This window comes from Lissotriton vulgaris, chromosome 2_2 (assembly GCF_964263255.1).
Source record: "Lissotriton vulgaris chromosome 2_2, aLisVul1.2, whole genome shotgun sequence".
In the NCBI taxonomy this organism is placed as follows: Eukaryota; Metazoa; Chordata; class Amphibia; order Caudata; family Salamandridae; genus Lissotriton; species Lissotriton vulgaris.
In genome coordinates this window covers 61,846,017-61,990,195 of record NC_141688.1, presented here as the reverse complement: position 1 = coordinate 61,990,195, position 144,179 = coordinate 61,846,017, and positions in this window count along the sequence as shown.

Genomic DNA, 144,179 nt, shown 5'->3' with positions numbered 1-144,179 from the left:
CTTTCCAATAAAGAACAGCCCCCGTTGTTTCAGCTGGGTGCCAGTGGTTACTATATGGACCGTATAGCTTTTTTTCTGGTACATCTTCATTGTCATCATTTGTGGCAGAGCCCCCTAAACGTATTACTCTTTTCATCTCCTGCTTCAAAATGACTTAGCTGGACCTGCCCTTGACATACATCTGGATGGTACTGACGATGGTGTTCCTCTTCATGGGGATTGGGTTTGTGACTGTGTTTTCCCTGTTGATTAAGGGCCATTACTTACCTGAACGGTCTGCTGTGAACTTTATAAACAGAGTTCTGGCCGCTCAAGCTTCTCATAAAATGAAGAGATAAAGCTCTTGTTATTATTTCAGCATTCCCAGTTGTTGATGGCATTGTTTGGGATAAAGTACCTGTCGATATCCATGACCTGACCGAAACTTTGAACATTTCATACATATTCCACGTTTCTTTAGGAGATGTGGTTTTGCCTGGAATACACTCCAATGACTGGGATGTTAACGCTGTTTATTCATTGTTTTCAGATTTGAAATATTTTACTGCTTTTGACACTGAGGATTTGTATTTAAATTCGGCAAATTATGCTGACTTATTCTGTTACAAACATATGGCCATAATTCTTTACACAAAAACTAATACTCAGAGATAATTTTTTAATTATACCCAGTGGGAACATTGCCCAACCCTGTTACCGGGGAGCAGTAAATTTGTGTAGTTCATACAATCTTTCTGACACTGTGTCTAATTTTTATAAATTGAACCCACGCACCCGAACCAAATTTATGCTGATCAATACTAAATTGGTCTACTCCTTATCCTTCATAACTGATTTTTCTGTGAAAGGTTATGTCTATTGGAAGGAAACTGTTGGCGAGAACTGCTAAAATGCTTGAATATGTTAATCTAGGGGCACAGATGTCCAGATGTTTTAGCTCTGCATCTGGGTGAAAACGATTTGGTAGTATGCAAAAGTATGGCTTGGCGAAAAGAGATGATGAGGGATGTGTTGGAAATTAAGAGTCAGTGTCTGGAACCTTTGTCCTGTAGATGGAATATATTTCAAGGAGATGGTTGAGGGAGGGGCGAAGAAGCCCATCAGCTTGGATAAGGCCAGGCACAAGATAAATAGGAACATCACAGTTTTTGGTAGGGCTGAAGATTTTGGGCGGGTAGACCATACAGATCTGAGTTAGGTTTTGCAGGAATTTGTAAAGGGGATGAGGATCCTTGTTTCTTTATGGGGTGAAACTCTACTGGTTGCTAGTGAAGGAAGGTCTGGAGAACACACTGAGGGTGAACGGGCATGACAGAGGTTCCTGAGGGGGGTCAGAAAAGTCGAGGGAAGACCTTTTATGAGTGGTGGTTGGCAGTTTCAGTGGCCATAGTTCGACAGTGGGCAGTTTTAGTTGCCCATGATCCTACATTAAGGGTATTGTTGTCAACAAAGGTGAATCAGGACAACAAGCGGCAATAAAGTTACACCTGGCAGAAGCAACAAATTAAAAGGTAAGGTTTAGGATACTTAAATAGTTAATATTTAATAAATGTAGGTTATCGTGTTAAGCAATGTAAAGGTTAACAATTTAATGCCAGGGTAAGAGTTACACAGTTGCAAGATAAAGATGTGAAAGGGGAGGAGCAGGAGATTTAGGGTTAGGGTAGGTGAAAGTAGGTGAATTACTGTTTAGCGAGGTGTTGTTTTGTGAGGCAAAGGCCGTGGGTTATTGCTGTGATGTTAACTTGTCTTCAATAAAACAGTCTATTTCACACAAGAAGTGAGTATGTGGTCTGTGCTGCTCCCCTGTGGCCCTAGAGTTTCCACAAGAGCACTTCAGTACCTAGCAAGAAAAACTTATGTTTGATGAGTGATTCCGTTTTATACCTCCCTGGACTGGAAAAAGCATCCTAGGACCGGTTTCGGAGTATCACCCCTCATCAGTCAGGACAGCTTGACTCCAGTGGCATGGAGAGCACGGGACCCATGTCTAGGCATACCCGTCCCACTCGGGATGACAAATTCAAAAAGAACAATTGATGGACAGAATGCAGAGGAATGTCATACATTCACCCCAGTACAGAGATATGGGCCTAAATCCATTGTTTATTTGCTCACCATGCCGTTCCAGTTTAAACCCAGCCATGTGCAAATCAGTCTTGACCCTGTACCCAATGGGAACAGTCCAGCTCGAACTTCTAGGCCAGGTCCTCCCTGGACTGGAAAAATAGCATCTTAGAACCGGATTTGGGTTTTCACCCCTCATCAGCCAGGCTAGCTTGAATCCTGTGGCATGGATAGCACGCGACCCACATCTGGGCAAAACGGTGACAAATGCAAAAAGAACAATTGATGGACAGAATGCAGAACAAAGTCATACATTCAACCAGTACAGAAAGTGCTTTACACAGATTACTTGGAAGGTCATCACTTTACATCACTTTACATTGAGTCCATTTATGTACAAGTAGAGCAAGTTGAAACGGGCTGCAACATTAGGTCGTCTCCCACCCAATACCATGGCTGCATCTGATATGACTGCTCTCGATGCCCAGGAGTTTGCCAGGCATTTAAGGGTTGCCTTAAGTCAAGGGGAGTCTGTAGTCTCCAGAGCAAGACCCTCCACTTTTCTAAGTCCTGTGGCAGTGTGTCATCACGCATGCCTGGTATGTGACATTCAAATGTTTTCTGCCTCAGCATTCGCCTATGTCTCTCATAACTTATCGGAGGTTTGATGCTCACCCAGCATATCACTATCATCCTTTTGACCAAGAGAAGGGTGCGGATCACAAATGTATTTTCCTCTTTATTTTTAATGGCTCCCATATTCAAGCCAAGCAAACATGTGTGAGGAGTCAGCTGTCAGTCGGTTTGTATGCCTGCTGTGTATCGATCTATAACCCGTAACCAGCTGTCTTGCAGGTTCAGACCGTCCCATGTCATGTGTAGGAATGTTGCATCTCTCTGTTTTGCATTTAGGGCACACACTTGGCCTAGCGGGGTCTATGTTGTGCAGTATGGCAGTTGTGTCATTTACTATGTGTATGATGTTTAAAGTGAATTAGTTAGTACCTGGGGTTACTGGTGCATCAGGGCTTCCTCCCATTGTTTGTCTGGAGAGTCCAGCCCACAGTCCGCTTTCCATTTTGTTCTACAGTTCAACACAGGTTTTGTGATATCTCCTCTCACCTCCGTGTACACACGTATTATCACTCTCTTACCATGGTCAGTCCGGATTATGGAATCTAATGAGTAGGTTCTGCAGCAAGTTTCCATGACTGTAGCCTATAATTTCCTGTATTGTAATAGTGGAGATGTTGTCCATTTCCCAATTGGAACTTCTTTGTCACCAACTCTAGTGTAATGAGAGGACCCAATTCACATAGGTCCACTACTGTGAGACCCTCCATGTTTTTCCAATATCAGCAATCATGTTAGAGGATCAATAATTATTTTCCCTCCCTAGACTTTGACCGAGAGAAAGGCAGAAAAGTAAGAAATAAATAGGAAGGGAAAGATAGGAAGTCAGTGACAAAGGGAGAAAACAGGCTTGAAAAAGAGGCTATAAGAATGTGAGAAAGAAGCAGGATGCAGAGGGTGGTGGGACCCTGCTATTCCACTTTCCCATGGTGGGCTACTAACAAAAGTTTTTGGTCCCGGCACATAGATAAGCATTGATGCCTAGTTTTTGTAGGAGCAACTGAGATATATGGTCATTACCCGTTCTTTAAAATATACAAGGAGCAGGATTTGACTCCACCCACCGAAGCATTACACTATCACCTCTTGCAATTGGCTATTTTCTGTATTTATCATTGAACTTTGAAGGAAGTTCTTCCGGTAAGAGCTTCCATTGGAATGCACTAGGGACAAGTTTACATATAATAAAAAGTGCACTCAATCATCATGATCTACGTCACATTAAATTATTTAAGTCCTATATGAATTCCATATAGAAAGCAGTGCTTTTTTGCTACTTTTCCCCGTCTTTTCAAGACAACAGGGAAAGCTTTAATGTGATTTAAAAGCATTTGTTCTTGTAACGCATGTTAGCAGTATTTGTGAAATGCTTGTGTTGGCACAATAAAGTCAAACATATTGGCTTTGCCAATGCTTGTTTAAAATATAACTTTGAAATGGGTTAGAAAAAGCTCTTGAAAAGCAAATGAGGCTTTTTCTCATAAATTCAATTGCTCAAATCTGTTTTTCCCAGCTATTCCTATAATGCACACTCTCCACGTTTGTCTTTTCATATGGGATAATCACTGAATGCTTCTATTTCATCCCGAGTTCATTACAGCGGCTGCATCTATTGCGTAGTTTTCAAATGCAACCTTGAAAAGCTGCAGAGGGTAAAGAATCCGCTGGATCGTTTTCTGCTGAAACTGCAGATTAAAGATCATAGCTGAGATACGCAAAATGGTCTTACCTCGGCACTGTGCTAACTGTTCATATCTCGGCGCTGCGACAATGCCAGTCGTTCCTCCAACAGCTGATCTACTACCCAGATGAAGAGAAAAGGGTTGTGCACAACGAGAGGAGCGTGGCCCGTCTCATTGATAATTGTGAGTGGGCTTCTGCCTATTCATCTCATTGCACAGCAGTGAAAGCAAGGATGATGGCTTGCAAGGGCCTGAAGGCCTCCGTCCGTACTTTCGGTTTTTTAGGTCTCGCCTGTCGATGCGCATGCGCATCGAGCAAGGCGAGAGTATTGGGACTTATCCACTCTTTATCCACACTGCAAGGAATCGTGGCGATTCCTTGCAGTGCCCGTGACTTTTAAGCTCAATGCGCATGCGCATTGAGCTTAAAAGCGCGTGCACGTCCGTCTTTGTTTACCCGCTCCGCCCCCTCCCCTTCCCGCCGTGTCGCATTTCTCCTCCCCCCTCCCCTCTCTTCCCTCCGTCTTGTTTATTTTACCCGCTCCGCCCCCTCCCCTTCCCGCCGTGTCGCATTTCTCCTCCCCCCTCCCCTCTCTTCCCTCCGTCTTGTTTATTTTACCCGCTCCGCCCCCTCCCCTTCCCGCCGTGTCGCATTTTTTCAATAGAGGTTGCCAGATAGCTTCATGGCTGCTAGTCAGTTTTTACATCTACAAACTCAAATATCAAGAAAACATGCATTTCAAAAGAAAAATAAAGTTACATAACCATTTTAATGTAAGTGGCCTGTTATACAGCAGGAGTCTAGCTTCATTCTGTACAGCGTTATATTTCCCCTGTCCCAGGCTCACCCCTCTGCGGGACGTGGGCGTGTTTCCAGCTGAAAGCGGGCTGGGCTGCCAAGGTACGGGGAACAAGCGCTCCCTGGCACCACATATTGCGATCAGCTGGTATCCCTTTTCCTCCAGAACATGCAGTGACTCTACGCATTGGCTGCAGTTAGATTACCTTTAAGGGCACGATTACCGATGTCGAACATAGACGGCCAGCCATCTTGAGAAGCTATTCTAAACGTAATTGAAAGATTGAGAAAACATCAAAACACGGCTTGGCTAATTCAATTCCTTTCTTTATTAGTGTTGTGTGTATAGGCTACTTTTTATTTATTTTCGGGAGTATCGTTTTTTTGTTGACAATATTATGTATCTCGGATTACCTCATAAAATGTTATTCCTGTCTAGCCACAATAGAGAACCGCATTACACATCTTCCGAGACTTTCTTTTACTTTTAGGTGGTTTTGAATCGGCCCCATTAAAACGGTTAGGCTTTTCACGTAGGCATAGACAGTCGCCATATTTGAGTAGATACGTTTGCCAATAGTTGTCTATCAAGTACTGTATGCAGTTTCTAGTGCTAAGGACGCTGCGCAGCACAAAGTGCATGTTTTCATTATACTCTGAAATGAAGCTTTTATAGAAAGGACGCGCAAGCGATTAAAGTCTGTTTCAAAGCACACTCAACAAAAACGGTCGCCTTGAATACTGTCGTTGGACGGGACCTCTGATTGTGTTCTGTAGTTGCTCTCAAAAGACTGTTTACTTTACGACTCCTATTTCCCACGTCTTTACCATCTCTGGGTCGCTTTATGCTTTTGTTGTTTCCTTTACAGATATTTACGTAAACACATCGCCCTCAAGCCAAATTACACTTTCTACACGTGTCTCCCCTTTGGCTGGCGCGCGCCCTGTCAAGTGGCCTCATGTCCTAGACGCCTAAAGGCATGCTTGACGTTTTTAACCTCCAGCACTTTGCATGATGGGATGTTGAGTCCAGGCTTGCAAGTGTAAAAGCGAAACTGCAAGCCCCAAAATGCAGTTTGCGATCGTCTTGGAATCGGGACAGGCTGACGGCGCAGCAGATGGCGTGGGGCCACTAGACAGTTGGTCATGCTGAATCTAGTGTGCCCGCCTCCCATGGAGGCTGCCATTATGCCTTTTCTCTGGTGCTCTCGAGTCGTCTGCTCCGACCTGCCCCTTCCTCTGGGCCCTGGCACTCGGCGCAACCACGTTCTCCGCCTTTTACTCTTCCAGGCAGTTGCAGCCGTTGTCCCAGAGCACTCCTGTTTTGAGTGGGTGGTCGGTAACTTGATGCCCAGTTGTATAGAAGGGATGTGTTAGTAGGCACTGACTCATTTCCCGGAGTTTCATTAACAGAAGCCGAGAGGAGCTCCGCCCTGCTGTCGCCTCCCAGCTCCTTCTCTCTCTCTCCTCCAAAGGGGGTTATTAGAGCCAGTCTCTCGCTTTCCTGCCTCACTGTGAGTTGGCCTGGCAACAGGGCAGGGAGGAATGCTAGGGCTTTTGTCGGAGTTGACACTTTGGCAGGCTGCAGCAGGGTAAGCGTTTCATTACTTACACCTTATTCTTACTCCTTCATGAACAGGGTGGAATTGCGGGCTCAATATGAGCAGGGTCGGTTTACCTGGGCTGTGGGGGATGAGTGTGAATTATTTGCCAAGGTAGCCCAGCGGTTTTAAATGAGGAACCACATCTTTATCAATAACACACCTTTTTCTTTCTGCACAAGCAAATTATTTGTCGCGCCGCCAAGCTATTTTTGCTTTTAACCCAAAATGCCTTATTTCCAGTGTGTAGCTTCTCAGAACGTGTTAAGTAAGGTGCGTATACTTTGAAGGGTCTCCGATTTAAAGCTATGGATTTTTATATTGGAATACTCTGGTGCGAGTTTACTTTTTCCCTTCAAGATAGGAAAGTCTGTACTCTGATAGAGCGCCTTGATGCGAGAGTCTGGAGAGGGACGTCATGCCCTGCTGCCACTACATTGTCTACACCGCTGAATGTGGCGCTGGGTTAGTTTGGGTTTACATTGTTTGCTTGGGATGCAAGGCTTCGCCTGAGCTGTTTCTGTTTGGGTCACAGTACAAGCAGGTCGAGTTGGACTCGGATGTGAATCACACAACTCCCAACATGCATTAGGAGTTGGGGCTCGTGTATAGAGACCAGGTAGCCTTATTAAATGGCCTTGCAGAGAAATAGGATATCTGAATGAGGTCCGTGGCCATTGTTTACACCCTTTGTGTATATATCTAAAGGTAATTGGAGAAACCCAGCGGTACTCACAATATTCAAGCTGCAGCATTGATGTGCACTGTACCTGCGCTCGCTTGCTGGTTGTGAAGTTTTTTCTCCATTTTATGTGTTTTCGTGTGGTTCTAATGTGTTTTCGTCCTTTGGAGTGGCTGATAGCTGGCATACAGATACTCTGTAAAAGCCAACCAGATATGCATTCCAGTTTTTGCCGGCACACGTTCACGCTTTGGAGGCCAAAACTGTTATTGCCTATACATTTTATTAAAGTGCTGCTCTTATACACATTTGTAGAAGTCCTACCATAAAACACAGATGAGCGAATTCCATAATTGTGTTAGTCCCTATACAGTTAGAACCAACGTTTGCAAAAGACACAGATTCCATTGGTGTAATTTACATTCATTTTGGGACGACCTTTGCAAAATGTCTCTTGCTCTTTTGCACTTGTGAAGCCTTGGAAATATCAGCACCAATTTCAAAAGTGCAAGTTGTGCTTGTAACCTGCCTCCTTGTTGGTAAACAGCTACTTTGATTGCCAGTCATGCCTCACTTCTTTTGTCTCTGATCTGTTAAATACAGCAGAGCCATTTTTTGGTGTGGTCTTGAGTGAATGAAGTTCATAGTGTATCTAAAAAGTAAAAATACTCCTTGGCACTTCATAAAGCCAATTCTACCTGATATTACATTGACAAAGTAGTTTGCATTGAAGATGTAACTGCTAAATGGAAAACAAATAACCATACAAGAAAATACTTCAGAATAAAGCAAACAAGGAAAGTATTATATTGGATTCAGTCATAATTGGTTGGTCCCGTTACTATCAACGCTGATGCACTGGTTGTAAACCCCCCCCCCCTCCTTTTTAGGTCTCGCCTGTCGATGCGCATGCGCATCGAGCAAGCAAGAGTATTGGGACTTATCCACTCTTTATCCCAACTTGCAAGGAATCGTGGCGATTCCTTGCAGTGCCCGTGACTTTTAAGCTCAATGCGCATGCGCATTGAGCTTAAAAGCGCGTGCACATGCCCCAGCCGCCTGCCTTGCCTACTCTCCCGCCCCCTCACTTCTTGATTGCCCGGCCGCTAGGCCGTGCCTCCCCTACTCCTCCTCCTACTCTCCTCCCCTCCCGTCTGTTCCCGCACTCGTCCCACACCCCCGCTCCGCCCCCTCACTCTCTCTGCCCGCCCGCTCTCCACTCTATCAGGCAGCCAGCCGCACTCCTCCCACACCCCCGCTCCGCCCCCTCACTCTCTCTGCCCGCCCGCTCTCCACTCCATCAGGCAGCCATCTTCAGGAGAGCAATCTGGAGAGCAATCTGCGGGGTGCCGCCATTTTAGCAGCACGGGCTTTCCCGATCACTGGACACTTACAAATTGGGCAGCAGCATTGAAGGCTTTGCTGCCTTACAAAACCGGCTCAGCGTGGCTGTCGCAACGCAAGTTTACACCCTCGCTCCGCCCCCTCACTCTCTCTGCCCGCCCGCTCTCCACTCTATCAGGCAGCCAGCCGCACTCCTCCCACACCCCCGCTCCGCCCCCTCACTCTCTCTGCCCGCCCGCTCTCCACTCCATCAGGCAGCCAGCTTCAGGAGAGCAATCTGGAGAGCAATCTGCGGCGTGCCGCCATTTTAGCAGCACGGGCTTTCCCGATCACTGGACACTTACAAATTGGGCAGCAGCATTGAAGGCTTTGCTGCCTTACAAAACCGGCTCAGCGTGGCTGTCGCAACGCAAGTTTCCGTGTCTCCTGGAAGGCATCAAGTGCAATACTCTATTCCTCGTGGAACAGATCCAGCAGGACAGACGAGTACAAGAATAGTAGTTTGTATCAAAAGCATGACCTTCATTACCGCATGATAGCTGGGTGTTAATCAGCATGGCTAAGTCTAATTCCTTACGCACGGTGACATTTCTAATGTAGCTTCAGCGCCATCGGAAGTATAAAGCACTATATCCGTATCATACCATTATCGGCACTACAGGTCTTGTGTTGCGGATTGAGTTTCCTTTTAGAGGAAAGTTTGGTTCTGATTTGCATGTGTGCCAACTGGGGCCTCTGGTCAAGAATTGTAACTTCTGTCATTGCACAGAGCCCTAGAACTTTGGGTGGCTGATTATCTCACAAGAACATAAACTTTACACGAAAAAAACACGTCCTTTTGGCAGGGCCACTGGAGCTTACTTGACTAACTATTTACAGCTGTTGGCTGGAGACTGTCATGTCTGGGTTCATTATGATATTCCGAGCGTTAAAACATACACTGCCAAACGCGCCTTCACATCCTCACCCCCTCATCCTCACACACCCTCACCCTCACTCACCCTCAACCCCTCACCCTCACTCACCCTCACCCTCACTCACCCTCACCCTCACCCACACTCACCCACACTCACCCTCACTCACCCTCACTCACCCTCACCCACACTCACCCTCACTCACCCTCACCCACACTCACCCTCACTCACCCTCACTCACCCTCACTCACCCTCACCCACACTCACCCTCACTCACCCTCACCCACACTCACCCTCACTCACCCTCACTCACCCTCAACCCCTCACCCTCACTCACCCTCAACCCCTCACCCTCACTCACCCTCCCTCACCCTCACTTACCCTCAACCCTTCACCCTCAACCCCTCACTCACCCTCTCCCTCACTCTCACTCACCCTCACTCTCCCTCAACCCCTCAGCATCACCCTCACTCACCCTCACCCTCACTCACCCTCAACCCCTCACCTACCCTCACCCTCAACCCCTCACCCTCACCCTCACTCACCCTCAACACCTCACTCGCCCTCACCCTCACTCACCCTCAACACCTCAACCTCAACCCCTCACCCTCACTCACCCTCACCCACCCTCACTCACCCTCACTCTCACTCACCCTCAACCCCTCACCCTCACTCACCCTCAACCCCTCACCCTCACCCACCCTCAACCCCTCACCCTAACTCACACTCACCCTCACTCACCCTCACCCTCACTCACCCTCACTCACCCTCACTCTCACTCACCCTCACTCACCCTCACTCTCACTCACCCTCAACCCCTCACTCACCCTCACTCACTCACCCTCACTCACCCTCACCCACCCTCACCCTCACTCACCCTCACCCTCACTCACCCTCACCCTCACTCTCACTCACCCTCACTCACCCTCACCCTCACTCACCCTCAACCCCTCACCCTCACACAGTGCAATAGGTCTCGGAGCATTTGAGTTAGAGCTTTTAGATTTGTTTATGGCTTTTTTTATTTGTAATTCTTTAGCATTGGCTACAGGAAACAAAAATGCTAAAGATTTACAAAAAAAACCCATAAACAATTCTAAAAGCACTAACTCTAATGCTGCGAGACCTATTGCATTTCCAATGCTTGTTTTGCTAGTGCACAGGTATGGCGACCCATGTCTTACAAAGGTTGTTGTTAAAATGCCTCTGACCAATTCATGTTGCAAATAGACATTGGGGGAGTCAGGAAGCCGTCCGTAGGTCCACTGTCTGCCCCACCCCCCTTCACATTTGGATGCTGTACCTCGAACAGTGGAAGAGTCGGGTTTATTTACAAGCCCGTTGCAACGTAATTGTATCACTTTTTTGACACACCAGCGGTGCTTCATTTGTTCCATATTTATATGGATGTAGATTGGGGTGACCAGACGTCCCGGATTTGCTGGGACAGTCCCGGGGTTTCACCAGGTATCTGGGCAGATTTCGGACATTTTGTCTCATGTACCTGTTTTTAGAGGGTATCAACTGAAAACAGTGAGAGGCAGTTTGGGTGTTCTAAAGCTTTGCTAGTTAGCAACTGTTATAAGTAAGCAATTTCATTATTAGGTATGATTTTTATTGTAGAAATTACATTGCATTTACTTTCATAATGCATCTTCTGTGATCCTATGTTGATGACAGATGTCATTCTGCGCCATTCCATGGATGAAACATTGTAGTCCTTCTATTTTCCCCAAATGTCCCGGTTTTTGGTACTCAAGATCTGGTCACCTTAATGTAGATGCGTCACTTTTTTAAATGCTCCCTTGGTTTTTACCTGCGTCGAAATCGGCTGCATCAAGTTAGATTTTCATTTATGTAAGGTAGGCGTTCCATCGCAAACACCTACCAAAAAACTACTGCAGTGGTATGTCCCACTTTTTGTTACTGTTTTGAGCCGCTGTACTGCCAATGCATCACAATCCCTACGCCTGCTAAACCCGGGCATAGGGATGACGCATTGGCAGTGCCCAGGAAACCACACCAACTGTAGTGACTTGATTGCAATATGCAATCAAGTCATGAGGTAAGTGGGCAACAGAAGGTAGGTATACGTAAGTAATGTCACAATTTGTGACATTACGTGCTGATATTACGAATACAGATGGACACTATGCCACTTGTATGTCTAATATCCAGGACCAATATATTTGAATGCTACCTGACTTTATAGCCTTTTCACGCTCTAACACATCGACCCCATTTAATACGCGATGCGTCAGTGAAAACTGACGCATTACCTCTGTATTGTGACACGTTGCTGGAGTTCCATTGGTTTTCCCACCAACTACAGCAATGCGCCAAAAAACCCTATGCTATGGTGCGCTGTTTTGCAAATACGACGCATCTATGGTGACGCAGGGGTCTATGCTGCAGGCGCAAGTAAACTGGTGCATCGCTGCTTTAATACAGCGATGCGTCAGTTTCTTGTAACTGAGACCCTCAGGGGCTTAATTGCAAGCGATTTTTTGAAGCACTTGCGGGGCAGTGTTTCTGCCCATATTTACAAGACCATCTAAATCCACCCTGCATGGCTTTTCATGGCTTTGTAAATATGGCTCCTTTCACACATTACTTTGCGTGAAAGGGGCGTTCCATGGGTGTTGCTGTGGGTGTTCCTATGCAACATCCATGGAACCTAATACATTCCCAGATGTACAAGGTTTTGCAAACCTGGGAATCCATCAGATTCCTATGCCTCCCCTGGGGAGGGGTAAGGGAGGCGCAACAAACTCAGTGTTTTTCCTTTTTCTATGTGTGCTGCATTCTGCAGCAAGATTGTGTGATGGAACCACGCATGCCATTACTTCACATGCCAGTTCCACGCGTTCTTAACCATGCAAGTCTTAACCACTCATATTCCTTTACCAAGCATGTCTTTACAATGAAATATGCTTTGTTAAGACATATATGGCAAAGATATATGAATGGTTAAGACTTATTAGGTAAGTGTAATCCCCCGCTCTGTGACGCAATACAGCCCTCAAATCCGAAAAAAGTTCCCTGATACCTGCCCCCCACTTTGAGCCCTCAAACAGCCCCCCAAACACCCACCCTGAATCATAAAACGATCCCCCTTGCCCTGATAACCAATCCCTTTCCCTTTGCACTAAAAACCTCCATGCCCCCCAGCCCTAAAAAGTACCCCGTTCTGTGCCCCATGCCCTGGACCCTAATATGGTTTCCCAATCACCTGACCTAAGACCTAAACCTAACCCCCTCCCTCCTGAAAACTAACCCTCTTCCTCCAAGCCCTAAAACTTCTCTGCCCCAAGCCCTAAAAACTATCCCACCCTCCCCTAAGTCCAAAAAACTCTCTAGAAGCCAAAAAATGACCCCCTGGCACTAACAACTTATTGAGCACCCCAGAGCCCTAAAAATGTCCGCAATCCCCCCTGCCCTGAAAACAACCCTGAACCTCAGCCCTGAAAACTACCCTCACCCTTAAAAACTACCCCCACTCCACAAAAATCTGGAACAAGTCCCACTTACCTAACCATGTTTTCTCCTGATCCTTCCTTGTCCTTGGCCCGCCCATTCCAGCAGCTAGACCGCGCACTGCCTTAGCCACACAAATACATGGTTAAGGCATATACGTGGTTAAGGCAAGTTGCGCTTGCGTTGTTTGGACACACATGGCTCTGCCCACGTTGTTCCGACCGTTTTGCCTGAAGCACACATAGAAAGAGAACAAGCATTGGAAATGCAATAGGTCTCGCACCATTAGAGTTAGTGCTTTTAGAATTGTTTATGGGTTTTTTTTGTAAATGTTTAGCATTTTTGTTTCCTGTAGCCAATGCTAAAGAATTACAAATAAAAAAAGCCATAAACATTTCTTAAAGCTGTAACTGAAATGGTCTGAGACCTATTGCACTGTGTGAGGGTGAGGGGTTGAGGGTGAGTGAGGGTGAGGGTGAGGGTGGGTGAGGGTGAGTGAGGTTGAGGGGTTGAGGGTGAGTGAGGGTGAGTGAGGGTGAGGGGTTGAGGGTGAGTGAGAGTGAGGGTGAGTGAGGGTGAGTGAGGGTGAGGGGTTGAGGGTGAGTGAGTGAGGGTGAGGGTGAGGGTGAGTGAGGGTGAGGGTGAGTGAGGGTGAGGGGTTGAGGTTGAGGGTGAGGTGTTGAGGGTGAGTGAGGGTGAGGGTGAGTGAGGTGTTGAGGGTGAGTGAGGGTGAGGGTGAGTTAGGGTGAGAGGTTGAGGGTGAGTGAGAGTAGTTGAGGCTGAGTGAGGGTGAGTGAGAGTGAGGGTGAGTGAGGGGTTAAGGGTGAAGGTTTGAGGGTGAGGGTGAGGGGTTGAGGGTGAGTGAGGGGTTGAGGGTGAGTGAGGGTGAGGGTGAGTGAGGGTGAGGCTGAGGTGTTGAGGGTGAGTGAGGGTGAGTGAGAGGTTGAGGGCGAAGGGTTGAGGGTGTGAGGGTGAGGGGTTGAGGGTGAGTGAGGGTGGAGGGTGAGGGGGTGAGGGTGAGGGGGTGAGGGTGAGGGGTGAGGGTTAGGGGGTGATTGTTAGGGGGTGTGAGCGTTAGGGGGTGTGAGCGTTAGGGGGTGTGAGCGTTAGGCGGTGTGTGGGTTAGGGGGTGTGAGGGTGAGTGTGAGTGAGGGGGTGTGAGGCTTCGGGTGTGTGACGTTGCGTGAGTGTGTGTGAGGGTGAGTGAGGGTGTGAGAAATAATAATAATAATAATAATAATAATAATAATAATAATAATAATATGTATTGCTATGGAGGGCACATTTGGAGATGCTTTCTGTTTACAGAGTGTCCTTTGCAGATAAGAAATGCACCAAACAGAAAAAAAATACAATGTATGTGTATATCTGATATTTTGGAAGGAGGGCAGCTAAGTGCCTTGCATTTTAGTACAGGTGTGATTTGAATTGCCAAGCTCTTTCAAGACAATTGGACATTATTGCAATCCGAGAAGCCAACCACACCCTTCAAGTGCAAACACTTGTTCTTCCTCCAGGAATTTCCAAAGACTGCTGAATAACCATTTCATATTTTAGTTAATGGCGGGGGCAGTGGGAAGTGTTTTCATATATTGTCCGAAATCACATTCTCACCCCCCCCCCTCAGTCCCAGCTAAATAAAAAAAAAGTAACAAAGTAACGATCCCATGTATGTTTCTGTTCTTAAAATATTAAAAAAAACAACCTGGCCATATTAAAATGTTGCACTAAAAGCGTCGAAAAGCATTGGTGTGAGACCCATTTGTGCCTCGAAGCCTCGAAAAGTTGTAAGATAGGCGCTTGGGCTCCTCTGTAGGATGGAAGAGAGAATATGTGTCTAGGGTCCTCTTTTAAATTTAACATTTAACCCCTGATGTGCTTTTGAGAAGCTTTACCGCGTGTTATGTCATAGGTCACGTGTAGAGCGCCTGCGCCGCCTCAATGCGCTGCTGTACAAAAAACACTTCAAAGAGAGGGGCAGGCATGCTTCCCAATGAGGCTGCCAGCTTACCCTGGATGCTATAAACAAAGAGGGCGTTCGATTAAACCGCTGCTCCAGCACGATTAATCTACATTTTTTCAGCGCCATTAAATCTGATTTTCCAGCACTAATCGTGAAACCCCTGATACAGTGGAGGCGGATTTAATAAAAAACAAGTAAAAAAAATCAGGAAATCACACTAGAGGATTAAGAAGTTCTTCACAAAATATATATTTTATTGTATGTGGCTGGAGAAAAATGTAAATAATTAAAGGGTATGGTCTTTTGAGTAAAATTATGCAAGTACAAATGCTACAGGACAGTTTCCTCTGCTCCCGGCTCCCTTTCTAGTGTCGCCTTTATCGCTAAAACTCATTTGGCGCTGCGTAGGCATTTGAATTTCGTGAAACCCGCATTTACCAAAAATAATATGCATTTGCTTATGCATACGATAAGTAAGGATCGTGTGTAATCGCCTATCCTTTAATTATTAATAATGACCTGGCGATAATAAAGTGTCACAATAAAAGTGGTGAAAAGCATTACTGTGAGACCCTTTGTGCCTCGAAACGTTATTCGAGGCGCTGGAATGCCTATGCTTACTTGGCAAAACAACAACAAAACAAAGATGGAAAAGGGGCTTATATTTAAAAACACGTTATCAATTGCGTTCTGATATAATACAGGGAGCGATTTGATTAAGCACAGGGTGGCTTGGTGTGATAAATAGAATATCAATTCTGGATGTCATTTCACAATTGGAACACACGTATATTACTGAAATGAGCCTAGTCGCAATGCACGTGTCATAAGTCTATGTACTGAAATATTTTCCAAGTACTAATTCAAGAGCTTATTTTATTGCATGAGCTTAAAATAGTATAGAGTGCATTGCATGCGTGTTACTTCAATGAGACGGCCAAACAAAATGTGTACATGCTATAATGCCTCTTATAACACACTTTACCTTCACCCCTTCCATTCAACTGTGAAAAGTCTCTTCCGCGTTTTCCACAGGAAATGACGCACCTCCCTATCTTCAAATGATCCCTACGAACAATTGTCACGCTCTCCCACTAAAGCACTCCCATTTGTATGCAAGTTAAATATTTATTATATAAGAAATCTCATTTTCTATGGCTGTTCAAACGTAAAGCGCACTAACAACCATTAGATGGGCGGAGAAGCACAAGATACAATAAAGAAATCATAAGCATGAGCGTGAAAAAAAAAGTGAAAGAGAAAGCAGGGTAACCTGACCCAGGAGGGGGGAGGAGGGAGGAGAAATGCGTCTCGGCCGGAGCAGGGGGCGGAGCAGGGAGAGCGGGCTTTGAAATGTACTTCACACGGCCGGCCGGTCGTGAAACTGAAAGCATGGCCGGCCGGCCGTGAAAGCCTTTGATGCCGCAGGGGGTGGAGCGGCACCAGCTGGGAGAGTAGGCAAGGCAGGCGGCTGGGGGCATGTGCACGTGCTTTTAAGCTCAATGCGCATGCGCATTGAGCTTAAATTTCTCGTGCACTGCAAGGAATCGCCACGATTCCTTGCAAGTTGGATAAAGAGTGGATAAGCCACCATAGTCTCGCTTGCTCGATGCGCATGCGCATCGACAGGCGAGACCTAAAAACTTCTCATAATTGTTTTTTGCAGGAAGGTGTCCCTTCCTGACCAAAAAACTTCACCCCAGCAACGCAGTCACCCTTGCACCATGGCCCAAGGGTGCCTGTGTTGGCACATGGCCACCCATTGTGCACTAGTGCAGACGAAAATGACAGGAATGTGCTTTATCTTGTACATACAGAATATTCCTGCCCTTTTCTTTTGACACACAGCAGCGTTGTAAATGGGGCCCTACGTTTTCATAGCCCAGATTTCGTCTGGAGGTCGATGGAGCGAATGGGTGAGGTCGATTGAGAGAATGGGTCAATATAAGGCATTTTGGTAATTGCAACAATTTTATTCAAACCCAGCAGAGGACAAGTATTACAATTTTGGAAAAATTAGGGCCTAATTTACAATATTTTGACCTGGTGATTTCCAGAGCTATTGCAAACAAGTCACTGTAGAGATTTCAGCATCATGGTATCTGTAAGTACAGGGAGTGCAAAACTGCAAATTTCTTTTGCAGAATTTCATGAAAGCTTTGCAAAATTACAGAAACCTTTGCAAAATTAGTCTCTTTGTATTTCTTAATGTTGATTGAATGCAAGGGCCTACATCTCATGCAAAAGTAACACAAGAATCAGGAAAAGGACTAGCTTGAGAAGAAAATGTCTGCTAGAAGATATTTTCTTCTTAAACCGGTTTTGTTTAAAATATTTTGTGCACCAGCCAGTCCCAAAAGTGTGCAATATTTTGCATCTGCCTAGTTCTCACAATTTTATGATTTTCACAGAACACAAAATGTGCTATTTTTGCAGTCGCAATAAACAATTCACACAACCCACCTCATAAAGCCTACATGCACATACCAAAATGCATTTAGTAACAAAAGAGGGGTACCTATATCAGGGTAAACAAAATACATGTAAATAAATCTATAGGAAACAATTCAGCATGTGGACAAAAACATATTAAACAAAAAAGTACATACCAAAATAAACGATTAAGTATAAATTCATAATTTATTAATACACAAACTTTTTTTCCTCCCTTAACAAAATGCATACCATTTAACAGTCCCTATTGTCCCCTATGAAAAGAGGAAGGTGGAATGATGAAGTAGAACCAGGAACATGCCTGGTTGATGGAGCTGTCTGAAGTCAGGGTCCTCTTGGTCTTAAGACAAGAGTTGTTGTACAAAAGTGCAGAGGATAAGCAAGCCAGTTGTGAGGTTGAATCAGGGGGTATCAGGTTTAAAACACAACACACAGGGATTAGAGTACAGTGTGGGTATTGCAGGAACAGCCACACACCTTCTAAGAGTTGGGCAGGTGGTGAGTAATTAAAGAACGAGAGAGTCAGGCTAATCTCCCAGGCTTTTCACCCCTCATTATTCTATAAACGTGGAAAGGAGGTCCTCAAGTGAGGAGGACCACTGAACATAAACAGTAATGGAGTACAGATGGCAGAGACACCATGACCACCACAGGGAATAGATTTAGCTTACACGATGTAGATAGATCTGGATGAATAAGACCACCAATGCATAGAGTAATAAGAACAAAGAGAAATAACCAGTGTCCACAAATTGCTAAAACACCTCCACGTGTACCGTGGAAGGAAGCAATGTCACCCGTCTTCCCTCATATGGCGTAAGGACACACTGATACATTTCACTCCACAGTTAAGGAAGACAGAGCAAGCCACAATTTTCCTGAAGCCCTTCAGTGATTTTGATTAAATAAAATTATAGAAGGTTGACATGATTATGAGATGTATAGATCAAGATCAATCAAGCCACTATCTTCCCTAATGATTTCAAATTGTTTTGGTTACAGTGAAAAGGGCTTAGGGCTTTAAACATATTATTTCAAATGTTATTGTGTAAACATTTCCCCGGGCAAGTAACTCAATATATAATGCAAATCCTAAGACAACGGAGGTTGGAGGGTAATGGGAATGATTGATTCTTTGAGAAACAGTTAATCTTGAATGAGGACTCAAATTCTGGTAAAAGAGAAAATTTCAGTAAAATCCTTTATTGTATATATTCTTCTGACACAGAAACAGGACTATGTAAATCTGTGACACTCATCAGGACCCCTCCTGCCCAATTCCCTCAACCGTTATCCAAGGGCTCATTGTGCTACATCTGGGTCTCTTGCAAGACTTCAGTGGAACCTGCAACGGGATTGAAGCAGTGTGGGCAGAATCAGTCAGCTAACCACCAGGGAGTTAGTACCCGGACCGCGAATGCGAAGCCGGACCAGATGGGGGCCCGGGTCAAACGCCGTCTGAAGGTAGGAGGCCCTCCCCACCCCCATTTACATGCCGGTTAGGCAGGCGGGGGCCACAATTGGTCCCCGAGAACAAGTGCACGCCCCCCAATCAGGGGGCAAGTCAAGTAGGGTGAGTGGGATAAAAGGAGGCCAATGGCATGAGGGAAGCATTACCACCCCCCTCACAAAGGAAAAAGTAGGATCAGCGCGTTGGAAGGCCAACAGCTGGAGGACCGGAGGACTGCTGCCTGCCACCGCCGCGAGAGGACTGCCTCTGGGACCTTACCGGAGCCTCCACCTCTCCTTACATCATGGTTGCTGGTTCCAAGCCTGCGGTGGAACCTAGCCGGCATCGCAGGCCAGGAGAAACAAGCATTGGAAATGCAATAGGTCTCGCAGCATTAGAGTTAGTGCTTTTAGAATTGTTTATGGGTTTTTTTTGTAAATCTTTAGCATTTTTGTTTCCTGTAGCCAATGCTAAAGAATTACAAATAAAAAAAGCCATAAACAAATCTAAAAGCTCTAACTCAAATGCTCCGAGACCTATTGCACTGTGTGAGGGTGAGGGGTTGAGGGTGAGTGAGGGTGAGGGTGAGTGAGGGTGAGTGAGAGTGAGGGTGAGTGAGGGTGAGGGTGGGTGAGGGTGAGTGAGGGTGAGTGAGTGAGGGTGAGTGAGGGGTTGAGGGTGAGTGAGAGTGAGGGTGAGTGAGGGTGAGTGAGAGTGAGGGTGAGTGAGGGTGAGTGAGGGTGAGGGTGAGTGAGGGTGAGTGTGAGTTAGGGTGAGGGGTTGAGGGTGGGTGAGGGTGAGGGGTTGAGGGTGAGTGAGGGTGAGTGAGGGTGAGGGGTTGAGGGTGAGTGAGATTGAGGGTGAGTGAGGGTGGGTGAGGGTGAGTGAGGGTGAGGGGTTGAGGTTGAGGTGTTGAGGGTGAGTGAGGGTGAGGGCGAGTGAGGTGTTGAGGGTGAGTGAGGGTGAGGGTGAGGGGTTGAGGGTGAGGGTAGGTGAGGGGTTGAGGGTGAGTGAGGGTGAGGGTGAGTGAGGGTGATGCTGAGGGGTTGAGGGTGAGTGAGGGTGAGTGAGAGTGAGGGTGAGGGTGAGTGAGGGGTTGAGGGTGAAGGGTTGAGGGTAAGTGAGGGTGAGGGAGGGTGAGTGAGGGTGAGGGGTTGAGGGTGAGTGAGGGTGAGGGGTTGAGGGTGAGTGAGGGTGAGTGAGGGTGAGTGTGGGTGAGGGTGAGTGAGGGTGAGTGAGGGTGAGTGAGGGTGAGTGAGGGTGAGTGTGGGTGAGTGTGGGTGAGGGTGAGTGAGGGTGAGGGGTTGAGTGTGGGTGAGGGTGAGTGAGGGTGAGGGTGAGTGAGGGTGAGGGGTTGAGGGTGAGTGAGGGTGAGGGTGAGTGAGGGTGTGTGAGGATGAGGGGGTGAGGATGTGAAGGCGCTTTTGGCAGTGTATGTTTTAACGCTCGGAATATCATAATGAACCCAGACATGACAGTCTCCAGCCAACAGCTGTAAATAGTTAGTCAAGTAAGCTCCAGTGGCCCTGCCAAAAGGACGTGTTTTTTTCGTGTAAAGTTTATGTTCTTGTGAGATAATCAGCCACCCAAAGTTCTAGGGCTCTGTGCAATGACAGAAGTTACAATTAATTCTTGACCAGAGGCCCCAGTTGGCACACATGCAAATCAGAACCAAACTTTCCTCTAAAAGGAAACTCAATCCGCAACACAAGACCTGTAGTGGCGATAATGGTATGATACGGATATAGTGCTTTATACTTCCGATGGCGCTGAAGCTACATTAGAAATGTCACCGTGCGTAAGGAATTAGACTTAGCCATGCTGATTAACACCCAGCTATCATGCGGTAATGAAGGTCAGGCTTTTGATACAAACTACTATTCTTGTACTCGTCTGTCCTGCTGGATCTGTTCCACGAGGAATAGAGTATTGCACTTGATGCCTTCCAGGAGACACGGAAACTTGCGTTGCGACAGCCACGCTGAGCCGGTTTTGTAAGGCAGCAAAGCCTTCAATGCTGCTGCCCAATTTGTAAGTGTCCAGTGATCGGGAAAGCCCGTGCTGCTAAAATGGCGGCACCCCGCAGATTGCTCTCCAGATTGCTCTCCTGAAGCTGGCTGCCTGATGGAGTGGAGAGCGGGCGGGCAGAGAGAGTGAGGGGGCGGAGCGGGGGTGTGGGAGGAGTGCGGCTGGCTGCCTGATAGAGTGGAGAGCGGGCGGGCAGAGAGAGTGAGGGGGCGGAGCGGGGGTGTAAACTTGCGTTGCGACAGCCACGCTGAGCCGGTTTTGTAAGGCAGCAAAGCCTTCAATGCTGCTGCCCAATTTGTAAGTGTCCAGTGATCGGGAAAGCCCGTGCTGCTAAAATGGCGGCACCCCGCAGATTGCTCTCCAGATTGCTCTCCTGAAGCTGGCTGCCTGATGGAGTGGAGAGCGGGCGGGCAGAGAGAGTGAGGGGGCGGAGCGGGGGTGTGGGAGGAGTGCGGCTGGCTGCCTGATAGAGTGGAGAGCGGGCGGGCAGAGAGAGTGAGGGGCCGGAGCGGGGGTGTGGGAGGAGTGCGGGAACAGACGGGAGGGGAGGAGAGTAGGAGGAGGAGTAGGGGAGGCACGGCCTAGCGGCTGTGCAATCAAGAAGTGAGGGGGCGGGAGAGTAGGCAAGGCAGGCGGCTGGGGCATGTGCACGCGCTTTTAAGCTCAATGCGCATGCGCATTGAGCTTAAAAGTCACGGGCCCTGCAAGGAATCGCCACGATTCCTTGCAAGTTGGGATAAAGAGTGGATAAGTCCCAATACTCTCGCTTGCTCGATGCGCATGCGCATCGACAGGCGAGACCTAAAAAGGAGGGGGGGGGGGTTTACAACCAGTGCATCAGCGTTGATAGTAACGGGACCAACCAATTATGACTGAATCCAATATAATACTTTCCTTGTTTGCTTTATTCTGAAGTATTTTCTTGTATGGTTATTTGTTTTCCATTTAGCAGTTACATCTTCAATGCAAACTACTTTGCCAATGTAATATCAGGTAGAATTGGCTTTATGAAGTGCCAAGGAGTATTTTTACTTTTTAGATACACTATGAACTTCATTCACTCAAGACCACACCAAAAAATGGCTCTGCTGTATTTAACAGATCAGAGACAAAAGAAGTGAGGCATGACTGGCAATCAAAGTAGCTGTTTACCAACAAGGAGGCAGGTTACAAGCACAACTTGCACTTTTGAAATTGGTGCTGATATTTCCAAGGCTTCACAAGTGCAAAAGAGCAAGAGACATTTTGCAAAGGTCGTCCCAAAATGAATGTAAATTACACCAATGGAATCTGTGTCTTTTGCAAACGTTGGTTCTAACTGTATAGGGACTAACACAATTATGGAATTCGCTCATCTGTGTTTTATGGTAGGACTTCTACAAATGTGTATAAGAGCAGCACTTTAATAAAATGTATAGGCAATAACAGTTTTGGCCTCCAAAGCGTGAACGTGTGCCGGCAAAAACTGGAATGCATATCTGGTTGGCTTTTACAGAGTATCTGTATGCCAGCTATCAGCCACTCCAAAGGACGAAAACACATTAGAACCACACGAAAACACATAAAATGGAGAAAAAACTTCACAACCAGCAAGCGAGCGCAGGTACAGTGCACATCAATGCTGCAGCTTGAATATTGTGAGTACCGCTGGGTTTCTCCAATTACCTTTAGATATATACACAAAGGGTGTAAACAATGGCCACGGACCTCATTCAGATATCCTATTTCTCTGCAAGGCCATTTAATAAGGCTACCTGGTCTCTATACACGAGCCCCAACTCCTAATGCATGTTGGGAGTTGTGTGATTCACATCCGAGTCCAACTCGACCTGCTTGTACTGTGACCCAAACAGAAACAGCTCAGGCGAAGCCTTGCATCCCAAGCAAACAATGTAAACCCAAACTAACCCAGCGCCACATTCAGCGGTGTAGACAATGTAGTGGCAGCAGGGCATGACGTCCCTCTCCAGACTCTCGCATCAAGGCGCTCTATCAGAGTACAGACTTTCCTATCTTGAAGGGAAAAAGTAAACTCGCACCAGAGTATTCCAATATAAAAATCCATAGCTTTAAATCGGAGACCCTTCAAAGTATACGCACCTTACTTAACACGTTCTGAGAAGCTACACACTGGAAATAAGGCATTTTGGGTTAAAAGCAAAAATAGCTTGGCGGCGCGACAAATAATTTGCTTGTGCAGAAAGAAAAAGGTGTGTTATTGATAAAGATGTGGTTCCTCATTTAAAACCGCCGGGCTACCTTGGCAAATAATTCACACTCATCCCCCACAGCCCAGGTAAACCGACCCTGCTCATATTGAGCCCGCAATTCCACCCTGTTCATGAAGGAGTAAGAATAAGGTGTAAGTAATGAAACGCTTACCCTGCTGCAGCCTGCCAAAGTGTCAACTCCGACAAAAGCCCTAGCATTCCTCCCTGCCCTGTTGCCAGGCCAACTAACAGTGAGGCAGGAAAGCGAGAGACTGGCTCTAATAACCCCCTTTGGAGGAGAGAGAGAGAAGGAGCTGGGAGGCGACAGCAGGGCGGAGCTCCTCTCGGCTTCTGTTAATGAAACTCCAGGAAATGAGTCAGTGCCTACTAACACATCCCTTCTATACAACTGGGCATCAAGTTACCGACCACCCACTCAAAACAGGAGTGCTCTGGGACAGCGGCTGCAACTGCCTGGAAGAGTAAAAGGCGGAGAACGTGGTTGCGCCGAGTGCCAGGGCCCAGAGGAAGGGGCAGGTCGGAGCAGATGACTCGAGAGCACCAGAGAAAAGGCATAATGGCAGCCTCCATGGGAGGCGGGCACACTAGATTCAGCATGACCAACTGTCTAGTGGCCCTACGCCATCTGCTGCGCCGTCAGCCTGTCCCGATTCCAAGACGATCGCAAACTGCATTTTGGGGCTTGCAGTTTCGCTTTTACACTTGCAAGCCTGGACTCAACATCCCATCATGCAAAGTGCTGGAGGTTAAAAACGTCAAGCATGCCTTTAGGCGTCTAGGACATGAGGCCACTTGACAGGGCGCGCGCCAGCCAAAGGGGAGACACTTGTAGAAAGTGTAATTTGGCTTGAGGGCGATGTGTTTACGTAAATATCTGTAAAGGAAACAACAAAAGCATAAAGCGACCCAGAGATGGTAAAGACGTGGGAAATAGGAGTCGTAAAGTAAACAGTCTTTTGAGAGCAACTACAGAACACAATCAGAGGTCCCGTCCAACGACAGTATTCAAGGCGACCGTTTTTGTTGAGTGTGCTTTGAAACAGACTTTAATCGCTTGCGCGTCCTTTCTATAAAAGCTTCATTTCAGAGTATAATGAAAACATGCACTTTGTGCTGCGCAGCGTCCTTAGCACTAGAAACTGCATACAGTACTTGATAGACAACTATTGGCAAACGTATCTACTCAAATATGGCGACTGTCTATGCCTACGTGAAAAGCCTAACCGTTTTAATGGGGCCGATTCAAAACCACCTAAAAGTAAAAGAAAGTCTCGGAAGATGTGTAATGCGGTTCTCTATTGTGGCTAGACAGGAATAACATTTTATGATGTAATCCGAGATACATAATCTTGTCAACAAAAAAACGATACTCCCGAAAATAAATAAAAAGTAGCCTATACACACAACACTAATAAAGAAAGGAATTGAATTAGCCAAGCCGTGTTTTGATGTTTTCTCAATCTTTCAATTACGTTTAGAATAGCTTCTCAAGATGGCTGGCCGTCTATGTTCGACATCGGTAATCGTGCCCTTAAAGGTAATCTAACTGCAGCCAATGCGTAGAGTCACTGCATGTTCTGGAGGAAAAGGGATACCAGCTGATCGCAATATGTGGTGCCAGGGAGCGCTTGTTCCCCGTACCTTGGCAGCCCAGCCCGCTTTCAGCTGGAAACACGCCCACGTCCCGCAGAGGGGTGAGCCTGGGACAGGGCATTTTTTCTTGATATTTGAGTTTGTAGATGTAAAAACTGACTAGCAGCCATGAAGCTATCTGGCAACCTCTATTGAAAAAATGCGACACGGCGGGAAGGGGAGGGGGCGGAGCGGGTAAAATAAACAAGACGGAGGGAAGAGAGGGGTGGGGGGAGGAGAAATGCGACACGGCGGGAAGGGGAGGGGGCGGAGCGGGTAAAATAAACAAGACGGAGGGAAGAGAGGGGAGGGGGGAGGAGAAATGCGACACGGCGGGAAGGGGAGGGGGCGGAGCGGGTAAACAAAGACGGACGTGCACGCGCTTTTAAGCTCAATGCGCATGCGCATTGAGCTTAAAAGTCACAGGCACTGCAAGGAATCGCCACGATTCCTTGCAGTGTGGATAAAGAGTGGATAAGTCCCAATACTCTCGCCTTGCTCGATGCGCATGCGCATCGACAGGCGAGACCTAAAAAACCACAGCATCGTGAGAGGCTTGGATAAGCGACGGGCAGTGCCGGTTTTGTGCCATATCCTTGCTTCAATTGGTGGTGGAGCCAGCCGGCAATGAGATTTGGGGGGGCAGCCGACCAACAGGAGGCTTGCCCCAACGGGTAGTTTTGGGGCCGTAGGGGGGGTTCAGGGGGCACCGGAGCACAGCAAAGCCAGTTGGGCTGGTTGGGCTAGGGGAGGTTCCTTGGGCTTCTTTTGGGCTGGCTTTGGGCTAGGGGTTACTTTACGCGGACATCTTGTGTCACTGGACACCATTTTGGTGCAGTGACACAGCAGCCGGCAGCAGGGCAGTGGGTGCACGAGTTTTTGTTAGGCCTGGTGTACGGTATTGGCGGTGGGTGCAGGTTTTACTTGCTTGCGGGACCCCCCTTTTGGTGTTGGTAGTGCGGCGGCCGGCAGCAGGGCAGTGGGGGCACGAGTTTTTGTTAGGCCTGGTGCGTGGTATTGGTGGTGGGTGCGGTTTTACTTGCTTGCGGGACCCCCTTTTGGTGTTGGCAGTGCGGCGGGAAGAATGGCGGAGCTTGTTGACCCCCGGGTGCAGGAGGCTCTCCGCTGCTGGGGGAGGAGGGCCGCATTGACCTGGTGCAGCCCGACCTCCAGGTAAGGCCGCCGTGGCGCGCTGCGAACGGTGCCACGGCAGCTGTAATTGCTTGTGGGCCTCCGCGGTCTCGGCCGCGGAAGGCCCAGGGAGGTGGGAGGGGCGGGAAGGGAGCGGGCGAGGGAGGCCGGCGGGGCAATTCGCGGGGTGGGTCCAGGAAGGGGGCGGGAGGACGCAAGGGGTCTAGGGGGCGCCCTGCGCTGGATTTCGAGGGTGGGGTTGGGGGACAAGGGGGGCGGGCTGGGGAAGGATCCGGGGCCCAAGGGAGGGGGGTGGGAGGCGCGGGGGACAACGCGGGGGAGGCAATCGGTTGGCGAAGATGGGGAGGTGGCTGGGGTTGGAGGGAGCCCTGTGCGTGAGGTGGGGGTGCTCCAGGAGCGAGTGGATGGGGGGGCTGGCAGAGTGGAGGGGGATGGGCAGGGTGACGGGGGGCGGGTTCCCCTTTACTTATTGAGGAGTCGGACATGGAGGAGGAGGGAGGCAAAGGGGGGACAGGGGGTTGAGGGTTGAGGAGAGCGACCTGGATTGGTGGTCGTCGTCGGGGTAGGGGGCGATCGTGGTGGGCCCGATCAGGTCTCCGTCGCCGGGGAGGGTGCGGGAGGGCAGGGGTGGGGGGCAGCAGAGGGTGGTGTACTGGGCCCCGGGTGTGGCGGGGGAGAGGGGGGGAGGAGGAGGGAGGTGGGGGGGGTTCGATGGGGGAGGTGGGGCCGGGACGGGGGTACGAGGGGTGGGGAGGGGGAGCAGGACCACAGTGGTCGACATGGGGGGAGGGGAGGGGATGAGGGGCAGGGGGAGCGGGCGGGGGTGTCGGGCGCCCAGCACAGAGGGCGGGCCACTCTGCAGGGTGGGGACTGGGTACGCGAATGGGGTGGGATGAGGGTAGCTCTTGGGGAGGGGATGGGGGGCCTTTTCATCCCGGCATGCTGGACTCCACCTTTTTTCCTTGGCAGGACCTTTTGGCGAGGCGCTCGGGTGAGCAGCATGCGGCTCCACTCTACCGAGGGATGGGGCGGCTCTGCCTGGTACGGCCGGTCGCGCTCCAACGTGGGACATGCCATGGGACAACTTGGGGCGGTGACGGGAAGTGTTGCCGCTGGCCCACCCCCGAAGGATCGCGCCGGCCGCCGGGGGGAGGGTAGTACCTGCTGTTCCAGTTCATTCAATGCTCAGTGCGAATGTTGCAGTGGAGGAGAGGGAGTGTGTGGACCTGGTGGATTCGATGCGGGTGTGCGGAGAGATGGCGGGTTTGAGCCGGCTGGAGTACATGGACGGCCGGGGTGTGCGGGATGTTGGAGCGGGGGAGTCTGAGGAGGAGGGGGAGATACGGGAGGGGGAGGGGGGATCGAGTAATCTTGTTGGCAGTGTGTTACAGGTACGGCCACAGCAGGATGCGCCCAGAGTGACGGCCCCCACAGCTCCACTGGTTAGGCGTCGGGATCCAGTTCGGACGCCGACCTTGACGCCATGTAAGGTTGGAGGCGAAGTGGGGAGTGGCGCGAGCAAGCAGCGCTGTGTGCTGGTACCGGTGTGGACGGATGCTGGAGGGGATGAAGGAGGGCGTTTGGTGAAAGGCTGTTATGTGCGGGACACCGGAGCGGGCACGGACAGCGTGAGCAGCGTCGGCGGGGTGGCAGCGGTGGGAGGCGCGGGGGCAGGCGCGGGAGAAACCGCGGTTACGGGGGTTGAGAAGGTGGGGCGGGCGCGGCCGGAGGGAAGGAGAGTTGTGTGGTGCCAGTGCGCAAGTTTCCGTACATGGAGGTGACCAAGCCGCTGGGGGCGCACCTGTCGGCGGGGATGAAGGAGAAGATCTTGAAGGGGGAGTTTATCGATATCTTGAAGTTGTTGCACAGGGAGTTGACATCAAAGGAGGGCTCCAAGGAGGAAGAGCAGGAGTTGGCGCGGCGCCCTAAGGTCCCTTTGACGATTGACAATTGGTCGGCAGCCTTCCTCATATGCGCCAGCGTATATTGTGAGAGGTTCCCGGATCGGTCCATTGCGCTTTTTAAGTACATGGACGTGGTGCGGAGGGTACAGGTGACATATGGTGGGTACCTCTGGTCACACTATGATGAGGAATTTTGGGCGTGGATGGCGTCCGATCCGGAGGCAAAGAGGGGGGAACTAGATTCGGATCTGTACCAGCAAACGATGGGCAGGGCTGTGTTCGGGCGTACGGTGTATACGGCCAGTGGTCTGCCGCTCGCGCCGACCCCCTTTTCGGCTCACCCCACCCGAGGTGGGGTGGGGCAGGGTGAGTCCACAGGGCAGGCCCCGGGTGGGGCCTGCTGGGATTCCAACATAGGGGCGTGTGGGTTCCCTACGTGCCGTTTCCGGCACAAGTGCTCCAATTGCGGGCAGCGGCATGCAGTGGTGCACTGCAGGGGGGTCGTCGGTCCATCGGGACAACAGCCTGCGCAGGGAGGAATGCAGAGCAGAGGTCCTCAGGGTCGGGAAAGAGGGGGTGGATGGGGGGGGTCTGGGACTATGGGAAAAGGCTTGTACACCAGTTAGACTTGCACGGATGGAACCCTGGCTGGCTGAGTACCCACGGGCAGATGATGCGGCCGTGTTGCGTCGTTGGTCGGGGAGGGGTTTCGGTTGGGCCATGACGGGCCACGGATTGCGCGCTGGGCGGATAATCTAAAATCGGTGAATGCTCGCAAGGGTATTGTGCGGGAGAAGCTGTTGAAGGAGGTCAAGGAGGGCCACATGGTGGGCCCATTTGTGGAACCTCCGCTATCTGTTTTGATTATCTCCCCGATTGGGGTGGTGCCCAAGAAGGAGCCGGGGCAGTTCCGACTGATTCAACACCTGAAGTGGCCGGCAGGGAGGTCGGTCAACGAATTCATATCGACGGAGGTGGCGTCGGTGTCTTACTCACCTGTAGACGTGGCACGGAGGCTCGTGGCTGGAGTGTGACATTAAGTTGGCGTTCTGTTTGCTCCCGGTTCACCCGGATGACCACCAGTTACTGGGGATTCAGTTTGACGGTGGCTTTTTGTGGACAAGGCATTGCCGATGGGATGCTCAGTCTCCTACACGTTGTTCGAGCAATTCAGTTCCTTTCTGCAGTGGGCTTTTTCCAGGCTTACAGGCTCTGAGGCGGTGACGCACTACCTGGATGACTTCTTCCTGGTGGGGCGACCCGGTGCAACGGACTGCCAGCGGCTGTTGGACAGTTTGGCAAGGATGATGGGGGATTGTTGGGGTTCCCCTGGCGCCAGAGAAGACACACGGTCCCAGTACGGTGTTGTCCTTTCTCGGTATAGAGCTCGACTCAGCTGCCATGGAAGCACGCTTGCCGGAGGACAAGAGGTCGGTCATGTTGGCATTGGTGGATGACATGCTGGGCAAGCAAAAGTTTTTGGTACGGGACGTCCAGTTCCTCTTGGGGCATCTTGTCGCGATCGTCATCGGACGAAGGAAACGCCGTGCAATGCTGTCATTCGCGAATGCGAGAAACGGATGGAAAAACTACGTGTCCCAGAAGGCCATGTTACGCGGGATTTAAGGGTAGTGCCGTCTTGTATTTAAGCGCCTCCTCTGCACAGGGAAGTGCTTGACAATCCGGATATGGTCTCAAGCCAAGTCGGAAGGTACGTTCGGAGGAACCAGAAAGTAGTCTACGCCGGTCAAGAGCCTGCGCGGTCAGTGGGTCTGTCTTCGAAGGTCTACGCCGATCAAGAGCCTGCGTGGTCAATTTGTATCTACGCCCTTCCTCCTGAATTTACCGGAGTATCGCAAGTACTTTATGAGTGCGGGCTCGCCTCCTTTCTACTTGATTTCCTGTTTTTGTTTTGTTTTCATTTGTCCGTACTTGGAATTCTATACCTTGTTTTCCTGGAAATATATACTATTTCATTCAGTCTGAATAACAGTGTATTGAACTCGTTACTTCAGCCCTTAGTCTCCAATGCTGTAATTGGTAGACGTTGAGAGTCCCAGCCTTATCGATTGGGAGTTCTGGTGAGTCGGGGGTGCAGAGTCGGGGGGGAAGGGTGGCCGTCACAGTGAGTGTTTCTAATTTAATGTTCTTGTCTTCCTGTCCTGCAGCACTCCAACACCCGCCACAACCCTGCTGTACATCTGACCAGTCTTTGTTGGAAGTGCATATCCTTTTGCTCCCTTCTTTCTTTGTTCTCTCCTTTTTTTCCCTGGGCACAGGTTCAAGCAGTGAGTGCTTTCATTGCTGGCAATTGTGTCAGGGGAAGGAAAGGGGAATATCATCGGCCATCGTCTCTGCTGGTTACCCGTTTAAGGTTAGTGGCGTTTTGTTTGTTCTTGTGCCGCTTACAATCCCGACAGATTGTCAAGCCCAAGGATAACGCCCGGCCCAGACAATGGATACGGATGGGGTACTAAATTCATTGTTGGACGGCTTCTCAGCCCTACAACAAGAGGTCCATACATCACGTTTGGAAAATCAAGCGTTACATGTAGAAATGGCCACCTTACAAAAGGAGGTAACCGACCTCACACTGAAAGGTTCCAAAAGGAGGCAATACATTAAACCAGCTACCTTGCCCCCTCCCTTATCCTAAACCGCTACTACTTCTACACCGGAGGACGGTTTTTTGTAGCTTCTCCTGACACATCCCTATCCTTGGATGCAGTTCCTACAGTTAAAATCGTTCAGAACACAGGCATACCTTTGGCCCCCCTGAAAGGTTTTATGGCGATCCTAGAAAATTCGAAACATTTTTAAATCAATGCCGTCTCCATTTTTTGTGTAAACCAGCGGTTTTCCGGGAGGAAACCACGAAAACGGCCTTTATGATGTCTTATATCGGCGGATATGCAGCCAGTTGGATCATCCCTTTGTTGAAGAGGAATGATCCTGTATTGCACCATTTTCCAGATTTCTGTTTGGAGCTTAGAAAACTGTTCGACAGAAAGTCCCACATGATGACGCTTGATCGTGAATTACTAACCTTGAAACAAGGGTCACAAGACCTGCTGTCATACATTACTAATTTCAATCGTTTGATAGTAGAGACAGATTGGCCTGCCACGAAAAGAATATCACTATTCTATCAGGGACTACGTGGGGAGTTAAAAGATGTGTTAGCTCAAGTGGTTCAATTACCTTCCACCTATGAAGAGCTTATCGACTTAACGGTTCAGCTGGACCATCGATTGTTGGACAGGCGGGGTGATCGCAACCAAGGGGAAAACAAGTTTTTCTATCCACGAGTGCGCACAGGAGTAGAAACGACTCCTAAACCACCTGAAGGGCCTGAACCGATGCAGATAGGAGGCATACGGGGTCCTCTCACTATGGAGGGAAAGGACAAGAGAATAAGGCTTAAGCTCTGTCTGTATTGTGGGAAAGGGGGTCATTTCATCAAAGATTGCAGAGCTCGTACTAACGTACCAGGGAAATCCCCCTTTCTCCGCTTACAAGCCGCCACGACGAATGAAGAACCGTCGGAAAACCAGTGGTTCCGAATCTGAAGGAGATCTCTTATTCGGAACGCCCCTGAAAAATGGTGTCACCAGTTCTTGTTAACACTCTTCATCCTGCAGTCGCTCACATGAATATCGGTGTTTCTCTTTGGGTCACGCCACGAAATAGTATACAAATTGATGCCCTCCTAGACTCGAGGGCCACCGGAAATTACATCGACCAAGAATTCGCCAGGCGAATGGGTATTCCATGTAACAAGAAGGAAAAACCCGAAACTGTCAAAGCAGTGGATGGGTCAGTCCTTACTTCAGGACCAGTTGAGTACCACACATGTGCGTTGTTGATGGAGTATGGTAAGGGACATCAGGAATACATACAATTCGACCTTATCTATGCGCCGCAATTCCGTCTCATTCTGGGGATGCCGTGGCTCACATTGCACGATCCTTTGGTAAATTGGACTTCTCGGTCCGTCAAAATGACCTCGGATTATTGTAGAGAACAGTGTAGCAACATAACAGCCCTGTCTACAACAATGGAACCCTCGCCCGCTAAGTACATAGCAAATGCATGTACTTCCAGCCATTTCTGCTGTGCCACCGTCTTACCCACAGAGTACCAAGAATATCATGCGCTGTTCAGCAAACAAGAGGCCACCTCACTACCACCCCATAGGGTATATGACTGTCGCATCGACCTAATACCAGGTTCAGACATTCCCTGTAGTAGGGTGTATGCCTTAACTGAGAAAGAGACGCAATATCTGAAAACTTATATTGAGGACAACCTAGCGTCAGGATTCATTCGCCACTTTACTTCCCCGGCCTCCTCTCCTCTATTCTTCATTCCGAAGAAGGACTGCGACGAATTAAGAACATGTATCGATTATCGAGCCATAAACAAAGCAACCATAAAAAACCGCTACTCTCTTCCTCTGATTCCCGTCTTGATGGATCAACTGAAAAGGAGCTCGATATTTCTGGAAACTAGATCTACGTGGAGCCTACCATCTTGTACAGGTAAAGAAAGGCGATGAATGGAAGATGGCGTTTAGAACCAAATTTGGCCTCTTTGAATATCGGGTGATGCCATTTGGTCTCTGCAATGCCCCAGCCGCCTTCCAATTCTTAATGGATGAGGTATTGAGAGGTTGTTTGGAGACATTTTGTGTTGTCTACATCGACGACATTTTGATATATTCACCAACACTACCTGAACACATCACCCATGTGAAAACCGTATTGGGAAGGTTACAACAACACTCTTTATACACTAAGTTGGAGAAATGTCTCTTCCATGTCCAGGAAGTTGCCTTTTTGGGTTACGTCATCAACGCCCAGGGCTTTCGATTGGACATGAGTAAAGTCAACGCAATCCTCACGTGGACGTCACAGAACTTCAAGTCAGTGCAAGGTTTTCTTGGCTTTGCCAACTATTATCGTCGGTTTATCCAGGACTTCTCAAAAATAATCCATCCTATCACCGCTCTTCTACGAAAAAATGTTTCTTTCAAATGTTGGGAAGAAGCCGAGATGTTGTTTCTACTCCTGAAAAAGAGGTTCACTCAGGCTCCCATTCTAAGACACCCGGACCCCCAACTGCCCTTTATCCTTGAAACCGATGCCTCCCAGTTTTCCCTTGGTGGGATACTATCGCAACGCCATCCTACTACAGGGCAGATGCATCCTGTGGCCTACTATTCTCGAAAGCTCACTCCTTGCGAGATTAACTACACTATAACTGACAAGGAGCTACTGGCCATCAAGAGAGCTTGTGAGGAGTGGAGACACTATCTTTTGGGGGCCTTGCACACCGTGGAGATATATACTGATCACAGGAACCTACTGTTTCTAAAGACGGCTAAGGCCTTGAGGACCCTTTTCTTTTCCGATTTAGATTTTATAATCAAATATCGTCCTGGATCACGTAACGGAAAAGCCGACTCTCTCTCCGGGCTGGGAGAAGCTGAGGACATGATTCTGGAAACCGAATCTCCTCTCATTCTAACAGAGTCGGAGCATACAGAGAAGTCTGTAGCCTTGATCACCTCGCATTACTTTTTGGAAGATGTGAAAATCGCCTTATCCAGCGTAGATGTGCAAGATTGGATCCAGGAAGAACCAGAACATCGCTGTGTGAAAGACGATCTAGCCTATCATTTCCATGCTTTACACATACCGCATCATGAATTACAACAGCAAGTCCTTAAGTGGGCTCATGATTCTATGTTGAGTGGGCATATGGGGATCTACAAAACCACCGCTAACGTAGAATGTTCTTTTTGGTGGAAAGGACTACGTACCGACGTGAAGGACTATGTGAAGTCCTGTGCGATTTGTGCCCAAAGTAAAGCAGTACATACCAAACCAACAGGATTACTACGTAATATGCCCATTCCTCCTCGACCTTGGCATACCTTGTCTATGGATTTCATAGTGGAGATGCCTCCTTGTGAAAATCAGACGGTCATATTGGTGATAGTCGATCACCTTACCAAAATGGGACATTTCATTACTTTACCTGGCCTTCCTACATCCTCCGAGTTAGGTAAAACATTCCTACAGCACGTGGTGAGAGCCCATGGTATTCCTAGCGTTCTGATAACAGACAGAGGCACGCAGTTCACATCTCGTTTTTGGAAGGCTCTTTGCACGATCCTACAAATAGACGCACAACTCTCTTCCTCATACCATCCTCAAACGAATGGAAAGACTGAACGATTAAACCAAACACTCGAGCAATACCTCCGCTGTTTCACCTTGCAGAATACCACTGATTGGACTACCCTTTTGTGGTTGGCGGAGTTCGCATACAATAACGCTGTTCATACTACCTTGGGGTGTTCACCTTTTTTTTGCCTATATGGGTTTCATCCGAATATGCTTCCTTTGAGTGGCCTGTAGAATCCCTGGTCCCTAGCATTCATAACATCATGCACATCTTAGAGCTATCATGATTGATGCGCAGCGTAACCTAGCGTCTGCACAATCGTCCCAGAAGCAGTTTACCGATAGGAAGGGTGCTCCAGAACCTGAGCATAGTGTGGGGGACAAAGTGTGGCTATCCACTCGTAATCTACATCTGAAAGGGGTTAGCAATCTTAAACCTAAGTATGTGGGATCCTATGGTATCAGTGAGGTTATCAACCTTGCTGCAATGACGCTTTCCCTGCCGGTGTCCTGGAAGATCCATCCGGTATTCCATGTCTCCCTGCTACGGCCCTGTCCTCAGGACATGCGGTTGCCGGATAGGCCTCTGACGATCGAAGTAGAGGGACAGGACGAATATGAAGTCCGGGCTATTTTGGACTCCCGTATGGTTCGAGGCAGAATTCAGTACTTGGTGGACTGGAAAGGGTTTGGTCCGGAAGACCGTACCTGGGAGCCCGTGTCCCATCTCCATTGTCCTGACTTGGTTGCTCGTTTTCATGAGGCACATCCCGGTAAGCCTGGTCGCCCGCCGGGACGGCGGTCATCGAGAGGGGGTACTGTCGCGATCGTCATCGGACGAAGAAAACGCCGTGCAATGGTGTCATTCGCAAATGCGAGAAACGGATGGAAAAACTACGTGTTTCAGAAGGCCATGGGACACGGGATGTAAGGGGAGTGCCGTCTTGTATTTAAGCGCCTCCTCCGCACAGGGAAGTGCTTGACAATCCGGATATGGTCTCAAGTAAGGGTGGGCGTAAAATCCGTTTCACGGGCGAATTTGCAGATTTTCCGCGATTTCGCGATCCGCGAATCTCGCGAAATCGCGGTAAAATCCACGAATCAGCAGGGACGAATTTTCAGCCAAGCAAGGGTTACAGCAGCAGGTGCAAAAGTTGAACCTAATTTCTTTGTAACCTTTTACAAAAGGGTTACAAACAAATTAACTTCAACTTGGACACCTGCTGCTAATTGCTTCCTGGCGCCTCCTTGCCTACTTGCAACTATTCTCTGACCCTGCTCTGACCCTTGAAGCAGGGTCAAAGAATAGTTACAAGTAGGCAACGAGGCACCTGTCCAAGGAATTAAACCTCATCAGGAAGCACTTACAGATATAAAAACCAGGAAGAAGGGAGAGGATGGCAAATACACCCATTTTGAGTTGTCAGGAGGGGTTAAACTAAAAGAGACCTTTACAGCACAATTTTCATATGCATTTTGCTAAAAATAAAAAGCTGTATGTTCTGTAGGGGCAACTCAGGAATCTGGCTCTTCAGAGATCCGGCCTCTCTTTCTTTCTCTCGTTCTCTCTCTCCCTCTCTCTTTCCCTCTCTTTCTCTCTCTTTCTATCTATCTATCTATCTATCTATCTCTCTCTCCCTCTCCCATAAACGACTGCATGGGTAACTTCGCTATGCAAGCGGCTCGCGAAGACGCAAAGAGCCCCGCGAACACGCAAAAAACCCCGCGAACACGCAAAAAACCCCGCGAACAAGCGAAAAAACAAAAATCCGCCAATTTGCACAAATTCGCGAATTTTGCAGATTGCGAATTCGCAAATCCTCAAATTCGCGGATCGCGAATTCGCAAAATTCGCCCATGCTTAGTCTCAAGCCTAGTCGGAAGGTGCGTTCCGAGGAACCAGAAAGTAGTCTACCCCGATCAAGAGCCTGCGCGGTCAGTGGGTCTGTCTTCGAAGGTCTACGCCAATCAAGAGCCTGTGTGGTCAATTTGTATCTACGCCCTTCCTCCTGAATTTACCGGAGTACCGCAAGTACTTTAGGGGTTAGTGGTGTTTTGTTTGTTCTTGTGCCGCTTACAATCCTGACACATCTCAACTTCGCTTGTCGTACTTTTTGTAAGAGATTGGGCTTGGCGTTGTCGGGTTTGACCCTTCCCCATCACCACGTGTGCCTGTCAGCAGAGGGGAAGGAGGATTTACGGATGTGGCAGGCTTTCCTAGAACGGTTCCATGGGGTGCCGGTGGCGACGGCGGAGGATTGGGAGTGGAACGTGACCCGGACTCCAATGCGACGGGTGTCGGCGGTTTTGGCCTGTTTTGGAGCGGGAGGTGGCGTGCGGATCAATGGCCAGTACATTGGCAGGCAGGGGGCCGTATCATCACTTTCTTGGAGTTGTGTCCATTGTTGGTGGCAGTCACGGTGTGGGCAGGTGCGTCCGCGCACATGGAGGGGGTTGTTCAGAGTGGACAACATGGTAGTGGTACACGTGGTGAACAGGCAGTTGGTGCGGGGCCCGCAGGTTGAAGCTGATGAGAGTTTTGTGCACCGCTGTTTGGAGAATGACATTATGTTTCATGCGCGCCACGTTCCGGGAGTGGACAGTGACATTGCGGATGCTTTGTCTCGTTCACGGTGGCAGAGATCTGTGGGCTAGCCACGGCAGCGGAGACGGTCAAGACGCCGGTCCTGAGGGAGCTCTAGTCGGTAGGAGACGCCGGGTTGTTCAGCTGGTGAGGACGTCGGTGGCCGCGTCCACGTGGAAGGCGTACGCGAAGGCGTGGGAGGAGTTCCGGCGCCTGGTGCAGTAAGGTTCGGGGATGCATGGCAGCGGGAGGAGCAGGTGGTACGGTTCATGTTGAGTCTGATAGACAGGGGTTTGTCGCGGGTGACGATTGCGGGCAAATTGGCACGACGCAGTGTGTCCCGCGGCGTGGGGGGCGGTGTTTGGCATGCGGCGGACGACGTGGTTTTCGGGCGAAGAGATGGTGCCAGGGTGACAGCGGCTCAGGCTGTGTGGGTTCTGCGGCACGCCCTGCGGAATATGGGTGAGGACCCGACGGCATTTGGGACGCACTAGTTTCGCATCGGGCGGCGACGGAGGCTGCGCGGTGTGGTTGGGGAAGAAAGAGATCATGCGGTTGGGGCGGTGGAAGTCCGATGGCTTTCGGCGATACGTCAGGATGCGGGGGGTAGAAAGGCGCTCTGAGTTTGTTGGTTCGCCCTCTGATTTGTGTGTCTTTTCAGGTGCTGTGGTGGGGCCGGAGGTGGACAGCCTGAACATTTACATTGTGGGACACTCATTTGTCAAGCGGGCAGAGAGGGCTGAATGGGACTGACACCAGAAGCTCAACTTGGATTTGGATGATGCTCTGTTTAGATGTCACTGGCGGGGAAAGGGGGGAATGCGTTGGCATGAGTTGATGCCTTTGCTGAACAATGTGGTCCTTGGGGGGTGTGCCCGGACGTGGTAGTGATACATCAGGGAGAGAATGACCTGGTGCAGTGTAAGGGTTGGGCACTGGTCAAACAGATGAAGAGGGACTTGTTGGAGATTAAGAGGAGTTGGGCAGGTTGACACTTGATCTGGTCAGAATTTATTCCTAGGCGATTCTGGAGGGGGGCGGAGCGCCCTGGGGCAATTGACAGGTCAAGGCGGAAGATCAACAGGGAGATGAGGGATTTCTGGGCCAGGGGAGGGATAGGCAGGATGGAACAGCTGTGGAACTCGCTTCCGCTTTTGCTCCGCAGCACTGCCAATTTGCTCCAGTTCAGGAAGAGCCTGAAGACCTGGCTTTTTAATCTTTAGGCTTTTTTACTGTTTTCTTTTTGCTTTTGATTCTGTTCTTGCTCTGTTGTGTTATTTTTATTCTGAGTTGCAGGTGGAAAGCGCCGGAACACTCTTTTCGAGTAGCCGTGCGCTATATAAAAGCACTATAACATAACATAACATAACAACATAACACCCGGAGCTTAGGTATGGGGCGCTGTACTTTTTTAGGGAGGATGGAGTGAATCTCTCACGTTATGGGATGGAGTTATACATAGTACAGTTGAAGGAGGCGCTGGATGGGGCCCTGGGCGTGAGCAGATATCCGAGTAGGTTGGAGTCCTATGGGGGGGTTAAAAGTCGCTAATGCGCCTTTCGAGTGGTGCTTCTCCTAGTTCAGAAAGGGGGGTAGTTGGCGGTAGTTGAGGGTGCCTGGGCTGTTCCTGTAGGTGGTGGGGGGACACTGAGGTCATTTTACAGTTGGTAGGCATGGGGGGTATTGTTGCGGACAGGATGTTGTAGGATGTTGTATGATGTGGCAATGTTGGGGATCCGCTTAGGGGTGGGGGTGGGGGTTGTCAGGCATTTACTTATTTAGCCAGGCCTAGTTTTGTTTGGCACAGGCCAAGGATGGGGAACAGGCAGGGTGCACCTGATTCCAATAAAGCGGCCTTTATCACACCATTCCTGTGTCTGTGGTCAGTGCCTCTTCCCCTACTGGTGGGCCCCAATGGGGATATGGGGGGCAGCCAACCAATGGGAGGCGTGCCCCCATGGGTAGTTTTGGGGCCGTAGGGGGGTTCAGGGGGCACCAGAGCACAGAAGAACCAGTTGGGCTGGTTGAACTAGGGGAGGTTCCATGGGCTTCTTTTGGGCTGGCTTTGGGCTGGGGGTTACTCTAAGCGGACATCTTGTGTCACTGGACACCATTTTGGTGCATTGGCACAGCAGCCGGCAGCCGGCAGCAGGGCAGTGGGCACGAGTTTTTGCCCGCCCTCCCGCCCGTCAGTGAGGGGTTTGTTGTGGGTTTTCGGGGGGGGTTTGTAGGATTCAAAGGGGTTTTCGTGGATTATGTAAATGTAAATGTATAGGCATTTATACAGCGCACTACTTACCCGGAGGGTCCCAAGGCGCTTCGACCGCTGCGAAACCCTTCCTGGCTTCCCTGAGAGATGGTCCCTTAATGGGTATCTCCAGGGTGAGACCAGGCATCCCTGGCGGTCTGGTGGGGCCGTTAGTGAAGATGAGGCCAGCTAATGCCCAGAGTTGCCGAGTGTGATCGCTGATCAGAGTGGGCACCGAGGCGAGAGAATTATCGAGTCCGCTGACCCTGGTCCAGAAACCTGCCGCGCCGGGAATCGAACCCTGGTCCCGGGCCGTCCTCTGCTCTCGGGTCTGCCGCCTCTAACCAGTGAGCCACACTAGATCGATAGGGGGGTATTGAGGGGTAGCTTCATTGTCGCTGGATCAGGTGCTGGTGCTGCGCTTTTCTTTTGGGCGCCTCTCCTAGTTCAGAAAGGAGGGTAGTTGGGGGCAGTTGAGGAGTCCTGGGCTGTTCCTGTAGGTTGTGGGGGGGCACTGAGGTCATTTTACAGTTGGTAGGCATGGGGGTATTGTTGCGGACAGAATGTTGTAGGATATTGTATGATGTGGCAAAGTTGGGGATCCACTTAAGTGTGGGGGTGGGGGTTGTCAGGCATTCGCTTATTTAGCTTGGTCTAGTTTTGTTCGGCACAGGCCAAGGTTGGGTGCACCTGATTCCAATAAAGTGCCCTTTATCACACCATTCCTGTGTCTGTGGTCAGTGCCTCCCTGCCCCCCCTATTGGTGGGCCCCAACGCTAAGCGCAGAACCCAGCAGTTGGATACATTGACAGGAGAAGCTGGGGCGAGCAACAGACGTTGGCAGTGTTTGCACCCTTTCCTTTGTTCAGCTGGGAGCCGGCTCTACACAGGAACCTGGAAGAAGACGTGGCAAACGGTGCAAGGTGCACCATTAAAAGCGCATGGCCCTGAAATGAAAATCCTGAGGCCGTGCACAGTATTTAGGGAACTCCAGTGGGATATTTGGCAGCAAGAGAGACCTGATCGAGCGCGGGAGCTGGGCACGGGTCTCGGAAGAGTTTTACGAACAGTGGGAACATTAACTGTTTACCCACTATCGAATGCGGCAAGTACTCAAGGGTCTTGGCAAATTTAGTGACCTTGCTCACGTTAGAGTATGGGTCACAGCAAGGGCACGAACAGAGTGGAAGTGATATTCGTTTGCCTGTAGTGTGGGGGAGCTGTGGGCAAGAGCCAGGGCCCAGTAAGAAGCAGGAGATTACCAGAGGCAGTGCGAGAACTGCACCAGGAGCATTTTGTTGGAATAACTGGGACAGAATTGAATTGAGAATACTGGGCAGCAACCAGAGCCCACATAGCACAAGACTAGCGGGAATGGCCAGCAAACGGGGAGCAGCCATGACGAAATCGCAGCCCCGGCTCGCTTCAGGGAGAACCAGGCACTATCGGAAGCCAACAAGAAAGGGCAGAAAAGACAGGGAAAAGATCTGGGCCAGAACTTGACAACGAACTGCGAGCCATGCTAGAACAAGCCTGGGCATTGGTTGCCCTAAAGGGACGGAGCCGGGTGGACCAGCAAATCAAGTATGGGGCCCAGGGAAAGAAGAAGAGGTCCCAGCATGGCCGCCCCCTAGGAAGCAGGGTAAAAGGGGCATGATCCCAAAACGGCGGCCCCTGCAAAAGTGAAAGGAAAGATCCCCTCGCAATACAAGAGCAAGAAAGCTACGTCACTGGAGCGTGTGACTAGCTCGTAATCGGAGGAGAGCAGTGATGAGGAGGGGTCTGTAGCCAGCACAGCAGCCCCTCAGGGGAAGCGTGGGAGACACAACTACACAAGTGTCAAAGAGAGTAGTAAGCATGGCACAGGAGAGGGCAACAAGCGCAAGGAAGCCTGAGGCAAAATGTTACCATGGGCACTCAACTAGGGGTGAGCAACTTAGCAATGCAAGGTGCATGGCCCTTGCACCCCCCTGGTAGTGAGGTTTAGGCCAAGGGCATCAAGAATTCCAGGGGGAGTCCTGGACAGAGGTGGCAGCACAGCCGACAGCATGGATGCCATGGTGGCAATGGTCAAGGATGAGGGAGCATTTACCTGGGAACACCACATGAGGTGCGAGGGGGCATGGGGGCAGCCCGACACCAGAGCAAAGGGTGGACAAGGAAGGACACGCAGTAGTTGCTACAAACCCAGAGACGGACGTAGCAAGCCAGGCGCAGCAAGGCGAAAAGACAGGAACTGTGGGGGCCACGCAAGGAAGTAGGGGGTCTCTGGGGGGATAGCCCAGGTACAAGCAAGACAGGAGAGGGGCAGAACAGTAACGGAAAGCCAGCCGGCTAGTACATGCGCCCCTCCCCAAGCAAACCTCCCACGACGACAAAGGTGATGGGGCTGCCCAACCTCATCCCACTTACAGTGAGGGAGAGGATTTGGAGGAAGGAGTTCATAGACATTTTTTCACTATTGGAAGTGCACCAGGCAAGTTTAGCCTAAAAAAAGAGAAAAAAGACGATGAAAGGAGAACCCCTGGAAACCTAGATTAGAAAGATTGATAAAAGATTAGATGAAGGCATTCAGAACATTTGCATGCGTGTTTACTGAAAAATTCCCTCAAAGCGCAGCGGCACTGATCTTATAGGAGCAGAAGGTGCACGAGGTACAGCAACAGTATCAGAGCGATGTATGGCTGCAATACAACAAGGGTTTTAGAGAGCAGATGCAAGAATGGCCAGTGATGGGATGGGACTGTCAGGACTCAGGACATGGAAGGTTTCACAAAACACATGGTGGCGGCCAGGGAGAGAGTTGGCACAAAAGAAAGCAATTTTCATCCCTACGGGAGTAAGGGCAAGTTTTAGGGCCAAGGGAAAGATTTCAAAGGAAAAACCCAGGCCGGTAGCAAATCAAATAAGCCATGTTGGAAATTTGACAAAGATGAATGTAAATGGGGAACGTCATACAGGTGTAAACACTCTGGGCCATGCAGGGGAACGCACCCCACCATACGCTGCAGACGGGCCACATTGCCAGATGCCAACAAGGAAAAGACAGGCACAAAGAAATTATGTGCAGGCCCCTCCAGGCAGGGGCAGTGGGGAAAGGGGTGAGGGACAGATGCTACCGACACCCATAAAGACAAGCAGACTGCTGCATTTGTTGAAAAACTATCACAAAGTAACGGACAGGCAGCCATTAGCGGCAGGTTTCATACAGGGTTTTCCAATCCCCTACAAAGGGCCCAAGGGGGCCCGGGAGAGCCTGAACCTAAAATCAGTTAGAGACAACCCTTGGGTGGCAAAACAGAAGGTAGAGAAGGAATTACACCTTGGGCGGATGGCTGGCCCTTTCACTTCCCCCGGTTGAAGGACATGGTGTATCACCGCTTGGCCTGGTACCCAAAAAAGAGCCAGGAAAACTATGCATGATTCATCACCTGCCCTACCCCGAAGGGGAGTTCCTTATTGACTGGTTAGAACAGGGAGCTTGCATGGTGGCCCAGACATCTGTAGACAATGCAGTGGAACTTATAAGGCAAGAAGGGAAGGGCGCCCTGATGGTGAAATCAGACATAGAAGCAGCATTCAGATTATTGCCAGTGCACCCAGACAGCTACCATCTGTTAGGCTTCAAACTGGAGGGGGCACTACTACTACGACAAATGCTTACCAATGGGGTGCTGGATATCATGCGCACACTTCAAGGTGTTCAGTAGTTTTCTAAAGTGGGAGCTGGGAGCGCGTGCGCCAAAGGGCGGGCGGGTCCACTACCTAGATGATTTCCTTTTTATTGGGAAAGCAGGCACTGAGGATTGCGACAACCTCCTAAACAATTTAAAAAAGATTGGCCATGAGTTAGGCAACCCACTGGCGCAGAACAAAACAGAGGGCCCAACAACTAAACTGACTTTCCGCTGGATAGAGTTGGACTCAGTAGCCGGGACATGCAGGCTGCCGCCGGAGAAGGTAGCTGAGCTAGGTAACACCATAAGGGGATTGAGGCAGCAAAGAAAGGCGGCACTGGGAGAAATACAGCATATGCTAGAAAAATTTAATTTTGCCACACAAGTGACCCCTGCAGGGCACGCATTTGCAAGGCGCTTAGCATAGTTAACCAGGGGTATGACAAAAAAGCACCACATGTTCCACATCACGCAAGGGGTGAGAGAGGACCTGGGGCAATGGGAGGATTTTCTGACAGATTTCAATTGCATCCTGATATGGCGTGAGCCCTGGGTGCAGGCAGGCGAATTGGAACTCTACACTGACTCGGCAAGCTAGTTCGGCTTTGGCGCAATACTAGGGACTGCTTGGTCAGCAGGTGCCTGGAAAATGGCCTGGCAAAATGCTGGACTAACAAAAAACATATCCTTACTAGAGTTGTTCCCCATAGTTGTTCCCCATAGTGGTGTCCTTCCACATAGGCAGATCATGCTGTGGTGTGACAACCACACAGTGGTACAGGTAATTAACACAGGGTCAGCAAAATGCCCAGCAGTAGCAACCCTGCTGCAGAGACTGGTCGGCTGCCAGTTGAAGGGCAACATTGCACTTAGGGTAAGACACATCCCTGGGATAGACAACTCAGTCATGGATGCCATTTCTAATTTGCAGTGGGAGACCTCAATGCCGGAGGATGCGTGGTTAAGGGTGGACCTGGGTTAATGACATTGCTGAACAACGCACTGGCCCCAAAGACAAGACCTGTTGCAGTAAGTGCTGAGAAACATTCATGGCTAGAACAGGTCTAGAAAGGGGCCAGCAGACCTCGCAGGAGGGGGTCCTAGAGTTCATTGAGTGGGCATTCATGTCATGAAAAAAGAAAACCTGGCCCCGGGCACACTTAAACGCGGTGGCATATTATACGAAAATGGCAGAACAGGAGGACTCCACTGGGACCTTCAGATGCAAAATGGCAATAAATGACTGGGGCAGGTTATAGCAGACAAAGAAAGATGCAAGGCGTCCCATACACTTTAACATGCTGCAGGGGATGCTGGAGGCTCCACAAAAGTATGCTCCTCAAGGCATGAGGAAGCACTCCTTTGCTCAGCATTTGCGATGGCATTTTTTGGGGCTTATAGGGTCAGCGAGATAGTAGCCCCATTAGTTAATGGCCCAGGATCAGCATGCATCCACAGAAGAGATGTAGAAATAGAAAACGGCTACATGGACATACTGCTGCTTTGGTTAAAGACGGACCAGGCGGGCAGGGGAAAGTGGACAAGGATACACTACATTACAGACGCAGCCTGCTGCCCGAGTGCTTGCTGCAAGAATACCTTGGTCCAGGGGAAGGGAGCAAAGGGCCACTCTTCAAGCACGAGAACGGGTCTTTCCTTAGCCGCTAGCAGTTCATAGCAGTAATGAGGAAAACCCTGAAGCAATGGGTCTCCCCACGCACGAATATGGCTCCCACTCGTTCAGAATGGGGGTAACCACTACAGCCACGGGGCTAGGATTGGAAAGCAGGCTGATCAAGGGGATAGGGCGCTGGGCATCCAGCACATTTAAGCATTACATACGCCCAGCTGTGTACTGAACCCAATTTTTCCCGCCCCGTCTAGGTCTGAGCAATCCTCAGAAGAAGGTGTGGATCATGGGGCACTCCTACATGACACAGACTCATAAATGGGTGGCGGCCAGATAAGAATTCATTGGGATGGGGCTGCGGGATACCGAAGTAGACTGGTGTGGGCGCCCTGGAATGAAATGGGACCAACTGCTACCCGCGGAGCAGGAAGCACTGAAACAAGGTGGCAGACCAGACGCGGTGGTGGTCCTCCTGGGAGGGAATGAACTAGCAGCGTTGGGAAGGCGGGCCACTTAGAAAATAAGCAGAAAAATCTCACGGCCCTGTGAAGCCTGATCTGGCCCGCAGAATTATTTTTTTCGGAAATCATAGTACGGAAGGTCTGGCGGGGGGCAGTGGACCTAGGGGCAATGGAAAAATCCAGATGGAGGCTCAATATCACCATGGCTAAGGTTTGTAAGGCCAATGGATAGGGCTTCGTGAGACAAAGATTCATAAACTTGAGGTCTCCGGGTTATCATCTGGAAGATGAAGTACACCTCACTGAGGTGGGAATGGACATTTTCCTACTGAACATTGTGGGGGTGCTGAAATAGATGGGTTTCAACTAAGTGAGAAAAGGGGAGGACGAGGCAGGGGGCAGCTGAACAAACACAAGAAAGGTAGTAAAAAGAGAGAACTCACTAGTAGGTAGATGGAAGGCTCTCAGAGTGTTCTTGGGATGCCTCATGGTAGGGGCACTGAGGGATCCATGGGGCGGCATGCCACCATAGAAAGAGTAGATGTGATGCTCCAGCAGGACCCTTGGGATGCCTCACGGCAGGGGTACCGAAGGAGAAAATGGCAAGGACTCAGTCTGAGGAAAGGTTGAGTAGATGCTAAAGTAAGGTCCTTGGGATGCCATACGACAGGGACCCGTGGGAGAAGGGAGAGCCCATGAAAGGGTTACAGGGCGAGAAGGACAGCACTTGCAGCCCGGGCAGGTCAAGACGGACACCCTCCAAGTCGGTAGCAGGTTGAAGCCTAGACCCGTGAATCGGAAGGCCAAACAAAGGGCCCCTCTGTCCTCCCAGGAAATTGAGGAGGCTGGGTCTACAATGCAAGACTAAGAAATGAATGACCAGTAGATGTAAATATGTTGCATGGACAATAAATGTTGATATGACCATGAAAGTTGAAAAATGTATAAAGGTATGTGTTGAATAACTGCGACCTTTTCCGGCACCAAAGCACGTTGTCAGTAGTGATTTAAGGCAAAAGAGCACAGTTGGTAGAAGAACCTTCAATGGGATTGAATCAGTGTGGGCAGAATTAGCCAGCTAACCACCAGGGAGTTTCTGTGCACCGAGATACCAATTATCGCCTAGTTAGTAATGAATGAGATCAGCAACAAAGCCTGTACAAACTCATTATTTGAATAGTTTGGCAAAGAAACTATCTTTTGCGTGCATTGCTGGGTTCTAGGTCGCGCCTAAATAGGGGTCCTGAACCATGGGAGGACACTCCTGTCTCTTCACAAACTATACAGTGCTACATGGAAAAGTACTGATGTAACACAGCATGGGCATGAACAAAATTGGAAATTTCCCTCCAACAATTATTGAAGTTAAAAAGAAACACAGAAAAGAAACAACGAAGATGTGTCTAGCAAAGTGCAGCCCAGGTGACCTTCACACACCTGTCTCATAAAGTTCTAATTTACCTTTTGTGGCTTTATTGTATTGGAAATCTGTTTTATTGGTGGCTTTGAAGTGTAGGGTTTGTTGTGTGATGGTTGAGTTTGATAAGCTTGTGTGCTCAACTATTATTACCATAGATAGAGGGCCATTACATTTCTTTATATATTTTAAACACACATGCTTTTTTATGAATCCTTTTTTATTAATCCATGTAATTTTCAATACTGTGTCATCCTATTTTACAGATAATCACTTGGTCCTTTTGTGATTGAAGATTTTATTTTGCCTGTTTGTTCTAAAATGATTTTTCATATTGTGTCAGGTATATTTATTGCTTGTGATTTGTATGCTTTGCACACCATACCTATTGAACACAGAGTACTTATGTAGCTCTTGAAAGACAAATATGCACAAAGCATTCATTTACTTGTAAAAGCAGAAATAGAACATGGTTGAAAAACCTTGGCAAAAATCCCATCTTCCAAACTGGGTCACATCAGTTATTCTCGGTAATTTACTGTCCCTCACTGGGCATAAGTTTCCTTATTTGCAACATGTAGAAGTATCTAGAAGTGATTCAACATAGAGTGACTACTATACAAAAATAATTTGCATTTGAATACTATAAAGGCCCTGCATTTTAAATAGGGGGAAACGCAGCAAGATTCCATAGAGTTCTGTGAGCAGCTGACATTGGTACGTCGCGCAGCTCACGCTGACATTTAGGTCGAACGGCACCATGCTTCGCGCCAGAGGGAGCTGCTTCTTTCTGCTGCTCAAGTACATTTTCTACTCGAGTGGCAGTTTTCTCAATGCAAGCGGTAGAGATCTGCTGTGACCACCTGCGTTGGGAAATCTCGCCGCGAGGCTGACTGACTAGCACTCCAAAATTGAGGTAGGTGATCCAAATTCTCACTCACCAACTAATTTATAGATGGCAAGCCTCACACAAAGAAAAACTCTGCAGTGGTTGGTGGATTTTTCCAAGGGTTGGACACAGCTCTGCAATCTGTGCTGGCGGAGCGGAATTTTCACCCATTTCTAATTTTTAATAATATCATAAAAAGAAGACTTAAGGTTTACACATCAATACATCACGAAGAAGCTTTCTGTTAAATCTTTCCATGTTTATGAGAGAAATTAATAAAGGTCAAGCATTGTGGCAATGTACAAAATTTGAACACAAATGTGGAGGGGTTTTTGAACTATAAAAATATATGAATAGCAAGATAGGTCTTTATGGTCGTAGTTTGACTCTTTGGGCTTGGTCAATCCCATGGCTCAGTCTCTACTCAGCCTACAAATTTTGTGGTGGGCCCCACAAAGGTTTGGGCCGATATATAAGACATGGTCAGTCAAACATTTTCTGGTGGCACAAGAAGGGCATAGGTACTTGGAGTGAGAACATTGTGCCATGGAAAGTTATTGTCTTTTTCTTTAAAATGGCCATTAGTTGACATACTGATCACTTCTTTGTTCTGTGGAACCAGTATCTAAAAGGTTTTCTCTGGTACCTTCACCTGAAGGTCTAGCGAGTATGGCATTTCAAGACTCACACTCATGAAATCCTACAGGGATGTTCTTTTCCATACCTCCAGCAGCAAATCTCAGATAGAGCTCACATACTTCTCGGGCTGGCTACTTTGCAGTCTGCAACCCACACAGTTTCCTCCATCACAGGACTAGTCAACCGTGTGGATCCTCCCACTGATACATCATTGACAGAACCTGTGCTTGGTTTTGTTACGGTCATGTGATCTAGAGATCTCTGTGATAAATCAATGTTCATGAATTGCTTGAGGGTAACTCAGGACAGCACCTATCATTCCCAGTGCAAAAAGTTAATTCATCAGTAGACAGGACATAAAGGTGTTAGTGCATACTCTGATTATTAACAGTTCATACATATCTAGACACAGTAACTCACATCAAAATGATAAAAGGCACCTGCATCTCTCCCACAGCACCTTGTTATACAATAGACCTTAAGGAGCCTAAAAGCAGTTGTAAAAAGCTTGCCCCGCTGTGGAGGAGTACATTTGATGATGAGGATAGACTCGTCATAGAACGGCCATTTTGAATGACACATTAGTAAATAAAACTGCTAAGTCTTCCTACTACTCACCCTTGATAACTATTGTAAAAACTCCATCAGAGCTCGTTTCTATAGTGTAAAGCAATATGTAGACAACATTGTCAGCAAGAGCAAAATCATTCCTTCGCAGCTTCCATGTGATAATCTTGCTGTTTTTTTTAAGGACAAAATTAAAAAACATATGTACCAACTTCTCTAGTATCTCTTGACGCTGGACTCTGACACAGTGTAGCTCGGTCAGTGCTAAAAGATTTACCCTCACCTCCCACCAAACACCCCCATCCATCCGCCAGTGGTGATGGATCCTCTTTTTCCCCATCAAATCTGGCTCCCCTGCTTATCCTTGTCCCCTACGGAAATCTGAAATAGAACGGCCTAACATTACTAACATATATATCTTTCCTTTCGAAAATGCCTATTTTCCTACTGCATGGAAAAGCACCGTGATTACACCCTTGATTGAAAACAAAGCTTTGGCACAACAATTTGTTAACTCCTCTCCTAGCCAAAATTCTAGAAAAAATATGTCAGTAGGCAAATCTCCTTATAAGTGGAAGAACATTTTCAACTAGACTCCTCGTAGTCGGGTTTTAAACCCATGCACAGTGCAGAGGCAGCCCTCTCAGCAGTCTCAGATGACATTTGATTTAAAATAAATAAGATGGAGAAGCAGCACTGGTCCTCATAGTCCTTATCACAGCCTTTGACATAGTCTCCCATTCAAAATTGTTAATCAAGTATGAGAAATTGGGTTGCTGGTCGACTGGGGTGTGAGCCCCGTTCAAGCAGCAACCACAATCCTTGTCAGGGTAAGGCACAAGCAAACCCTGAATTAACCTGTGACCAACCCCCTTGAAGCTTGGCACAGAGCATATGTAAAGTATTTGTGCAACATTACAAACTGTAAAACAGTGAGAAAACCACACAAAAAGTTCTCACAGCAAGTTAGAAGAATAGAGCAAAATTTAATAAATAAAATAAGACCAAAAACAGCAAAAATCTAATCAGTAGAAGCAGGTATATGAGTTTAAAAAGAACTTAGTGAAAATAGCGCCAAAAAGCATAGAGCAACAACTCCAGATATCTGGCCACACTGGACCGGGTCAAAGTCACTCTTGCAGGCCAAATGTAATAGAGTGCAGGTCGGATACAGTCCCAGGTTAGTCCCGCTGAAGTTTTATCAAATTTGTGGCAGGAGTCCCATTCGCGTGGAAGACAGCTGTAAGGAGCAGGAACAGCATTTCAAGAGGTCAGTGGCAAAGCACGAAGAGTGTTGCTGGGGCTTCGTGTTGGTGGTTCTCACTAGCTAGGGCCATAACGGAGGCCCCCGCAGTGCAGAGGTCCTCTAGGGTTTCTTGCTCACCCTCTAGGCAATTCCATTGTATACCTTGCAGAATGCATTGAAAGGCATCGAATAAGAAATAGGTTAGACTATCAGTATAGCCGCTCTGTTTTACTGAGCAAGCCCCTGCAGTGTAAAGGGGGCCGAACTGTTCAGGGAGTACCCATTGTGCCCATTCTGCAGGGGGTCCCCATCATTTTGCGTTATGCCACTGCTGCTAGCGGTCGATGCTGCAGTTTGAACAGTCGAGCTGATATGTTATGTTATGTTACCCGGATTTATTGAGCGCACAGATGCCCCAGCAAAGGGGCGTCCTGGCGCTGGTACAGAACAGAGATCCGGACAGGAGTGAGAAGAACACAACACAACAGAACTAAGGGACTAAGGGGAAAAGAAAGGTTTTGACAGCCTTCCTGAAAGCGAGGAGCCCATCGATAGCACGTATGTGGGCAGGCAAGGAATTCCATAGCTTGGTGGCAAGAACTCTGAAAGAGCGTCCGCCAATCCTGGATCTCTTGAAACCAGGCACTATGGCTAGATGGAGACCAGAGGACCTCAGAGAGCGTGCTGGGACATAGGGGGAGATGAGATGCTCCAAAATCTGAGGGGATGAGTGTTTGAGGATTTTAAACGTCAGAGTGAGAGACTTAAACATTATTCTCTGAGCCACCGGAAGCCAATGGAGATTATGAATGGTTTTTCTGGCTGAACAGAATTTGGGTAAGCCAACCAGAGCCCTGGCGGCAGCGTTTTGGACGCGTTGGAGACGGGAAGGTTCAGCCTGATTGACTCCAAGAAAAAGGGAACTAGCATAGTCTAGTTTAGACAAAATCATGGCTTGCACGATGAGTTGTCGGGTGGGAGCGTCAAAGAATTTAAAGGTGGATCGAAGTTGACGCAAAATCCCAAAACATGATGCAGCAGTCTTTTTTGTGTGGACGGAAAAGCTCAGTTGGGAGTCAAACCAAACCACAAGATTTTTGACTTCAGTGACGGGGGTAGGGGTAGGACCAAGGTCATGCGGCCACCAGTTATGGCCCCATAAATGAGTTTGTTTTCCCACAATGAGCACCTCAGTTTTTTTGGCGTTCAATTGCAGGAAATTGTCATTCACCCAGTGGGCCACGGATATGAGTCCCTCACGGAACTTAGTAGCCTCAAGATCGGAAGCCCCACTAATGGCAACCGCCAGCTGAGTGTCGTCAGTGTAGGACATGATGGATAGGTTCCCACGCTTGGCGACATCAGCTAGCGGTTGAACATAAAGGTTGAATAAGGTGGGGCTGAGGGCCGATCCCTGCGGAACTCCCTGGGCGATCGCATGTGGTTTAGATTCGAACGGGGGGGTAGTGACCCTGAAGGAGCGATCAGATAAAAAAGATCTGAACCATTCAAGAGCCAGATTTTCCACCCCGGCCTCAACCAGATGTTGGAGTAAAATGACGTGGGAGACAGTGTCGAAGGCGGCACTTAGATCAAGGAGCACCAGTGCCGCCGTATGACCTGAATCCACCAACATGCGAAGATGTTCAGCCATATACAGGAGCGCAGTCTCGGTGCTGTGACCGGGCCTGAAGCCATTCTGCGAGGGATCTAAAATATTTGCAGAATGGAGATGGTTAACTAAGATGGTGTTGACATGGGCCTCAGTCAGTTTGGCAGCCCACGGGAGGAGGGAAATGGGGCGATAATTTTCAGATTTTAGAGGGTCAAGAGCAGGTTTTTTTTAAATGGGGATTACCTGAGCCTGTTTCCATGCACAGGGAACAGAGCCCGAGGACAGGGACAGATTAATAAGCTTACAAAGCGTGGGAAGACAGAGAGAGGCAGATTCTCTAAATTGTGCGGGCCGCAAAGGATCTTTAGGGGAACCCGACTTCACTCTAATAACAAGTTTGTTAAACTCCTCCATAGAAAGCTCAGGAAGATGGGATAGCGTGATGGTAGTTTTAGCGGTGGCGGTAGTAATCTGCCGAGATCCTGTAGAGCTGGGGAAAGCTCGATAGATACCTTCCACTTTACTAATGAAAAAGGCAGCTAAGTCCTCACAGTGAGAGGAAGAACAAATCTCCGCGGCAGAGGTTCTACAAGTAGTGAGCTCTTTAAGTGCCTTAAAGATAAGTTTAACGGGATTGGTGCTGGCACTGAACTCACAAGAAAAGTAGGAGGCCCGGACCCTACAAATAGCTCTGTGGTACTGCTTGATGGTTGCGAGGTACAGAGTTTTGCTGACCGGGTTGTATGACTTGCGCCAGGCTCTTTCGGCTTGTTTGCAGGATTTTTTTAACAGCCGTAGAGAGTCGTCATACCAAGGACTGGAATGAGAGCGCCGTTGTTTGGTCTGAGTAGCAGGAATAAGCTTGTCCAACACACTAGTCAGCCAGTTGCAATATAGATCGTAGCCAGATTCAACGTCGGTGAATGGGGCCAAGGGGGCATCGCCCAAAAGCTGATGGAAATCGCTAAGTTTAAATTTTTTCCAAGGGCGCCTGAGAATGGCAGAAGTAGGGGCAACTACAGGAGGACCTTCAAGCGAAAGATGACATTCAATTAGGTAGTGGTCTGTCCAGGCCATAGGCCTAGGGGGCAGGACTTGGACCGATGAAAGGGAGGTAAAGAAAGGGTCCAGAATGTGACCACCAATATGTGTGTTATGTTCAACTAATTGAGAAAGTTGGAGGGCCTCCAGGTCGGCACATGTACTACTGGCCGCCGAGGGACAAGGGGAGTCAAAATGGAGATTGAGATCCCCGACTATGCTAAAATTGGCAGTTTTGAGGGCCAGGGAGCTTACTACATCGGGGAGGGCAGCCCTAAAGGCAGCGTCGGGACCCGGGGGCCGATAAATGAGTAGGCCCGAGAAGGCAAAGTGCGGATTAACAGAAACTGAGAAATAGGCACTTTCGCATCCCGCAATATCCATGGCCTTCCAGGTACATGGATAGCTGGTTTTAATAGCGGCTGCGATGCCACCCCCTCTAGAGTCACGATTAAGGGTATAGATTGTATACTCCGGAGGGAGTGCTAAATTGATGGCAACCGAAGCGTCGTTATGGAGCCAGGTTTCAGACATGAACAAGATATCCGGAGCCTCATCGAGTAAGTCACGAACATCAAGATGGTGCTTCACCAGAGATCTAACATTGAGATGGTAGATCTTAAATAATGTAGGATCTGGTGGCTTACGGGAGACAGAGCAGTGAGTAGAGATCGGGGCGGGTATGGGAAGCGTGAAGGCACAGCCGGGGCACCTAAAAGGGCCACATAGAGGATGGAGAGAAGTCTCAGAGCAAGGGGGGAGGGTCGGGCGATAGAGCTTCCGACTGATTTCTGGTGTTCATACCAAGGTCTTGCAGACAAGAAGAGCCCAAAATCTTGATGTCAGCACCCTTGAAACTCACCTAGGGTCCAGGACTTGAGAGGCATAACTTAGGGGTCAGGTGCTTGTTGCAGCTGGGTATAGGGAGTGGTGCAGGATGTTGAGGAGCCTTTTATCAGATCAGGTGGCCAACACACTAGCCCTTGGAGTCACTCTGGGGTGAAGTTGCAGTTCCAGTTCTCATTCCCCAGGCAAGAGGGCAGCAATCAGCAGATCAGCATAATACGGCAGCAGTTCCTTTAGAGCAGCAGAGTTGCAGTGCTTGTAGCAGCACAGCATTCCTTCTTCCAGTCAGAGTTTCAACAGGTCCAGAAGTGTACTGAAGTGGTGGTGTCTGATGTTTAGTTTGCATAAACAGTTGTGCCTTTGAAGTGGGGAGAAGCTTCTAAAGACAGGCCTTTGAAATGCACAGATGCTCTGCCTTCATGGCCCTGGCTCAAGGTTAACTGTTGTGTTCTAGTTGTTCTACGACTGTGGCGCAATAAGCGCACAGCGTAGACCCACGTGACCCTGCAAATAAAAGGGGTCTGGGAGCGTACGTACGCCAGTTGGCGACGACGTGACCAGCAACGAAATATAGCCCCCAGAGTCTGTCTCTTCATTTCTAGGCCTGTGCCACGTGCCTGTTAAATAGTAACCCAGAGTGCCCCTGAGTGTAGGTTGCCACCCTGCCCTGTCCATGGACCCCCACACGACACAACAGCTGGCGACGAGGGTGGGCGTACCCTCGCTGTGTGTGTACATGCGTTATTCTGCGGGGCGGCCGTGAGCTCTGTCATCGGCTCGCGGCGCTCGTGCCCATGGGGTCCTGGAAGCTGTTCAGCATTTCGCCCGGACCGTCGACCGGGGAACACTGGTGCCCGCAAGATGAGCCGCTGCGCCTGCAGGGAGGGGTGTGCATGCCTGGACCGGGGTGCACAAAAGCCTCCAGGGCACGCCGCCGTGCCTACCGGCAGTGCGTGCATCACTACGCAAGGGCTGCCACCTCAAGAACGGCCCGCCCACACTCTCAGGCGGACTCCCCCGGGGCAGCACTTGGAGCCCCGCCGACCTCGCGCAGCACCGCATCTCGGCGGAAGAGCCGACGCGCTGAAGCATGCTGCCACCACGAGGCCACTGCCACGCCCCTCTCCTCCGCGCTGCCCGTGAAGAGGGCCCCAGTGAGGATCTGCTGCAGGTAGGGGGTAGAACAGGCTCCTACAGAGTCACCGCGCACAGCACCAGGCCACAGGCAGAAGCTGCAAGACGCTTCACGAAGGAATAAGATAACCAACAACGGTCACAACGTTGCCTCACGCAGAAGGTCACCTACACTCCAATCAAGGAGTCTGTCCACAGTCACCCAACAAGCATTGGTCGTTGTCAGTCCTCAACAATAGCATAACCGCAAAGAGGGAGCCCGGGAGTGCCCAGCAAGGCCACCAGCGCCGACAACATCTGACGATCAGCGCAACACCACAACGAACATGGCCACAATACCACCGATCGAACCCTTTCTAGTAGAAGGTTCGTCATTGTCACTGCTCCAAAATGGAAAGACTGGGTTGACAGGCTGTTAATCTTCTTTGAGGCCACTAAGGTTCACAAGGATCAAAAAAGGGCCATGGTCCTGCATCTTGGGGGTAAAGACGTCCACAACATTGCAAAGACTCTAGCAGAAGCGTCACCGAAGATTCACTGCACATTGATAGAAGCCTTGAACAAGTATTTCGAGCCCATGGACAATCAGGACTATGAACGGTTCATCTTCAGACAAGCGCAGCAGCTGTCAGAAGAGTCATTGGACGCATACCACACCCGGTCAAAGAACCTCCCCTCGACTTGCGGATTCGCGGACGTCACTGAGAAGATAAGAGGACAAATAATCCAGGGATGCGCACCAGCTAAACTCCGAGAACGCATCCTGGAAGAATCAGGGAAGCCCCTGGCGGACATTTTGACCCTAGGTCGCACCAAAGAGTTGGCAAAGGCCCGAGGGGCCCACATGGAGGCAGCCCTCCAGGCCCCGGTGAAAGCCGAACCAGTCAACAAAGTGACCGTAAAGCCTCCAACGAAATGGAACAAGAAAGGCACCGGAGCCACAGGAGCCACAGCAAGTGCATCAGGAAAGACCTGCGGATACTGCGGAGGATCACCCCACCAAGCAGCAGAGTGCCCGGCAAAAGGGAAGCGGCAGTGGCGTCACTAGGTGGGTGCGGGGAGTGCGGACCGCACCGGGTGACACCATCACAAGGGGTGACACCGACGTGTGGGTGGTTCGTGCCAAGACAGAATTTGTAAATGTTAATTTGCAGGGAGTTGCTACTGGTATTATCACGCACAGCCTTTGTTGGCGCTGCTACGATGTTTTTGAAAATAACCCAATCAGGTTATTTAGTAACTGTGATATTATTTCGGTGAAATCCACCTGAGGGGATTCAGTCATTGTCAGAAATATTTTACTTCGTCTGTAGGAAGGTGACCTCAGGGAGGTCTTTACAAGCAGACACGCTGATTACTTGAGGGCCCAACCATGGGGGTGGGGGCAGGCAGCGGAGAGGAAATCCTTTCTCTGTCAGCTGCGAGCCTTTCTGCGTAAAAGCCTCTTATAATTAATCACCGGGTCTGGCGGACTCGGAGGAGGTCCATCGACAGTCTACCATGTGGTGCCCTCTAAGGGTACTGCTGTGACTTTGTGTAAAGTTCCAGAAAAATATCAAAGTGACATTAAACATCAGTTATCGCTACATTGATTAATTTACACCCACCCGGTCTTTGCTCTGTGCGCCTGACAAATCTGTTGCTGTGAGTGAAGTTCATTCTGGCCTTAGAAAGATCTCATGAGCATGCAGTGGTAAACAGGGATCTCTGCCTAGCATGTATATAAACATGAAATAAAGCTGGCGCCAAAAGACCTCAGCAAGACAAGTTATTGTAGCATTGCTAATATTAACAATCAGAATATGTTTTTACGGACCTTGCGGTCTGTGCAAGGCACCCCCTCACGACTGTGTAAGTCGTGAGGGGGTGACACCATGAGTTACGGCACTGGGTGACACCAACCCTAGTGACGCCACTGGGAAGCGGTGCTCCGGGTGTGGTCGCTTCAACCACTTTGAAAAAGTCTGTCGGTCCAAGAAATATCAGAGACCAAGACAAGTGGTGAATACCATACCAGAGGGAGACCCCAGTCAGAGCGACATGGACGACGACGAGGAAGAAGAAAGAGTCGTCCACCGAGTACACATGATTGGTACGGCAGTCAGCAGGACCAGGCGATTACCGCAATGTGGCATCCAGGTGGGAGAACAGGAACTTATGGCTGTGGTAGACACCGGAGCGGCAATCAACCTCCTGGCGGCCTCTTTGTACCAGACCATGGATCCACCCCCTATGCTCAGCCCGTCATCTATCACCGTTTTCGCGTATGGGCAAGACACCCCTCTGAAAATTCGAGGCAAATTCAAAACGTCCATCTCGCACGGAGATCGTTCCATCACGGCCAACATCTTTGTGGCGGAGGACGGGCAAGGCATGCTGCTTGGATGCCGGACAGCCGAAGACCTGGGGATCGTCACATTTGCATTTGGGGTGCACCAGGAATCCATCCAACAACTTACCACAGAATTTGCCGACATATTCAAGGGCATCAGAAAATTCACTGGGAACAAGGTACATCTCCACATTGTCCCCACTGTCCAGCCGGTAGCTTTAAGACATCGCCGGATCGCGTTTCATCTCAGACCGCTCGTGGAAGAGGAGCTCAAAAAGCTAGAAGAAGCGGGCATCTTAGAAAAGGTAACTGGTCCCACTCCCTGGGTTTCTCCCATAGTGGTCACACGAAAACCGAAACAGCCAGGAGCTGTCAGAATCTGTGTGGACATTCGACTCCCCAACGTTGCCATCAAAAGGGAGCGCCACATAACGCCCACCATTGACGTTCTCATAGGTGAAATGGCGGGAGCAAGTTGGTTCTCAAAGCTGGACCTCCGATCTGGTTATCACCAGCTAGTGCTTGAGGAAGAGTCGCGCACATCACAACCTTCTCAACACATGTGGGACTCAGGAGATACACACGCCTCAGCTTTGGCATGTCCAGTGCCGCGGAAGTATTCCAAAACGTGATACAGGAGCTGATCACTGACATACCCGGAGTAATCAACGTCAGTGATGATATCATGATCCACCCCAGCACGGTACAGGAACACAAAGCCCGACTAGCACAAGTGTTTAAAAGACTCAGAGAAGCGGGCCTCACTCTACATCGTGAGAAGTGTGAGTTTCTGAAACGCAAGCTGCAATTTTTTGGATACACCTTTTCAGCCAAGGTGGTCAACCCAGATCCCGACAAGGTGAAGGACATTAAAGCTGCTGCTCCTCCCACAACTGTCACTGAAGTCCGCAGCTTCCTGGGGATGGTCAACTACTGCGGGAGGTTCATCCGGGATCTGGCCAACCTCACACTGCCGCTGAGAGACCTCACCAAAGACAACGCGCCGTGGAAATGGGGACCGGAACAAGCCAAGGCGTTTCATGACATCAAGGAAGCCCTCTCAGATGCCACAACACTGGCTTTCTTTGACCCCTGGAAACTAACACTAGTCGCCGTGGATGTGGGCCAAGTGGGGCTGGGAGCAGTCTTGATGCAAAGACAAAGGGCTGATGAAGATTGGACCCCAGTAGCGGTTGCAAGTCGCTCTCTCACCGAGTCTGAACAAAGATACTCGCAAATCGAGAAGGAAGCAATAGCGATTCACTGGGGGTGTCGGCATTTCCACCTGTATGTATATGGGAAGCCATTCATAGTAGCTACGGACCACAAGCCGCTGGTAGCCCTCTTCTCAGGCACATCCACAAAACCTCCCCCGCGCATAGAGAAATCCAGCGGACTATCCTATCTATCCCGACACCCAAGAGCTGCGACCAGGGAAGAGATGGAAGATGCGGCGGACACAGAAGCCTACGTGAGGTGTGTCACAGCCAGATCCTGCCCCATGCCGGTGTCTCTGGAGAGCATTGCTGCAGCCACCCAGGCAGATGACTGCCTGCAAAAGGCCCGAGCAGCCGTGCAGAGCGGAAACTGGCGCCGAGCCAGGGAAAGTTGGAAGATACTGACACCAGAAGCACAACGCATCCTGGAAAGTCTATACCATGTGCGTGAGGAACTCAACGAGGATGACACTGGATGTCTGCTGCGAGGCCACCGACTGGTAATACCATCTGCTCTGACGGCCCGAATGGTACAGCTGGCTCATGTGGGCCACCAGGGAATGGTGAAAACAAAATCCCGACTAAGAACGAAGGTCTGGTTCCCCCTTATGAACAATCTAGTGGAGGCCATGGTGAGATCAAGCGCAGCCTGCCAAGTCACAGGGGACACACCACGAGAAGCTCCCATAGTCGTTGAGCCACGGCCACAACACCCCTGGGAATGCGTCAGTCTGGATTTCGGTAGCCTTCCGGACGGGAGGCACACCATGGTGGCCATCGATGACCACTCCAAGTACCCCAAAGTAGAAATCCTATCAACCACTAGTACGGTGGAGGTCCTCCCCAAACTAGAGAAACTAATAGCAGCTCATGGTCTGATCAGAGAATTACAAACTGACAATGGCCCTCCCTTTCAAGGGCAGGAGTTTGCCAACTATCTGAGTACAATGGGTATTCGACATCGCCGGATAACGCCCCGCTGGCCCCAAGCCAATGGAGAAGCCAAGCCTTCATGAGGACCCTCAACAAGGTAATCCGAATAGCTCATGAGAAAGGACAGTCAGTAGAGCTGGCCATCTTTACATTCCTAAGGAGCTATCGGCAGACACCTCACACGACCACGTGGGTCGCCCCAGGACACGTCCTCATGGGAAGAGTGTTGGTGGACTCGATACCTCATCACCCTCACTGGAAGCCGACATCATCAGATGAGCGACAGATTTAGGCCCGACGGCGGAAAGCCTACGCCCAGACCAGTCAACGCTGGAAAGCCAAGGTCCCACAGATCGTCCGAGGAAATCTGGTACTACTCAAGAATCACGTCACCAGCGGGAAGTTCAGATTCACATACGAGGCACGACCCTGGAAGGTGGTCAATGTGAAAGGAACTCGAGTGATAACGGCCCGAGGTAGAGAGGTGATCACTCGCAACATATCTAATTTCAAGATCTTTCATCCTGAGACCGAGGTGATCCCTCTCTCTGAGCCCCCAGCGAGCCCAGAGTCAATCAGCCCAGAGACTCTTCCCCCGCTGTCAGCCTCAGGTGGATCTCACGAAGAAGAGCCCACTGACTCCACCGGAGGAGAAGACCCTCATCAGAACACATGAGAGAGCAGTGTCATGGACCAAAGTGGGAACAGCCCTGTGGCCAGTGACCAACGACAACCTTACCCGGCTGGGGTTGGTGCCACGCCGAACAGGGGTCCCGGTCGATACCAACTGAGAAAGAATCCAGAGCCATCCCGCCGTCTTCGGGATTACTTCACGTAAGACTGTTCCACTATCTTTGTTTTGTTGTGTTGAAATGAACATTCCGAGACTGTATGCTGAAATCTCTGTGCCTGAGGCGCCTCACCCGTTGGTGTCCTGAACATTGCCATACAGAACTGTCTTACTGTTTTTTGTTTTTTGTTTTTATGGTTGGAGAGGAATGTTGTGTTCTAGTTGTTCTACGACTGTGGCGCAATAGGCGCACAGCGTAGACCCACGTGACCCTGCAAATAAAAGGGGTCTGCGAGCGTACGTACGCCAGTTGGCGACGACGTGACAAGCAACTAAACATAGCCCTCAGTGTCCGTCTCTTCATTTCTAGGCCTGTGCCACGTGCCTGTTAAATAGTAACCCAGAGTGCCCCTGAGTGTAGGTTGCCACCCTGCCCTGTCCGTGGACCCCCACACGACACAACAGTTAACTACAGTGGGAATGCAGCCTGTTTTGTGGAGACAGGACACAGTCTATTCACGTGTGAGTGGGGCTGGGCCCAGCTCTTCCCACCCATCCATCTAGTGATGGCCCTTCCAGTTACACTTAAGCACTCCATTATGTGTGGCTGTCTAGGAGGAATACACAAAGCCCTGCTGTCAGCTAAACTCAGTCATGTGACCCAGAGACAGACTGCAGTCATCAAATAGCTAAGGCAAGAAAATGCCAAAGACCTGGCTTGGCAGTTCGGCTGGGCTGTTCCCACTGGGCGCAGGGTCAAGTCTGATTGTATATGGCTTGGTACAAAGTGGAATGGTGAGCAAACAAACGATGGATTTAGGCCCAGTTTTCTGTACTAGGGTGAATGTATGCCATTGTTCTGCATTCTGTCCATCAATTGTTCTTTTTGCATTTGTCACCCAGAGTGGGACGGGTATGCCCAGATGTGGGTCCTGTGCTTTCCATGCCACTGGAGTCAAGCTATCCTGGCTGATGAGGACTGAAAGCCCAAAACCAGTCCTAGGATGCTTGTTTTCAGTCCAAGGAGGACCTGGCCGGGCAGTTCGGGCTGGACTGTTCCCATTGGGCGCAGGGTCAGAACTGATTTAAATATGGCTGTGTCCAAACTGAAATGACATGGTGAGCAAAATAACGAAGGATTTGGACCCAGATCTCTGTACTGGGGTGTATGTATGAAATTGTTCTGCCTTCTGTCCATCAACTATTCTTTTTGCATTTGTCACCGCGTGTGGACGGGTATGCCCAGACGTGTGTTCCGTGCTCTCCATGCCACTGGTGTCAAGCTTTCCTGGCTGATGAGTGCTAAAAGCCCGAAAGCGGTCCTAGGATACTTGTTTCCAGTCCAGGGAGGACCTGACCTAGCAGTTCGGGCTGGACTGTTTCCATTGGACGCAGGGTCAAGACTGATTTGCATATGGCTGGATCCAAACTGGAATGGCATGGTGAGCAAAAAAACGATGAATTTAGGCCACAGATCTCTGTACCTGGGGTGAATGTATGACATTGTTCTGCATTCTGTCCATCAATTGTTCTTTTTGCAACTTTCTAAACGTGGCATTTTCAAAATGCAACTAAAAATCAGACTTTCTCATAATTTAGGATTTTAAATTTCAATTCCAGAGACACCAAACATGAAGGAGCAGCTGTTCCCATTTGGAAAATACTTCTCTAAAATGTAGTAAGGCAATTTCAATGTTATCCTATGGGAGAGGTAGGCCATGCAGTAGTGAAAAATGAATTTACAAGCTTTCATTATCAGGACATGTAAAACGTAAAAGTACATATCCTACTTTTTAAATACATTGCACCCTGTCCTCTGGGCTATCCAAGGCCTACCCTAAATATGAATTATATGTATTTAGAAGGAAGGTTTGGGCCTGAGAATAAGTATTACTTTGCCAGGTTGAAATGGCTGTTTAAAACTGCAAACAGACGCACACACAGACACACACACATGCACGCACACACACACACACACACCTGAGACAAGTTTTAAAGGCCTACTTGAGGGGGTGGCATAATCAGTGCAGCAGTCACATCTAGTAGTATGTGATTTACAGGCCCTGGGCACCAGTAGTACCACTTTAATATAGATTTATAAGTAAATTAAATATGCCAATTGGGTCTAAACTAACATTACCATGTTTTAAGGAGAGAGCACAAGCACACAAATATTGGTTACCAGTGGTAAAGAATACAGAGTTCTAAGGCTCACAAAAATAAACTCATCAAAAAGTGGGGGGCAAAGGCAAAAAGTGTGGGGGTGACCCTGCAGTAAGGGACACGTCGACTATGAGACTTACATAGTTTTGGATCTGTAAAAATGCCCGTAAGTGAATACCTTCATGCCTTACACAAGGAATCTACTTGTGCACATTCCAGCTTTAACACCACCCCTTTCAGCCTAAACTGTGGAGTGCCTCAAAGATCATCTCTAAGCCACATCCTTTCTAACATCTATGTCGCACTAATTGTCTCTCTAAGATCATTTGGTCTTGATATCATCTCTTAGGCTGATGATATTCAGAATGTGGTGTCCATTTGCAAGGACAACAATCATACCAAACACAGTTTTTGTGAGTGCTTGGTTGAGGTGGCAAAATGAATGGATTGGAACTGTGTAAAACACAAAAGTGACTTTAGAACCACTTCCAGTGGCCAACAGGGCAAGCAGGGTTACTAGGACCAAAAGTGTGTATTGAAGCCTTTTACTCCTGATGTCCTGGGGCCTGTCTTACTGTAGATTCTGAGCAACTGGGTAAAGTACCCCTTCAACACTTGATTCTCAGAAATAGCAAGGTCAGGGGAGGTAGATACAAGGGGGTGAACACAGGCAAACAACTCAATATACACGCAGTAGCAGCAATAAATGATTGTCCAGCCAAGTGCTCACTTGTATGATAAAAGAAGTATTTTTATTTACTACTTACAACAAAAGTGTAATATGACATTCATAGACAACTACTCGATCCTCCTGAGGACAGGGCTGTAGTGTTTCATAGGCAGTTCCCTGTGTCCTACTCACTCCAAGCTCTAGTGGTCCTGGTTATTCCCCATTCACTTTAGACAACATCCAGGGTAAATCCCAGTAGCAGTAGGAGTCTTGTGGTCATGCAACCGCAGTGCCCTGAGGTTCTTGTGGCTGTTGGCTCATTCCCCGGTGGGGGGTGATGGTGCATAATTCCTGATCCCTCATCCCAATGTAGGTGCATAGGGGTTCTTACGGATCACTCTTCCTGCAACACTATTGGTTAGATAACACTTCTTGCTAGTTACGGTCATCCCATCTGGCATACGAGGTCCCCATATCTCTACTGTACACAGAAACTGACAGTAGATGCCTGCATGGTGGCACCTCTTGACATACCGGATGCCGGCTCTTCACCATGCAAGGGCTATGGTCCACTCCGTATGGCATTGTATCACAGCAGCCCCTTCTAGCATCCAGGGAGTTGATCCCTCATTGCACAGAGCTCCTGTCCGATAGACATAGCAATGATTTCAGTTCACTTTGGGGCTGCCCTACCTGGCATATGGGGTAACTGACAGCTCACTGCACATGGACAGAGGCCTGATCGGCACAGCGATATCCAGAGGGGCTACAGGGGTCAAAGACTTTGTACTGCACACAGATAGCAACCTGGTATGTGTAGCAGCCATTTCAGCACAGTTCGCTCAGGGAATCCACTCGGAAGAATTCCCCACTGGACATCGCACCCTCCAACATGCTCCTTTTCCTCCCAAAGTACACTGGTCTTGGCAAGCAGTCAGGAGATGGTGCTCCAGACCAGTCATGGCTGGTCGCGGGTGGGCGGGCCGGGTCAGAGTGGCAACTCGGGCACTTTGGAAATGGCTGAATGGCCAGTAGACAAGTTTGAGCAGTGGGCTGCTTTTGCTTTTTTGGGCTGACTGGGGGCTGTCCGTGCTGTTAGGATGCTGCCAGCTGCCCAGTGGGTGCCTGAGTGCCTTTTCTAGTGGCAGATGGGTGGCGGTTTCACTTACTGATGGGTGGAGGTATCACTCCCATTCTCTCGCTGGGCCGGTCCATTGATGTATGTTGATTGAGCGGGTGCAGGAATCCTGAGCAAAAGTGGTCTCACTTGCCTTCATGTGTGGTTCAGCAGTGTAAACTAATCTGTGCAATTTTTTTAATCTAAGTGAAGTCAATAAAACATGCCCCCAACCCCTATCTTTGTACAAAACTTCGCGGAAGCAGTGTTTTGCGGAAAGGTAATACGCAAATGTGGGCCACTTTTTTTGGTGTGCTCATGCCGATTTTTTCTCCCAATCCAACCCTGTTGGGGGGGAACGCTGGGAAGGGGGGGAGATAATTTAAATAAAAAATAAAAAAACGTACCTTTGCCTCCGGTCCGGCATGGTGTCTCCTTCTCTCTGGACTGCTCCTCGTAGGAAGAAGGCAGCAGGCAGCCTCCCACTCCTCCCCTAAGCCAATCACAACACTGCAATGGCAGCGTTGTGATAGGCTGGGACGCCGACCCCACAGACATCTATGAGGTGGCCATTTTCTCTTTGTAGGCTGCATGCAGCCTACATAGAGAAAATGCAGAATGTGCATGACTGGTTTGGTCAGTCCTGAGCCGACCAAACAGTCAGCGCCCACAACAGTGGGCAAGCCACTCATTCCCTGCCTGGAGCAGGACCGCTCACCCACCTGCCCCCAACCAAACCCTGCCTGCTGCTTTCTCGCAGTGCGAGAAGCAGAAACATAAATTGGTATTCATAATATAATTTTATCATTCTGCCACTCGCACTGCGAGAAAGCAGTGAGGCTATGCTCCTCTGCCCATGTGAAGGCTGCACCTGCTCCAGACTCCAGGGCAGGTTGTCTTGGATTCCCTAGGTGCTGTCCCCTCAGCAGGGAGACTAGCAGGCCTTGCTCCCCGGTGCTGGTCACATTTAGAAGTCTTGCAGAGCTTCTCCTCCTCACACAGCCTCGGCGAGACCGATTGCATTGCAAATGCTTGTTGATAACTCTTACAGATATCTGAAGAACAAGATCCCCTCACATTTTCTCATTAGACACTCATGATCAAGTTCCCAATTACTTCTGATTCCTCCACAAGTCAACTTAGCTAGACAAGAAGGCAGATTTTTCCAATATAATACTGCCAAGAAATGTAACATGCTTTCAATTAACATTCGGCTCACTGACAACCTCAACAATTTAAGGAAACTTCCCAAAATGTAGTTTTCAACTTTTGGGCCCTGTTGCATTCACCCTTCCTCTGCGAAATCTATCCCCTCTGAGTCAGGATGACCTGTAGGTATCAGTGTACTTTAAAAATATTATTTTATTCTTTCATTCATCCATCTCTAATTTAAAAATGCTGAACAGCCTGTTGTAAATTTGCAGCGATTGGGTTAGCATTAGCAGAAGCCATCCTGTATTTAGAAGTTATCTTATCCGTTTTGTGGAATCCATTTTGTATTTCTGGCAGCCATCTTGTTTGCCATGTGCTACCACGTGCATGTCATGTGCTCTGTCCTACCTTGCTGTTGTCTGCTCTCGGAACCTGCCTAGAGAAAAGTTATATTTTGCTTCTTCTGCTCCGCACATGCTCAGTTGAGCTTGCAGCTGTTCATGCAGCTGCTGTTAGTCTGTACCTGTCAGGATGTGTTCACCAGAATTAGCAACTGTTAGCTCCTCCCACTTATTGACTGTGCATTTTCTGTATGACCTTATATGTACCTGAAACCTTCTTGTTGTACTTGTACCGCCTTCTTTTGATCGCCTGTGTGGGTATAAAAGGACCAAGCTCCTTCCATTCAGTGTGCTACTTCATACACTACCGAAGGGTGCTGTGTGAATTTAGTTCCACCTCACGAGGTTAATACTTTGTTTTCTATTCCAGTTTCTGTGCCAACTTCTATCCTATTGGTCTGAGGCCTTGTGCAGAGAAGGGCAAACCCCTAGCACTGGTAGGTCTTGCTGAGGCCCACCACTACAAGCCCTGTGGCACATGTTTTGTGCTCCCTGATATGTCTTTCATTTACAATAGCATTAGGTCCACTGTAGTGTAAATGAACAGTCAGGCCAGTGAGTCATTTTCCATACATACTGATTGTGTACAGAAGCTGATGTGTAGGTCGAAACCACTGTCTGACAAGCTGGCTCACTGAGTTCAATGATCACCCCTGATTTTTATTAATATCAGCTGTAATGATGACTTACAATCCTAGTAAGAACAACTTAGATGCACATTACCACGTTCGTGTTTTGAGCAACACTGAAGTGGGCATTAGTATTTACAATGCTAAGATAATTGGCATAAGTGGTCGGAAAGGGCATTTTTCCAATATTTACAAAAAGATTTTAAAATGCCCTGCTGTTGTGAGGTAATATGAATTTTTATGGTCAATTGTGTCCCCTAACGTAGACCCCAACGGCTCCATGTACGTGCTTCAAGTACATGTATGTTCCCTTCACAACCCGCTATGAAGACGCAAATACATTTGCGTCCAACGTTAACATGTCCTCTTTCAGACCCACCATGAATGGGTCGAAAATTTAGTTCCTAAGTATGCCGTGCCACCGTCTTTACATGGTGCATTTTCACGTTTTCCTGGCTCTGGCGAGCTAGGCCCTGATTTCTGCCATTGAGCCCTTTCTGCCTTCTGCCTCTGAAAGCTGCAGCCTGGATCTGCATCCATGACCCTTACCCTACTCCCTGTGCGTCGAGCGGTGCCCGGCTCGGCCTGTTTGCCTGCCAAGACTGTATTTTGCCTTCAAGTTATCTGCTCCGCTCCTCGAAAATACATTCCTGTCTAGTGATTTAGGAAAACATCTCCCCAGCTGCAGAGCAAAGAGCCCGGCTTTTCTGTCTCCGTGCAAGTAATTCATTGCTCCCGTTACCATGGTAGGCCCATGGCCCCTCGCATTACACGTAGTCACATATGCATGCACTAGCAGTCAGTATAGAATAGCCTCTGCCCGAGAGACCTTTCCTTCTAGATAATACAGTTCCTCAAACACAAGATATTAGATATGATTTGGGTTTAGGTTGTTCTGACACGCCAGACTTCTGTCTCCACGTATAGTGCTAAATGTCAAGTCCCCTTCACCCTCCAGTTCCACGTCAATCACACGTCATGCTGCTGCGCGCGCATCTCTGCCATATATTTCTGCTGACACTGCAGGATTCCTCTATGGATCCACCCACCTGTGACTAGGCATGGGCGGAAAATCCGTTTCGCTCGCGGATTTTGCGGATTTTCGGTAAATTCGCAATCCGCGAGATTCGCGAATCTCCCGCAAAATCCGCAAATCCGCGAGCAGCGGATTTTGCTCGCACTGCTCGCACTGTTCGCGTGAGTTTGCGGCTTCCCAGTACAACTTCGCGCCCCGCGAATAAGTGCCAAATTGCAGAAATACGATCTAATCAAAACTGAAACTACTTACCAGGTTCAAAAGTTCAGGCTCATCATTAGTAGCCATTTCCTGTAGTGCTTGCTGAGGGGCCCCTCCAGAGTTCAGTTGCCAGTTGCAACTATTATGTGACCCTGCTCTGAACCTCAGAATAGTTACACATATGCCACAAAGGTCCTGAATTACAGCTAAGGGAGACAAGCAGGAGCCAGGCTGGCAGTTCAAATCCATTAATCAGCCCCTAATTCATTATTGTCAGTTGGGGCAGGGCAGGTGTTGTAACTAATTTTGCAACAATGAAAGCACTTAGCAAGTGCAAAAGTTCACTAATCAGGAAGCACTAAGGAAGCAGGTGCCAGCTAAAAAAATATTCTGTGACACATTAATCAGCCCCAAATTAATTCAGGTCACTTGAGGCAGGGAAGGTGTGCTTGCGTTGCCACAATAATGTACACTGACTAGACAACCAGAGGGTGCTGTGATGAAACAGAGGGTGGCATGGGTGGGCCAGAGGGTGGCATGAGTAGTCAGAGAGTGGCAGTGGTGACAGAGAGTGGCAGTGATGAAGAAGAGTGTCCCAAACAGGCTGGACACGTAGAAACAACAAGTTCGCGAAACTTGCGACCCGACAGGTAAGTTCGCAAATTGCGAAATTGTAAAAACCCTCGCGAACTGGCAGAAACACGGGCGAACACAAAAAAAAAAATCCGCAAATTCGCGGGAATTCGCGGATTTTGCGGATTGCGAGTTCGCAAATCCGCAAAATTCGCGAACGCGAGATCCGCAAAATTCGCCCATGCTTACCTGTGACACTCTTATGTGACGTTTCTAGCACACACCTCCGTGTACGCCCTCGTGCACGCCTTCTGTTACGTATATGTGTTCTTATCTCTTTTCTCTCAGCTGTTACGCCTTCTGTATCCATCACCATTGTATGCATTTACTATATATATTGTACTCTGTTAATAAAGCATTGTCTATCCCTTCCTGAACCTTCGTGGTGATGGAACATGATACCTGGTTCGAACCAATTCCATTTTTTTGGAATAAAACCCTTATAAACTCAGATGCCACGGACTCTGCCTCTCATTTGATTGAGCTATTTTTATTGAACTTTACCGCATAGAAATTCCGCATAGGTAAACTTTATTTACCACAGTTGTACTTTTATGGAAATCCCTATTTGGATACGTCTTTGTAGAAAGGGTTCTTCTCCCCTATGATGTATGAATTTAGTTTATCAGTCTGTATTTGAAACCTTGCTGTAGATTTTGAATGTCCACGTTGGTCCAAATGTTAGACATCGAACTCGTTTTACAGGATATGCTTTGAACTGCCTTTTTCTTGGTAAAATATTCTCTTTCAATTTATTTATGTATTTCATACATTTGTGCAGTGCACCTTACAAAACATGTCTTTAGAATGTGTCCTCTAGCACATAATACTACATGCTATGATTGGACCTCTTTGGTGTAATTCTGTCCAATAACTATCCTTTAAGATGTAATATCTTATGCTACGAACTGTCTTGGATGTATAACATTGTAGGCTTTGTGCTGTCCCCTCACATTATAAGCATGTGCTACTACATCTGTTTACAGTGCATTGAGTTTACACATACAGAAGCCGAAATGTGAAAGAGGTAGAGACTGTAGGTGCCAGGGAGTGAGTCGAAAACAAACCAGCATATACTAAAGAGGAACGCACAATAGAGGGTCGAGGGTCAGGATAGAGGTGTTCACAAAGCACAGAGAGACAACAAGGAGGAAAAATATATCCTCACTAACTGAGTGTAAGTCTCACACATTGATGATTGGGATTTCTTTTAGGGCAGTCGCAATCTCATTTGTAAGTCTACTTCTTGAAGTACTACCTCACTCATCCGTTACCTTGCTATCGTGGGATGTATTACCAAAGATAAACTTACACGTGAGTGAATCTACATGTGCAAGTTTATTTTTACCATTGGACTTACATGTCTCTACATCCTAAAATGAGGGGTTGGAACATAATTTAGTGCAGTAAAGTTACTACTAGTAAAATTTCACATGTAGGAGGAGATCTCCACCCACAGAGTGAATATCTCTCTGTAGTAAACTATAGGAAAAGTACAAAAATGTATTAAACTTTAAAGAATGCTACAGCACTATTAACTTTATTCTGAATTAAATATTTAATTACTTGAAGTATATTGATTTAAACACATTTTTAAAGACTTATTTTAAAAATCCCACCTAAAGTCAAATGTTTTAATTTTTTTGTGATTAAAATGACTTAACATTATTTGTAGAATTACTTTAAATCGATGTAATTGTTTAAAAAATAACATTTACTTTTAAAATTAACAAAAGCTTATTAAACTGTTTTATGATAAAATATGCATTTGTTATTAGCATATTATATATATATATATATATATATATATATATATATATATATATATATATTATATATGTATATATATATATATATTCACAGAAAAAACCATAGGTTATAGACCATATATAGTTAGGGATTAGCATTTAAAAAACCTTATTTTATTTGCACAAAACCATTGAAATTCCATATATAGTTAGTTGAACTAACTATATATCGCGGACCCGCAATCCACTGCTAATGATGTCACATATTACATCATTCATGACATGGTCAGTGACATCACTGATGACATCACTGATGACATCTCAAATGACATCACTGATGACATCACTGATGACAACACCCAGTGACTGTATGTTTCTGTAAAGTTAAAATATGTCTTACATATTGAAGAATGAGTGGATGTATAAGTGTCTGGATGAAGGATTTAGTAGGTGCATGACTGACTGTATGAGAGAATGATTAAATGTGTCTCACTGAGTGCATGGGTTAGTGATTAAAGTGTCTTAATTTGGCAATTATTATTTATGTTGTTCTGTAAACTGCTGCATGTTTAAATCAGTAGCTATATCAGAAACTATATGGGTTATTGAATGGTTGCCCAAGTATTTGTATGGGAGACTGAGTATGTGTGTGGGTGGCTGGGAGGTGTATAAATCTGTGCATAGATGTGTGAGCAGTTGATTCCCTAGGTGTATGGGTTCAAAAGTGCATGTAGAAACAGCTGTAGGGACAGTTGACTGTGTGCATGAGTATATTGGTGAGTGAATGGATATCTCAGTGCTACATGTCAAAGTAAGTACATATGTAAAACACACTCCATGTGAGAGTTGACATATATAAATAACTGAACATAAGAGCCAGTGAATGTGAGAGTGGCTGTATGAATCATTGTGAACTTGTATCAAGGATTGTATAAGAGAGTAAATATGTGTTAGTATATATTTGAATAAGTAAGGTGTGTATAACTGTATAGTTGAGGAAATGGAGATGTGATTGATTCTTTGCATGACTGACTAGGTGTGTGAGTAACTCCATGGATGTGTGACAGTCTGTGAGTGCCTGTTTACACTGAGTGTATCTAAGGTTATATTAGAGTCTGAAGATGTATTATCACATAAATGATATCATCAGTGATGTAATCAGTAATGTCAAATGAGATGTCAGTGATGTCATCAGTGATGTCATTTGAGATGTCATCAGTGATGTCATCAGTGATGTCATTTGAGATGTCATCAGTGATGTCATCAGTGATGTCACTGACCATGTCATGAATGATGTAATATGTGACATCATTAGCAGTGGATTGCGGGTCCGCGATATATAGTTAGTGCAACTAACTATATATGGAATTTCAATGGTTTTGTGCAAATAAAATAAGGTTTTTTAAATGCTAATCCCTAACTATATATGGTCTATAACCTATGTTTTTTTCAGTGAATTTTCAAGGTTTTGTAAATGCAAATTTCTAACTATATATGGTCTATAACCTATGGTTTTTTCTGTGAATTTCATTGGTTTTTTAAAAGCTAATATCTATAGCTGTAAAATATATTCTTTATTAAGTGACGTATCACGTAGCCCGTGAGACGCCTCATGATGCATCGCATAACAGTGACGTATCGTCTCTGCAGCGCAAACCAAACCCAAAACGTAAGCGCGCCAGAACACGCTTAAAGATATATATATATTTTTTTAACCTTAATTAGACAAAATCCACACGTGCACATATCACAAACGTTCAAAAAACACAATATGTCGGACTCCCGTTACGCTGCCGGTTAGCTGCCCAGTTAACGTACCAGGAAGCACCTTTACCACGAAAAATCGCAATTTTTTTTTCTTTTGCCCCGCAGGGAACTTTAATAGCCCCCTCATCAATCCTAGGGGTTCAGGAGGGGTCTGCCTTACCCCTTTCATTCATTTACACCTTTTTTTTTCCCACCTCTTGTCTCTTGATCCCACAGAGAGACAAGATGGCGGCCGCTCCAGACTGTTTACAATGATAACAGCCAATCAGCTTCTCCTCAGACTCCCGTTACACTGCCGGTTAGCTTCCCGGTTAGCTGCCCGGTTAGCTGCCCGGTTCGCGTACCAAGACGCGTCTCTACGGCGAAAAAATCAGATTTTTTTTTTTTTTTTTTTTTTTTTTGCCCCGCGTGGCTTTATAATATCCCCCTCATCAATCCTAGGCGGTCAGAAGGGGTCTACCTTGCCCTCTTTCCTTCATTTCCCCCTTTGTTTTGGCCTCCTCTTGTCTCTCGATCCTACCGAGAGACAAGATGGCGGCCGCTCCGGAATGTTTACAATGTTGACAGCCAATCAGCTACTCCTCAGACTCCCGTTACACTGCCGGTTAGCTTCCCGGTTAGCTGCCCGGTTAGCTGCCCGGTTAGCTGCCCGGTTCGCGTACCGGGGCGCGCCTCTACGGCGAAAAAATCTGATTTTTTTTTTTTTTTGGGGCCCCGCGTGGCTCTATAATATCCCCCTCATCAATCCTAGGGGGTCAGAAGGGGTCTACCTTGCCCCCTTTCCTTCATTTCCACCTTTGTTTTGGCCTCCTCTTGTCTCTCGATCCTACCGAGAGACAAGATGGCGGCCGCTCTGGACTGTTTAGAATGTTGACAGACACCGGAGAGCCAATCAGCTTCGCATCGCAAAGTTCCGTTACGCGAAAAGTACGCGAAAAGTACGCGAACCGGAGCGCTGCCCGGAGCGCTGTTACAGATATATATCTTGTTTTAAACGTTATTTTCTCAAAAACCACTGGAGCACATATATTGAGACCCAGCAAAGGCACATCGGGCTAACAGTCCCTACAATTTTGCCAAGTTTGGTGGAAATCCATTCAGCCGTTCGGGCTAAAAGTGAGGCCAACCGCCCTATGGAAATTAACATGGGAAAAACGCGTTTTGGGACCCCCCTTTTTTCTCGGCCCCCCCTTGACGACCCCCCCCCAAATTTTCAGGGGCTGCTCAGAAACAAAATGTGCCATTTTCCTGAAAATTTCAGCCGATTCCGTCCGCAAACGCCAAAGTTATTAGACATAGAATTTTCAAAAGTTCCATAGAGAAAAAATCCTAACTATATATACCTACTGGCTATCGCCAGTAGGTAATATATATATATATATATATATATATATATATATATATATATATATATATATACAGACACATTTTTAAGTCAAAATATATTAATTCATTTTAACATTATCTCCTACAGGTTTGTATTTTAAGTCCCTGCATTCAACATTTTCTGTGGGAGGCTGTTGCAGTACCTGTGCGTGTCCATTTGTGCTCCTAGACTTGCTCCTAGGCTAGTCTGGAGTGCATTTACGATTTGTTTTGTGGGCTTTTGGGCAGTACTAACTTTAGAAGTGTAGTTTGTGATTAGCAATGGGCTTAAGATTTTGTGGGTGGGTGTTGGCCTTGTCATGTCCCTCCATAAACCCTTCCTTACCCCTCCTTGAACCCCTCCTTACTCCTACCCCCTAAACCTTTCTTGTTTTCACTTTTTTCCACAACTTCTCCTGGTCCCTACAACGTTTACTACTAAGGGGATGATTACGGTGTTATCAGGAAAGTATTCTCACCGAATCTGGTTAGGAATGCTTTCTGGACGATTCGTATTCGGGGAGTCCTACCGACCGATAATGATGTGTCCGGACACAGGCTAAAATTGAAAAAAGGGGTGGGTGGGGAAAACCTTGCACCCTGTGGCAAGCACCACATGATGCGTGACACACTGTGCATGGTTGGGAAAGGGGGTCCCTTGGGTACCCCCACGGGCCCCATCTGGAGGCCTACGGGTGACCGGGGCTTGCTACAGGTCCCTGAAGCCCAATTCCCACAACCGTTTTGTCACAGCCAAACTGATTCGGAACGGCTGTCCAAATCAGTCATCGTACTTGCTCGTTCGGAAACCGTCTCCATTGGGCTGTACGATTTGGCTCCGAATGACTTGGCTGCCTGAATCTTGGAAGGAACCGATTCTGACAGCACGGATGGCTCCCTTCCGGATAGATGACCGATTCGGTCGGAAACAAGGCTTCCGAATTGTGTTCGCCCAAATCGAATGCCGGTCTGAGCCTTTCCTGATGACATCGAAATTGAGACCTTAGTAGTAAACTTACATGTGTGGAGATCTCCCCATAGAAAAGACACAAGAGTTGGAGGTGGAGATTTGTACTAGTAGGTTTGTGTATAGCATTGTGTAGTAAGTAAGCATTACCATTGTAGTGCTATTTTATATACTAGATAATGTGGTTTGTGATTTCAGTCTACAGTCTCACACACTGGGGGTGTATTGCATCACTTGGAGCACAGCCTCACTCACTGGACTTGAGTTTGATTTAATTGAACATAATGTCAGTGACTGCGTATGAAGCAGTTGGCTCGTACTACAGTGTTACTTATTGAGTTCAACATTCAAAACTAGGGGTCTCATTTATGAGACATGACGCATCGCTGCGTGAAAGCAGCGATGCGTCACTTCTCAGTGCGCACTCCTTGAGACATACCTGATGCGTCATATTTACTGTATGACGCATCATGTCGCAAGGAGTTACAGATACGTCAGTATTTCTGACGTATCTGTATGGCGCAAAAGTGACTCATCCTTTCACATGGGGCAAGCCCCATGTGTAAGGGCCCGCGTCAGTCTTACAACTGCTGTGAGGCAGGCGCAGGATTTTGACGCAACAGCGTCCTAGAAGTGACGCAGTGAAATCTCATAGATTTCACTGCGTCACTTCTACAAGGGTTTTTTCAGAGGAACGCCCCCCCTGCATACATTATACCTGACGCAGGTATAATGTAGCGCAAGGGTTTACAAAGTGACGCATCGGCTTAGATAAGTCACTTTGTAAATAGTGCGCAACAGGAGGCAAGTTTTACACCGCTGTGACGCTAACATACAAAACGGCGTCCCCCTCCGACGTACCGGCCGGTACTTGACGGAGGGGGACGTCGTTTTGCACGTTGTCTCATTGAGCCACGCAGGAACCAGGGGATGCTGCAGCTTACTTTATCAAGAGTTTCTTGGCAAAAGAACTACTACATATTCTTCTACTAATAAGAAGATATTAGTAGACGACAGACGGAGGTCCCCACTACCTTTCTACCCTGGTTCCACTACTATTGGACTATTATCCTCATTTTGGATGTGGCTTGAGTGTACAATATTGAAACACCTTATATTATGGGTGTGATTCGGTTGTAGTCTAATTCGAATAGACCTATACCGCCTATCAGAAAAATTGATCTGCCGGAACAGAATCCTAAACGGATAGGTGTCTGAAAAACGTGATGCCATATGTACCATAATATAACTTCACGGATATACTTACGCACCCTTCAACAACGGGAGAAGATCCAGGGACATCACCGTTAGTGACTTTCTTGCCCTGAAGAAGTCCCTTAAGTACGAAAAGCGTCGGCTGTAGATCCTGTGTATAGCTTTTTTCAACTGAATTGAATAAATAACTCTCAAGAATACAAGAAATAGTTGATGTGATCATTACTGTTTACCCTATTAGAGATAACAGTTTCTAAAAACGTTTAAGTGGTGCACCTTGACCTTTTTTCAAATCCTTTCATAGTTCATGTTTTGAACCTACACTGTAACAGTGGGTGTTGTGGAGTGTGCACACAGACTGCCCCATGTACCAGAGGGTGGGCCCAAAAGAAAAATCTTTCTTGGAGAATCTTTGAATAGGTGCTGTTCTCTTGGGAATCTTCCACTGTTGTCTTTCCCTTCCTACACATTGTGGTACTGTGTCTCTCTTGGCAGTTCAGTTATCCCATTGGCTGTAACAAAGTCGTGCAGGAGAAATAGTGATGCAAATGTTTCACCTCTATTGATTCATGACCTTGAAGTATCTCCTGATGCATTGAGTAGGTATTGGGTGATCGATCATGTGTTTACTTGCATCTAAAGGGCCATAGAAGAAATTTCAAAGCCACTTAATACTGTAGCGGTCAGTAGAAAAATATGTGCTTTCTGCTGGGGAAATACATGTAACCATAACTTTTACTGGTATCCTGCTTCAGAGGTGAGAACTCCTGATTAATGAGTGGCAAACGGGGGAAGAATGAAATAATAGTGGGAGGAACAGTGCAGAGTTATCAAGCCCCTTCTACATCGTGTTCTGGGCACCCAGAAGGCAAGTCTAGCTTCACCCAACCTGTCCTATGCAGTCAGATATCCTGTCACACACAGTTGAGAGTCTAGGCTGCTGGAAAAAGCACTTGAGAATGCTGTAGCTCACAGTAACATTGGGAACACATAATAGCAGCCATATGACTGCCGTTTAAGCCTTTTCTCTGCCGCTAAATGTCCCGCCCTAGAATTTCTGACAATAGCAAACGGGATACTATGGTTTAGATTGTAAGTGCCTACCGAGCAGCAGTGGGAACATTCCTGCTACTGTCCAGGTCACCATTTAGACCCTCTACTTTTTAGGTCTGGCTTGACAATGGAGCTTTCTGCATGACGTATTAATACCAATCCTTTAAAATATACATTGAGTGGGCTTTGGCACTGCTCAGAGAAATATAACTTTCTCATCTCATGCTTTGCATCACTTACTCTGCATTTCATGAGGGACTATAATACATCTCAAATGTACACTGATATATTACCCACTAAATTTGTTGTCATATATGGATTGTATATATAAAGCTATGCTTTATCGTATTGTTTTTTTGTTTTTTTTTGCTGCAGGCTTGTTTTAATGTTTTAGATTGGATGCACATTTTGTGTGCTGAAATTCTTAATATACAAAATAAAAAGTATTACTTTGCACACCCATAATAATGTAATACAAGTAAACTGACACCTAAGGCATATAACACAATTTGAACTTCTGTTTAAGGTCTGATAATTCATTCAAATGTCATCTAGGGCATTGCGTTGTATGCTATGAACTGCTATCTGAGGGTATCTCAATTTGTCTCACTTGAATGTGATTTACTGTGATCTTGATTCTTCTCTATGCATACAATTTAAAATGTCATCCCTGGTTCAATGCTGGATAATTTGAAAATGAGTTATTGAAAGCAGTGTCAAGGAAAATATATCTTTTTTAAATGTATTTACTAACATTTAACATATCTTGTTCACTATCAGCACATATCAATATTTTAAATATCTACCATGAAGATGCACACATATAGCGCACAACCATGCCTCTTATTTCCCATAGCACTTACATTGGTGTTTAAACTTTCACGCCTTTATTTGTGGAGTCTACAGCGTCATTTCGCATATGCAGTAATTTTTATCATCTGTCATTTATCACATTTTGTGGACTTTCACATGGCTATTCAGAAAGGTATTTTACACATGGGCAACGGTATTGTATTAGCTTTTACTAAAAAGTGTAGACTTATAAGTCTCCACACCTTGAAAAAGAGGATGGAACTACATTTTTGAGTGTGGGTTTCCTTTGCCAAAACTGAATTAGTATTAAGACCAGCACCACACTCGGCCAACCACTGATACTGCATCACCAATCCCATTGAAAATAGTAGAGGCAGGGACTCAACCCCTTCGCTGCTGGCCCGTTTCCGCCGCTGTGCGGTAAACAAACGAACAGGGGCGGGCCATGACGAACCCCAGCCGTCATCAGCACACGAGCACCATAGTGCATGACGGCTGGGGTTCGTCATCAGCATACAAGGGGTTAAAATAAAACCCCATAGGAAATAGTGTTAAATTAAATCACATTATTTAAACTAGTTAAAAATATAAATGAATTAAATTGAACTTTAAAAATAGTACATATTTATTATGTATTTATTATAAAATATTACATATATAAACTTTTATAATTAAATTATTTGTCATTAATTCAATACATCACTTTTTTAACCCTGATTACTACATAATAAAAATACTTTTTTAACATTTTAGGTGGGAATATATTTTGCAATTTAAACTTCAGAAAAATAATGTTCATTGATTTATTATATTTGAATTTTATAAAGATATAATTCAAAATTATGTTAATAGAGCTGTTTAAAATGTGTTCTACATTTAAAATAAAGAATGGACATTATTTAAATTAAAATGTAACCTAAAAATATTGATTATATTTTAATAAATGATAATACCAGTGGTTGACCACTGTCTTGGGTCCTTTTTGGCTGTAGTATCTTTAGAAGGGTAGTTTATGAATATGATTGAGCTTACACTTTTACTGGTGGGTGCATGCCGCTACCTAAACCATTCCCTAACCCTCCCTATCTCTTTATTACTCCTTCCTAAAGCCCTCCCATTTAGTAGTAAGAAGGAACCTTTTTTCTGCCACTCCCCCGGGTCCCTCCCATATCTACTTCCAAGTAGTAAACTTAAATGTGTGAGGATCTCCTCATAGAAAAGATAGCCGGTGGAAATTTACAGTTGTATTTTGGTGAATAGCCTTTAGTAGTGCTTTAGTAGTTTACTATTGTAGTACTGCTAAAAAAACTGCAAAATGCAGTTTGTAAATAGGCTCCACAGTGTCTATGAAATGTGTGCATGCAGCAATGTCTGAAGCAGCTTTTGGGTTATTACGGGCTACTTTTCAATCAATTAATCTGGAGTTTATATTGTGCCACTACTCACCCATGACTGTCTCAAGGCGCTGAGGGGTCTGCCGGTGTCTGGGCATTGAGGTTTGGTTGAAGAGCCAGGTCTTGAGGTCCTTCCTGCATTGCGTCATCAACAGGGACTGTCTGAGCACAGTTCTACTGCCAATGTCAATTTTTGAGCTGCGTTGATGTGAAACATTTCAGTGATCTTACTTTGTGTATTATACATCTGGCCCATCTCATATCTAAGTGTCATAATACTTTCAGCCTAATTAGGATGCTGGTTGGAGTTCCCTCTGACCGGCATCCCTGCAGTATCGACCGCAATTACAATGCGAATGCACATTGTGCATTCACAGACTCTCATTTCTTTATGGGAGATTGTGCAGTCAGAAACAGGCCACAGCACAAGCTCCCATAGAGAAATAGTAGTCACTGTAAATGCCTGTACCGTGTGGCAGCACCTATTGGTGCCTGCCACACAGCGCAGGGATTTACATGGAGGCACCATAGGTACCCCCTCGGCCCCCAACTGGAGGCAGCTAAAGGAGGGCCCTGCCAGGGTTCTTCAAAGTAACTTTCTGACAGGCTTTCCAAGTCAGACAGCCTGACATGGAAAGCCTGTCGGAAACTGACATCATAATCCCGGCGGCGGACACGCCATCAGTATGAGATTATGTTGGCAGTTCCGACAGGCCGACGGGTTCTTTGAGCACATCGGAAGCCAGACTGATTGACTGGCCTTTTTTAATTCCGACTACCGTAATCGTAATACAGCGGTTAGAATTCAGACCAAGGATGGGGTTCGGTAAGTGTGGTTTCTAAAATGGGAGATGGTGCCTTGTTTGATGATATTGCTCTTTCCAATGACAATAACAATGCTTGTTCTGTTCCTGGTTCTGTTCATTCCACCTACAATGCTGAGGAATCTCCAGATCCTGGTCCCGTCCTTTCCAGTGACAATTTTGAGAATTCTCCTATTCCTGTTCCTGACACTGCTTGCTTACCTCTCTCTGATTCGGTGGGCACTGATCTAGGAAATGACATTTCGTTGAATTCCCCTGTTCTAGATGCTCCCATGTTATCTAGAAGAAATGTGAAATTACCTAAGAAATTCTGTGATTATGTTTTAGGTTGATTTTGTTTTCCTTATTTTATTTGTTTCCTTTTGTTTAGAAAGGAACATGTGGTGTATGTCTTCCATTTCTATTGTAGTTTTCTTTTATTAGTTTTGTAGTTCTTCTTCTGTGTTAGACTCTTTGCTATGCAATATGGAATTCTGCTATTGTATTCTAGTGATCCAGGTTCTACTTCAGTGAAGCGGTTGGAGCTGAACTGAAGAGATGCCTGGACTCTAGCACCAGTGGGTCTATATATTACTTTAAGAATAAAACAATTTAAATCCTTTATTTGCCTCCCTCCGCTCTTTACAGTAAGCCTCTGACGAGAGGTCAGAGGCTTAAAGACCGATATCCTAATTAAGGCCTTTGTCTCTTTTGTCCATGATTTAGCAACCAAGCTAAAATTTTGCCCAATCTGCCTCTATATAGTTTCTCACAATATGAGGTTATTTAAATGCATCTAATATACCTCATTGCTGAGTGTGTTCCCATGTTTTATCTCTCAGGTGTCCTTCTAGGTTTGGTCTGTCTTGACATCTAACTACCCAGACTGTTTTGCCTATACAGGTGCCTCGAATAACCACCTTCATAATATCCCACTCCATGAACTTAGTTGTGGGTGTCTACCAGTTATTTTCGATGCACTCTGTCAGTACCTACCTTCAATATTCTTTAAATATTGCTTCTGTCAGTGTTCTCAACCTTAACTTTTATGTTGGCTCATGTGGTGCCATGAATATAACAGGCAAAATGGTGTTTGGTCTGAACATATTTTAGCTAGAAATGTCACATCTAGGCAACCTGTTGCAATGTCTTAAGATGTATAGTTTATTCTACTATAGCAGTTATAATGGGGAGAGTAAAAAGTATAGTCTTTGTCATTGAGGTCAAGCTCCCACTAGATGTCCGCCAGGTCTAGGTTCTCTATTACTTCCTTGAGTTGTGTGGCAAGTCTACTTTCATCCCACACTCTAGAGGTGTGCCTGAACAATGTGTGAACAAAAAACTATGGATGTAGGCCAGATCTCTGTACTGGGTTGAATGTATGACATTGTTCTGCATTCTTTCCATCAATTTTTGTTTTTGCATTTGTCACCCCGAGTGGGACAGGTATGCCCAGACGTGAGTCTCGTGCTCTCCATACCACTTTAGTCAAGCTAACAAAATCCCGCGCACACAGATTAGGTACAAGCAAATAGAGTGCTACTATATATGTTTCACAGTAACAAATGTCCAACGTAGGTTTCTTTGATGTATATTTTCCTTTAATTAGATCGTCACACCATTGAAATTTCACAGCCAGCCGACACGTGTTTCGCTGTAGGTCTATACAGTTTTAGACACTAAAGCTCTTCAGGGCTGGAAAGATACAGAAAATGAATGACCTATAATTGATATACTACCAAAGTAGTATATAATCAATGAGTAAAAGTGAATGTGACAAATCCTCATCCCAACAGATAAAACCAAAAATCTGGAACCCAAAAGTGATAATGAAAACAATTTTAAACAAAATCAATCTTATTGCGTCAAGATCTTAGTAAATGTATAGTAGTAGAAACAGCACTATTAAATGTAATCGTCAATAAGATCACAGACACAGTGGAAAAACACCCGTGTTGGGGCATATGTTTTTCAAGAGTATCGATTTTTTCAGGTAAGCAATCTTGTTGTTTCGAATATCAGTGTTGGTAATATAGTTTTCAATAATGAAGTTATACAAATATTGTTTTTTAATTTTCATAATGTGCTTTCTTTCATATATTTTGCATGTAATGTAATGTAATGTAAAAAGGATTTGTATTGCATGTATTGCATGTGCTGTTATTATTTGTATAATTGGTAATACTATTTCCAAATATATGTTGTAATTTTAAGTGATTTATATTTATGTATTTAATTGCTAATAGTAATTTATAGTGTTCTAATGGGTTGCTAGGTTTATAGGGGTTTAAGGTGGGAAGTTAATTAAGTACTAATTAATTAACAGTTAATTATAACATTTTAATATTTATAGCATTTTTTTGTTATATGTTAGGTGCAGGCAGCTGGATTTATAGGGATATACAGTGGGAAGTTAACTAAGTAATATTTCATTTATAATTAATAATTTAATAATAATTATCTACTTGATTATGATCTAGGTACATTGTTTGATAACTTTATTTATTAGTTATGTTTTAGGTGTCGGCTGTTGGGTTTGTAGGGATATAGTGTGGAAAGTTAACTTAGTAACAATGTATTACCCAATATTTAATTATTATTATTTGTTTAATTGATGATTAATATGTAATGCTGATTTATTTTTATTTATTATTATTTGTAGCTTGTAGAGCACACGGCTACCCCTAACAGGGGTGTCCCGGCGCTAGCAGCGGAGAGAGAAAAGGGGAGGGGTGAGTATGATGAGTGCTGCAGCGTACTAAGGGAGACTGGAGAGCCAAGTCTTCAAGAATCTTCGGAAGGTAGACTCTGAGTTGGCCTTTCTGTTGTGTTCGGGCAAGGAGTTCCACAGGGTCGTAGTTCTGACGTGGAAGGACCGCCCTCCCAGTTTGGCTTTAGCAAAGCGGGGAGTGACAAGGAGTTCACGATGGTTAGATCTTAGGTTCTTTGTCTGATGGGACAAAGGATTACAATTTTAATTGCGGGTTGCTTGCTTTGTAGGGTATAAGGTGGAATGTTAATGAAGTAATTTTTAATTAACAAATATGTATTAACTGTTAATTAATTAGTTATTTGATGATCTATTATGTAAATTATGTTATGTTTATTTTAGGTGTATTCTAAGTGTGGTGGCTAGGTTAGTGGGGGTATTGTGTGGGAAGTTAATTATGTAATTAATAAATATTTTCTTAATTGCTAATTAATTGTAAATTGTTTAATAATCATGTACAGTTTTATTTTTTGTAAATATAATTCTTTATGGTTTATTAATAATATTCATATTAGGAGTTTTATATTTGTTCTAAATTAATAGGGTTATTGAAATATGTAATGTGTTTGAAGTAAAGTACTTTCCTTACTGTTTCAGGGACTGGAGTGGGAATAGTAAATATTACCCCTCCGAAGACCAATGCTTTCATTTCTGCTGCACATATTGGAGGTGGAATTGTAAATCTTACTCCTCCTAAGTCCAATACTTTCCCTAATGTTGACTTGTTTAGAGTGGGAATAGTAAATGTAACCCCTCTGAAAGCCTACACTTTTGCAGTTTAGGCAAATACTGTTGCATAAACTCTAGTGGGAATAGTATATCTATTATTCCCAGACTTCAATTCTTCTCTTAATATTGTTTAAATAAATCTGTTATAATTATGTGTCTATTTTTTATTTTATATTATTTGTCCATAGATATATATTTTAAACATTTGTATAGTATTTCATACTTTTAGTAAATACCTTATAGTTGGATGGTGTAGTTCGTTGGTAGTTATTTGATGTTTGGCAGTTGACTTATGTTCCCAAATTACACGCTCCGATTCCGGATGGGCTCTGACACTATAAATATATAATATATATAATATTTATGTATGTGTATATATATATATATATATATATATATATATATATATATATATATATATATATATATATATATATATATATATATATACACATATATGTATATATGTAACAGGAATCCTGACAAGAAGCCAGTTGCGCTTGATCAGGTACAGACCACAACGCAGATTCAAAGTGAAAAGTGCTTTATTCTTCCATCATGGCAGCATGACGCGTTTCGACCGGGTAAACCCGGTCCTGATCACATGACATGCCAAAAAAACTGCGAGTTTAAATACACATTGTTGGACAATACTCCACCCACAAATCACAAAGACATAGAAGAAATACTCCCAACTATTAACAGCGGTAACCAAAGAAGCTAACCATATAGTAGCTAATATTATAAACAATTTGCAGAATCAGGCCGATATATAAAAATAAATATATAAATATAATAAATAGGAATGTATTCGTCATGTGCAAAAGCAAGAGATACAAAAGTCAATCAAGGGCAAGTGCCCATAAATGTTATTATATCCCTACAAACGGCACTGAAGTCATATATAAGGGTGTTTAATAAACCATATTTGAACTGAAGTGGATTACCAACAATAGCATTACAAAAAGTGCAAAAAAGTGAAATGCAAATCACCTATTCAAGCATAGGGAATAGGGAAGTGTAGTTTGTGATTAGCAATGGGCTTAAGATTTTGTGGGTGGGTGTTGTCCTTGTCATGTCCCTCCATAAACCCTTCCTTACCCCTCCTTGAACCCCTCCTTACTCCTATCCCCTAAACCTTTCTTGTTTTCACTTTTTTCCACAACTTCTCCTGGTCCCTACAACGTTTACTACTAAGGGGCTGATTACGGTGTTATCAGGAAAGTATTCTCACCGAATCTGGTTAGGAATGCTTTCTGGACGATTCGTATTCGGGGAGTCCTACCGACCGATAATGATGTGTCCGGACACAGGTTAAAATTGAAAAAAGGGGTGGGTGGGGAAAACCTTGCACCCTGTGGCAAGCACCACATGATGCGTGACACACTGTGCATGGTTGGGAAAGGGGGTCCCTTGGGTACCCCCACGGGCCCCATCTGGAGGCCTACGGGTGACCGGGGCTTGCTACAGGTCCCTGAAGCCCAATTCCCACAACCGTTTTGTCACAGCCAAACTGATTCGGAACGGCTGTCCAAATCAGTCATCGTACTTGCTCGTTCGGAAACCGTCTCCATTGGGCTGTACGATTTGGCTCCGAATGACTTGGCTGCCTGAATCTTGGAAGGAACCGATTCTGACAGCACGGATGGCTCCCTTCCGGATAGATGACCGATTCGGTCGGAAACAAGGCTTCCGAATTGTGTTCGCCCAAATCGAATGCCGGTCTGAGCCTTTCCTGATGACATCGAAATTGAGACCTTAGTAGTAAACTTACATGTGTGGAGATCTCCCCATAGAAAAGACACAAGAGTTGGAGGTGGAGATTTGTACTAGTAGGTTTGTGTATAGCATTGTGTAGTAAGTAAGCATTACCATTGTAGTGCTATTTTATATACTAGATAATGTGGTTCGTGATTTCAGTCTACAGTCTCACACACTGGGGGTGTATTGCATCACTTGGAGCACAGCCTCACTCACTGGACTTGAGTTTGATTTAATTGAACATAATGTCAGTGACTGAGTATGAAGCAGTTGGCTCGTACTACAGTGTTACTTATTGAGTTCAACATTCAAAACTAGGGGTCTCATTTATGAGAAATGACGCATCGCTGCGTGAAAGCAGCGATGCGTCACTTCTCAGTGCGCACTCCTTGAGACATACCTGATGCGTCATATTTACTGTATGACGCATCATGTTGCAAGGAGTTACAGATACGTCAGTATTTCTGACGTATCTGTATGGCGCAAAAGTGACTCATCCTTTCACATGGGGCAAGCCCCATGTGTAAGGGCCCGCGTCAGTCTTACAACTGCTGTGAGGCAGGCGCAGGATTTTGACGCAACAGCGTCCTAGAAGTGACGCAGTGAAATCTCATAGATTTCACTGCGTCACTTCTACAAGGGTTTTTTCAGAGGAACGCCCCCCCTGCATACATTATACCTGACGCAGGTATAATGTAGCGCAAGGGTTTACAAAGTGACGCATCGGCTTAGATGCGTCACTTTGTAAATAGTGCGCAACAGGAGGCAAGTTTTACACCGCTGTGACGCTAACATACAAAACGGCGTCCCCCTCCGACGTACCGGCCGGTACTTGACGGAGGGGGACGTCATTTTGCACGTTGTCTCATTGAGCCACGCAGGAACCAGGGGATGCTGCAGCTTACTTTATCAAGAGTTTCTTGGCAAAAGAACTACTACATATTCTTCTACTAATAAGAAGATATTAGTAGACGACAGACGGAGGTCCCCACTACCTTTCTACCCTGGTTCCACTACTATTGGACTATTATCCTCATTTTGGATGTGGCTTGATTGTACAATATTGAAACACCTTATATTATGGGTGTGATTCGGTTGTAGTCTAATTCGAATAGACCTATACCGCCTATCAGAAAAATTGATCTGCCGGAACAGAATCCTAAACGGATAGGTGTCTGAAAAACGTGATGCCATATGTACCATAATATAACTTCACGGATATACTTACGCACCCTTCAACAACGGGAGAAGATCCAGGGACATCACCGTTAGTGACTTTCTTGCCCTGAAGAAGTCCCTTAAGTACGAAAAGCGTCGGCTGTAGATCCTGTGTATAGCTTTTTTCAACTGAATTGAATAAATAACTCTCAAGAATACAAGAAATAGTTGATGTGATCATTACTGTTTACCCTATTAGAGATAACAGTTTCTAAAAACGTTTAAGTGGTGCACCTTGACCTTTTTTCAAATCCTTTCATAGTTCATGTTTTGAACCTACACTGTAACAGTGGGTGTTGTGGAGTGTGCACACAGACTGCCCCATGTACCAGAGGGTGGGCCCAAAAGAAAAATCTTTCTTGGAGAATCTTTGAATAGGTGCTGTTCTCTTGGGAATCTTCCACTGTTGTCTTTCCCTTCCTACACATTGTGGTACTGTGTCTCTCTTGGCAGCTCAGTTATCCCATTGGCTGTAACAAAGTCGTGCAGGAGAAATAGTGATGCAAATGTTTCACCTCTATTGATTCATGACCTTGAAGTATCTCCTGATGCATTGAGTAGGTATTGGGTGATCGATCATGTGTTTACTTGCATCTAAAGGGCCATAGAAGAAATTTCAAAGCCACTTAATACTGTAGCGGTCAGTAGTTATCAAGCCCCTTCTACATCGTGTTCTGGGCACCCAGAAGGCAAGTCTAGCTTCACCCAACCTGTCCTATGCAGTCAGATATCCTGTCACACACAGTTGAGAGTCTAGGCTGCTGGAAAAAGCACTTGAGAATGCTGTAGCTCACAGTAACATTGGGAACACATAATAGCAGCCATATGACTGCCGTTTAAGCCTTTTCTCTGCCGCTAAATGTCCCGCCCTAGAATTTCTGACAATAGCAAACGGGATACTATGGTTTAGATTGTAAGTGCCTACCGAGCAGCAGTGGGAACATTCCTGCTACTGTCCAGGTCACCATTTAGACCCTCTACTTTTTAGGTCTGGCTTGACAATGGAGCTTTCTGCATGACGTATTAATACCAATCCTTTAAAATATACATTGAGTGGGCTTTGGCACTGCTCAGAGAAATATAACTTTCTCATCTCATGCTTTGCATCACTTACTCTGCATTTCATGAGGGACTATAATACATCTCAAATGTACACTGATATATTACCCACTAAATTAGTTGTCATATATGGATTGTATATATAAAGCTATGCTTTATCGTATTGTTTTTTTGGTTTTTTTTGCTGCAGGCTTGTTTTAATGTTTTAGATTGGATGCACATTTTGTGTGCTGAAATTCTTAATATACAAAATAAAAAGTATTACTTTGCACACCCATAATAATGTAATACAAGTAAACTGACACCTAAGGCATATAACACAATTTGAACTTCTGTTTAAGGTCTGATAATTCATTCAAATGTCATCTAGGGCATTGCGTTGTATGCTATGAACTGCTATCTGAGGGTATCTCAATTTGTCTCACTTGAATGTGATTTACTGTGATCTTGATTCTTCTCTATGCATACAATTTAAAATGTCATCCCTGGTTTAATGCTGGATAATTTGAAAATGAGTTATTGAAAGCAGTGTCAAGGAAAAGATATCTTTTTTAAATGTATTTACTAACATTTAACATATCTTGTTCACTATCAGCACATATCAATATTTTAAATATCTACCATGAAGATGCACACATATAGCGCACAACCATGCCTCTTATTTCCCATAGCACTTACATTGGTGTTTAAACTTTCACGCCTTTATTTGTGGAGTCTACAGCGTCATTTTGCATATGCAGTAATTTTTATCATCTGTCATCTATCACATTTTGTGGACTTTCACATGGCTATTCAGAAAGGTATTTTACACATGGGCAACGGTATTGTATTAGCTTTTACTAAAAAGTGTAGACTTATAAGTCTCCACACCTTGAAAAAGAGGATGGAACTACATTTTTGAGTGTGGGTTTCCTTTGCCAAAACTGAATTAGTATTAAGACCAGCACCACACTCGGCCAACCACTGATACTGCATCACCAATCCTATTGAAAATAGTAGAGGCAGGGACTTAACCCCTTCGCTGCTGGCCCGTTCCCGCCGCTGTGCGGTAAACAAACGAACAGGGGCGGGCCATGACGAACCCCAGCCGTCATCAGCACACGAGCACCGTAGTGCATGACGGCTGGGGTTCGTCATCAGCATGCAAGGGGTTAAAATAAAACCCCATAGGAAATAGTGTTAAGTTAAATCACATTATTTAAACTAGTTAATATATATATAAATGAATTAAATTGAACTTTAAAAATAGTACATATTTATTATGTATTTATTATAAAATATTACATATATAAACTTTTATAATTAAATTATTTGTAATTAATTCAATACATCACTTTTTTAACCCTGATTACTACATAATAAAAATACTTTTTTAACATTTTAGGTGGGAATATATTTTGCAATTTAAACTTCAGAAAAATAATGTTCATTGATTTATTATATTTGAATTTTATAAAGATATAATTCAAAATTATGTTAATAGAGCTGTTTAAAATGTGTTCTACATTTAAAATAAAGAATGGACATTATTTTAAATTAAAATGTAACCTAAAAATATTGATTATATTTTAATAAATGATAATACCAGTGGTTGACCACTGTCTTGGGTCCTTTTTGGCTGTAGTATCTTTAGAAGGGTAGTTTATGAATATGATTGAGCTTACACTTTTACTGGTGGGTGCATGCCGCTACCTAAACCATTCCCTAACCCTCCCTATCTCTTTATTACTCCTTCCTAAAGCCCTCCCATTTAGTAGTAAGAAGGAACCTTTTTTCTGCCACTCCCCCGGGTCCCTCCCATATCTACTTCCAAGTAGTAAACTTAAATGTGTGAGGATCTCCTCATAGAAAAGATAGCCGGTGGAAATTTACAGTTGTATTTTGGTGAATAGCCTTTAGTAGTGCTTTAGTAGTTTACTATTGTAGTACTGCTAAAAAAACTGCAAAATGCAGTTTGTAAATAGGCTCCACAGTGTCTATGAAATGCGTGCATGCAGCAATGTCTGAAGCAGCTTTTGGGTTATTACGGGCTACTTTTCAATCAATTAATCTGGAGTTTATATTGTGCCACTACTCACCCATGAGTGTCTCAAGGCGCTGAGGGGTCTGCCGGTGTCTGGGCATTGAGGTTTGGTTGAAGAGCCAGGTCTTGAGGTCCTTCCTGCATTGCGTCATCAACAGGGACTGTCTGAGCACAGTTCTACTGCCAATGTCAATTTTTGAGCTGCGTTGATGTGAAACATTTCAGTGATCTTACTTTGTGTATTATACATCTGGCCCATCTCATATCTAAGTGTCATAATACTTTCAGCCTAATTAGGATGCTGGTTGGAGTTCCCTCTGACCGACATCCCTGCAGTATCGACCGCAATTACAATGCGAATGCACATTGTGCATACACAGACTTTCATTTCTTTATGGGAGATTGTGCAGTCAGAAACAGGCCACAGCACAAGCTCCCATAGAGAAATAGTAGTCACTGTAAATGCCTGTACCGTGTGGCAGCACCTATTGGTGCCTGCCACACAGCGCAGGGATTTACATGGAGGCACCATAGGTACCCCCTCGGCCCCCAACTGGAGGCAGCTAAAGGAGGGCCCTGCCAGGGTTCTTCAAAGTAACTTTCTGACAGGCTTTCCAAGTCAGACAGCCTGACATGGAAAGCCTGTCGGAAACTGACATCATAATCCCGGCGGCGGACACGACATCAGTATGAGATTATGTTGGCAGTTCCGACAGGCCGACGGGTTCTTTGAGCACATCGGAAGCCAGACTGATTGACTGGCCTTTTTTAATTCCGACTACCGTAATCGTAATACAGCGGTTAGAATTCAGACCAAGGATGGGGTTCGGTAAGCCTCTGACGAGAGGTCAGAGGCTTAAAGACCGATATCCTAATTAAGGCCTTTGTCTCTTTTGTCCATGATTTAGCAACCAAGCTAAAATTTTGCCCAATCTGCCTCTATATAGTTTCTCACAATATGAGGTTATTTAAATGCATCTAATATACCTCATTGCTGAGTGTGTTCCCATGTTTTATCTCTCAGGTGTCCTTCTAGGTTTGGTCTGTCTTGACATCTAACTACCCAGACTGTTTTGCCTATACAGGTGCCTCGAATAACCACCTTCATAATATCCCACTCCATGAACTTAGTTGTGGGTGTCTACCAGTTATTTTCGATGCACTCTGTCAGTACCTACCTTCAATATTCTTTAAATATTGCTTCTGTCAGTGTTCTCAACCTTAACTTTTATGTTGGCTCATGTGGTGCCATGAATATAACAGGCAAAATGGTGTTTGGTCTGAACATATTTTAGCTAGAAATGTCACATCTAGGCAACCTGTTGCAATGTCTTAAGATGTATAGTTTATTCTACTATAGCAGTTATAATGGGGAGAGTAAAAAGTATAGTCTTTGTCATTGAGGTCAAGCTCCCACTAGATGTCCGCCAGGTCTAGGTTCTCTATTACTTCCTTGAGTTGTGTGGCAAGTCTACTTTCATCCCACACTCTAGAGGTGTGCCTGAACAATGTGTGAACAAAAAACTATGGATGTAGGCCAGATCTCTGTACTGGGTTGAATGTATGACATTGTTCTGCATTCTTTCCATCAATTTTTGTTTTTGCATTTGTCACCCCGAGTGGGACAGGTATGCCCAGACGTGAGTCTCGTGCTCTCCATACCACTTTAGTCAAGCTAACAAAATCCCGCGCACACAGATTAGGTACAAGCAAATAGAGTGCTACTATATATGTTTCACAGTAACAAATGTCCAACGTAGGTTTCTTTGATGTATATTTTCCTTTAATTAGATCGTCACACCATTGAAATTTCACAGCCAGCCGACACGTGTTTCGCTGTAGGTCTATACAGTTTTAGACACTAAAGCTCTTCAGGGCTGGAAAGATACAGAAAATGAATGACCTATAATTGATATACTACCAAAGTAGTATATAATCAATGAGTAAAAGTGAATGTGACAAATCCTCATCCCAACAGATAAAACCAAAAATCTGGAACCCAAAAGTGATAATGAAAACAATTTTAAACAAAATCAATCTTATTGCGTCAAGATCTTAGTAAATGTATAGTAGTAGAAACAGCACTATTAAATGTAATCGTCAATAAGATCACAGACACAGTGGAAAAACACCCGTGTTGGGGCATATGTTTTTCAAGAGTATCGATTTTTTCAGGTAAGCAATCTTGTTGTTTCGAATATCAGTGTTGGTAATATAGTTTTCAATAATGAAGTTATACAAATATTGTTTTTTAATTTTCATAATGTGCTTTCTTTCATATATTTTGCATGTAATGTAATGTAATGTAAAAAGGATTTGTATTGCATGTATTGCATGTGCTGTTATTATTTGTATAATTGGTAATACTATTTCCAAATATATTTTGTAATTTTAAGTGATTTATAATTATTTATTTAATTGCTAATAGTAATTTATAGTGTTCTAATGGGTTGCTAGGTTTATAGGGGTTTAAGGTGGGAAGTTATTTAAGTACTAATTAATTAACAGTTAATTATAACATTTTAATAATTATAGCATTTTTTTGTTATATGTTAGGTGCAGGCAGCTGGATTTATAGGGATATACAGTGGGAAGTTAACTAAGTAATATTTCATTTATAATTAATAATTTAATAATAATTATCTGCTTGATTATGATCTAGGTTCATTGTTTGATAACTTTATTTATTAGTTATGTTTTAGGTGTCGGCTGTTGGGTTTGTAGGGATATAGTGTGGAAAGTTAACTTAGTAACAATGTATTACCCAATATTTAATTATTATTATTTGTTTAATTGATGATTAATATGTAATGCTGATTTATTTTTATTTATTATTATTTGTAGCTTGTAGAGCACACGGCTACCCCTAACAGGGGTGTCCCGGCGCTAGCAGCGGAGAGAGAAAAGGGGAGGGGTGAGTATGATGAGTGCTGCAGCGTACTAAGGGAGACTGGAGAGCCAAGTCTTCAAGAATCTTCGGAAGGTAGACTCTGAGTTGGCCTTTCTGTTGTGTTCGGGCAAGGAGTTCCACAGGGTCGTAGTTCTGACGTGGCAGGACCGCCCTCCCAGTTTGGCTTTAGCAAAGCGGGGAGTGACAAGGAGTTCACGATGGTTAGATCTTAGGTTCTTTGTCTGATGGGACAAAGGATTACAATTTTAATTGCGGGTTGCTTGCTTTGTAGGGTATAAGGTGGAATGTTAATGAAGTAATTTTTAATTAACAAATATGTATTAACTGTTAATTAATTAGTTATTTGATGATCTATTATGTAAATTATGTTATGTTTATTTTAGGTGTATTCTAAGTGTGGTGGCTAGGTTAGTGGGGGTATTGTGTGGGAAGTTAATTATGTAATTAATAAATATTTTCTTAATTGCCAATTAATTGTAAATTGTTTAATAATCATGTACAGTTTTATTTTTTGTAAATATAATTCTTTATGGTTTATTAATAATATTCATATTAGGAGTTTTATATTTGTTCTAAATTAATAGGGTTATTGAAATATGTAATGTGTTTGAAGTAAAGTACTTTCCTTACTGTTTCAGGGACTGGAGTGGGAATAGTAAATATTACCCCTCCGAAGACCAATGCTTTCATTTCTGCTGCACATATTGGAGGTGGAATTGTAAATCTTACTCCTCCTAAGTCCAATACTTTCCGTAATGTTGACCTGTTTAGAGTGGGAATAGTAAATGTAACCCCTCTGAAAGCCTACACTTTTGCAGTTTAGGCAAATACTGTTGCATAAACTCTAGTGGGAATAGTATATATATTATTCCCAGACTTCAATTCTTCTCTTAATATTGTTTAAATAAATCTGTTATAATTATGTGTCTATTTTTTATTTTATATTATTTGTCCATAGATATATATTTTAAACATTTGTATAGTATTTCATATTTTTAGTAAATACCTTATAGTTGGATGGTGTAGTTCGTTGGTAGTTATTTGATGTTTGGCAGTTGACTTATGTTCCCAAATTACACGCTCCGATTCCGGATGGGCTCTGACACTATAAATATATAATATATATAATATTTATGTATGTGTATATATATATATATATATATATATATATATATATATATATATATATATATATATATATATACATATACACATATACATATATATATATATATATATATGGCGATTATTGAGTGCCTGAGAGCGTGGTATAATCTGTTACGAGGTGACTGACATTCGAATTTACCGGCAAGCTCTACCGGCGCCCACGCCACTTCCCGCGGGGCCGACCGCTACCTTTTGGAGCAATCAAGGAGTGTGAATATATATATATATATATATATATATATATATATATATATATATATATATATATATATATATATATATATATATATATATATGTAACAGGAATCCTGACAAGAAGCCAGTTGCGCTTGATCAGGTACAGACCACAACGCAGATTCAAAGTGAAAAGTGCTTTATTCTTCCATCATGGCAGCATGACGCGTTTCGACCGGGTAAACCCGGTCCTGATCACATGACATGCCAAAAAAACTGCGAGTTTAAATACACATTGTTGGACAATACTCCACCCACAAATCACAAAGACATAGAAGAAATACTCCCAACTATTAACAGCGGTAACCAAAGAAGCTAACCATATAGTAGCTAATATTATAAATAATTTGCAGAATCAGGCCGATATATAAAAATAAATATATAAATATAATAAATAGGAATATATTCGTCATGTGCAAAAGCAAGAGATAAAAAAGTCAATCAAGGGCAAGTGCCCATAAATGTTATTATATCCCTACAAACGGCACTGAAGTCATATATAAGGGTGTTTAATAAACCATATTTGAACTGAAGTGGATTACCAACAATAGCATTACAAAAAGTGCAAAAAAGTGAAATGCAAATCACCTATTCAAGCATAGGGAATTCATTCAAATATATAAATGTGGAAGTCTGAATATCTCTAAAGTGCAAATACATAGTACACCCATACCATTTGGAGTACAAATCATCCTGTAGTGCATTAAGGAATATAAACCAGTAATCTATGGACCAATCTAATTATGTTCTTTGGAAAGAAACATATAAATTCTTGTCCATCCAATAAAATTAAAAGTAAAGAGAACAATGTATCGTCAAAGGGAAATGTTACATCAAACCATCAAAATATCTTAACATCAAAGCATATAGGTTTCATTAAGTCAAAATGTAACTGATTAAGGAATGGTTAAAGTGATAATGTTTAGTTCTGCCCAATGAATAGCCACCCAAACTCCATATCCCATCTCCACCAGATCAAAACCAGTAAAACCAGGAAACCTAGTAAAAACCAGTTAAAATCCGATAAAAATGAGTAAAAATAGAATTCGGATAAGATTTACCAATACAAAAACCACAAAATCACACTTTAAAAATCATGTTTCAAATAGCAGCAATAGAGGTATACCAGAATTAGATTACTAACAAGATTTATGATCTCATGGTGGGGTGCTAGTCTGGGACAAGCCTGCCACAAACTAGATAAAAAAACAACATACAACAACATAAAAAATAACATTCCCCATACCGAATGACTGGTCTGTTAACTTGATAAAATGCCCATGCGACGATTTATCTAACCAGTCAAATATTCATTGCATTTTTTTTCTGCAAGTACTACCAATGGGGGAGAAAAAGATACTTGTTACCACTGCTAAGGACATGGGGCTTGAGAAATTGCAAACCTGCAATGATCAGATTGTATATGTTGCAAGATTAACTTACCATTGTGACAGCGATAACATTTTTGACCTTCGTCGTAAAATGTAGAGGGACCATGTGTAATGATTAGGACCTTGTGGATAAAAATGTATCATATTGTGCATAATCACATCAAATAATACATAATAATGAGAATGAAACATGTATCCCTGGACATCGTATGAATTTTATGATCTTTTATATGAATTTTAGAACTCTTTTATGCATCTTAAGAATTTCACTCGCTTTGTTTATATGATGTGTATCTCTGTAATATGTTTTTTAATGAGAAAGTTACTGAGTCTGTCCACGATTGTATTTGCATTTAAGTCTGCTTTTATGGTTTTTTGTCAAAATACCGAATAAAGCTATCTTTGAATTTGAATTTGAATTTGATAAAAAACAAAACCATTTGGAATCTTGGTGTCCAGGAGTAAAATATAATGGTCTCTCTATTCCCACCCCTTTTAAGATATGGTACTGCATCAATGACAAACTAACATGTGTGTGTGTGTGTGTGTATATATATATATATATATAAATATATATATATATATATATATATATATATATATATATATATGTATATATATATATATATATATTTATGTATATATATATATATATATATATATATATATATATATATATATATATATATATATATATATATATATATATATATATATATATATATATATATATATATATATTACCTACTGGCGGTCGCCAGTAGCTAGTTATAGTTAGGATTGGCTACCATAGGAAATCCGCAACATTCTATTAGGAATAATTCTGGCGCCGGTTGAGGAATTTGTGTGTAATTTTCCAAAATTTTGGCCAGCTCCGCTCCGCTCCTTCCCTGGAAGTTTCGAGGGGATTCATGAAGTGGGGGCTGAGAAAAAAGGAGGGTCCCAAAACGTGTTTTCCCCATGTTAATTTCCATTGGACGGTCTGACAAGTCTACAGCCCGAACCGCTGAATGGAATTACACCCAACTTGGCAAATTTGTAGCGACTGGTACGCAGATGTGCCTTTGCTATCTTTGGTGGAAATTGCTCCAGTGTTTTTTTAAAAATTAACTTCAAAAACACATATATATCTATAGGCGTGCTCCGGGCGCTCACCGGTACGCGTACCGGGGAGCGCAACCGGCGCGCCAGGGGAGTGCACGAGCGGAAAGCTGATTGGCTGTCAGGTGTCTGTCAACATTCTAAACAGTCTGGAGAGTCCGCCATCTTGTGTCTCGGTAGAATCGAGACACAAGAGGTGAAAAAGAAAGGTCGAAATAATTAAAAGGGGGCAGAGTAGCCACCCCTGACCCCCTAGGGTTTCTGAGAGGGGCCTAGAAGGACCTTGAAGGGCAAAAAAACCTTTTTTTTCTTTTTTGAAATTTTCACGGGGTAAGCGCTGGGTGCGTTCCCGGGTACGCTTTTCGATACGCGCACCCATTTGAGATGTCATCAGTGATGTCATCAGTGATGTCACTGACCATGTCATGAATGATGTAATATGTGACATCATCAGCAGTAGATTGCGGGCGCGCCAGTTATAGTGAGTCACACTAACTAACGTGGGAATTTCAATGGTTTTGTATGAGTAAAATGTTCTGCTAACTATAACTGGTGTGAAACCTATGGTTTTTTTAGTGAATATATATATACATGTGTGTATATATATATATATATATATATATATATATATATACACAGAAAGAGAGTTGCCCTCTTGAAGATGCCACACACATCGGGGTTACAACACAAATCACAGCAGGCAGCAGTGTAGTCAGCAGGCTGCAGGCGTTTCGTTGGATATACGCGTTTCGAGCTGCCATGAGCTCTTGATCACTGGCGGAAATGAATCAGAAAGCGGGCTTGTCAGAACAGCTATTTTATTGAAATTAGAGTCCCGCCCAATATGAGCGTCACACACAGTGGCATGCTGGTAATGATAGTCCATATACTGCCACCTAAGACTCACGATTCTTTAGCCCAGTGGCGTCCGCTTCTGCTCCAATGTAAATATCAATTCCCTGTTGGGCGAAAAGCAATGTCAGCGCTGCTTTCCTCTGCTAATATGTTCCCGCTGTTGAGGCCCCCTCTGTCCCAATTGAAGCGCTCGTGTCAGCAAGCGCCCAGGATCCTCTTGGTAAGCGTCGGAGCATCTTCGCGACCGGGCCGGCCGCTTGTATATGCACAGAAAGAGAGTTGCCCTCTTGAAGATGCCACACACATCGGGGTTACAACACAAATCACAGCAGGCAGCAGTGTAGTCAGAAGGCTGCAGGCGTTTCGTTGGCCATACGCGTTTCGAGCTGCCATGAGCTCTTGATCACTGGCGGAAATGAATCAGAAAGTGGGCTTGTCAGAACAGCTATTTTATTGAAATTAGAGTCCCGCCCAATATGAGCGTCACACACAGTGGCATGCTGGTAATGATAGTCCATATACTGCCACCTAAGACTCACGGTTCTTTAGCCCAGTGGCGTCCGCTTCTGCTCCAATGTAAATATCAATTCCCTGTCAGGCGAAAAGCAATGTCAGCGCTGCTTTCCTCTGCTAATATGTTCCCGCTGTTGAGGCCCCCTCTGTCCCAATTGAAGCGCTCATGTCAGCAAGCGCCCAGGATCCGCTTGGTAAGCGTCAGAGCATCTTCGCGACCGGGCCGGCCGCTTGTATATGCACAGAAAGAGAGTTGCCCTCTTGAAGATGCCACACACATCGGGGTTACAACACAAATCACAGCAGGCAGCAGTGTAGTCAGCAGGCTGCAGGCGTTTCGTTGGACATACGCGTTTCGAGCTGCCATGAGCTCTTGACCACTGGCGGAAATGAATCAGAAAGCGGGCTTGTCAGAACAGCTATTTTATTGAAATTAGAGTCCCGCCCAATATGAGCGTCACACACAGTGGCATGCTGGTAATGATAGTCCATATACTGCCACCTAAGACTCACGGTTCTTTAGCCCAGTGGCGTCCGCTTCTGCTCCAATGTAAATATCAATTCCCTGTCGGGCGAAAAGCAATGTCAGCGCTGCTTTCCTCTGCTAATATGTTCCCGCTGTTGAGGCCCCCTCTGTCCCAATTGAAGCGCTCGTGTCAGCAAGCGCCCAGGATCCGCTTGGTAAGCGTCGGAGCATCTTCGCGACAGGGCCGGCCGCTTGTATATGCACAGAAAGAGAGTTGCCCTCTTGAAGATGCCACACACATCGGGGTTACAACACAAATCACAGCAGGCAGCAGTGTAGTCAGCAGGCTGCAGGCGTTTCGTTGGCCATACGCGTTTCGAGCTGCCATGAGCTCTTGATCACTGGCGGAAATGAATCAGAAAGCGGGCTTGTCAGAACAGCTATTTTATTGAAATTAGAGTCCCGCCCAATATGAGCGTCACACACAGTGGCATGCTGGTAATGATAGTCCATATACTGCCACCTAAGACTCACGGTTCTTTAGCCCAGTGGCGTCCGCTTCTGCTCCAATGTAAATATCAATTCCCTGTCGGGCGAAAAGCAATGTCAGCGCTGCTTTCCTCTGCTAATATGTTCCCGCTGTTGAGGCCCCCTCTGTCCCAATTGAAGCGCTCGTGTCAGCAAGCGCCCAGGATCCGCTTGGTAAGCGTCGGAGCATCTTCGCGACCGGGCCGGCCGCTTGTATATGCACAGAAAGAGAGTTGCCCTCTTGAAGATGCCACACACATCGGGGTTACAACACAAATCACAGCAGGCAGCAGTGTAGTCAGCAGGCTGCAGGCGTTTCGTTGGACATACGCGTTTCGAGCTGCCATGAGCTCTTGATCACTGGCGGAAATGAATCAGAAAGCGGGCTTGTCAGAACAGCTATTTTATTGAAATTAGAGTCCCGCCCAATATGAGCGTCACACACAGTGGCATGCTGGTAATGATAGTCCATATACTGCCACCTAAGACTCAAGGTTCTTTAGCCCAGTGGCGTCCGCTTCTGCTCCAATGTAAATATCAATTCCCTGTCGGGCGAAAAGCAATTTCAGCGCTGCTTTCCTCTGCTAATATGTTCCCGCTGTTGAGGCCCCCTCTGTCCCAATTGAAGCGCTTGTGTCAGCAAGCGCCCAGGATCCGCTTGGTAAGCGTCGGAGCATCTTCGCGACCGGGCCGGCCGCTTGTATATGCACAGAAAGAGAGTTGCCCTCTTGAAGATGCCACACACATCGAGGTTACAACACAAATCACAGCAGGCAGCAGTGTAGTCAGCAGGCTGCAGGCGTTTCGTTGGCCATACGCGTTTCGAGCTGCCATGAGCTCTTGATCACTGGCGGAAATGAATCAGAAAGCGGGCTTGTCAGAACAGCTATTTTATAGAAATGAGCGTCCCGCCCAATATGAGCGTCACACACAGTGGCATGCTGGTAATGATAGTCCATATACTGCCACCTAAGACTCACGGTTCTTTAGCCCAGTGGCGTCCGCTTCTGCTCCAATGTAAATATCAATTCCCTGTCGGGCCAAAAGCAATGTCAGCGCTGCTTTCCTCTGCTAATATGTTCCCGCTGTTGAGGCCCCCTCTGTCCCAATTGAAGCGCTCGTGTCAGCAAGCGCCCAGGATCCGCTTGGTAAGCGTCGGAGCATCTTCGCGACCGGGCCGGCCGCTTGTATATGCACAGAAAGAGAGTTGCCTCTTGAAGATGCCACACACATAGGGGTTACAACACAAATCACAGCAGGCAGCAGTGTAGTCAGCAGGCTGCAGGCGTTTCGTTGGACATACGCGTTTCGAGCTGCCATGAGCTCTTGATCACTGGCGGAAATAAATCAGAAAGCGGGCTTGTCAGAACAGCTATTTTATTGAAATTAGAGTCCCGCCCAATATGAGCGTCACACACAGTGGCATGCTGGTAATGATAGTCCATATACTGCCACCTAAGACTCACGGTTCTTTAGCCCAGTGGCGTCCGCTTCTGCTCCAATGTAAATATCAATTCCCTGTCGGGCAAAAAGCAATGTCAGCGCTGCTTTCCTCTGCTAATATGTTCCCGCTGTTGAGGCCCCCTCTGTCCCAATTGAAGCGCTTGTGTCAGCAAGCGCCCAGGATCCGCTTGGTAAGCGTCGGAGCATCTTCGCGACCGGGCCGGCCGCTTGTATATGCACAGAAAGAGAGTTGCCCTCTTGAAGATGCCACACACATCGGGGTTACAACACAAATCACAGCAGGCAGCAGTGTAGTCAGCAGGCTGCAGGCGTTTCGTTGGCCATACGCGTTTCGAGCTGCCATGAGCTCTTGATCACTGGCGGAAATGAATCAGAAAGCGGGCTTGTCAGAACAGCTATTTTATTGAAATTAGAGTCCCGCCCAATATGAGCGTCACACACAGTGGCATGCTGGTAATGATAGTCCATATACTGCCACCTAAGACTCACGGTTCTTTAGCCCAGTGGCGTCCGCTTCTGCTCCAATGTAAATATCAATTCCCTGTCGGGCGAAAAGCAATGTCAGCGCTGCTTTCCTCTGCTAATATGTTCCCGCTGTTGAGGCCCCCTCTGTCCCAATTGAAGCGCTCGTGTCAGCAAGCGCCCAGGATCCACTTGGTAAGCGCCGGAGCATCTTCGCGACCGGGCCGGCCGCTTGTATATGCACAGAAAGAGAGTTGCCCTCTTGAAGATGCCACACACATCGGGGTTACAACACAAATCACAGCAGGCAGCAGTGTAGTCAGCAGGCTGCAGGCGTTTCGTTGGCCATACGCGTTTCGAGCTGCCATGAGCTCTTGATCACTGGCGGAAATGAATCAGAAAGCGGGCTTGTCAGAACAGCTATTTTATTGAAATTAGAGTCCCGCCCAATATGAGCGTCACACACAGTGGCATGCTGGTAATGATAGTCCATATACTGCCACCTAAGACTCACGGTTCTTTAGCCCAGTGGCGTCCGCTTCTGCTCCAATGTAACCGACAATGTCCAACGAAACGCCTGCAGCCTGCTGACTACACTGCTGCCTGCTGTGATTTGTGTTGTAACCCCGATGTGTGTGGCATCTTCAAGAGGGCAACTCTCTTTCTGTGCATATACAAGCGGCCGGCCCGGTCGCGAAGATGCTCCGACGCTTACCAAGCGGATCCTGGGCGCTTGCTGACACTAGCGCTTCAATTGGGACAGAGGGGGCCTCAGCAGCGGGAACATATTAGCAGAAGAAAGCAGCGCTGACATTGCTTTTCGCCCGACCGGGAATTGATATTTACATTGGAGCAGAAGCGGACCCCACTGGGCTAAAGAACCGTGAGTCTTAGGTGGCAGTATATGGACTATCATTACCAGCATGCCACTGTGTGTGACGCTCATATTGGGCGGGACTCTAATTTCAATAAAATAGCTGTTCTGACAAGCCCGCTTTCTGATTCATTTCCTCCAGTGATCAAGAGCTCATGGCAGCTCGAAACGCGTATGGCCAACGAAACGCCTGCAGCCTGCTGACTACACTGCTGCCTGCTGTGATTTGTGTTGTAACCCCGATGTGTGTGGCATCTTCAAGAGGGCAACTCTCTTTCTGTGCATATACAAGCGGCCGGCCCGCTCGCGAAGATGCTCCGACGCTTACCAAGCGAATCCTGGGCGCTTGCTGACACGAGCGCTTCAATTGGGACAGAGGGGGGCTCAGCAGCGGGAACATATTAGCAGAAGAAAGCAGCGCTGACATTGCTTTTCGCCCGACAGGGAATTGATATTTACATTGGAGCAGAAGCGGACGCCACTGGGCTAAAGAACCGTGAGTCTTAGGTGGCAGTATATGGACTATCATTACCAGCATGCCACTGTGTGTGACGCTGATATTGGGCGGGACTCTAATTTCAATAAAATAGCTGTTCTGACAAGCCCGCTTTCTGATTCATTTCCGCCAGTGATCAAGAGCTCATGGCAGCTCGAAACGCGTATGGCCAACGAAACGCCTGCAGCCTGCTGACTACACTGCTGCCTGCTGTGATTTGTGTTGTAACCCCGATGTGTGTGGCATCTTCAAGAGGGCAACTCTCTTTCTGTGCATATACAAGCGGCCGGCCCGGTCGCAAAGATGCTCCGACGCTTACCAAGCGGATCCTGGGCGCTTGCTGACACGAGCGCTTCAATTGGGACAGAGGGGGCCTCAGCAGCGGGAACATATTAGCAGAAGAAAGCAGCGCTGACATTGCTTTTCGCCCGACAGGGAATTGATATTTACATTGGAGCAGAAGCGGACGCCACTGGGCTAAAGAACCGTGAGTCTTAGGTGGCAGTATATGGACTATCATTACCAGCATGCCACTGTGTGTGACGCTCATATTGGGCGGGACTCTAATTTCAATAAAATAGCTGTTCTGACAAGCCCGCTTTCTGATTCATTTCCGCCAGTGATCAAGAGCTCATGGCAGCTCGAAACGCGTATGGCCAACGAAACGCCTGCAGCCTGCTGACTACACTGCTGCCTGCTGTGATTTGTGTTGTAACCCCGATGTGTGTGGCATCTTCAAGAGGGCAACTCTCTTTCTGTGCATATATAAGCGGCCGGCCCGGTCGCGAAGATGCTCCGACGCTTACCACGCGGATCCTGGGCGCTTGCTGACACGAGCCCTTCAATTGGGACAGAGGGGGCCTCAGCAGCGGGAACATATTAGCAGAAGAAAGCAGCGCTGACATTGCTTTTCGCCCGACAGGGAATTGATATTTACATTGGAGCAGAAGCGGACACCACTGGGCTAAAGAACCGGGAGTCTTAGGTGGCAGTATATGGACTATCATTACCAGCATGCCACTGTGTGTGACGCTCATATTGGGCGGGACTCTAATTTCAATAAAATAGCTGTTCTGACAAGCCCGCTTTCTGATTCATTTCCGCCAGTGATCAAGAGCTCATGGCAGCTCGAAACGCGTATGGCCAACGAAACTCCTGCAGCCTGCTGACTACACTGCTGCCTGCTGTGATTTGTGTTGTAACCCCGATGTGTGTGGCATCTTCAAGAGGGCAACTCTCTTTCTGTGCATATATATATATATATATATATATATATATATATATATATATATATATATTCACAGAAAAAACCATAGGTTATAGTCCATATATAGTTAGGAATTTGCATTTACAAAACCTTGAAAATTCAATGAAAAAACCATTGGTTATAGAACATATATAGTTAGGAATTTGCATTTACAAAACCTTATTTTACTCGCATAAAACCATTGAAATTCCATATATAGTTAGATGCGCTAACTATATATCGCGCACCCGCAATCCACTGCTGATGATGTCACATATTACATCATTCATGACATGGTCAGTGACATCACTGATGACATCTCAAATGACATCACTGATGACATCACTGATGACATCTCATTTGACATCACTGATGACATCTCAAATGATATCACTGAAAACATCACTGATGACATCTCATTTGACATTACTGATCACATCACTGATGACATCATTCATGTGATAATACGATGAACCTCTTCAGACTCTAATATAACCTTAGATACACTCAGTGTTAACAGACACTCACATACTGTCACTCATCCATGGAGTTACTCACACACCTAGTCAGTCATGCAAAGAATCAATCACACCTCCATTTGCTCAACTATACAGTTATACACACCTTACTTATTCAAACATATTCTAACACATATTTACTCTCTTATACAATCACTGATACAAGTTTTCAATGATCCATGCAGCCACTCACACATTCACTGGCTCTTATACACAGTAATTTATATATGTGAACTCTCACATGTACTGTGTTTTACATATGTACTTACTTTGACATGTAGCACTGAGATATCCATTCACTCACCAATACACTCATGCACACAGTCATCCACCCATACAGCTGTTTCCACATGCAGTTTTGAACCTATACATCTAGTGAATCAACTGGTCACACATCTATGCACAGAGTCACACACCTCCCAGACACCCACACACACACACTCACTCTCCCATACAAATACTTGGGCAACCAATCAATAACCCATATCGTTACTCATATAGCTACTGATGCATGCAGCAGTTTACAGAACAACAGATATAATGATGCACAAATTAAGACAGTTTAGTCACTAACCCATGCACTCAGTGAGACACATTTAATCACTCACTCATACAGTCGGTCATGCAACTACTAACTCCTTCATCCAGACACTTATACATCCACTCATTCTTCAATATGTAAGACATATTTTAACTTTACAGAAACATACAGTCACTGGATGATGTCATCAGTGATGTCATTTGAGATGTCATCAGTGATGTCATCAGTGATGTCACTGACCATGTCATGAATGATGTAATATGTGACATCATCAGCAGTGGATTGCGGGTGCGCGATATATAGTTAGCGCATCTAACTATATATGGAATTTCAATGGTTTTATGCGAGTAAAATAAGGTTTTGTAAATGCAAATTCCTAACTATATATGTTCTATAACCAATGGTTTTTTCATTGAATTTTCAAGGTTTTGTAAATGCAAATTCCTAACTATATATGGACTATAACCTATGGTTTTTTCTGTGAATTTCATTGGTTTTTTAAAAGCTAACATCTGTAGCTGTAAAATGTATTCTACTTTAAAACCCAAAATATATTTTAGATGTTTATTGATAATTTTAATTGAAATATTTTTTTTCTTCGCTTTCGGTAAGCGAACCGGGAAGCTTTCCGTTAGCTCATCTTGATGCCGCGATCTAGTACGCGAACCGGTAAACGTTACGTTAGCGGAACTGTGACGCGTCGCGGAAGCGCGACGTATCATTGTCGCGAATGCGTCTTATGACGCGCCGCTTTAGCGCTCCCGAAAGTGCTCGGGACCGCGAACCGGAAACGATGCGGGACGCGGCGCGCACCGCGTAACGTGAGCGGAACAAGTCATGTGACTTGTTTATCAAAGTTTTCATTGGTTCATTTCACTTTTGGTTTCCAAATGATGTATGACTAGGTCATGTGACCTAAAAATAACACTTTTCATTGGTTCCGAACTTTTGCTTTTCCAAAATCACGTAAACCCCTTCTTCTTTCCTCACTCTGACTTCCATCTTGGTGAGAGAAAGACCATTTTCCATTTTGATTACAATGGCTTCTATCTTTGCGTCAGCTGGTGGACCCCCACCACCACCTCAACCTCCTCATGACAAGAGAGGACCACCATCTCAATTCATCTCAAACAGAGAGGAGGAAGAAGACGACTTAGAAGAAGAGGACACTGATGAACCTGAATTTATTCAGGAGTTGCCCCGTGTTTCCGGAAGGAAAACAAGTTTCATTTGGCAATTTTTCTCAATTCCTCGAGGGGAGAAGAAGGTTAATGCCAAATATGCCACCTGCCTAATTTGCAAAAAAAGATTATCTCGAGGCACAGAGAAAAAGTATAGTATGGGCAACTATACTATGCATCGCCATATGGTCAGGTGGCATCCATTAAATTACAGCCGGGCAGAGTTAAGGGATCTGCAAGATAATCCCCCGACAACTCCTGTGGCCAAATCAACTTCTAATATAAATTTGACTGTAAGAGAGGCACAGGAAACTGTGCCAAACATACAGCCAAACTTCAAGCACATGAAGTTAACGTGCATACATTGTTGTGCTATGCTCTCATGTGGCAACATGAGCGTAAACTTAATAAACTTGGTGTATGAAAACCATAACTGCCCTAACCCACCCAAGCAGTAATTTTATCTTTGCTCCTGTTGAGCCCTTTTCGATGCCTGTTTTTTTGTTGTTTCCCCTCCATGAAAAACACAAAAAAAACATAAAACTGTTCTAAAAATACAAAAAAAACAAAAAATGTTCAGAAAATTAAAAAAAAACAAAAAAAACAACAAAAACATAAAAAAAGTTCTTTTCAGAACTACCTCCCCTTTCAAATAAAATTGCTAGAATGTTTAACACTCTAGCAAGCTCTATTTCTTTTGGTTCGCTTCAAGTTCGCTGCCCGGTTCGCGAACTTGAAGCGAACCAAAAAAATATTTTTAAAAAAAAAAGAAGAGTTAGTATAAGGGAAGTAAACAGAGAGTAATGTAAAAAGAAAGACAGCTATAGAGAGTAAATCAGAGATAGTGTTTAATAGATCTATTTATTAATTCAGGATGACGATAAGGTGTGATGTCTCGTGAGGTTTGTTTAAGGTGAGACCTACTCAGGGTTACAGATCAATTTTACACTTGTTGAAGAATACAGAGCAGATAAAGCATGTGAAGGCCTACCAATGAAGTAAATCATGTCCTCTTATTACATCATTCATGACATGGTCAGTGACATCATCAGCAGTGCATTGCGGGTAAAAAGAGTAGAAAACATTTACCTTATAATTCTTGTTACCTTTTTTAAATATTTTTTCATACTTTCAATCTGTAAAAGAGAAAACAAACATTTCCAAAAATATTACTACATGTATTTAAAAATTACAAAAGAAAAGGGAAAAGGTTCAAGAAGAAACACTTTTTCAACAATTTTGACATTTACAGAAGCCTCTGCTTCTCTACGTCCCCTACACAATCCTAAAGATATATATTTTAAATAAACAGTATCTTCATGCTGATGAACTGAGACCTATTTTGGAACATGGTACTTCTTTTGCACTGCTGATGTCTCACAATAGTGATGCAATAGCAGCGCAAAAAAGATGTAAAGCCATCATAAAATTGTCTCTAATATTTTAAATGATAGTTTCAGGATGCAAATAAGATGTGTGCTTTGAAGAGCTTTCTTTGAGGTGAGACCTATTCCTTTTTTTAAAAAAAACAGTACCCGGAAATACAGCACTATAAGCATTAAAATTGACACTTACAGAAGACTCAGTTTTTCCATATCTACCTCACATTTCTAAATGTATATCATAAGTACAAACAGAAGAACATTAATTATACATGTTATATGGTTTATTTTTGCTGTTCTCAGAATGTATCAAATTTCACTTAAATCAGTGACTTGAACGTATTCATCATGTAACAGCGGGGAAAAAAAAACACAATCAAAATGACTGTGTTTAAAAAACCCATACAACCTAAGAAATCTGATTTCAAAACTCCTTAAAATTAACTTACTTTCAATGACGTCGAAGGATCTCCTATGAACAGCATTCACTCTGTTGTGCTATAAATATTTTCAGCCCGCCACTTTCTGAAAGAAAACCTCCATCGATACGAAAAATATGTTACATAGAAGAAAAGACTTCTCTCATTCTATCACATGTTTCCACTAGGCCAAATCATGTTGCCGCGATTCGCTACTCTTGTAATTCTTCCAATCAAATCCCGACATTTTCTATTTTCGCAACTTTCAAAAAGAATACATTTAAGATTATTTTCACAATCCTGGACTACTAATATCTTACCCTTCTTTGTCACTCATGTTCTCCTTTTCCTATGACACTGATACTGCTTACTATGAAGCAGACTTACTTGCATCAGGTTTATATAGTTTGATTTTTAAATTGACATTATAATTAAAAGTTTTGGACCAATAATCTAGACAGCATTGCAGACTTACATTCCCTCTACTTCATGAACCTTTTGCAATTCTTCACAGGAAATCCCGAGATTCTTTCATTAAAATTTTGGTTTTAAAAACACCAGGTAAGAATTTTTAAGGTCAAACGGCAATTTTTTTTTGAAAGTTACAACGGAATCATTGCAGAATGACCAGCCGTTTCGAGACTTTAAATAAGCTGTATAATGTCCTGATGTTGTTGAAGGACCATCGTGAAAGATAATTGCTACAGTTACAAAAGTCCTTCCTGATATTGAAAGCTGAGAAGCCACAAAAATTTTTATTAAAGTTGACAATTTTGATCCATCAGGCCTACATCGTTGAATCATTAAAATGACATACTGTCCATATCTACGTATAAATAATGTTGACATCATTTCAGATTTACATTGGCTACACTCCATGTTGTGATCCGCTGCATTTACTAGCTTATTAAAGGAGACTGATTTACTGTCTGGCAAAGTTAAATATATAAATCTTTCTGAGTCTACACTAGTAGTACTTGATACCCTACAATTCTCGCAGTCATGCTGCCATTGATAAGAAAGCCCAAACAGGTGATCTACATCTACACCGTCATCTTGCAATACATCAAGCATATACATTAAAAACTCCTGACAATCTTGCTGATTATTTTCAGAGAAGTCTGTTTGCCCTGAACATTCATCTAACAGATAACGAACTTCAGACACACTTTCTACTTTTGTTCGATCACTGCTACATTTCTCGAAAACAGAATTCAATAAACAGCATAAAATTTGTTCTGAATTCAACAGAATCTGTTCTTTTAAACTCTCTAGTGAAAAGAGAACATTAACCACTACATTTGCATAGCAGTTGACACCAGAACTGTTTTCAAATTGAAAACCGACAACATCTTCAACAGAATCCACTTTCTTTCTGCTAACAATTTTCGGTTCATTGACTTTTAGTCTTTTTGCAACAACCCCCCTACTATTACTGATATTTCTACGTTTGCGGCCTACCACACGTTTCTCAAACAAAGGATATTGAGGCAAATGTGGCGCATACTCTCTTCTTAACCTATTGTATTCCTTAACACAATCTAGATCCGCACAAATGTTTGTGACATCACAGTCAATCAAGTACAATCCTGATAAAGTTCTTACTCGTGACAATGCCACATATGCCATACCCTCCTTGAACACAGAACTGCCAATATTCACCAATGCACTGTCTACACTTAAACCTTGCGATTTATGAATTGTTACCGCATATGCCAAGCAAACAGGAAACTGTTTACGGCGAACATATAAGTCTTTAACAAGCAAAAACCTAGCAGAACAACGACCAATTAGCTGTACTTCCTCAATGCCATCAAATTTAATTTTTAAAAATTCTATTCCATCTCTATTTCTGTACTTCTCAAAATCAACAACATTACCCATTGATCCATTTACCAGACCTCTTTCAACATGTAAATTTCTTCTCAAAATGATTCGGCAATTTAAACACACATTCAAAGTCTTTTCAAAACCCGCTGTTTTAGATATAGTCTTCTCTAATGAATCCAATTTTGATTTCAAATTCTCTGACAAAATAATTGTTGATCCCATGTGCTCTATTTTGTCAATAGCTTCAAGTTTCACAATCTCTTGCTTTTCTAAATTCAACATTTTGTTGTTGAAGATGGCACATTCTGCAAGAGTTGGCATCAAACATATTCCGGATTTCTTCTCAGTAATTTTCTGAAAAATATTCTCAGCCACAATCTCTTGTTCGGGATATAAATTTGAAAGTAATCGTGCATTCAAAGCTTCTTTTCCATGCTCGGTCACTTTTCCAATTCTAATATCTTGTAGAATATTCTTGTAATCTTCATCTTTTGCCTGACGCATATTTTCAGTTCAGCATAATTGAAGTTTAACCATATATTGACGTTGCCAATGCTCCCTAGGCACTTCCTGGTATCTTCATGCGTGAGTATTTTGAACACAGGTTCTCCTTTTACTGGTGTCAGCTGCAGAAGATCTCCGAAAACAATGATGTGTTTGCCACCAAATAACACATCATATTCAGTTTTAAGTACTTCTTGCATTCTCAAATGCACAAAGGCAAGCATGACATTGGAAACCATGCTTACTTCGTCAATGATAAGTAGTTTCATTTTCCTCAAGACTCTTGAAACTTCACAGCAAGCATCCCCAGATAACTTGTGATATTGTAATTTGTTGTCATGCTCCACCGGCAGCATCAGTAGACGATGCAAAGTAATACCTTTAATGTTATGTGCTGAAAGTCCAGTAGGAGCGGTGACAACACAAGACAACGATGACTCAGTCCTTTCCTGCAGATAGCATGAAATTGCTTTAATGAGGAAACTTTTTCCAGTTCCCGCTTCTCCACTCACATACAGTAGGACAGGCTTCAACGATGTACATGAGCACTCTTTCTTCTCATGACTTAATCCATGCTCAATTTGCTTCGTAACTTCATCATATATTTTCCTCTGCTCAACGTTGAGTTGTTTTTCCAAGTATTCTAAGTTAACTGAATCCTCCTGAGCATGTGCCATGGCTCTTTCCACTTCATTCATAGCAGTGGCAGCTTCATTTTCGATAATAGGTCCTCCAAGTGGATCTTGACTCAATGAAACAGAACTCTGACTGTCCTGAGAACTGTCTCTGGCAATCTCGGCTGCAATCGTTGCTTCCTGCTCAATTTCCAAAGTTAGCATTTCTTGATATTTGGGAAAAGCAGGACATTCTATGGTCTCCTTAGCAGCAGTGAAAGAGTCTTCGTAACAGAGGAAATCTCCAAGCAGTTCCTCTTCTGCACGCCAAGGCTTGAAAAGTTGCAAAAGTGCTAAATAGAAAAACTCCTTTTTTTCTGGAGATTCGCCACTCAATTTTCGATGGTTTACTAATTGGCATTTTCTTTGCTTGACCAGGCATCCCTCACTTCCAATTACAGCATACACTCCTTTCTCAATATCTTCTTTGATGTTCCTCTTGAATATATAATTTTGTAGAACCTCATATAGACAAACATTCTCAAGGTGACTGCTTCGATTTGGATAATATGTATCCAACATGTTGGTCTTCAAAATGTCGGTACTGTTTGGTTCCTTTTCTGCCAAATATTCAATTTCCCGGACAGGTTTTAGAACCAGATTTCGCGTTGCAGCAAGACCAAGACTCGCCCAAACAATACTCCTGGATTTGGCATAGAGACTTGCTGAAGACAATCGATCTGAACATTCGTAAGCTCCGATTTCTCGATGCGACAACATCTTCAGACTGAAACTGTACAACTTCTTGCTGAGGCTCTTTTCATGGGAAATGTCCTCCCACATATCCTTCAGTTCTGTCTTTTCTTTTTTGGTGATGTAAGATGTCACATACCGAGCCACAGCCATACAGTTGTCACCCACAAACTGTATATCCATGTTAGCATTCCACATGGACAAAATCACTGGGTTGCAGTCGTTGATGTACTTGGACTCTTCGTTCCTTTTCAAATTGTATGTATTTTTGGGTGATTTCCTCGTCACATTATGTCGCAGTGAAGACATCAAACTGTTCACTTTTCCTTTAGAAATCACCGGTCGTGGAAAGTTGAAACGACATTTGGTGTAGAACTTGTCCTTGTTTCTGAATTTACGACGACAGTACTTTCCACAACGATGGCTTTGGAAACGTAGAACTTGTTCTCTTAGGCTTTTCTTCTCCATTGCGTTTGGAACAGCACACGTAGAATACTGTTCTATGAAATTCATCACTAAGTCATCCGGATCTGTTCCAAATTTAGGTGCATCCTTGATCCACAACAACATATGTATATGAGGAGCACCTCTTGCTTGGTACTCCTTTCTCCAGAAGAAATCCAACACCTCTCCAAGAGGTGGATTCTTCTTATTTGTGATGAAAGACATCATAGCTTCAAATCTATGATTGAAGTACCTGCATACATTCACAGGATCCAAAGAACACAGTTCTCCAGGTGTCTTGAATTCAATGTTTTCAATATTTCCATTTGCCTCTCGTAGAAATTCAAGTAAGTCTTCCCAGCCATACTCGGCACAGCTCAGAGTGAGGAACCATGTCGGAGTTCCTAAGTTCCTCAGCATACATTTTAAATCACCATGACGACGGTACCAGTACTCATTAGTACCACGCTGACACGCCATGAGATTAATTAAGTGAGAATCCAAAATACTGTCTTGGACATTGACTTTATGCATAAAGTCCCTTGCCGAGATATTTCGCATCTGTATACCACTTTTTAGGATGTGGTTCACTGCATATGACAGTCCAGACAGATCGCTTTCAAACAGGAGATGAAACAAATAGGGAATGCATTGACGAAACCTAGGATCGTCTGCATACAATCGTAAAGTCCGGTATTCAGACGCAGGAATTTGATGAGGTCGCTCATCATATCTTCCTCCTCGACCTGTGGGAAATAGCTGTGGGAAACACCGAGCTTCCAAACTTTCCTCCCAAACACTAATGGGACTCCCTTTAGCTTGTTTCATTTGAAACAACTCAATAGCATTCCCCATGACTTCCTTGGAATGCAAAGGATGAACACTATAATGTTCATATATTTCTTCACTTTTAGAGGCTTCTACTTTCTCAATTTGGCCAGCACACAAATCGCTATCCTCTTCATCACTTACTTCCTCTTCTGCAACATATACATTCTTATAGTACTTATTATTTGTCTTCAAATACACTGTTGCCTTTTTGACTTTCCTAACATCCACTAAATCTTGCCATATTTTCTTATTCTTTGTCGGAACCCCATTAACTAAGATAACCAGAGGTTCCTCTTCCACTTTTTCTATTCCAATTGTGTTAATGTTTTTGTTCAAATCTAGAGGCAAATAAACAACTCTTCCCTTTAATCCTCTCTGTAAATCTGCTGGAGGCAACTTCCCTGTCTTTGGCTCCATTCTTACAATAGCCTGAAAGGGATGGATACTTTGAATCAAAATACATTCATAAGTATTTAAATCCTTCAATTCAGAAGGAATCTCAACCAATTCCAGATTATTATGAACTGCCCTAGCAGGCATCTGGTTTTGGTTTAATTTATTACAACAATAAGTACACACACGTTGATCCGATCCTAAATCAAAATAATTTTCTACCATCAAGTATGTGGCAAAATCCTTCCATTCACTATTATTTTCCCTTTCACTTTTTGCATATAAATCCACTACTTTAGTCTGATTCTTATAATAAGTGCGTCGACAACATACACAAGTGAAATTAGGTCTCTCACTTGATTTCATCTGAAAAGTGGCAATTTCCTTCTGAAAATTATCTGTACTGGAAACCTGTACATTATCTTCAACATTACCCTCTACTTCAGGGTCAATTTGAACATTCTCATCTTTACTACTAAAGTAACAAAACTCAATTTCTTCACAAATATTCTTCACATCTATTTCAGAACCATGCAAAAGAGCAGCACATAATTGTTTAAGCATAATTGCTGGACTCTTAGCATAATACAACATTCTCACTAATTTTCTCACTTTATTATGATGCACTGCTAGCATCCTGAAATGATGAAAAACACTCTGGCATACTCTCCTGGAAAGACAAGCCAGTGAATGACCACGCAAACCTGTCATTTGTCTCACTCTGCAAGGATCTAAATTTTGCAACAACTTCATTTTCTGCTTCAAACTTTTCTTATTAAATGTCCGTATAAAATCACAAAGCAAATTGATGGAAACCTGTCGCACACTGCAAATAGAACTACACTTCCGAATGTACACAGGACCCTTAGGACGTCTTCCTAAAACCTCATCACTTAGCACCTCTTCTGTCTCTGTTGTCACAAGTTTTTCCTTTTCAACTGGACAACCATCCTTCACTTCATAAGCTCGACCACTGGTGTCAACTGCAAACATCAAATCATTATCCTGAAAATAACTCTCCTCATTAAAAAATGCCTCAGAACTTGAACTATGCATCCATTCTCCGGAAAAAACTTCACAAAAGTTACTACGATTTACTACTCTCTTCCATCTACTGTTTGTTTTGAAATCAGAAATTACCTTGCTTAGTTTCCTAATTCTATTGATTACCAAAATAAACAACTTTCGCTTAATTTCAAAAGCATGATCAATAATTTTCTCTACATTTTTCTTCTTCTTATAAAATGCCGCTTTCTGTTGGCCTTTTTTAATATTTCTTAATAAATTAACTATTATCCTGTTACGGAACATTCGTTTTCGAATGTCCCTAAACTGTTGTTTCCTTCTACTATCATGCACAGAGTTATCTCTTCCTCTACCAATAACATTTTTGATGGGTCTTTCCTTTCCATTTAAATTACTCTTCTTTTTCTGAACTGAAACATTTTGGCGAAAAATACTTTTTTTACTAAAAATATTTTTTAAGAATGATTTTGTGCTCTTACCCGGAGCTTTCTTGGTGTTTTGATAAGTATTTGGGGAAGAGGACTGCTGCAATAAAACATCATCCTGCTGTCTTTGACGTTTTCTAGCCTTTCTAATTCTATTTTTCGTAGGCATTTTTCAAATTTAAAAAAGATCTGCAGTTGAATCTGTGGAAAAATATAGTAAAAAATGTTATTAACCACTATTACCAAACAGTAAATGAATAACAGTCATCAAAAACTTAACGCCCTACTTATTATTTAACATAGAAAATCTTTTGCACCAGCACTGCATCACAAGGACATTTTCAGTCATTTCCTCTTGAATGCAGGTATACAATTGATTTATGTGCTGTGTTTATAAACGATTTTTTGAAATCAATTACATTTCTGGATATGTACTGCTAGAGCTTTATAGGTTGCTTTGGGTCATATTTATAAGGCATATGAGTGTCTATAATGTTATTTTTCCTTTTTAAATGGAAAGCGTTCTTCATGGTGCAAGTTTCTTATAAATACGCTCCCACCTGCGAAACGGAACTTTGCGATGCGAAGCTGATTGCCTCCCCGGTGTCTGTCAACATTCTAAACAGACCGGAGCGGCCGCCATCTTATCTCTCGGTAGGATCGAGAGAGAAGAAGAGGTGAAAAACGAAGGGGGAATTTAATGAAAGGGGGCAAGGTATACCCCTCTTGACCCCCTAGGAATGTTGTTGGGGTTTTTAAAGGGTCCCGTGGGGAAAATAAAAAAAATATATTTTTCACGGTAGAAGCGCTTTCCGAACACCGAACTGGGCCGCAAACTGCTGGCGAAACGGGAATAGGTATAAGGGGGTGCGGGAGACCATTTTGTGCTTCGTTTTAATTAAATTACTAAGTATAAGGGGGTGCGGGAGACGTATCCTAATCCCTTATATTTTCTGAGGGTGGCTGAGAAGGCTCATATATGTTGATACATGTGTTCCAGCGGCTCTGCGTGAGCTTTTTTTTTTTCTTTGCTGCGGCACGTCTGTTAACGTTCGATTCGAAGGAAATCAGGAAGTGTTGACAACCAATTTGTCAGTGCGATAAAATATTTCGTTATAAATGAATCCTTATTGATAAACATTGTCTGCGCCATCTTGTCTTTTTTACAATGCCACAATTTTGTCGTGCACGGTAGCCATTTTAGATGCCAGGCCGGTCCCAGGCTATCACCTAGCCCCAGCTGTAGAGAATCCACACATACCAACCCTCCCGATTCAGGCGTCAGAGTACTGATTTCAGTGCTACTCTCCCGCCTCCCGATTCCTGCAACCAAAAACGCGGGGGTATATTACCAACCACTAGCGATAACTTCTTTAGAGACAAAAATTATCGCCGCACATCGGCGATTTTTATCGCAGATAAACCTTGCTATTAGCAAGGTTTATCGCAAATGCGATAAAAAACGGCCGCAATGCATGAATATCGCTGAAAAGTCAGCGATATTCATGCATTATCCAGCAAATGCTCTTATCCATGTTATCCACCTCTCATTGGATAACATGGCTAAGAACTGCTCGCAAATGCGATAAGAAGCGGCCGCAATGCATCAATATTGCTGAAAAGTCAGCGATATTCATGCATTATCCAGCATATGCTTTTAGCCATGTTATCCACCTCCCATTGGATAACATGGCTAAGAACTGCTCATGGCCCCATGAGGAACGCTTTCCATTTAAAAAGGAAAAAATAACATTATAGAAAAGAATCGTTTTTAAACACAACATATAAATCAATTGTATACCTGCATTCAAGAGGAAATGACTGAAAATATCCTTGAGACACATGAAAGCGTTTTCTGGAATGCCCTAGCACCATTTTTTGGACATTATTAACATGGCTAGGTAACTCCCATAATCAAAATCTAAATTTCCCAAGCGCAGGTGGCAACGTATTTACAAGACACTTGCCCCATGAGGAATGCTTTCCATTTAAAAAGGAAAAAAATAACATCAATTACACTCAAATGCCTTATAAATATGACCCAAAACAACCTATGAAGCTCTAGCAGTACATATCCAGAAATGTAATTGATTTCAAAAATGGTTTTTAAAAACAACATATCTGTTTCAGCTTACATAAGAGACCATGGAATGGGCTTCATATACAACAATAACTTGTGTTACTGCATGCCAGAATGCTACACCGAATATGCAATTACAATTTCTCAAAGTAACAAAATCTATTTCTATATCACTACAGACAAAGCCACAGTTTAAAAACACAGCTTTCTTCATCATTTTCTCCTTAGCAAGGTTTATCGCAAATGCGAAAAAAAACGGCCGCAATGCATAAATATCGCTGAAAAGTGAACGATATTCATGCATTATCCAGCAAATGCTCTTAGCCATGTTATCCACCTCCCATTGGATAACATGGCGAAGAACTGCTCGCAAATGCGAAAAAAAACGGCCGCAATGCATGAATATCGCTGAAAAGTCAGCGATATTCATGCATTATCCAGCAAATGCTCTTAGCCATGTTATCCACTTCCCATTAAATAACATGGCTAAGAACTGCTCAGGGCCCCATGAGAAACGCTTTCCATTTAAAAAGGAAAAAATAACATCATAGAAAAGAATCGTTTTTAAACACAGCATATAAATCAATTGTATACCTGCATTCAAGAGGAAATGACTGAAAATGTCCTTGAGACACATGAAAGCGTTTTCTGGAATGCCCTAGCACCATTTTTTCGACATTATTAACATGGCTATGTAACTCCCATAATCAAAATCTAAATTTGCCAAGCGCAGGTGGGAGCGTATTTACAAGACACTTGCCCCATGAGGAATGCTTTCCATTTAAAAAGGAAAAATAACATCAAAGACACTCAAATGCCTTATAAATATGACCCAAAACAACCTATGAAGCTCTAGCAGTACATATGCAGAAATGTAATTGATTTCAAAAATTATTTTTATAAACAACATATCTGTTTCAGCTTACATAAGAGACCATGGACTGGGCTTCATATACAACAATAACTTGTATAACTGCATTCCAGAATGCTACACCGAATATGCAATTACAATTTCTCAAAGTAACAAAATCTATTTCTATATCACTACAGACAAAGCCACAGTTTAAAAACACAGCTTTCTTCATCATTTTCTCCTTAATTCATACTATTCTCTATCTAAAATAAATAAATCTTTTCTCACCTTAGCAAATACTTTTTGAGTTTTGAAAACAGTCTCAGAAATACACCAAATTGTCTTCAGCAGAAGAAAAAGGATGCACTCCAGAGTCTGCAGCTATTGAAAGCACAGAAATACAGATATTCATTTCACATATCTCTCATATTAGCCAATCATAACTCTTCCCTCACTTTTTTCAAATCAAAACCCTTCCCCCCTCTGCCCTCTCTGCCTTTTTTCCATAGCAACGACCTCCTGGAAGACCTCTCATGTTTGCAAATTCACACAACAATGTTTCAATTGAACTCTGAACTCTCAGTGCACCTGCGTATCCAGTGCAATCTTTCATTAAAAGTTTCTTCCTTGACCATTCAAATTACATCTTTCAAAGAACACATCCATGCACCCTAACTTTCTGTTTTCAGAAATGGAAATACACCAATCACTGCTAATGAATCATTAGCATTGGAAATCCACAGTTTTTTTTCTTTACAAACTCCTACTGTTTCAACTGCCCTTTCATTACCACACTTCATCTGACTGCAGCACAACCTTCTCCCACCATGTTTAACGTGTTGATTGTTGGACATAGTTACATCCACTGGGCTCAAAGGTATGCTGAGAGCAGAAATTTACACAACCTCAATTTACAAGATGTGGAAATTAAGTGGTTGGGCCAAAGAGGATTAAAATGTCACCAATTGATACCATTGGTGAAAACCTTTATGCATTTGCCAAAACCTCACCTGTTAATTGTGCACTGTGGAGGTAATGATTTGGGCACTTTGACAGGGGTAGGTCTGGAAATGCTTTTAAAGGACACCTTTGAGCAATTAATGGCACTTTTTCCTCAAACTGCCTTGGTATATTCCAATATATGCCAAAGACAGAAATGGAGGTGGTCCAACCAATTTTGTCCACAAATTGAAAAGTCGAGGAAGCATGTAAACAAATCTGTTTCAGCTTTCATGAGAGACCATGGAATGGGCTCCCTGTACAACAATAACTTGCGTTACTACATGCAAGATATCTACAGAGGAGATGGAGTTCACTTCTCAGATGAGGGCAACAGAATTTTCATTCTGAATTTAAGAATGTGCATTGGTACCTACTTATAAGTACCTAAATGTACCATAAACCCAAAAGCTCTTCTCAGAGCTACCCTTCATCTAATCACTCACAATTATTATTTTTTTCTAACTTTTTTCACTAATTTTCCACAAAATACGCTCCCCGGTTTGCTAACCGAAAGGTAACCTCGTGGAATTTTTTAAAAAAATGTTTTTTTTCCGCACATTTAAGCCTCCTCAGCCACCCTCAGAAAACCTAGGGGGTCAAGATAAGTCTACCGTGCCCCCTTCTACACATTCTAAACATTATTTGCCCTCCATCTTGTATCTTAATGCGACCGAAACACAAAATGGTGGACTCCCGTGACGCTTAAGGTTCGCTAACCGGGCCGCTTTCCAGAAAGCGGTCCTAAAAAAAGGTGGGAAAGTAATTAGCAGAAAAACGACTAGAGACACTCTCACCAAATATAGATTAGCTCATACTACATAACAATCCCTTTCATTCTCACAAATTTGATTGAAATTTCATTTAGCCATTTAGCCTGTAGACCTATCTAAATACCCTGAGGTAAATTACTTCACAAAACACATCTAAAATATTGGAATTGACAACCAATGAAAACTTTACTTTCATTTACAATTTTTATTACCTGACATTTGATTGGTTATATACCTGAATATATATAAAGGAAGAGAAGGAAACACAGCCATTTTCACTGCTACTTCCTGAACTACATTTCAAGAGCCTTTTCACCTCCCTGTAAAGTTATTTGATAATTTGTAAGTGGCACTTTAAATTAATTTGTAAAAACGTTTATTGATAATTATTTACTGTCCCCCTGCTATAGTTATAGATACAGATAACCTCCTCTGTTACATTTATTGATTGACTTACACTTCTCTGCTATAATTATGAATTTACTTACTTTAACTTCACTGTTAAAAAAACAGAACTACATGTCTGAACTTAAACCCAACAGTGCCCTAACTCTTCTAATATAATTATTTTTTTAAAGCAATTTACAGCAAAAAAATGGAAGGGGAGCAAGAAAAAACTAATGTTTCCTTCGAGATTACATCCGAAGACATTGTAACTGAAGAAAATGTGGATGAAGATTTTATGGATCAATCTTTTGACGAACAATTTATTCAAACATTACAAGAGACAGAAACATCCATGTTTGATGAGATACCAGATGATATAATGCTGGAAGTTTTAATGAACTATGAAAATAATAAATAAATTTTTTTTAAATCAAAATAAATAAAAAAATTAAAAAAACGAACAAAAACAACAAATAATTAACATACAGTATTAGAAAAGTCTATCATTCTTTTATCCTTAAAGTACGCTGCCCAGAACGCTTTCCGGTTCGCGAACTTGGCGCTTACCACGCAAAAAAAATATATATATTTTTTTTTTTTTGGACCCTCCTAGGCCCTTTTAAAACCTCCACATAAAACCTAGGGGATCAACGAGGATCTACTATGCCCCTTATGGTAATTTCCCCCTTTGTTTTGGCCTCCTCTTGTCTCTCGATCCTACCGAGAGACAAGATGGCGGCCGCTCCGGACTGTTTAGAATGTTGACAGACACCAGAGGGCCAATCAGCTTCGCATCGCAAAGTTCCGATACGCAAAAAGTTCGCTAACCGGATCGCTGCCCGGAGCGCTGTTACAGATATATATCTTGATTTAAATGTTAATTTCTCAAAATCCACTGAAGCACATATATTGAGACCTAGCAAAGGCACATCGGGCTAACAGTCCCTACAATTTTGCCAAGTTTCGTGAAAATCCATTCAGCCGTTCGGGCTAAAAGTGAGTCCAACCGCCCTATGGAAATTAACATGGGAAAAACGCGTTTTGGGACCCCCCTTTTTTCTCGGCCCCCCCTTGACGACCCCCCCCAAATTTCCAGGAGCTGCTCAGAAACAAAATGTGCCATTTTCCTGAAAATTTCAGCCGATTCCGTCCACAAACGCCAAAGTTATTAGACATAGAATTTTCAGAAATGCCATAGGGAAAAAATCCTAACTATATATATATATATATATATATATGTATATATATATATATATATATATATATATATATATATATACACTACTACTATACTAAAGGAAGAACTTTGAGGCTTTGAGGTGGGTAAACTCGGGAACCACAGCGCCAATCCACACACCCAATACACCGTTGTAATTGGCAGGGTGTGCAGATGGTTATAGGCTATATAAATTTTAAAAAAAACGTTATTTAAAAAATGTACATAAAAAAAAGTAGTCCCTCTGAAGTAGCGCCGGCCGCGACGTGCGTGCTCACGTCAGGAGCGCGGGAAGGAGCGGTGACGTGAGGAGCAGCGGAGAGGCCGGAGGAGCGGTGACCAGCGGCGGTGAGGTGACAAGCAGCGGACAGGCGGGAGGAGCGGTGAGGTGACGAGCAGCGGACAGGCGGGACGAGCAGTGACCAGCGGCGGTGAGGAGCGAGGAGCGGCGAAGCCGTAAACTGAGGAGCGCGGGGGAGGAGCGGCGGCTGAGGTAGAGGGACCCACGGACAATATCGGGGCAGGCGGGGGTAGGGGCAGGAGGGGGACGGGCCGGGCGGGGGCCCGGGCTTCTGGACAATGTCAGGGCGGGCGGGGGTCGGGGAAGCCTGATTGCTCCCGGACAAGTTCGGGATGGGCTGATAGTATATATATATATATATATATATATATATATATATATATATATATATATATATATATATATATATATATATATGTATATGTATATGTATATATATATATATATATCAGGGGCTCTCGAGCCCGAAACGCGTCGTCTGTCGATTGCTGTTGTGGATATGTACGGTTGAATAAAGAACATCTTGCCTGAATATTAGAGGTTCGCTTCTCCTTCTTCGCCGCCGGGGCTTTGGTGGAAGTGGTCGGAGTGTTTGTTCGATATATATATATATATATAAGATACATAAATAGGGAATACATAAATAGGGAAGCCCCCGTCATTTAGCAAAGCAATAAAATCGGGAATACGGACTCCACTGGTAGCTGTAGTTTCAATTTATTGGAAAGATCTGGATGGCAGGATGACGCGTTTCACCCACCTCATTGGGCTTGTTCACATACCGAGGTACACTTCCAGAACTGTGCTATAAAGTGCTCTTTAACATCACGTGATACAAACTTAGGCATGGACATACAAAAAGCAGCGATTTTAAATTTGATACATAAAACAATGTTTCTAAGTATATGCCTATTTTTTTTACATAAATAAGAGTTTAAATGCAGGTGTAAATGACAATGCAAATGTAAAATATTTAAAGACGATGTAATATAGATAATACCCAATTTAATTGTATTATATAAATCTTTCTTAAAAACATAGTCATTGATCCCTTATTGGCTATTAATAACGTAAATGTCAAGACATTTAAAAAAAATCCTCTCCTAATAACAATGTTGATGTGAGTTTGGTATTAGTTCAAATGCTGTTACTTAATTGTATCTGAATCATATCATAGCCAATTTCAATTTCAATTTCAAAAATGCTTTATTCGGTATGTATGAATACAACCATATAGCAACAAGCAAAATAAAATTATAATACATCATACATTTATATTAGTATTGGTTTACCAAATGCCATCCTTACTCAAGTACAATATACATTTAGCAGCACATATCCGACAGTCTTAAAGTGCTTATTAGTGCAATCGTCTAGTAGTACATGTGCAAATTAGCAGTATAAAGTGCAAAATTAGCTATGCCATCCTTACTGAAGTAAAATATACATTTAGTAGCACATAACCGACAATCTTAAAGTGCTTATTGGTGCATTCGTCTAGTAGTACATGTGCAAATCAGTTTCTGACACATGTGCAAAATTAGCTACATTAAAACAGTTAATCAAGTGCAAAACCAGCAATAATAAAGTGCGTATGGGTCGCAATCATGAATTGAACTCATATAATAATTGATTTCCGTTCAGAAATACATTTTAAAATAAAAGTGGCCACATGAAAACATATGTATGGGGTCTCTAAATTAAACATCAGTTGCATCGCTGTTTTTGTACTACGCATGTTATATATTAAAAAGATGGGTTTCATATAAAATTTTGTAAAAGAAGTATAAAAGTTACAAAATAGCATAAAATGACAGCCACTCTGTTTAGATTTACCATCGCATGGGCACAAACAAGTCCCGAGTTTCTTAATTGTAGGGAATGCCACTAATTGGTGCACAATTCCCAACCGTAAACGAGTTAGAACAAAACGGTGGGAACTGGTGCTAACAACGGTAAGGCAGGTTTGAAAGCCTTCATTAATGTTATATTCTGAATAAAAATTAAACAAACTTTGTTTTACATATCTGTTCATTCTGGTCCTATCTGTATATTTCAGGAATGTGACTTTAAGCTCCTGCTTTGACAACCCTGTCCCTATTGATGAATCTTTGAGAATGTCACGGCCATACAGTGTCTTATTCCAGAGATGTATGTGACATAACCAGGGAACGTTTGAGCAGCGGTCGAGCTTTAGACAATCATTAATCACATCCTGAGTAAATTTTGTCTCTTCTTTTGCCCAGATTGAACGCCATAGGGACAGGGGGCGTTGGGCAATTAAGTCATTAACATGGTTTAAGCCGAGTTCCCTGTGGGCTAACTCATTTGAGGCCACAGCCGGGGCACAAAGTAATCATTTCAAGAAAGCATTCTCCTCACGCTGAATTAAGTTAGCACTTTGGGCATGATATCCCCATATCCCGGCCCCATATAGGGCGGATGTTATGCATCTTGAGTTATATATTGACAACATCTCGTGGATTCTGCGATCCCCTAATTTCGCTGCAAATCTAAAAACACAACTTGTGTTCCTAGCCAGTTTGAAGTGGACACTGTCTTGTTCGTTGGCCCATCTCCCATCTCCTGAAAAAGTGATGCCTAGGTAACAAAAACTCCTTACGAATTCCAGTTTCTCCCCTTCTAAAAAAAGGACCTACATTTTCTTGGCTTCTTGCCACATATCATTGTGAATGTATTTTCTTTGTTAATTTTCAAATTTCTACTCTCAGTGAAAGTGTAAAACATATTAATCAATTGTTGCAGTCCATTTTGGGTCCTGGAGAGAAGAACCACGCCATCCACGTATAAAAAAATAGGAATTGGGTTACCATTGATAATAGGTGCATCTGCATTAATTCATCTTAAAATTTGGTCTACCTGATTTATAAAAAGGGAAAATAGGAGTGGGGCAAGCACACATCCTTGTCGGATACCTCTATTAATTTTAAAAAAGGGGGTGCACTCTCCATCTGATCCAAATCTGACTTTACTGGACAGGTTTTCATACAGCCTGGCCAGCAGGTGGATGATTTCAATTGGGGCATCCATTTCCAGCAGAACAGGCCAGAGCAGTGTGTGCTCCACCAGATCGAATGCTAAATTCAAGTCAGCAAAGCACAAGAATAGGTTACCCTCTTTAGCTTTAGTGTACTTGCTGACTATGAGTTCCAGGTTCACACACTGCTCCATTGTTCCCATCCCCTTACGGAACCCGTACTGCACTGGGGATAAGATGGTATTTTCCTCGACCCAGGCTTCCAATCTCACTAATAGACCTCGACTGAGGATTTTAACTGACGAGTCCAGAAGTGAGATAGGATGGTAATTTCGTGCTTCTGACCTGGAACCTTTTTTATAAAGCGGCCCAATAATGGACTGTCCCCATGTTACTGGAAGCCTATCTTCTATGGCCGCGTTAAAATAGCGTGTCAATATTGGGGCTCATAAGGTCACTTCATGTTTATAAAAATCCATGGGCACCCCATCAGGCCTTGGGGCTTTACCACCTTTACTATTTCTAATTGCCTCCGTAACCTCGATTAGGGTCACAGATAGCGGCATTTATTGCCATTTAGAACATGGTACTGTATCTACAATTAAAATTGGCCCATCTGGATTAAAATCAGAATTAAAAATCCCAGTAAAATGGGCGATCCATGCACAGCAACTGACATGAGAAGTAATTTCAGGAATGTTATCATTCTTTAGAAAGGGGCTATTTATAGTTTCCCAAAATAATTTGGGATTTTTTGTTTCTGCAGCCATATGCAAATTCATCTATGCTTCATTTTGCAGCTCTTTTTTTCTGGTTACTAAGGCGGTCTTATAATTAAGGCGCTCCTCTCTAATTTTATCTGTGTCTCTGGGCTTGATATCAAGTGCTTTTTTAGTGACTGGGCACAGTGCTTATCAAACCACACAGCTTTGGCTTTCCTCAGCTTTCTGTTTCTTGCAATAAGAGAATTTTCAATTGTTTTAGTTATTTGTAAAAAGTTGGAAAGCAAGATGGGCGGGATCACATTAGGTGCTAAGCAATAGCCTACCTCACTACTGCATTTGAGAATTATATCCTCCATAAATTGTGTTGGGTCAATTTTGATCCACTTGATCCTCATACCATTTGATCTTTCAGCCGTGATCCCTTGGACAGGTCTTACATACGCATTATTTTTAACCCCCAGCCCATTAATTCCAGCGAAATGCTGTTATGATCGCTCACTGGTTGTTCTATTACCCAGAAATTAGAATAGACAGATCCGTTAGATACCAGAATATGGTTGATGTTAGAATGGGCATCTCTCCCTCTAAATGTTGAGCATTCCTCCTTATTTTTATTCTTTGTACATTCTAGTAATTCCAGATCCAATTTGGCTACTAGATTGTTCAGCGCACTTCCATAGTTAGTGTGTGGAAAGTGGTTAAAAACTATGATACCTCCACTAAAGTATTCCTCATGATGTCCACAGATCCCCTTATGAGGGTGACTGCATTTAATGTTAAAATCTCCTACCCAGAGTATTACTGGGCGGTTACTTGATAACACAAGTTTTTCTTCTATTGCCTGCTCTATATCCAATGCAATCATGCCCTGGTTGGGTCCAACAATATTTTTATAGAAGTTAACTATAACTAGATCCCTACCTTTACTATGCATCAGACGTAAAACTGATGCATACTGACCCACCTCCATATAACCACCAGGGCTGAACTCCATTAGGGTAGTGGATACCAGGGTCAATAAGCCACGTTTTGCTCTACCTGCCAATGATGCTATTGCATTCACACTATAAGTAGTGTATCCTTCAACTTGGATTTGTGCTCTATGTCACGTCTCTTGTAGACATATTATGTCGTAACCTTGCATAATAAAATTATCCCAAAATGGAGTAGTTACTTTAGCAGCAATTCTCGCTATATTCCAGGTAATAATCTTTAAAAAAATCAACACGGTTATCGTGTAGTGCATCAAAATGATCAATCACTTGTGGTATCTCTAGACTCACATTCAGATTTATGTCTGTAATAGTGGTTACATTAGGCGTGATTATATCATCATTTTTACACTGATCACTATTTGTCATTTTTAACACAATGTCACCTTCTACCCCAATTTTACCTCGTAACCCCTGTTCGATTGTGGCTATTCCACCAGGTACAGTAGTTTCAGAATGCAAAACTGTAGATGATTCTTTCAGTCACTCACTCTCTTCAAATGAGCTAAATACCTGGAATCTGTTGGAGGTCGGGATTGTGATATTATCCCATAGATTATACAATGGTGCAGGTTCGTAAACTACATTAAAATGATTAGGATGCACAACCCTAGGGTGATTGAAAGTCTGCATTGTGACTTGTCTTCCTAACTGTTTCCTGTAGAAATAGTCTAGGGGGAGCAGGGTAGTATTATATTCGTGGTTAGAGGGTATAGGTGCATTTAGAATGGAGTCTCTGGCCAATTCGGAAACCCTGACGTTTATAACAAAACAGTCCCCATTTATCTCCTTTTTGCTCGGTCTCACCCATCCTACTCTCTGCGTGGAAATAATCTGATTTGCCCCTCGCGTTGGGAATCCACAATTTTGGGCAAGCCAGTATAGGGTTTTGTTCTTCAAGGTTTGCTGGTTTTCAAATTGGGTGGGCTTAAGTTTAGGGACATTAGCAATAATAGCTACATACCGTCTACATTCTGGTGGGAGGTTAATCATTGCAGGGATTATATTATTGATGTGGCGCGTTGGTGCTGGCATGTTCTTGTTATTGTGCCTGAGACCACCTATCTCCCTTTGTCCCACATCTGCTTTCTGACCCATTGTTGTATTAGAAACGTTGGCAGGTAGCTTTTTCGGTTCACTTACTGTTGCTACCGGGGTTGGGGGGCTAGATGCTCTAATTTCACTACCAGACGTGTTATTACTAGGTTTCCCATTTCGGGCATTAGTTGCGAATAGCTTGGCTTGTATGCCAAGATGTTCTAATAGATCTAAATTGGCTATACCCAGTTTTTCGAGATTCTCCACTTTGTCAGTTAGGGCCTTTAGTCTTTCAGCCACTGGGGTAATGTGGGATTTTATCATGCACTCTAGCTGTTGTACCAATCCCTCCATGGTTGTTAGGGTTAGATTTTGCTGAGTGGTTACGTGATTTTCCTTTGGATATTTATTTCCGCTCTGTTGCAATATCTCTCCCCCCTCCCATTTTCTAATGGTGTTTGAATTAATTTCTTTCTTTTACTTCTGTATCTCTTACCCAGCCTATTAACAACCAACAATTTCCTACTATGAGCGGGTTTGTGTTTAGGCCGGTTGGATCCATGCTCGCTCACACTACTTAACAGGCTGATATTAGATGAATCAGCTATGGGGATAATGTCATTAATGTCACAACCATCTGGCTCCACTGTAACACTCGGCACATTATTCGATATTGATGGTTGAGGTATCTCGCTTGTTAGCAGGTTCGAGGTTAGTGACAACCTACTCTCCCTGGCAGCAAACACAGTGGATTCTGACAGTTGCGGTGCTTCATCTTGATTCAACCCATTCCCTGACAAACCTGCATAGGACTGTAATAGAATTGAGTCATGTGATAAAGCTGTTACAATTGAAGTGTTTGCAGGTACATTTACTTCTTGTGGGGATGGGGTTATAAGACACATGCTAGGTGGCAATGATAGGCGTCTCTCGGTATTTTCGATTGCATTGACAACTACCCCAATTGTTTGTTGTAACATTCTGTCAATTGCGGTTAAAGTAGGCAGTGGGGTTGGCGCCAGCGTTAATTTCCTAGTTGTTGATCGTGTATGCAAAGGGGTCTTTTTGGCCGTGGATCTGCTTTAAACTCCATTAGTTCTATAGTTGGCCGATATAAGTTTGTACAAAATCGTGAAGAGTGGTTACCTTTACCGGTGTCTTCGCGAAACCAAGGGGGGTTGCCCAGCCCGGTCTCTTTCGGCCTCTGAGGTCTTTAGAGGGCCCGCCCTTTGCCCGGGCTTCGCCCGGCATCCCGCTCGCGTTCCGCGAGGCAGGGCTTACAGCACCTTTATGCGCCGCCTGGCGCCGTCCGATGACACGTGTGCAGCAGGGCTTGCTGGGTGTTGTGGTCCCCTACCCGCACTCCACTCGGCGGTCGGGCCGGTGAGTTGTTAAAACCTGCGAGACAGCGGGAGGCAGGTGGGGGGGTCCGGTCTCTGGGTAGAGATATGGCAACAGGCTCACTCGCAGCAACAGCAGGGTATAACATTTCCCCACTCGGCAGGGGCTTACAGCACCTTTATGCGCCGCCTGGTGCCATCCGATGACACGTGTGCAGCAGGGCTTGCTGGGTGTTGTGGGCCCCTACCCGCACTCCGCTCGGCGGTCGGGCCGGTGAGTTGTTAAAACCGGTGAGACAACGGGAGGCAGGTGGGGGTGTCCGGTCTCTGGGTAGAGATATGGCAACAGGCTCCCTCGCAGCAACAGCAGGCAACAACGTAGCCTGCTGTTGTGCTATCATAGCTTATTAGTATTTCAGTACCAAACCTTTCTCTATATCCTAAAAACTGTACATAGTTCATCTAAGAGAATAGCTATGTGTATGTACACTGAATCAGAAACATGAATATCGTTAGATGTTTAATACCAGGTATTATTACAGCCAACAAATGGGATCCTATACAATGGTATAGTCCAAGACTCAAAGTATTTGCTAGCCCAAAATTGATGTTTCCTATTGCGAGTTTATTAAGAAAAAATGTTCCTATGTGTTCTGAAAAGTGCTGAAGTGCTGTGATTTAAAAAAAAACGAGTTAGTCCTGGGTTGTGGAAGGTAGACAGTAAAGATAATAACATAGAAAGGTATCACCTAAATTCTGTTGTGGTGACTAATTCCCTATATGTTCACCCATATTCATATGTGTGCAATCCCTGAAAAATTGGAGGCATATTCTTATTGGGGCATCACTGTGGTCACCCCATTTGGGATAAAAGCCGTCACTTACGCTGATGACACCCAAATGATCGTATCATTCTCACTCGAAGAAGAAAAAATCAAAAACCTCCATGACTGCCTAGAAGGTATACACGCTTGGATGTCCAATTCAAGGCTTAAGCTCAATGGCTCAAAGAACGAGCTTATGCTCCTAGGACACCAACCACCATCCCTCCCCATTGCTATGTGGCCTTCATGCCTAGGACCCATCCCCCAGCCTAAGACTGAAATTAAAAGTCTAGGTTTCTGGCTGGAACAGAACCTCTCCATGACAACACAGGCAAAAAAAGACAGCCGGCACCTGTGTTGGTCTACTCCGATCAACTAGTAAGATTCTGCCACTACTCGCCGCAACCTCACAAAAAATGCTCATGCAAGGTCTAATACTATCAAGATTAGACTACTGCAATGCCCTTTTTTTGGCCGCCCCTGAAGCTACGCTCAATGTCCTGCAGCAAACACAAAATGCCGCTGCAAGGATACTCACGGGTACCCCCCGCAGAGTTTCAGCCAAACCTGCCCTAAAGGCATTGCACTGGCTGCCGATCCGCGAAAGGGTCAAATTCAAAACCTTATGTACCACTCACAGAGCCATGCAAAATCAAGGACCCCCAATGCTGAAATCTATGCTCTGCCCATACATACCTAACAGACCCTTACGATCAGCGCAAGTCAACCTGGCTAAGGTCTACCGAATTAAAAGAGCTCGAACTGGTGGACGCCGTTTCTCGGTGGTCGCCGCAACCCTCTGGAACTCTCTCCCAATCCAATTCCGGTCTGAACCTAATCATATGAAATTCCGAAAGCTTCTCAAAACCCACCTCTTCCCGCAAAAACCTCTTTCCCTTCCCCCTCAGCCTCTATCCTCAGTTGTTTGTCTGCAATCTCAGCGCTGGGACGCTTCCGGGCAGCCATGCGCTATAGAAGTCCCAAATTCATTCATTCATTCATTCATTCATTCATTCATTCACTAAATAGATAACTGTTGAATTACTGGAAGCTTCTTAAAGGTTACAACTGGGAAATATGGGCTTTATAAAAAGTTATTCAGTCTTCCCCATTACTGAGTCCATTGGGTGTACGAGTATCTAACTCCAAGATGAACTTGGACTCTCGTCTCTTCAAGAGTTTTTCTCTGTTTCCGTATCTCGGACCTAAACCAATGACAAGGTATTTAAGGTAGTTTAGGTCCCTATTATGGACCAGCTTAAAGTGCCTTGCCACAGGGTATGACATGTCAGAATTGACAATCGCCCTAAGATGTTTCACTGTGCGAGACTCTGTTGACTTTTTCTAATGTGGTGTGTATAACTTTCTCACTGTATCCTCTCTCTGTGAATCTAATCGTAGCAACTTTTCCACAGCTTTTAAATGCTTGGTCTGTTCTACAGATTTTCCGGAGTCTTAGAAATTCTCCGTACTGGATGCTTTTGATCAGATGGTGAGGGTGAAAGCTGGAGGCATGTAGGGTGGTGTTGCCTGCCTTGCTTTTTCTGTATAGTGAGGTTTCTAGTCTGTTATTGATGACTTAGGGGTCCATTACGATGTCGGGCGGTTTGCCACCGCCAGGCTGGCGGTGGCCACCGCCGGCCTGGCGGAGGCAAACCGCCCGACATCGCAAGCCCAAATCCCCCTCGCCATATTAGGATGGCCCAGGGGAAGGTGGCGGTGCAAAATATCGCCCGCCTGTTTTCCGCCCTGATCGCCTTGCGGCCGGGGCGGAAAACGAGTAACATGCAGGCGGTGTCTGTCAGACACCGCCCGCAATATTACAATGGGCTTTTGTCAATGCCTTTCCATGGCGGCAATGCCGCCATGGAAAGGCATGCGGTGTTCACTGAGGGGCCCCCTGTGGGCTCCCAGAGTGAAGGCCAAAGGGGGGGTGGCACACGGGGGGTACCTGTGGTACCCCCTTGCCTTTGCAGAATCGAAGAGGAAGGCACCGCGCGGTGCCTGCCGCTTCGATTGTGCAAAGGCGTGCTTTTGTTTTTTGCATTGTGGCGGGCGGAGCAGTGAGCACCGCCCGCCACAATGTTAAATTGAGGAATGCGCCCGCCACTGTGGCGGGCGCATCCTAATGGCAACGTCGGGACCCCCGCCCTTTAGGCAGGCGGTCCCGAGTTCCGCTAGGGGCCATCCTAATGTGCCCCTTGGTGTTTTATATCTAGAAAGTTAATGTCTGTATTGCTGAGGTCTGCTGTAAATTGTAAATTCTAATTATTGTGATTAATGCTGTTGATGAATGCCTTAGCTTGTATTTCTGAACCATTCCACACCATAAAAACATCATCTATAAATCTCATCCAGCAAATTATCTGGTTATCCCACACCTCCATGTGTGTGGCTTTGAGTACCTGCTCCTCCCACCAACCTACCACGCATAGCTGGTGGAGAATAGGCTCCTATGTCAAGACCTATCGTTTGCGGTATATTTCCTTATTAAACATAAACAGGTTATTGTGTAAACGGAAGTGTATTATCTCAAGTATCATTTTACCATGTCTGTACATTTTAATGGGAACAATTTCTAAATAGAAACCTGCAGCTTTGATCCCATCAGCATGGTCAATGCTAGTATATAGAGCACAGAGGTTGAGTGTAACTAGCAAGTACTGGTTAGACCAAGAGACCAGTTTGTCTAGAAAGTCGTTTGTGTCCTTAATATACAACGTTATGCTTTGACATAATCCTGTAGATAGTAATCCGCATATTGGGACACCTTTTCTAATAGTCCTCCTTTGGCTGATATGATGGGTCTTCCAAGGACAGGCATAACCTTTTTATGAACTTTGGGAATTAAATAGATTATCGGGGAAATAGCAACATCTTTGCTTAAGAATAGATATTCCTCATTAGTCAGAAGGCCTTCTCTCTTCCATTTATTGAAAAGTTGTTTAAGTAGTTCTTTTACTTCCTTTAATTTATGGTGATTAGCTTTAACGTATCATGATGTATCGTCTAAATGTTTGTGTGCCTCTGCCATATAGTCTGCTTTTGGCCACAAGACAATGTTTCCTCCTTTGTCTGCTTTATTTATGCTGACATCATTCTGGTCCTGTAATTTTTGTATTTGATCTTGCTACTTCTTTTGCTTGAATCCCATAGTTTTCTTTTTTTGTTTGAATTTGGATTGTAGCTTTTTTAATTCATCCATTACTACATCCTGGAAGATGTCGATCGCATCAAGGGGCATGATGGGCATGAAGGATGACTGAGTTTAAAGGGACTAGGATCCAGGTTCCCAAGCCCAATGCCTGCATTTTTAAAGGTTTTTTGTATGTTTGGCACATGTCTGCATTCATTACTTTCTGATGCCAGGGTTTCCAAAGTTTGTAAGACAGGAATGTCAGAAACTGTTAATGATGATTGATTTTTAATCCCCTCCTGTTCTCTTATAGATAAGGGCTCTGCGTTGTTCTTACAGTGTTTAATAGCAAAGTACTTCGTCAATTTCATTTTTCGTATGAATTTGAAAATGTCCACGCAGGTTTGTACATAGCTAAAGGAACTAGAGAAAGAAAAAAAACACTTTCCTGCTGAATTTTAACACTGTTCCCAATAGACTTTGATCATGACTTCATTACATGCCTCTGCTTTATTTTGTTTCTCTTTCTTTTAACTGCTCCTTTGCCCAGAAAACTCATCTGCTCCAAAATCTATTGCTCTTTCATTAGGCAACCAAGCACAGTAGGCCAATGGTGTGTAGGCAGGCCAGAACAGGAATGCGATGAGAAGGATCTAGTCATCAATCCTGGTCTCTGGTATTCCCCACAGGGGATGGGCTTAAAACCTTTGTTAACTCACTAAACCCAGATGACTGTTGATGGATGGGTATGCTTGTGGTAGAGGCCTCCCTGTGTGATTTTAACAGGACCTCACAATTCTGCGCAGCACAGAGAACACAGCTTCCCAATAATAACTCTCTCAGCAGTTTGCAGTATGCAGATCAGGTTTTATGTGAGCATAACATGCCATTGGGAAAGTATGAAAGCTGGCCCACTTTTCACAAACCCCACACTTTTATAGGTCTGTAGAACACTTAACATCACTCCTGTGTTCACCATGCATGTATCCTTCAACGCTATTTAGGCGTTTCTAAAGCACACAGCTAACCCCAATGGGGGTGTCCCGGCGCTGAGGCAGACGACAGATGACAGGCGTAGAGAAGAGAACTAGAGGTTGGTGAACAACCAGGTTTTCAAGGCTTGTCGAAAAATGGGTTCTGGCTCAGATGAGTGGATGGAGAGTGGCAGGGTATTCCAGCGTTTAGAGTTCATTACTAAAAAGGCTCCGCCGCCAATTCTTGTCTTGCAAAAATGAGGGATAGTCAGGAGACAATGGCGGTTTGATCTGGATTCTTCTCTGACGGACACCAAAAAGCCAGGAGTTGGGCTGGAGTTTTTGTTTTAAAAAAGAGTACCTCGGCTTTGCCAGAGTTAAGCTTGGACAGTTCAATGACATCCAAGGCGAGATGTTACTCAGGCAATTTCTAAAGTGAGAAAATGCCGCTTTGGAATGCTCTTCAAAAGCGAACACCAGTTGGGTGTCTTCTGCATAGGAGATCACCATCATCCCGCAGGATTCTACCAGCACCGCAAGGGGTGATAGGTAGGCGTTAAAAAGGAAAGGGCTCAAGGCGGAGCCTTGAGGGACCCCGCAGAGTAGGGGTTTCCCCGTCAGAGATGAAAGGATGAAGAAAGACTTGTTGAGACCGGTTTCCCAGAAAGGACCAGATCCAGGACAGGGGTGTGCGTTAAATACCCATGTCGCTTAACCTATCCAGAAGGGTAGGGTGGGAAACCGTACCGTACGCCACGGAAAAATCAAGTAGCACCCGCATAGCTGCTTTGCCCAAATCGACGTGCTCATGAATACTCTTGGAAACTTCAAGGAGGGCAGTCTCAGTACTGTAGCCAGTTCTGAATCTGGACTGAGAGTCATGAAAATGTTTTCGAGATTCCAAGTGAGTGGAAAGTTACTCCTGAACTATTTTTCGAGAATTATTGCTGGTGCCACTAGGAGGAAAATAGGTCTATCATTTTTTAAAACAGCAGGGTCAGCATGAGGTTTCTTGAGGATGAGCACAACAAAAGCCTGCTTCCAAACAGCAGGGAAGGTTCCAGAGCACAAAGAAGAGTTCCAAAAATGGTTCAGTGGGGCGTTGATTCAGGGAGCCAGGAGTTTAAAAATCTGAGCTGGGCAGAGATCACTGGGTGATCCGGATTTACAGGTGAAAGGTTTTTGGAGCAAAGAGTCAAGAGAGAGAGGATGGAAAGTGGTCAAAGTGTCATTGCTGACCGACACGTTAATATAAACAGGGCAAACCCAATAACCCAAAGGCATCTGGGAGTAAAACAAACAGTAGGAACAATGATGCCCACTAAGCATGGGCGAATTTTGCGAATCTGGCGTTCGCGAATTTGCGGATTTGCGAACTCGCAATCCCCAAAATCCGCGAATTCTCGCGAATTTGCGGATTTTTTTGTTTTTATAGTGTTCGCAAGGATTTCTGCCAGTTCGCAAGGATATTGTACCAGTTCGCAATTGCGAACTTACTTGTCCGCACGCAACGGTCGCGACTATGTTGTTTCTACGTCTGGTTCATCATCACAGGTTCACAGCACCCTCTGTTTCAACACTGCCACCCTCTGTTTCACCCATGCCACCCTCTGGTACATCAATGCCAACCTCCTATTCATCATCATCAATGTAGATTATGGGGGGAAAAAGCAAGCACACCTACCCTGCTTCAACTGACATGAATTAATTTGGGGTTGATTTATTAATGTGTCACTGTTTTAAAATTCCAGTCTGGCACCTGCTTCCTTATCTGTCATTTGCTTTCTGTTGCAGTGCAATTTTTTTTTCCAGGACCTTTGTGGCCTACTTGTAGCTATTCTATGATCCGGCTGTGAGGGTCAGAGCAGGGTCATACAATTGTTGCAACTAGCAACTGAACTCTGGAGGGGCCCCAGTCAGGAAGCACTAAAGGGAATGGTTACTAATGATGAATTTGAACTTTTGCACCTGCTGAGTGCTTTCAGTTTAGCAAAACTCCTTTTTCTGCAGAACAGCAAATGTAATGCCTCAAACAAACTTACTTGTGAAAGTTGATTTCTAATCCAAGAGTGATCCAAAGAAAGTCAAAAGGCCTCAAATCCAAAAAGGGCAGGCAAATGTCAACCTGAGGAGTTATTCTGATAAAAATCATCATTTTCAGAAGGTCTATGCTGCTTGCTAGTGGATTTCTTGTGCAGAATTGCAAATTTTGTAATTTCGCGAGTGCGAGATTGTTGCTGCCCGCCGCACCTACATGTTCGCAATTGCGAACTTACGGCGCATGCCGCAAAATTGTATCACCAAGAAAAAAAAATCCGCTGCGTGCGAATTGGCGGATTTTCGGTAAATTCGCGAGCGTTCGCGGATCGCGAATTTACCGAAAATCCGCAAAATCCGCGAGCGGAACGGATTTTCCGCCCATGCTTAATGCCCACAGTGTCGTTTTTTTGTGTATATATTAGTTATAGGATAGATACTATCAATTATCTTTCCTTGACACAATATGTTATCATTCAGAATTAAATCAATCTTGCATTCTGGATAAACTTAATTCCTGTACATGCATGTCTAACAAATTAATAAATCAGACAGGATTCAAAATATCGACTTCTATATTCTGTTTATCTTTTCTTCTTTTCTCTTATTTTGAAAACACACACACATATATATATATATATACATATATATATATATATACAAACATTTAACAAATATATATATATATACACATATATACAATATTTATACAAACTATAAACATGGAAGAAATTCAAACATAAATCTTGACACTTTCTTTAGGTTCAAATGCCCCCAATAAATTCAAGCAAGGGATGTACACTGATTGTTATATCAATACATTCCCTATAATTAGGTTACCAACAGCAAGTATAGAGGAGCTTATGAGGGTGTAATCATTTCTCCCTCCCTTTATATCAAGCTCCTTTCTTGTAATTTCATATGTTTACAACCAATTTTCTTATGTTGATGCCGTAAACAAGCAGTAAACTCTGGATTAGGCTGGGCAAAGGCGGAATAGATGTCTTGGATTTTGTCCTGTAAGAAATCAGATAGCCCTGTGCCAAGGACATGGTAGGGGGGACTGTACTGGTGGTGACGGCTGGCTTAGTGAACTCTTGTACAATTTTGAGAAGGGTTTTAGCCGAATTCCCCGCTAAGTGGATATTATTAATGAAATAGTCTCTCATAGTGGTGCGTTGTAGTTTGTGGAATTTTTTTGTGCTTTATTTATATACCGATTTAGCCTCAGGGTCATAGGATAATCTCCAGACACTGCAGTTTTTTACAGTAGCTTTTCTCAACACGGAGCTCAGGCAAGAACAAAGAGGCTGATGGTCCCTGTCTTGATGAGGTGATAGGTCTGAGGGGGGCAACAATATCTAGGGCTGAGTTTAGCCAACTCTTAAAGCTTACTGAATCTGAGTCCGAGTTCCCTGACAGTTGAAAGTGTGTTGAGGAAAGTGCAGGTGTCATGCTATTGCTGGTGCACTGCGCCACATCCTTCCTTTTACTGAGATATGAGGGGTTCTAGGAATGCGAGAACTCAGTTCCAAGCTGAAAGGTATTAAAAAAGGGCGGACCAGGTGCGCAATGAGGGGTGGGCTGTTTTCAAGTTGGGGTTGTTAGTAAAAATCAGGTCTAGCGTATGACCAGCAGAATGCAAAGGGCCATTAACCAGCTGTGTCAGATTGTGGCCGTCCAAGGTATCAGCTAATTGACTTAACTGGGTGCAATTATCCTCGCCCATATGTACGTTAAAATCTCCCAGAATCGTAAAATGTGCATGCTCTAATCAAGAGATCAGCAGCTGCATCGTACAGTTCTAGCAGGTGACTGGCAGGGGAGTTAGGGGGTTTGTAGACCAAGATCCCGGCCATTACAGCGTTGGGGGCCATTGTGATGCAGAAGAACATGGCTTCTAGGGGCCCCGTGTTTTCGAGTTTCCTGCGTGATATTTCCCAGCTAGCGCAGAGGACCACAGCCACTCCTCCCCCGGATTTGTTATCAGCCCTGTTAACCCCTAGGATCCAGTAACCAGCCGGAATGCTAGTGTGAGGTCAGGGTTAGAGCTGCCTTTGTTCCAGGTTTCGGTTAGGAACATTAAGTCCCACGAATGGACTTCCAAAGAGAGCCAAATATCATCTATGTGGCGAGGATGGGATCTGCAGTTGATCAAGCAGGCCTTTAAGGGGGAGGAGTGAGTCAAAGTCCGGTCAGAAAGGGCAGGGATTATAGATGAAACCAGGATAGGTTGCATGGAATCTGCCATAGGCGAGTATTGACAGGTATGGCAGTTTGTTAGGGGGAAAAACCCTATGCCATCGAGAAGTGTGCTCGCAGTCCCTGACCTTCATATTTAATAGCTGTGCCCTGGGCCAGTGGATCAGGAGAGCCACGGGCAGCATGGCCAGAGCTGACCGCGGTCCGCACGCGGACGGGCGCAGATGGGGTTGCTGTGGCGAGACGTGGACGGCATTGGGCTTAAATAGGTACAGCAGCTAGACTGCTGACCATGAGGCTCCGCCCCCCTGCCTTCATAGTTGACACTCAGAATAAAAGTAAATCTTACACTGAAAATATAAATAGCATTACATATGGAAGGCTTGCTTGTAGTGTATGGTCTTTAAATAAGCTGGAGTATATTTTAAATAATTATCCACACTAGGCATCAGAAATCATTTCAAGACCCTTGAAGTTGTAGAGAACATCTAATAATATCTCTGGTGAGACAAAATATGTAAGAGAGCTCTAAATTTGTACTTGAGGTCCAGTGATAACAATGTACTCTTCCATCTCTCACTACCTCCATTAAGGACCACATTCAGAAGAATATGATGGTCAGTGTTAAAGAACGAGAAGGGCAAATGGATAAATATGAAAAGAAAGACTCTGGACTCTGCACTCCCTCATCCCTACTACTGGGCAATGGGGTCTGCAAGATGTAGTTGGTTTTCTGAATGCAATAAAAGGTGTCTTTAGTAACTGGCAATAACAATCCTGCACTAAATTGCTACAGTACATACACATAACTTACTGATATTTTGGGATGACCAAATCAGCAAAACTTTATTCCATGAGTAGGATAACTACCTCAAGCATTCTCTGGTGTAAGATGAGGTGTAGGTTCTACTTGACTTGTGTGTCACTGAAGATTAATTAGCAAACATTAACATCCTGTGATTCGTAATATGGCAACTTTTATGGACAGTATTGGAATTTTAAATACTTTATACTTAATTATAAATGTCTAGCATTTGCCTAATAGTTCTGAGTTAAGACTCAGAACTATTGCATCACAGGATAACCTTAAGTGTAAACAACAATACTGCCATTTTTACAAAAGCTTAAGTGAAATCTTCTAGAAAGGCTTGTTTGTTTTCCCAAAAAAACTTGACTTTCAAAATACTTCTTTGTATTTCAAATGTCTTTCAATCAATGCCAAAAGAAAGCATCAGTTCTGTGCAAGTAAATCCCAGATTTACATAGCAACGTAGTATCACAGCTGCCTGTCATAGACAACGTGGACCATAAGGGAAGCTACATCCAGAAATCCAAGATGGCTGATGAGTGACTTTTGTCGAGGCTCTCAAATCCTAGGTCCATTGGTACCAGCAAAACAATAACCTAGGATTTGAGAGGGTAAACAAAGGTCAGTCCTAAATTAATAGTGGCATGCACAGTGGGCTATGCAAGGATCCTGTGCTTCCATCCTGACCAATGCCATGGACTCATATGAGCCAACAGTCAGAAACATGTTGATTGTCTGATTGGTGATGGGGTGCTAGCTCCACTTGTCATGACATTTAGGGCCAGATGTAGGAAGCCTAATACCGGTTGGTAACGGACGAAATTACCGAATTTCGGCAGTTACTGACCGGTATTAGGCTTTTCTGATGTAGGGGCCTAATCTAAGGATTCGGTAATTTACCAAATCGGTAATTTAAGGAATCGGTAAATTACCGAATTCTTAGGAGGAACAACCTTTACAACAGAACTTTTACAACGCACTACCATTACAACAAAACTTTTACAACGCAACATCCATTACAACGCATGCCATTACAACGCAACCATTACAACGCATGACACTACAACGCATACCACTACAACGCATGTCATTACAACGCAGTCATTACAACGCATACCATTACAACACATATCATTACAACGCATAGTAGCCTTACACTCTCTAACACTTACCCTGCTGTTGCACCCCCTGGAGTTAGAATAGTAATTTTTACCCCTACACTATCCAATACTGACCCTACTGTTGCACCCCCTGGAGTTAGAATAGTAATTTTTACCCCTAAACTATCCAACACTTACCCTACTGTTGCACCCCCCTGGAGTTAGAATTGTAATTTTTACCCCTACACTATCCAATACTTACCATACATGCAATGTAATGTTATGCGTTGTAATGGTATGCATTGTAAAAGTAGTATGCGTTGTAATGGAATGCGTTGTAAAGGTAGTTTTTAAAAATTCGTTGTAATGGCATGCGTTTTAATGGCATGCGTTGTAATGGATGTTGCTTTGTATAAAATGTGTTGTGAAGGTATGCGTTGTAAAAGTATGCGTTGTAACATCATACATCCAATTCTTAAATACCGATTCGGTAAATTACCGAATTACTAAGGTAGGGAGCACTTAAATGAGTGCTTGGATTTGTTATTTACCACCAACTACAAGTTGGTGGTAAATTACGAAACCCCCTAAAAAAGCAAATTATTTCAGTTCCATGTGGCAGATATATATGCCCTTAGGGCATGTATGTGTGCCACATGTGGACCCATACACAATTGAGGGGTGCAACAGGGTGTCAAAGTGACACCCTGCCACCCTTCAATGTTTTCCCTCCAGCCCCATAGGAATGAATTGGGAATACCGAATTGGTAAATACCGATTCGGTAAATACCGAATCTTGAATTTCTCCCTACATAGCATTTACCGATTCTAAATTACCGAATTGGTAAAATTCGGTATTTTAGAATCGGTAAATGTCCCTCACCTACATCTGGCCCTTTGTCTTTAATACCAAGTGGTATCCCACTTAACATAAAGGTCAGTTTGGCATGTTACATTGGTTTTTAATTCTGCTATGTCACCGGTCCATTCCTAGTTAGAAGTATCTCCCTGACTCAAGACTGTTGGCACGCTCTTCACCAAACTGGGTTTTTGAAGAGTGTGGGGAGTCCTATTATGTAGCATGACACCTAGTGGTGTGTGAGGACAGCTCATCACATTTTGTGTATATCCAGAGATTGGCTACTGTAAGGTGAAGTATTCTTTTGAAAAATTTCTCAGATGGTTTTGTTATGTATAACAGTTGTGACTGAAGGCCGGCTCGCATTGCCTCTATTTCCCTCCCGTGGACAGTGTCAGTGGTTTACTGTGTGTTGATGCTCTGTCGTAAAGTGCCTGATCCACTACACATATGAAGCTTCTCTACAGACAGTGCTGAAACTCTGAAGGACCGCCCGCCATTTTTTGCATGAGCTGGACTCAGCTTGAGTGGGTTTGGAGTATCACTCTCCTCCATGCTCACCTAGTCTTAAATGGTATCTCTTGTCTCCAGCCATGCTTCTTGACAGCTTAGTTCTCGCATCGGCCAGGATGCTGGATACTGTTTCTATGATGCAGACTTCGATTTCGACATCCTTTATCATTTTCCTGTTTTGCTTGCTAAGGCAGTTGAAGCGGAGCTAATGGGAAGTGGCTTGAAGCATGTGAATTTGTGAAGGAATTCTCATGTTGCCAAATTGTGTACATAGGCAATGTCTTTTTGTATTTTTTAATAATAACAATGTTCAAAAAAATGTAATAAAGGAAAAAATAATTCACATGACAAATAAAAAGAGAATGGAAATAAGTAATGGTTAAATTTGTGTTTTGTTATTCCCATGTTAAAATGTAAGAGGCTAGAACGCTCTAATAAATAGATAGGTAATGAGGGAGTGTATGCTTTGAGTAGTTGTTACATGTTATATCTTCCCCTCTTCTCCCTGACCTGTGAATTAGTACTTTAGAGGGGGTCCCATTACTTTTATAGAGCTTGTAGCGTGTGCTTACATTCAGTCTAACAAAATCATTACAGTTGCAGTTGAAGCTAGATGTCTCACCCAAGATTATTTCTTGAAAAATAATAACTTTTTAATCAATACTATAAGATTGGCAATACGTAAATGTTTGAAAAGCCTATGGCAGTCTGATTTGTGTCAAGCATTAAATATTGTAACTTTATGACACTCAATAGGTTTGTCATGACTCAAGTTGCCGTTTGTTGACATGTTGAGGTTAAGATTTATAATTTGTAGAGAATTTTAGAAAACTACTTGTAGTAAATAATTGGGTAATGTTGTTCTAGGGAGTCTCCAGACCATGGATACCTCCAGAGCTTTACAGGGAGCTGAAATAATTAAAATTAGGACTATATGGAGATAACTTAAAAAATTACCTAATTCTTAGATCCTGTGTCCAGTCCCCTATAGGGAAAGTATACCATCCAAACTCGCTAGTAAACTCGCAGACTCCCCAAATACACGAATGGTCAGCAAAGAATTAAATACCATACTGATACACAAGTCATTGTGAAAATGTTATCAATACAAGCAATGAGGGTAATATGCTGGGTCTAAAGGGGGTCTTAAATATGACACCAATCTCTCATAATTTAAACAAGTGATAATTGACTATCATATAGGCTGATCTGAGGCTATAAATAAGCTCAAACAATAGTGGGGGAGAGAGAGCAAGGAAAACTACAAGCTCACAAGAAGGAACCCAAGGGAGGGACCAAAAACAGACGTACAATGAAGCAAAGCTGGGTGCTGATTATACAGAAAGCTAGATAAACCCACCAAAATGCAATTTTGCCAGGCAAAGAGTGATTTTCCACATGATCTTTTACAACATCTCTGCCTTAAGTGACCTGGAAGTGAAAGCTCCCATTGAAGTAAAATATATTTAAATGTGTCAAAGCAAAGAATTCCATATTCTCGAATGAAGATGGTTGCCAATTTGCACATTACTCAATTGTGCATATTCAGCTCAACCTCTGTCTCTTTCAACAATGACTGCTACGCATGAAAAACACTGCTTTCTAAGCATACTTAGTGAGCACAGGATATGTCCACATACAGCACCTGGCCACCACAGACAGTTGTGCCCCAACCCTCAATATACCCTTCCCATAGAAACAGCTATCTGTCAATAAGTGATCATGTGCAGCTAAGTAAATCCTGACACCCAGGAATTATCACTACGGGAGGCCTCACTGCTAAACGCACTAACTACTGCTCAGGTAGACATGGAGTGCCATATTATCAAGAACGGGCGTAACATTATCACTGCCTCAGCGGCAGGAAACTGCTGCTAAAGCGGCGATAAGGGGTTTGATAATATGCCCTAGAGAATTCCAATAGAAGCCCAGGTTGGATGTCCTTCCCACCAGAACCTGGGCTTCTATTGGAATTCTCTAGGGCATATTATCAAGCCCCTTACCTAGTTTCCAGCCTGTAATACGCTTATTATGGTGATATGTAACTCAATAACCACATTTCCAGCAATGTTGCACTCTCACAAACTTTTGGCGTTTCAACCAGTCCGAGATAATAATGAGAGAAAGATTGTTTTTTTTGTTGAAACAGTCATCCTCTATTTCCAGCATACTCACAAAGTGGGGTTCATGAACACGCAATGGTGGGGAGAAGATTTGACTTGTTCCCGAATCAATGGAATTCATCAGGGCTTCATGAAAGGACCAGTGGGCATCTCCTCTGTGGTGCAAAAATTATTGAACATGTCACCAGCCTGGAGGTAACATTTGGAGTGATGAGTGAGGAACCCACTCGATACCAAATGATGGAGGGCCTTTAAGGACACCTTCAGTCTCAGGGTCAACTAGTGGTGTCCCAGGGGAGTAATGGAGTTCCAATACAAGTGCCTCTCTCGACTAGGAGCCCTTTAATTAATGGCAAAAAAATTACTGGTGAACATCTGTGAACAGAGGGAAAATGGAGTGATGGGGCAGATGTTACCAACAGTTGCAGAACTTTGCCCTTGATGTAAGACTCGGACTGATGAAGATTACAAAAGAGTAATCAGCCCATGTCCAATTACTTCTGTGAGGATGTACAATGCAAAGCATGCCTAACTATGTAAGAAAAAAACTCATGGAATTAGACGTGTGCATAATTTATAACACACAAGTGCAATCATGTGTATACTCCAATTACTAGCTAGCTATAGCTTTTATAATTTCCAGTTTTAATTACTTCTACATTTACTGCATGGCCTCCCTCACGTGGGACTTGGTTGGAAGAGAATCTTTTGAAGATCAGCACCAAGGGGCAGATTTATGTTAACTGGCGCATCCCCAGGGATGCGCCAGTTAACATGCGCCACAGTGCGCCACAGCACCGCCAGCCATGGTGCGCCGCATTTATAATGCGGCACACCATGGTGCAAAAACGGCACAGATGCGTGACGCATCTGTGCCGGAAATGTGTCGCATTGCTGGAGTTGCGTCGCAAGCGCGACGCAGCTCCAGCAAGGCTCGGGGGTGCCCCATTTTAACAATGCTGCGTCAAGACCTACGCCTGCTTCAAGCAGGCGCAGGCTTTTGACGCAGCATTGGTTTAAAAGTGACTGAGTGAAATCTCATAGATTTCACTCAACCACTTTTGCGAGGCGCACCTGCCCCGGAACGCCCACCCTGCGCCGGAACGCCCACAAGCGGCGCAGGGCTTTACAACGTGACGCATCTGCCTAGATGCGTCACGTTGTAAATCGTTCGTAGGGATGCGCCACGTTTACGCCGCCTTGTGTGACGCAACAGCGGCGTAAACGTGGCGCAAGGGCCTCATAAATCTGCCCCTTATTTTTTTTTACTAAATGTCACAAAGGGAGAAAAAAGGAACCTGAACAAGTGAGAGAAAGGGAAATGAGAAAGGCTTGGGGTGGATTCAAAACTACAAAGCCTTGGTAGTCAGAACACCAACATTTAACAGCAACAACCACAGGCTTCTGAGCAGAACTTTTAGCAAGGGCAGGTATTTTCTTACAAATTAAGCACTGGGTTGGTCATATGTGGCGCTGGATTTATTTCATCTCTGAGCTAGCGCACGTTTACTTCTGTTTTAGGTACTTTTTTGTGTGCAGCAACTTTAAAGTGCAGTTTGAACAGTTTGGGAAAAGTAAATCTCTAAACACCACTCAAACCCTTCTTACTCTACTCCAAAATCCCTCCCATTTAGAAGTAAGTATTCTCCATTTTCCAACCTTGCACACCGGTCCCTGTCACATTAACGGTTACACCTTAGACATGGTTGTGAAGAGAACTTCATAGTAAGGGCAGAGATAGGAGAGGCAGAAGTGGAGACCTCTGCAGGCAGGTTAGTGAATAGCATCTTGTAGTATTTAAGTAGTACTATTGTGGTTCCGCTAAGCATACTTCAAATGTCATTTGTGAATAGGCCTCTATGAATTGAGTGACAAATGCACTTCCATCTGGGCATTTCTCTGCTCAAATATTCCAAGTAAACACCTGTAGGAGTTTGTGAAGGAAGCCAAAACACTACACCAAGTGGCAGTCCATATAGCAATGTAATGTCCACCTCATATTTCACATTTTGAAATTGAAATGCTTTGGGGAACGGTCCCTGGGTTAAACCACAACAATATTGGAACAGCATTTCCTATGGCTGATATTTGCCCTCAGTGTGACCAGAGCACTAAGAGTGTAGCGAGTCTTCTGTTGCTCATCAAAGTACTTTTGACCCTCCTGTCCATCCACGTCGAGCATGATCAGAGATGGTCTTTGGTAAAAGGCAGCCAAGGTATTCTATTAATTGTTCGCTTTTGTAGAAAACTTCAGGGGAAGAGGCAGAAGCTCAAAGCAATTGAGATAAGGGTTTCATTTGGAGCCCAAGACCTCAAGTAGTCAGCCCAATTAATTATGATATGTGAAGGAACTTCTGTCTCCACTTATTTGGCAATTAGGATTGGTGTGAAAAGCACTGCACCCCCTTTATTCCCCTGATAAATATCAGAAAGGAACATGTGCTGGACTGTATTGGGGGGAACATCTTTGGCAAATAAGGTGCCATGGATTTTAATGAAATAAACACCAAAAATGCCTCGTTTTTCAGGCAATAATCATAAATCTATGGTAGTTATTTCTCTTCATAAATTCTGATTTCTATGGTGTCAAACTATACCAGATGCAATAAATATTGCATCTTTTTCCAGGCCGAAAGCTAGAGTTCCTACCTGAGAGGTATAGAAATCCTGCTCTTAAAAAAAGATGCAGAGAAGACTCAGTGCTCTTGGCATTACCCAGAGGCGAGAATCATCATCAGTGCAGCAGGGGTAGTGATAGAGGATTACAGTAGGGTGAGGGCCACTGCCATCCAAATATGTGTTTTACTAGGACCAATTGCAATTGAAGCTAGTGGTCTGAATCCAAGCAGGCACATCCAAGTGTCTTCAAAATAGGAGCTAATAGCAAAAAAGAAATCTAGCAACACAACTCATCATCTCATTCAATTCACATCAAGAAAACTAAAATAATTATTGTATTGTAATCAGCTCAGCCCAAACACTTATCAAACAATCCACAACAATTTTAGACCTAGGTTTCAGTGTAGATCTCTTTTCATTCTTTCTCATTTAATCATCCACAAAATATTAAATACAAATTTGTTTGCCTTCAATAGAATTTCAGCAACTGCACCCCACCAACACATTTCATCCTCATAAAATGTGAGACTTCTTCACAGCAAGTGTGAGTTACCTC